The 144179-nt window shown below is 46.2% G+C and overlaps 2 long non-coding RNA genes across 3 annotated transcripts; one reads left to right on the forward strand and one right to left on the reverse strand.

Moving 5' to 3' along the window:
• Positions 1-8482: 8482 nt before the first annotated feature.
• Positions 8483-77697, reverse strand: LOC139051644 (uncharacterized). The gene is made up of 3 exons (XR_011509473.1): positions 76920-77697; positions 75923-76243; positions 8483-8616 (listed from the first exon to the last, which is right to left on the reverse strand). It is a non-coding gene; the product is annotated as an uncharacterized lncRNA (long non-coding RNA).
• Positions 77698-83855: 6158 nt separating this feature from the next.
• On the forward strand, positions 83856-91483 carry LOC139051650 (uncharacterized). Of its 2 annotated transcripts, XR_011509478.1 has the most exons (3): positions 83856-84033; positions 85377-85468; positions 91417-91483. It is a non-coding gene; the product is annotated as an uncharacterized lncRNA (long non-coding RNA). The 2 variants fall into 2 exon arrangements; XR_011509477.1 differs by lacking the exon at positions 91417-91483 and having other exon boundaries at positions 85377-85711.
• Positions 91484-144179: the final 52696 nt, after the last annotated feature.

Raw genomic sequence — 144179 nt, forward strand, 5'->3', positions numbered from 1 at the left:
TTTTGCAGTTTTCTACTCTTTGGGGATCTCTCCCCTAAGCCAATGGTTTTCATTAAATTGCCTTGTGATAGCTTCTATGACTTTATCGCTAAGGTTTCTAATCATAGCGTTGGTAACCTGATTGGCGCCAGGGGCTGTATTCTTGTTGGCCACCTGGGCTGCTGCAAAAACCTTTTCTGTGGATATTGGGGCATCTAGCTTCGCATTTTGGACGCCCGTATCCTTAATTTGGCCTACTGACTGTATCGCGCTCCCTCCAACATATCTTTCCTTGAGAGCCTCTATTAATTCTTCATTCGATCGTGCCTGGAAATTCCTCAGCAATCCTTTGCAATGTTCTGCTGGTCGCAGATTTGAACTTTTCCAGGTGTAGGAAATTTCTCAGGATGGCCCAGGTTTTTACGGTGCTCAGTGTGTTTTGTAGCGAATGGCAAAACTTTATCCAGCCCTCAGTTGCCAATCTACTGACACGTTGATCTGCATACTCTGCCAGAGATGCAATCCTGCACAGAAGGTTTCTGTTCAAACATTGTTTTTGCCACCTTTTTAGCAGCTTATGCCTGCTTTCCCACAAGCTTAGGAGGTGGCTGTCCACCGCTGGTGTTTCCACAGTCCGTGTAATCTTTTCCGATGTCTGCCTGTGCGCTGCCTTAATGAAATCGTACCATTCCTCCATGGAATCTGTTTCGACATTGGGTGGAGGATTGTGTAGTCGGAATTTTGTCCAGTTTGTCGGCGTCGTTTCCCCCACCACCCGTCGTAGTTTTGGAGTCGACAGGGCAATGCTGATGAGGAAGTGATCACTTTCTAGATTTTCATCTAGGTTGGTCCAGGCGGCGTGGCGTGCCTGATGTTGCATGTGAAAGTGACGTAACATGACCTTGGCTTCTAGCGCGAAGTGAACACGGACACAGAAAGGAGCAGACAGGACAAGCGCTAAATCTCAACTAAATTTTTATTAAAACGAAGAACATATATATAGGTGATTGCAAAAACACGTAGCATAAGAACATGACAAGGTAAAAAAAAAAAGAAACAGTTAAACATATCAGGGGGTATGGAAATCAAAAAACAAAAAGATTATTTCAGATTAGTACACGTATTGCGAAGGTACTGAAATTCGCAATCTAACAGAGACAACGAAGTATGGCTAACGCAAGTGTCTCCTAATCTTTTTATGTGAAATGCCTCGATAATTTCCCGCGTGGTTTGGCATCTGTGTCTGGAGAGAATTTTTGTGTCTTCAAAGAGGTTTGCAACCACAATCGAAACAATGTGCCGCTAAATGTGATGCATTAGGGTTGTTTAGTGAATGTTTGTGTTCTTTTAGTCTAATGTTAATGCACCTGCCGCTCTGTCCAATGTAAGCTTTCCTGTACTCGAGTGGAATCTGATAAACTATACCCTTGTTGCAAGTTGTTGCAAGACACTAAAGGGGACACATGTTTAACTCCGCAATCATCTTTCTTTTGCCTTCCTGTTCAAGTCTCCTATTTGTCATAGGGTATATGTTGGACAACTTGCGTGGGGCCGAAAAAACGGTACTGACGTCATACCTATTGGCCACATTCCTTAAACCATGGGATAATCCATGTGTGTAGGGTACTACAGTAAACTTTGTTTCCTTTTTTGTTTTTCTTGTTCACTTCGCGCTAGAAGCCATGATCATGTTACCGTACCAACTCGCTCAACTGTCTATCCTTTTGCATTACATTACTTGAAAGTGAGGCCCGGGAACGTGTCTGTACTCGCGCTGTTGTCCATCCTGGTGGGCATGGTGGGGAGCGTGATTAGACTCAGCCCCAGCCTGGATGCAGCGTGTTCTGGACGCGTTCCCTTGGGTGTGTCTTTTGGGTAGCCCCATCCGCTGTTGGGAGCGTTGAAATCTCCCAGCACCATGAGTCGGTCCTTGGTACCCGAGACTAAGAGCCTCCGCAAGGAGTTTGCTAAAATCTTCATTCCTGTTTTTTGGGGACTGCACAAATCTACTATCACACTTTTTGCCTTGCCTCTTTTTATAGGGAATAAGCTTATTATTTGATGATCTGAAGATTTTTAATCTGCTCTGCTTTGGCCGCAATAGTCCTGCCCACCAGGGTGGCAACGCTCCCCGGGGATAATTAGAATTTTGCAGGGTGTAGTATCCTTGCAGCTTGACCACTTTGGGGCCGATTTCCTGCAGGCATATTACATCTGGTCGGATTGGTGCACCATTTATATAATTTTGGAGTGTGGCTGCGTGCTTGTGAAAAGTACGGCAATTCCATTGCCAAATCTGTAATTGTTCCGCACTTTTCAATTTAGTTTGTGCCATGATGTACGAGAGCCTCCGCGTCCTCCCGACCTGCCTTTGATGGTTTATAAGTGATTGAGGTAGCAAGATGACACTTATTAATTGCTCTCTGCAAGCCTCTCACACTCTCGTTTACATATTGTTTCTGCATTCTTAATTCCTCACCGATGAGTGCTTTTATGTCTCACATGAAATTCGTTAAAAGATAATGGGAATTCGCAATGCTACTCCTATATTATTCTTGGACTTGGTTCTGGATCTGTTTTATAAAGTTGTGCGTGTGCATGGGGATGTCGGGAAGTTTATCACCTCTTCCCTCGCCTACTTTCATTCCCCTTTTTTGGGTGGGATGTATTTGCGTCTCGTGCCCGTTAGGATTGACTGCCGAGCTAGAGGCCTGCAGCGTTCTGTGTTTTCGAACTTCGTTTGCAATGAAGAGATTGCCAATTGGAATTCTTGGCACTCTATCTCCGTTTGGATCTTAAGCTGTTTAATTTCTTGCGTTAGTTTTTTTTCATCTACGATTTTTCTGTATTGCTGATTGTCTGTTATTGGAGAACTGGGAGACACGACCCCCGCCAAGCTCACCTGATAGTTTGGTCGATTGGCAGCTGCTCCTTCTGTTCCGATTCCGGTCTGGCGGGGTTTCTTCCTGTTATTTTTGTTGGCCGAGGTGTTCTTGAGGTTTGGTTTCCAAGGGTTGTCCTTGGGTTTGTTGGCTTTGTTTTGGCGTGCCCTTGATCTTAGTCTTTCGATTCCTCCCGTTCCAAGCTGAACGATCAGGGCGAGGGGGGGGGGGGTCTCTGTTGCTCGATTTCGGGGAAGTCTTTTTTTTTTTCGAATTAATCCACTCCAGTTTTTGTCGAGGCTGCTCCATTCGAGAAGTTGGGGGGGGGGGGCGATGTTTAGCTTCTTTCTGCATGAACTGTCGCCCGTCGCGTGTTCGTCGCCACAGATGGCACACTTTGGCGAGCACTCGTATCCCTGATTGGGTTCAGTTGCCCCACATTTGGAACACACGCTGATATCTGGTGTTGGGCACACATCAGTACGATGACTCGTTGAATGGCATATTTTGCAAACGTGGATTGTGTGGGTTTGTATGGGTAGCAGATCGCTTTCGCTCCCATAAAGTACACACACCTTGGGAGCACCTTTCCGGTGAAAGTCACTATCGCCGATTTGGATGAGCCCAGCATGCGGGCTCTTTCAATCTTCACACCTTGAGTGTGGATCCGCAGGTTCTCCATTAGTTCTGCCTGAGGTGTTCTGGGTGGTAAACTGTGAACAATGCCTCGCAGAACATTAGGTCTGCCACATATGAATTAAAGGGGCGAAGCTGCCCCTGATCTTTAGTTGTCCAATTTCTCGCAGCCGTCCCGCCACTTGTTCGTGTGGTGTGGGTAATATGACAATATTGGATCCAGGATGAGTCCGCAGCAAAAAACTGCTGCCTCTATAAAAGTATTCTGGCAGACCTCTATCACTGCCATAGCGAGCTCCGATCCAAGCAGATCTTTAACCACGAGTCTCTTGTATGGCCTCAAAATGACCTTGATGTCATCCTTCGGTAGAGGCGGCGGTCCACGGCGTTTCCTACGTCGCAGGTAGCTGTTAGTCTGGCTCTCTATTTTTCGTTGAGTCGCCCTCAAATTTCTTGATATTTCTGTAGGTTCCCTCTTCGGTTTCCTTTTCGTTTTTCTGACTGTTCTTTTTCTTGCGACGGGATAGAAAGGTGTGCGACCCGTCCTCTGTGCATGTTTGAGACGCCGAGATATCCGCGTCGTTCTCGAGAGACGCGTCGTTATTTCTCCGCGCCTCGTTATTTGATGTTGCATGTTGCAGAATGTCCCCCGCTTCATTTTGTTGAATGTCTGACGCCTGAGAGGGGCCCGGAATCGGCTCATCCACGTCCAAATGGCCTTGAGTAATTGTTAAGCTCCGTCCGGCATGCTCGGTGACTAGGAAAAGGACCGCCGCCGTCCGAAGCGCTAGCTTTTCCCGTCAAAACGTGTCTTTTCCCACTCAAAAGTCTGGAAAGAGGCGGGAACGCTCACCTTCGGCCTTCTTGGCGATAAGAAAAGTCCGTAGAGTCCGTAAAATGTTGGAGTCCTGCTAGCACACGCAAGCACCGCATTCGGCACGTGCTAGAGTCTTCCCGCGCCGCGTCGCCGGCCGAAGTCGACGTTAAGGCTCAACCAGACGTACGCGTTCCCATGCGTCCGCACACGCCGCGCTGACTCGACGTCGCGTCGCGCCCGATGGAGGAAGAGGGCGCGCACCCAAACGATGCACGAGTTGCCGCGCGTAGCCGCGCGTCTCGTCACGGCGGCGCAGTGTTGCTAGCTTGCCATGTTCAAGGCAGCCTAGCCTTCGCTTAACGGCCATATGCTAAGCAATGTGTTACATATTGCAAAAAAATTACCGACGATTACGTTACTTCCTAATGCGAAATTTGAGCGCAGCAAATAAGCTGTTTCACCTTTTCGATAGATTGAGGCAAAGAAATCGAGCAACACATGTATGCGCTATCACAGAATTTTTTTTTTATTTTTCACACGTATTCCTTTAACAAAGACTCCATTAACAGTTCTTGACAGTCATGAAGGAAGCTTTGTGGTCGGAGAAATAGACTGATATATGTTCGACTTGGTACACCAATGCTTGATTCTCAAAGACGAGATCTATACAAGTGCCTCGCGAGGTTGTCACAGCCGTGGGACGCGTTACGAGCGAGAGGAACGGGATGTTCTCCCGCATAAGTGTTAGGAAATTGCTGTTTGTCTTTATGTCAACATTAAAGTCCCCCACTACTAACATCGGTGTGGATCGATGGACGGTTAATGCGAGTTGCAGGAAGTGCACGACGTCTTTCGTGAGTGCGGTAGCGGACTCACGAAAGCGGTATCAGTCGGTCGCTGCTAGCGCTGGGGGGATGAAAGGGGGGCGGAGCTGGTTATGAGGCCGACGACAACGCGAAACCCAGGAACGGACGCCAAAGAGCCATTTGTGTAGCCAGCCCTCCTCCACAGTCTCTCCTCCTCCCTTCCATCATCCTCCCTCGCCCGGAGAGCCGACAGCGCGCATGCGCGGCGGCGGAGCAGCGGCGCATGCGCGGCGGCGGAGCGCGGCGGCGGAGGCGAGCTGGTTACGAGGCCGACGCCGTCGACGACGACGCCGACGACGACGCGAAACCCAGGAACGGACGCCAAAGAGCTGCGCTCTAAAAACAATAATTTTAGCTTAAAATTTGTTTTTATATTTCAGAAACATATTTTACGACTCCTTGTGGGTCATTCAGCTCAACTGCGACCTAATATGAGTATTGTGAGCACACCATACCTGAACGTCGCGCGAAGAGTCGTTCCGGAAGTGACGTTGGCTTGCCGTGGTCATGTGAGGTGCGTCATGCTACTGACGTGAGCGGCAGCTTCCGGCGCGGGCGCAAAAATCCTAGCGGTTGTAGGTCTCCACGCCGCCGCGCGCCGACACGCGAAACAGCCTCCGCGCCTGACGCCGTACGCGCCCAGGCGTGGTGCGGCGCGTGCGGGCGCATTGGAACGCGTACGTCTGGTTGAGCCTTTAGCGTTAGCACTTCAACATGTGCGTCGAATCTTCTGGTGACGATAGTCCTTCGTGAAGTCATCGTACGTCCAAGAATTCGGTATCCTCAGAAACCTTGTGACTTTATGAACACGATAATATAATATTTTGGTAGTGTTCGGCAAAATTTCCGTACGATAACACTTTAAAAACGGAGCGTGATGTGATCTGGACCTCACTGCTCTCAGACGCTGGGAGCGTACAGCGCTAGTGACGACAGCTTTGGGATTACTGTGATATGTACTGAGTAATACTTGTTGGGGGGCTAATTGGTGCATGTTTCCAGAAGAGGGCGCCGAAAAAACAACACAGCAAGCGAGACGGGACAGGCGCAAAAGATGGGTAGCAAGAACCACACATGCGCACGAGGTTTTTACAAAAAGCGGATAAAGATATGTGAGGTACACACGTATCTCACGCCCGTGTATCTAAAAAAGCAGTTTCATTCTTATAAATGGAGATAGATGGGGCGCTAACACAATCGCTACAGTTTCTTTCAATGTAGTAGGCCTCCAACAGTTCACGGGCTGTCTGGTCCTTCTGTTTAAAACCTTTGCTTCTTTCAGCCTTGCCACGCACTTAATCTTCCTTTTTTCTCCGCAGACTTTACAATGATGCGGCTTATGAGAACCAGTGCCATTTTTAAAATCCCGATTACGTTCCGCTAATCGGTCGTTAATACAACGGCTGGTTTGTCCGATGTACTTCTTTCCACATGTGAGAGGTATCTGATATACGACTCCCACGGCACATTTAACAAGCGGAGCTGCATGTCTCTTTTTGCAGTCAGTTTTGTTTACCTTGTTGGGATCAGTTCTAACGCACAAGCCAACCAGTTTCTTTGGGGCGGAAAAAACCACAGCAACCTTACATTTTGTCGCTACATGCTTTAAATTGTGCGCTGCCTTATGGGTGTACGGGATGACAACCGGTCTACTTTTGCTTTTGGGGACGTCATCTTGGTCGCCCTTCTTTGTACTCATCTTTTGCGCCTGTCCCGTCTCGCTTGCTTTGTTTTTTCGGCGCTATAACCCTCTTCTGGTGATATGTACTGATTGGTTCAGTTACAACCTTAGGCAGATTCTTGGCCAAAGCTATAATATACACACGACCGTTCTTGAGTAGCTGAGATACTTGGATTGGTGCGGCCATTCAAAGTAAGCTCTTGTAGCAAAAACTGAGTGAATTATTTCGTGTCTGGTTTTGAAATATCCGCATTCTGAAGACTCCGACGATGATCACAGTGGTAGGGTCATTACGGCTAACCCATGCAAAGTGCATGGCCATGAGCTTCTCAATCATCATCATCAGCCTAGTTACGCGCACTGCAGGGCAAAGGCCTCTCCCATACTTCTTCAACAACCCCGGTCATGCACTAATTGTGGCCATGCCGTCCCTGCAAGCTTCTTAATCTCATCCGCCCACCTAACTTTCTGCCGCCCCCTGCTACGCTTCCCTTCCCTTGGGATCCAGTCCGTAACCCTCAATGACCATCGGTTATCCTCCCTCCTCATTACATGTCCTGCCCATGCCCATTTCTTTTTCTTGATTTCAACTAAGATGACATTAACTCGCGTTGGTCCCCTGACCCAATCTGCTCTTTTCTTATCCCTTAACGTTACACCTATCATTCTTCTTTCCATAGCTCGTTGCGTCGTCCTCAATTTGAGTAGAACCCTTTCGTAAGCCTCTAGGTTTCTGCCCCGTAGGTGAGTACTGGTAAGACACAGCTATTATAAACTTTCCTCTTGAGGGATAATGGCAACCTGCTGTTCATGATCTGAGAATGCCTGCCAAACGCACCCCAGCCCATTCTTATTCTTCTGATTATTTCCGTCTCATGATCCGGATCTGCCGTCACTACCTGCCCTAAGTAGATGTATTCCCTTACTACTTCCAGTGCCTCGCTGCCTATTGTAAATTGCTGTTCTCTTCCGAGACTGTTAAACATTACTTTAGTTTTCTGCAGATTAATCTTTAGACCCACTCTTCTGCTTTGCCTCTCCAGGTTAGTGAGCATGCATTGCAATTAGTCACCTGAGTTACTAAGCAAGGCAATATCATCAGCGAATCGCAAGTTACTGAGGTATTCTCCATTAACTTTTATCCCCAATTCTTCCCAATCCAGGTCTCTGAATACCTCCTGTAAACACGCTGTGAATAGCATTGGAGAGACCGTATCGCCCTGTCTGACGCCTTTCTTTATTGGGATTTTGTTGCTTTCTTTATGGAGGACTACGGTGGCTGTGGAGCCGCTATAGCCGCTTCTCAATATCACTTTTAATTTGGTGTGCCTGGAGAAATATACACAGTGGATATCATAATCCTGTCTTCATTTATATGGCACAGACATCCCCACAGTCGGCGGCATTGTCCTCTTGTGAGTCAATGGTGTATGGTTGTACCTATATTTTGTCCTTTGCATAAATGTCAACGTCTCGTGCTCGTGAGTCCAGGTGCTGTTCACAAACAATTCCAGTATATAGCCATCGACGTGAAAGAAATGCATCTTTATTTCATTTATTATTACTTATTATTAGGGGCGAAGTGCTTGAATTCACCTCGACCACGGGTCGGTCTGGTATTTAACTTTCTGCGGGATGGGTTCATGCTCACCTTTTACAGCATGAGCTGTTAGGGCATATTCCAACAGCCGTTTCAGTTGGCGATGGTTTCAGCCACCTCTGCCACTAGTGTCTGGTGTCCGTAGCAGCTATCTCCTGAAATGAGAGAAAAAAAAATGGCTGTGGCTTAGCTAAGGTTAAGCCCAGGATGTGAAGCATACTAGCCTTTATCTTAGTTGTTGAACCACTGTTTAGCCTGGTGAACTGCTGTTGCTTGGCTATATTTGGTTCGGCTAGACGAAGAAACAACTCATGCAGGCGAGCGGTTATTCCGCAAGGGGGCCAACTCAGAGGACTTGTTCCACATGAGCTCCCGATTCAACGCGTACTTCCTGCGGACTGCAACCCGGAAGCGCCAGAGCGTCTGCATTATTCGACGCAGCTCGAAAAGCGGCATTCAGAGAGACCATCCGCAGCGCTGTGAGTTTCTTTTTCACATATTTACACGCTTTGACAGCAGCAAGGCGGCGGCCGCCACGCTAAGCCTACGGGCGATTGCCAAGCTTTGCTCCCCGAGGCCACGCGCCTCGCGCCTCGGCCACGAGCCTCCTGCCCGTGCCCGAGCTTTGAGACCGAGCTTTTCGCTTCGTGAACCATCTGCCCGCCGCGTACTGGCCCTTTGAAGGCGGGGTACGCTTCATACTCAAGATGGAGTATCAAGTGCCGGGGGAGGATATCTCCCCGGACGAGGTTACCCAAGATCAAGGCTGGCAGTCTGCGGGGGCCAGAAGAGTTGGCGCCAAAACACGCACGGCTGACACTAATGCGCTATCGCCCCAGCCGGGAGCGCGACGTGGCAAATCAGGCGGTGCTGCGCTAAAATCCAGAGTGATACGAGCGGGACGAATGCCCTCACTTCCTCGAGATGATATCAAGATTGTGATCAGGCCGCGAGGTGGACTCAATATCTCCAAGATTGGCGTTGTCACGGTGGCTGACGCAATACTCGCCGCCGCTGGCATCAGTCAGGAAGATCTATGCCAAGATACTCTATGCCCGAACCTACAGCAAAATATTATGGTTGCTAGTATTCCCAAGCGCGAGAATGCGAACCGCTACGTCCGGATGAAGCAGATGCTCATCTCGGGCAAGGTATATGAGCTCAGTGCCTACGAGACCGCCCCGCACTCCACGTGCAAGGGAGTGATCCGCAACATCCCTCTTCAAGACGGCCCTGACATCATCGATGCCAAGATTGTCAACACCAATAATCCACTCGCCTTAGCAGCGAAGAGAATAGCTCAAACCGGCACGGTCATCGTCGCGTTCGACGGGCATCGTGTACCGAACTTTGTCAGGTATGGACCGTTACTCATGCAGTGCTCACTCTACCGCAAGCAACTCGACGTGTGCTATACGTGCGGCCGCCTCGGTCATCGCGCCGACGTGTGTCCCAATCCAGCTGACGCTATTTGCCGTGGCTGTGGTGCCCCTAGTCCCGATGAGCAGCATCAGTGCACCCCCAAGTGTAAGCTCTGTGGTGGCCAGCATCTCACGGCTAATAAGGACTGTGCTCAAAGATTCAAGATCCCATACATCGTGCGTCGTCGTCGCAGTGAGCGCGCCAAGATGGCCGGTGCCGTGTCACCGTCCCCTCATCAGCGCTCGGACACTGCGGAACTCGTCCAGGCTTCGTCCACTCCGGGTGCTCAGCGCAGAGGACGCTCCCGTTCCAGGGGCCGCTCGACAGTCCGTTCCGTATCCAGGGGCCACTCCGCCTCCAGGGCACGTTCCGGCTCCCGCCGTGGGTCCAGAGGACGGGCCTGTTCCCAGGGACGCTCCGGTTCTCGGCCTCGCTCCAGCTCCAGGCCGGGGCGCGACACGTCGAGGCGGACCAGGTCCCGCTCCCGCACGCCCATCGCCCTTAGAAGCAAGTTCACGCTCTCCTGGGCCGACAAGGTTCGAGGGGGACGTGAGGGTCCAAGAGGTGACGACCCGCCTCGCGATTCGCACCACGCACACGAGCTGGAGGAGTTGCGCCGAGTTAACGAGCAGTTGAGGAAAGAAAACGCGCAGGTTAGACAAGAAATGTGCAGGCTAGCTGCGGAGATGGCGGAGATTAGGAAACTCGTGCTTTCACCCTCCTCGCCGCGACCCCCTTTGGCCCCGGTCGCCATGGATACATCCGAGACATCCCACGTGGCGCGCGCGCCCAAGCGTCGAGCGGTAGAGAACAGAGAGGAAGACGAGACCATAAAATTGCTCTCAGAACTCAAGAATGCTTTTGCCAGCATGCAGGCTAGCTTAGCAAAGGTCCAGGAAGCTATATCGCACCCAAAAATGGGGTTAGGTGCACTCAGTGAACGGATAGGCAAATTAGAGGAGGTCGATGCCAGGAGAGAACCCAGCCCCGCTCCTTCGCAAGTCGCAGCACGACGTCATGTACTAGCACCACCGACGGAGGGCGCGATTCTCAGGGCCGTTCAAGCCTCCTCTCAGCCTAGCCATGGATAGTGCGGACGAGAACTTTAGTATTTGGCAATGGAACTGCGGAGGGTTTCCCAACAAGAAGCCGCTTCTGCAGCAATATTTAAGAACTCTCACGGTTAAGCCCCAAATCATCGCTATTCAGGAAGTTGCAACTAGTACTCCTATCAAACTCGCAGGTTATCTGGTAGTATCCTCACATTCAGGAGGCAGGGGAGTTGCTACCCTTGTCAGCAAAACGTACAATTGCCTCTCTCGCGACCTCGGCCCAGTGTGTGATGGCGTCGAGTACGTCATGACTGAAATCCTCATGAACCCACCCAGAAAGGGCCTCAGAAGAAACAGCCTTTATATCCTCAACGTATACTGCAGCCCCAGCTACCGCAGGGCGAGGGCGAACTCTCTCCTCAAGAGGGCCGTCAGCCTTGCCGGTGGGCACCCCCTTGTCATCGTCGGGGATTTCAACGCTCCACATAGAGTGTGGGGGTACACCCATGACACGCCCAAGGGACGCGAACTGTGGCAGACTGCGATGGAACTGGACTTGACCCTTATCACCGATAAGGACTTCCCCACTAGGAGAGGCAACTCCGCATGCCGGGACACTACCCCAGACCTCTCTTTTGTCAAGAACGTAGGGGAGGTCAAGTGGGTCAACACGGCTCTAGACCTCGGAAGTGACCACTACGTCATCGAAGTCTCCCTCCCGAAAGCCCGCTATAAGACGAGGAAATTCAAGCTGATCGACTGGGACGTTTTCCGCAAGATCAGAGCCGAGCGCGCACCGATGGCGGAGACAGATTTTGAAGGTTGGTGCAAAGGGATAAGGGATGACGCCGCGGCAGCAACCAAGGAGGTCGTCACTGAGCTCGACATTGACAAGATGGATAGCAGATTGGCGCACCTGCTGGAAGCCAAGCAAGCCCTCCTCACGAGATGGAAGGGGCAGAAGCATAACAGGCGGCTCCGCAAGAAGGTTTCGGAAGTTAACAGGGAGATCGAACATCACTGCAAGAACCTGTGTAAGCAACAATGGGATGAGCTCTACGAATCCGTCGAGGGTCAGCTCAGATCAGGCAAGAGCTGGGGTCTGCTCAAACACCTTCTCGATGAGGGCAGCACCAGATCCAGCCAGAGACGATCCCTCGCGCGAGCCATCCACCTCGCTACGGACTCTACCCCGGACGTGTCTATTGTCGACAGGCTCATAGAGAAGTACCTGCCGGTCGCAGATAGCTCTGCCCCTACCCAGTTCCCGGACTACGCAGGGTGTGCGGTGCCGGAGTTGGACCAGGACTTTACCGCGGCCGAGATCCGAGATGTCCTCTTCTCACTCAACGTCAAATCTGCCCCTGGTCCAGATGGCGTCACTAACAGGATGCTGAGGAATCTCGATGATGAGTCGATAGACTTCCTCACTGAAAGGATTAATGAAGTCTGGCGCAGTGGACAGGTCCCCACACAGTGGAAGGCGGCCTGCACGGTACTCATCCCCAAACCCGGTAAAGCACCAGGAATAGAGAATCTACGACCAATTTCCCTGACGTCCTGCGTTGGTAAGGTTGCAGAGCATGCCCTGCTCAACCGGCTCAAGGTGCACATCGAGGCCAATGACATGTACACCCACAATATGATTGGTTTCAGAGCCGGCCTCTCGACACAGGACGCCATGAAGCTGATAAAGCATCAGATCATCGACCGGAGCACGGGAGATACCAGAGCCATCCTTGGACTAGACCTGCAGAAGGCATTCGACAATATTTCACACGAGTTCATTCTCCAGTCTATTGCCGGCCTCGGGCTCGGGAAGAGGGTCTACGACTTCGTCCGATCCTTCCTTAGCCAGAGAACTGCCAAGCTCAAGATCGAAGGATACCTTTCGCAAGAGATCACCCTCGGTTCACGCGGCACGCCTCAGGGCTCAGTCATCTCGCCAACATTATTTAACATCGCAATGATCGGGCTTTCTAAGGAGCTCGCGAAGATTCAAGGAATCAACCACACTATCTACGCAGATGACATCACCATCTGGTGCGTCGGCGGGAGCGACGGCCAAGTTGAAGCCGCCATGCAGAGTGCCATCGATGCGACCGAGCGCTTCCTCCGCCCCACTGGGCTCAGATGTTCTCCATCAAAATCTGAGCTACTTCTCTACAAGAAAAGACCCAGAGGTGGCGGCCATCGTGATTGGAAACCGGCGTCCGAAAGCGAAATACGGCTTTTCACTGGTGACGGGTCTCCGGTGCCTAGAGTGGACTCACTCCGAATATTGGGGATGTATATCGATTCTAACGGTTCCAATGGAACCGCACTCAGAAAGATCACCGCCAAGACGGAGAGTGCTCTCGGCCTCATTCGGAGGATCGCCAACAGGCACCGGGGAATCAAGGAAGAAAATCTCATCCGCATTATACATGCTTTTGTTCTCTGCCACCTTTCATACTCGGCGGCCATGCATAATTGGCATGTGGCTGAGAGGAACAAGCTCAATTCACTCATCAGAAAGGTTTTTAAGCTTGCCCTCGGCTTGCCTGCAAGCACCCAAACCGAAAACCTGTTGAAGCTCGGAGTCCACAACACGCTCGAAGAGATTATCGAGGCACAAGAGCACTCACAGCTGCTCAGGCTATCCGGCACCCCGACGGGCCGCAAGATACTCGACGAGATGGGCCTCAATCCTGTCGACCAGTGCCCTGACGCCATGCGGATTCCCAGCGACATCAGGTCTCAACTGCACATCGCGCCCCTGCCTCGCAATATGCACCCCGCAAACAACGTCGGCAGACGTCGGGCCAGGGGTAGAGCTCTACTCGAGCATGTCCGCAATAACCACATTGAGGCAAGCTTCGTGGATGCCGCGGCATATGTCCAACAAGAGGCATTCGCCGTCTCCATCGTAGACTCCAATTCAAGGCTCACTTGCTGCGCTACGGTACGCACTTCAAGGCCCGTGGTAGCCGAACAGGTTGCAATCGCGCTGGCTGTGCTTGATGGTCGCAGAGAGGCAATATATATTGATTCCAAGGCAGCCATTAAGGCCTACCAAACCGGTATGGTCTCCCCCCAGGCCCTCCGCATTCTCCAAAGCGCGAAAAGTATCTCTCCGCATTCTCTATTTTGGTTTCCCGCTCACTTGGGGTTGATTGAGGGTTCTCCCTCTAACCCTAACGAGGGCGCACACGAGGCCGCGCGAGGACTCACTGACCGCGCCGCCTCAGCAGTCCCTCAGCCCCGCGGTGAACCCTTGCTTACGTTTAACGAGATCACCACGCACTACTATCTGTCAAGACGGGTCTTCCCCCTCCCGCACCCCGCCTTATGTAGGGCGCGGGCGGTTACCCTTCGACTTTTACAAGCCCTTGCGTACCCTAACCTCGCGGTTTTTCATGCCATATACCCCGAAAGATACCCCAGTGCGGACTGCCCTGCCTGTGGACTAAGGGCAACATTGGACCATGTGTTGTGGGGGTGTGAAGCCATCGGCTCCTCCTTCAGCGAGGATAGGTGGGCTGAGCTCTTGGGCAGCCCCGAACTCAGCGACCAAACCCTGGCCGTCCAGAGTGCCCGCGACCGGGCCGTCAAGCTCGGCTTGGCGGTCCCTACGTGGGACTAGCCGGGTGGCGCGGGGTCTCCCCTGCGTCTTCTCTGGACCAAAATAAAGTTACTTCACTCACTCATGCAGGCGAGCGCACGAGCTGAGACCCGGCTATGTAGCTACGCGGCCGCAAGCGAGCGCACGAGTTGAGCCTCCGCTTTTGCAGCTGTTATGACGTCATATGGTAGCTACGCGGCCGCGCGCGGCGCAGCAAGGAAGAGCGTGGTTGCGCGGCTAGTATGCTTCGCATAAAAAAAAAAAAACGTAGGTCCCGCCCGGATTGAGCGCAGGCCCGCTGCTTGGGAATTAGCTGCTCTACCACTCGGCCACACCAGTGCTTGCTAGTATCCTGCGGAGAAATGCACTATAAACGTGTCCTAGTGCACGAGGAGACACGTGATGTTATCGATGTCATGTATCTCATAGGGTTACTGTTGTAGCGGGTGGCAGAGTAACGGAGACGATCCAAGAGCACCTACCGCACTGTTTTATTTCAGTGACAGCGAACTATATATATAGGCTGCTTGCCTATGACGTAACATAAAAAGAACGAATCATGTTTGACACGTGTGGCCAGCATTTCAGTTACTATACTGACTCTAGAGGACAAGCTACCCATAGGGCCCATGCATTGAAATCGGGAACCGCAAGAGCGCCGCCATGTTGCTACGCACTGAGGTTGCCAGCTCCTGAGACGCTTGCTAGACTTGGTGACAACAGTCAGTTTTAATCAGGCAACCGTAGCAGCGTAGCAGCATGGCTTGCTGCTACGGTTGAGCCGACAGATTGAGTTCCTACAAGTTTATACAGGTAATGAGGTAGAGATAACATGGGAGGGGGAAACTACAAAGCCAGCTCAAATAAGAAGAGGTCTCAGGCAGGGCTGTCCATTGTCGTCTCTGCTTTTTATGATTTACATGAGCCAAATGGAAAAGAGACTAGAACAGAGCACAATAGGAACCGACATAAGCTATATGCTGGAAGGGCAGAAGGTAGCTCAAGTACTAGCCGTATTGATGTATGCAGATGATATTGTACTACTTGCTGACACCCGAGTAGGGCTACAGGAACTAATGAGCATATGTGGAGAGGAGGGAGAAAAATTGGGACTGCAATCAAGTAGAGAGAAGTCTGGAATAATAGTATGCAATGAAGAAAGGGGGGAACCATTGGAAATACAAAGCACTCGATCATGTTGAAAAATACAAGTATTTGGGCATATGGCTAAACGAGGGCAAAAAGTACTTGGAAAAACATGAAAAAATTATGATTGAAAAAGTGAAAAGGAACTCAGCTGTAATGAAACACAAGGCACTATGGAACTATAATAGGTACGAGGTGGTTAGGGGCGTATGGAAGGGGGTTATGGTACCTGGCCTCACATTCGGAAATTCAGTACTGTGCATGAAATCGGAAGTTCAGGCATGCATGGAAACGAGACAGAGAAGTGTATACGCAGGTTGGCCTTAGGAGCACACGGGAACACCCCTAATGAGGGAGTGCAGGGGGACATGGGATGGACGTCATTCGAAGGTAGAGAGGCAATAAGCAAGCTAAAATATGAACAGAGACTCCCAGCACTGGAGGAAAAAAGGCGGGCAGGAAAAGTGTACAAATATCTATACATGAAAAGTTTGAACACGAAGTGGACACTCAGAACGAGGAAGCTGAGGAATAGATACCTACAGCCGAGGGAGGGGGTCCAACGTGGTTCTAGTGTGGGAGAGGAGGTGAAGGAGACGGAAAGAAAAATGTGGGCAGAAAGAATGCTCGAAAAGCCAGCGCTATCTATGTATAGGTCACAAAAACAGGAGATTAAGAGAGAGCTCTTATTTGATAACTCGCGGGGCAGCTCACTATTATTCGAAGCTAGGACGGGGGTTTTGAGAACGAAAACATACAGGGCTAAATTTGAAGACGTGGACCTTTGGTGCACAGCTTGCGGAGCCGAAATGGAGACCACTGAGCATATAGTGCTGCGATGCTCAGACCTTCACCCGACCCTGGCAGAGGGAACAGTGGCAGATATGGAAGGGGCATTAGGTTTTCCCGGGAAACGAGGGCAAATAGATGAGAAAAGAGTGGCAGTAACAAAGGGGAGGCCAGAGGATTGGTGGAGGAAGTTAAGGGAGAGATATTACCATAAATCGGGGAGATAATGTTTTATATACTTCTTTAAATAGTTATTTTGGGGGGAGGAGGGGAGTGAAAACTAGTTTAATGAGAAGGGGATATAAAGAAAGGGAAAAAAATAATGAAATAGGAGGGGGAGCAAAAGGCTAGGTGGCGCCAGCCGCCGCCCGTTACAAATGGTAAAGCCGCCATCCATCCATCCATCCATCCATCCGTCCGTCCGTCCGTCCGTCCGTCCGTCCGTCCGTCCGTCCGTCCGTCCGTCCGTCCGTCCGTCCATCCGTCCATCCGTCCATCCATCCATCCATCCATCCATCCATCCATCCATCCATCCATCCATGCATCCATCCATCCATCCATCCATCCATCCATCCATCCATCCATCCATCCATCCATCCATCCATCCATCCATCCATCCATCCATCCATCCATCCAGCGTCTCGCTTGTAGTAGGGTGCGACTGTTTTCACAACAAATCCGTGCAGGGGCGGAGCCTCGCCTCGATGACGTATCACTATTTTCTTTTTTTCCCCTCTGTTTGGCGGCGCGGTCGGTGTGCGGCGCTTCGGTTCGAATCAGCTTAGAGTTACTGTATGGGCCGGCGCTGGGTGCACGCACGTGGCAGCAGACGACCCCAAGTGGAGTCCGTTGCTGCCACGCATGATGACGTCACAAAAAGAAAACTTAGAAAAAAATACATGAAATGCTAACGTTATCGTTTTGTTGTTAAACACACTACGCCTAAATAAATAAAGCATTTATTTTGTGCAGCGTTTTAAAATCGAAAATGACTGTCGGCCCCTACACGCGTGCACGCAGTGGGAGGACCGTTGCGATTCCTTGTGGCTGTGTGGTGTGTACAAATCACTGTGTAATATCGGCGAGTACGAATAACGTTGCCGTTACGAAGCTACAGAAGCTTCGAACGAACTGTGCTGCATCCACGAAACAGCACGACATGTCGCCTCATTTGGACTGTCGGTTTCGAAGAGTCGTGGTAGCACAGCGCCGACTGCATATGGTACCGACACGGATCATGCATATTGCAGGGTGTGTCGTATGTAGCGATTCTTTAAGTTGTGTGTACGCCTTCTGGCAAAGTCGGATGCCTATTTGGCCTTGGGCACCACGTCGACACACTGCTCTCGAGCTCGAAAACGCAGAAGTGGTGCGCGTCGGCATTGACGTCGATGTAGGGTGCATACACATTTCCAAATCGCTGTGCAAAGTAAGGGCGCCTTTTGTCGATGAGTAAAGTGCATTCAAACATTTCGCGTCGCCTTAAGCACGCAGAAGCCTAGTAACGAAAGCCTGGACGTGAAACGTGAATCTAACAGAAAGGCCTGTTCCCGCCTGAAGGCAATGTCAGCAAGTGTCTGTAACGAGTGTCAAGTGACTCACACGAGGCTGGGCGTTGAAAAGTGTCTCTCGAGTGCCGCTGCTTCAGTCTGGCCAGGGCCCAACCTGCTTTCATGAACCATTTGAAATGCCCAGTGTATTAGTTGCTATAGATTGTGGTGCAGCGAGACAGCCATTCCATAGCAGCCATGAAAATTACCTGTGGAAGTAATAGTAATGCGATAGGCTTTCGTGGTGATTGTCATTATGTATCACATGCATCGGAGTGCGATCATTTACACCCTGTGCTTGTGTTTAGATGAATGCTTTATCTTCTGAAGATACGGCACAGCACCTGGATCTTGAGTGGATCTTTCACTGTGTAGGCTATACCAAAACCTCTCTACCTTTGTGTGCTTCATTTTTGCCAACTGTCTTTGCTCCACAAAGAAGGCCAAGTTTATTTCACTGAGTTTCACTCACTAAGGGAACAGGCTTGTGCGACTTGCAATCAACAGGGGTCAAACACATGTGGTAGAGCTTTAGTTGTACAATATTCAATTGGGTGCCATTGTACATGCTCCCCTAGGAAATCATTTGCTATGGCAAATACTAACGTAGTGGCATTTCTTTTTAAAATTTGTATGCCTTAATAATATTGTTAAAATATAGAAGTATGTCTGGAAATTTAATAAATTTGGAGATCCTGACGTAATTCCTAATGCATGTTGGTACATTATATTATTCCCAATGGACTCCTCAGTATCGCTGTTATTTCTCAGCATTCTCCCACAACAGGTATTCTTTCATCTCTGAAACAAACGAAAGTCCTCCCGCTTTTCAAATCTGGTGACTAAGGCATTTGTAGCTATATATAGATTGATCTTCTTAGCACCTTATTCAAGTAAAATGTTAGAATACATAGGTTATAAGCATACTGTTGAATTCATTGAATCGCATAATGCCCATGTAAGTTCTAACATGGTTTTTTGCATGGATTTAGTATGATGTCGCAGTTAACTCACGATGTCACTCATGCTTGTGTTTTCTAGCAATGTCAATCATGATTAATAGTTTGCACTTCATTTGCTTGCTTTTTTTCACATTGCATGGTGTGTGCATATTATTCTTGTATGTATACCTGAATAAAAAATTCAGTTGCAAGTCAGTGCTCCTGTTGCGTTTTCACTGTCCTTCATACTTTGTGCACTGTTTCTACTCTTTCAAAAACGCACTAACTCGTCCAGCTCTCAGTATGGAAGCTTAAAGTCAGCTGTTAAAATGAGAATCCAATAAACATGGAAACTGCCTGTAGGACAATAGCAATGATTTTGCTGTTTGCAACATGCAGTTTGTACATGTTGGTACAAGAAGATTTCAGAGAGATATACAGAGTGTTACAGTGCGTAAGGTTGAATGGTCCCGTCCCTGCCATGAATACTGCAATATCATCATAAGTGTGCACAGGTCTTGCACAGCAAGCCAGAGACTTGCTCCAGGGCTTTCTTATTTTATTAAGTGTCAGCTGCTTGCATTGATAATGTGGTTGGTAAATTGCTTACCTATTTCCCACCTAAGTTCTCTGCATTTCATTCTGCTGTATTTATCGAATTGTTTTCAGCACTGTTCTTTCAATGACATCAAGGGTTACATTCATTTTGTGTCAAGGTGTTTTCTAATGCACCAAGATTAAAGATTCTGACAAGTTTTCAAAGCTGACACAATGGCAAAAATATTCTCAGCCATAAAGTGTGCTCATTGAGACACCAGGCACCCTGTCCCACAAAACATCAATCAATTCTATTTTTAGATAAAAGCACATCAGTTTCTTGTCAAGCTACATCTCTAGGCACCACATGGTCTTTCCAAAAAGAAGGTTGCACAAGTATTTAAATGCACTGTTTAAAAGTTTACTGTTAAGACTTGTGTTTCCTTCATTTCAGTTGCAGTATGTGAAGTAGGTAGCAAGAGTGTTCAGCTTTAGTGCATCTGCTGTTGACAGAGCTAAGCTTACATGAAGGTGAAAGGGCATCCCTGCATATATCAACCCAATGTAAAGGTATGGCTTGATAAAGACATGTTGTGCTGGAAAGGTTAATTAAAGGTCAGCAGGATTCTCTGGTAATGTGGCATGCACAATACAGCTGGGATACAATATGCAGATCACTTTGCAATTACTCATTCGCTTCTTGCTTTCTTTCTGCAGCATAAGTCTGCATGCTATGGTGTTATTTATCTTCATAACATCATAAAAAAATTGCAATTCATTGCTCCACCAAAGGCACCATCAGCCAGCTAAGCCATTCTTGACATAAAGCTTCTCAGCCTGGTCTCTACATATGTTAGCTTTGAGAATGTCTTTTCACACAAACTTATCACAGGAACTCTGGAAAGGAGGTCAAGAACGTAACATAAATCTTTGGAAACTGATTTGTCCAGCCCAGTATCATTTTACAGTCCTGGCTTTCTTGATGCCAGTTTGGAACTTAAGAAGCTGCAGCTTAGCATGCAAGGTGTCGAATTATATATATTTCAGAGGAGCTAGATTTGAAAAGCCATTTTATTATCCCCCACATAAAGGTCCAAAAGGCTCTACATGAAAACTATGAGATAAACTTGCGTAAATCCCACGCAATGTGAAAATTGATGTTATGTGAAGTATTTTACAGGTAGTTGGCTATGCCAAGGTGAGGTATTGCTATCGGTGATTCGAAATGAACACTCGTGTGAAACTTCCTTTTGAATTTCAAATGGAGGTGACCAACAACGGGTGGGTGTGCTGCTGCTGAGACACCTGAATCTTTTCATGTGAGCCATCTGGTTCCAACGCAGGTAGCGTGAGAGTCGCATGACAAAGCTGGAATGACGACAACGCAGCGAACACGATGGCATCACAAACATAACACATCCACACATCTAGTGGCACAAGCTAATATACAACTTGGGCTACTGGGTTGGCATAAAAACATGTGAGAGTAACAACCCCATTATTGAAATTTTTCAATACAAACTATAACAAAAAATTTTGTGCTTTGTTGCACCTATAAAACTACATCAAAAAAAACGTATACTAACATAAGCAAATACACAATAAAAAGTCCATTACAGCAAAAGCAATATTGTATTACTTATGCATATTACTTTATTGATGAGGCCATGAAAGTAGAAATGCCAGGTGATAACACTTGCCAAAGCTCAAGCAAATGTCTCGTTTAGTCCACTTCCTGTTTGGTGGACTTTAATTTGCTGGTCATTGATGCTTGTACACGTTGACATAGCTCCTGCCAGTCATGGCAAAAGCTGATATTATTGTGATTATGGCATGCAGTTTTTAAACTCCAAGCCCAGCTGCTGCTCTTTTTTTTAAGCATAGCTTCCTTCAGCTGCAGCAATAATATAAAATTAATATGTGCTGGGCTAATGTACAGATATTTCTGTACTCTTGCATGTCATCCTATCTTTTTACTTCTCCCATTTCTGCCCAGAATGATGCAGTTGATTCGATTTCCAAGGTTGCTTTTGCATTGCTTGTAATTAAGCTTGGAAGGCAGCATTCTCCACTCTTTTTCTGTCCTTGCTGGATTAAGCAACAAGCGAGAATACTGCTTCATGTGGCCCAGTGGTTGCTTTATTTTGTCCTCCAGTGTAATAGCAGTTGCTACGAACTTAGCAAGAACCTGGTCCAGATGCCAGCAATCCTTTCTGCACCTTCGTCACAGATGTCTGACAATGCAAATTATTGGCAGAAAATTTGCAGATCATGCACTTCAACTTGCTCACCAGCTTCAATGCATGTTGCTATGCAACGCTTGCAGCAGTTTGTCCAGTTAACATATTCCACTGCCAAAAAAACTTGTGTGTCTGTATCAGCATCACTCTTTTCTCTGGTGTTTGGTCGGATGAAGTTCTGCAAGAGAAGAATCTGCCAGTCATCGCACGAATTCTTGGGTATACATTAACCAAAATATTAATTGAATTGGTTTAAGCAATTAGTTGGGCGAGTTGGTTCAGCATTGCAGGCTTGTAAATGTATATAAGATACAAGGACAATTAAAAGAAAGCACAAGAATCAGTAGTGCATGTGCTACATGTGTGTTGTCCTTTCTTTTGTACTTGTATTTTAGGTGCATTTACATGTCTGAAATTGTTTAAGCATCTCGCATCTTAGTTTCAACAGGTATGGCTGACTTGATATTGTGTGGTTTTTGGTTTTTCTGCATGGGGTTTACATCTGAGAGAGAAAGAAAGGAACAAGGAAGGCCGGGTAAGTGAACCAGACGTACATCCAGTTGGCTATCCCTGTATGGGGGTGAGGGTATGAGGGTTTAAAAGAAAAAAAGGAGGCAAGTCGAGACAGTTCACTCGCACAAAAGACAGATGGTGTCTATAAGTATCTTTTCAGATTCGTTTATTTTAGAAAGTCATAAGAGCATGTATGCATAGCTTTCTTCATTATAATATGGCCAAGCACCCAGGATCCTAGCCTCTGTGAAAGGTCGACTATCCAGTTGTGTGGGTAAACTCTAAAAGGGCTGACATTGGATATCAAAGACTGACAGGGGAGGTGTTCAATGGTCTTTTTGCAGTTACAGTGGTCACATTTAATAACGAAGGACAGTGAATTTGTAAAGGCACTTGATCAAGTATGCCTCTAATTACCAGGGGTTACAAAGAAGGCCCAGATGTCATAAACAGTTCTAATAGAGCTTTCTCTCACCCCGAAGGGGAAATGGTGATGTTGCAGCACGTGCAAACATCTTTGAAAGTGGAGGCTAGTGAGTAACAATGGTTCTTGAAAATGTAGCCTGAGAGCTCACCACTTTCAAGCAAACGAGATGGTACTCAAGCAAGATGGTGGAATGTTGAATATGTGCTCTGAGCCCTTTAGTATGTATAGCTATGTAGGCCGAGATTAGGTCTCTCTGCTGATTGCAATTGTAACAATTCAACTGTCAACAATCGTGAGTGTGTTTTACACACAGTAGATTCAAGAAAATGCTACCTCGAGACGTACCATGGCTGTATCACCAATTTAACCACTTCAGAGCTAAACTTGCATTTCAAAATGCTAAAGGTCTCGTTAACGGCCATGTGCTCAAGAGGGATTTATTTAGAATTATTTGTCTAGCATATGCCATACATGTACCCGCCTGTTGTGTTAACTAGGACAGGGACCATTGATTTATATTTGCAGAGGCTTTGTAACAGTGAGGGCTGTCTTTAGGAATTCAGTAGCCACACAATACACGATTTGTGGTGCAACCAAAAATATATGTGAGCTGTGCTCCACAAGGGCAATGAGAAAATCACTTTTGCGATAGTGCATTTCGCACGGATGTAAGTGTAAGTCAGTGTGCTTTTTTTCTTTTTTTGCTCACTTCCTTTCTTTAGTCCCTTGCCGTCTAACATGGAGAATAGTTTTCCAAGCCTGGGGCTGGGGCTTCTCTAGATGCAATTAAATTTTATCTCGAAAGAGAGAGAAGAGCTAGACGTTGAAGATTTCACAGCCACTGACAGTCCACAGTACACTCTCAAAAAAGTTTACATCCTTTAGGGCTTGTCTTGTCCTACAGCGATAATCGTCATATCTGCCTTACTTGCATATTTCCTTTCTTGAAAACTCGGTGCTCGATACTTTACTGTTGAGACTGCTGTGTCAAGCTGATTACGCACAAGCCATTCGTGACTAGAAAGTACCGGCCTCGCAGCATTAAAGAAAGGAAATGTGGGCAAGATAAATGACGAGTATTGTTTGGGGACAAAATACAACCCACAGGGGGCAAACTTGACCGCAACATAGACATCTTGTGGGCTAAATTGTACAAAATGCAGTGCAGAGGAGCATATGTGCTAATATATATATATATATATATATATATATATATATATATATATATATATATATATATATATATATATATATATATACACACACACACCTACACGTGGGCAAAGGTCTTGTATGTGTTTCTTAATGGTTGTTTTTTTGCTTTTTCTTTATCTTTGCTTTATGTGGTGAGTTATACAAACTAACTGCATTGCTGTGAATCATACTGAGATTGAAAGGGGGCTCAGTTCAACTCTCACGGGGACTATAATAAGAGTCCCTAATTACACACGTGCGTACACGTCGTCTCCGGTCACAGTATGAGCACAGAACCATCTTATATGTGTACCGACATGCATTCAGAGGTGTTTCTGGTGTGGTGTTTTAAACCGTTTTTTTGCCCTCAGGATTCCTCTCTGTTTGCGCCCTCTTTACACAACCGCTCGCGAACAACAATAAAGCCAACTAATAAACCCAGCTATTCGCTGCAATGCATAATTGTTGTCTGCAAATGGGCTTTGCAGCAGCATTAAGTATTATGCAGTGAAGCGCTATCGTAAAAATTTTAAACTCCGGTAAACACATTGCACTTCATCATGTTTTCGCAATGTTCAGTGTCTTGCAGGTAGCCAGTATATATATATATATATATATATATATATATATATATATATATAGTTCATCGCAGCCACTGCAACTGCTGAGAACATATCGTAAAAACTTGATTTGCACACACACACACACACACACACACACACACACACACACACACATATATATATATATATATATATATATACACATATATATATATATATATATGTGTGTGTGTGTGTGTGTGTGTGTGTGTGTGTGTGTGTGTGTGTGTGCGTGCGTGTGTGTGTGTGTGTGCAAATCAAGTTTTTACGATATGTTCTCAACAGTTGCAGCGGCTGCGACGAACTAGCTTTTACACCAAAATCTATCGGCTTCATCGCATAAAATTTTTGCTGCAGTAAAAATGTATTCGACGTGTACCATACATATCCGACTGCACTGGTACAATAAACCATCCACAAAATTAAGCCAATAGCTGTTTAGCTTGAGTTTCGTTTAATGTCTTCGTGCGAGTGAGATGTTTCCAACTTTCTAGTTTTTTGTCAGTGAGGTTCATTATTACGTTGTACTGCAAAGAAGCTGCATGTCAGAAGTACATATTCTTTACTCGTTGCACAGTGACTAACAAATTAGTGGTTCTCGCCATGAACTGAATGGTCACAGTGATCTCACAGTTCCTGCAAATCAGTACTCATTCAGCTCATACTACGTGTCTTTTGGTGTGCGCTACCAATCAGTGATTCATTCTGTCTGCTGTTTGCAGTCGTCCATTAAAGCTGTATGTGTTAGTACTTAGAAACTGGGACAATATGCAATGACTTACTCATTTGTATGTGTTGTATTTACATTTTTTAATTTTTTCCTTTCTTATTTCCAATGCAATACAAGGCGTTGTGCAGGCTAACGATGCGGTACTTGTAAATTTATTAAGATAGCTCTGTTTTTTGAACACTCTAAACATGCATGGTTTTGAATTTGTCTTCGGTTATATGTGTAAACGGCAGGAACTCCTTTCTGGTATAACGTTCTTGGTTGCAGTGAAGGATGTATAAATATAGCTGATTTCGTAATAGCTTCACGATTTTTTTGCGCCGCAGTTCTTTGATAGCGCACTACCAATACATACAGAATACACTATAAAAATGTCTTTCCGCACTACACATTAGAATTTTTGGCGAGGTGTTTGCACCTGTAAAATTCAGGAGCCGTTGTGTTGTGGCTGCCCAATTTACGTGTCCGACATTTGTGGCACGTTCGCTAGTATAGGAAACAAAGGTGGCAGTCAGGAACTGCTCTGCTTCCCTTTTACCCAATCATGTTGGTGTTCTGATGGTCTATCTTTTAGGTAGTCAGAGTTGTCAGTTGATAGTTCTGTATCTACTGTCATCGAAAGCTTCATAGTTAGCCTTTGCAAAACATGAAATAGATTATCATACCTTGGAGGTGAAGCAGTGCACTGACAAGGACAAGGCGAAGACACCTAAGAATTTATGACACTAGCTGCAAGGTATGATGATTAATCAGCAACTAGCCCAGCTTTCCACATTAATGAAATATATCATTTACTTGTAGCGTGAAAGAATGACGCAATAGAAATGTCAGCTTTTCATATGAAAGTATGCATGCACGTGATTCATGCATGTGTGCTTTTTTGATCCAGCGATTCCGCAAAGGCAGACCTGTGAGAATAACTTATTCTTATGTGAGAATAAACAAAAGTTATTGTTGAAATGTTCTTTCCCATACTCACTTGAATGACTGAGATGCCCTTGTACTTAACTAGGGATAGTTAGTTGGTCAGCACACTTGGTCAGGCAATGGCCTGGCCAACTAAGGTACCACTTTGCCAGAAATTAATGGTGGTTTTAAATTACACCTTATTGTGCAAGGTTTTGTGTAGAGAAAGTAGATCACCACACAATAAGTTAAATGACTGACAGTCACTGAACAAAAGAATCTTCTGCCTGGAGTCAATGTTTGGACAAAGGGACTTGCCTTATTAAAAACTGATTTCCACATAGCTCATCGCTCGCAAGGGTCGAGGAGGATATCAGGTGCGTAAGAGTAAAATGAAGGCTGTGGAAAGGGGAAGTGGAAGGCTTTGAAGGCAAGGATTAGTTTGCAATAGTAAAAGGGGTGTGCTAAGGGTTCTTCCAAGTGGAGTGACGAAAACAACCCACAAAACTTCAAATGAACCATTACATACAAGTAGGCGTCAACCTACTGTGGCAGCCTTTTTGGGAAACCTAATTAAGGTAAGGCTTGCACTGTCAACTCTGTGGACAGCTGAAAGTCTCATAATCATTTCACGTTATGTCCTAGCCATGACCAAATATAATCTGGAGCTCCTACTGTTCCACTTGCCCTTTGTATTTACTATGTTATAGTGTTACCTGAAAACACATCTTTCTTGATGGACAGCTCTTAAACTTGCAAAGCCTTTGCTCACTTTCACATACTCGGGCTTCTTAAGCACAATGTCAATTTTATTAGCTTTTTGTCAATGGGTAACTGTTCTAAGACCTGTGGTGTACAAAAATTATTTATCTTCCGATGGTGCTTACTTGTTCAACATCTCCCAATATTGCCCACCATTTAATATTTAAGACAACAGCAGTTATAGTGGACTAAGGATGACTGTATTGACTGATGGAACTACCCACATAAAAATATTTCACTTTTAGTACTCTTAAGAGTTCAGCATTTTGAATTGTTGAAACATTCAAATGTGGTCAAGTACACTGGGTTACAATTATTGGATTGTGTCTACATTAGAAAGAAAAGAATGAAACTGCTGCCATGTCATGTATGGAACACCGGGCTTATAAATTAAGTCATGAATTCAAACCCTAGCAGGAACACGGATTTTGTTTTTTCTACAACAATGGTTTTTTTGTAGGATCATTTCTGATCACTAACTCAGCCACGCTAGCACCTATGAGTGGTATACATGACGGCTAAATTAATATTTGGTACATTATATTTTAAGCTTGTTTTTTTAACTAGTATATGCACTTGAACTGATTTGACTAATGGTTGTGCAGCTTTGCTAAGGTTCCCTTCTTTATATATTGGATATGCATTTAACGGGTTCACGGCAACTCCATTTTTATTAATCACTCTGTTGTGGCAATCTAAATGTACTGACAACCATCATCTTGCACTCATTTCTCTCCTTCCAAGTTGAAAAAGAAACACAAAAGAAAGAACCATGGTCACTAAGAAAAATGTTTTGCCTTTAGTGTACAAATCATTGTCCAAACAAAAAGAGCATGTAGGTGGCTGTGCTAAGACTTGTTCTTCATTATTGCCTTTCACTGAAAGCCATATGACCCCAAGCTCTTAACAGTATTCCTTTGTCTAAGCAATGCAAATTTGTGTCATCAAGCTTATTAAAAAGAACTGGTCTGCCAAAGGCATTTTCATAGTAGCCTAATAATTTACCCGCAGTTTCTTTGCAAAAGCTACCCAACATCTTTCACCGCATGCCTTGCATTCTTAGACTTTTGTCCTTGCTGTCTAGTTTTGGAATTGCTGACGTGCATCATTTCAGGCGTGCTTTCTAGCAAGACTGGTAGACTTAGCTTTCCGTCAATTGTACAAGCAATACTTGCCAGGTGTGCAGCTTGTGTTCCCCTACTTGATTCTGAAATGAAATACTTGTACGCATAGTGGTATGTTTAACATTTTCCGTGCCTTCGACGAGCTAGGTTCGTCCATGGCTTTTTGCTAAAAACGGCCAAAAACAAGCTCAGCTCATAAACAGTATTTCGCATTCTCTAGCATTGCCATGGACAAGCCAAGATGTGTCTCAATGCTTAGTCAGGCTTTTGATCGAAGGCAATGCATAATCCATGGGACAGCACAAGAAGGAGCAAATGTATTCTTTCTGAGCAGGTAAAACACGTTGTCAACTGAGGTTTTAAAAATACATTAGCCACTTCTCATCAGGATGAAATGAATTATGGGGTTTTACATGCCAAAACCATGATATGATTACGAGGCACAACGTAGTGGGGGATTCCGCATTATGACCATCTGGGTTTCCTTAATATGCGCCAAATGCACAATGCATGGGTGCCTTTTCATTTCGCCTCCATCGGGGTAACAGTGCGACATGGAAAGGGATAAAAAAGCGCTTGGTAGTACATACTGCACGAGTGTGCTTAACTGAGCTGGTTAGTGCACGTTTATAATTGAATTTACCAGTGCTGAAGAGTGGCGGAGAGAAGACGACAGACAGCGTTTGAGGGGTGAAGCCTCAAAACACCGTAAATAATTCAATATAGTAGCTTCTTTACAGCCACTTTTGTTTTCCAGGAGGATACTATGCCCTGATGTCACGACACAGTATATGGTCATGTGGGAGCAAGACATTACGATGTTATGACACTCGCTCTAGCTCATTCAGTCGTCCACTGTGCTGCTACATTGACCTTCAAAATTTGCAGTGCACAAGTCGACTGAGCTAGCCGGAGGCCTCAAGAGAGTGTCAAAACATTGCAATGTCCTTTTCTCACATGACCACATACTGTGTTGTGATGTCACTACATAGTATCCTCCCAGAAAACAAAACTGAAACCGGCTCCAGGAAAGCTATTATACTAAATCACGCCACTCCAAGGCTTGTTATTATATTTTTAGAGCTCTGAAGCCCTAATTTAATGAGAGAAAAAAATGAATAATTGAAGATATCATGTCAGTACCTCTTCAAATGGAACTTTGCAGACAATGTTCGGCCTAAAGTGTATTGGGTACTTTGAATAAGCATTTATGGTCTTAGAATGTGTTGTAAATGCCAAAGAAAAGTCGAAGGGGGACAGCCCCCGGGCATAGTTTTGTTGGTAAAGTACTTTATTTAAAAAACCTGAAGGAGCTAAGTAACATCTTTTTGGTGCAAATATTGGCTTGCATAGCTGTAACTGACACAAGAATTGTTGAAGCTTGAAGCAGCATCGACTGTTTCACGGGCACTCAAGCAGTGGGCATTCCTTCTCGGGACAAAGACCTAGAGTGAGGGGGCAGGGTAGAATTGAAAAATGTTGCCGTCCATTATGAATGCAAGGACATACTTTATGTTATGCACAACATACGGTATCTGTCAACAATAAACTTGCGCACAGTCATAAAATACAGATATGCCTTCTCGTGGATAGACATACATGGCTGCCTTATTCATGACATTTAGCATGACAGCTATTTGGCTTTGCCAAAGTATGCAGTAGTCTAACAGCCATGCAAGACTGTATGGCAAAATCTATGCAAATTAAAGGGCAGGCTATTGCTTCATGTCAAGATAACTTGATTCAGTACAATACCAGTGCAATTTATATCTCGGTATATCTGCCCAAAATAGACCCTATTTACACATTGCACTTCTGCCCACGTTAACTCTCACACTACTGCACACAAATGTTAATGTTCTTTTCTTTCCCATTGCCGAACTCCTATTTTGTTCACCACTATAGAAGTTTGACTAATTAATAACCTTTCTGCTAAGCAAAAACTGCACACATTCAGCTTATGCAAGCCACAATCCCGATTTGCTCACAAGGAACAAATTCTATTCCATCTATTTCAGGCTGAGTTTGCACAGTTATGCAATTTTGAAGCTGTGTATAATGTTTGATGTATCGTACAGTGGGGCAGTGTTATATTAATATTGTGTTCAAAAGGAAATCCTTTTTCTTTAACATAACGTATTATTTTCACTCTTTTCTTGCATTCGGGTGCTTCAGTCGTTTCCCGCAATTTTTCTGCATTCAATTGCGTGACTGTCTTTCCAAGCTGCCAAGTGCCTTTGCTTCATCCTTGTGCTCCTCTTGATGCCTTCAGTATGATGCCTGTCCGTTTGATCACACACGAAAGTGCAAAAACTCTCCTTTGACTTATCGTTCTGGTTCTGATCATGACTGCCACACCTTATCTCAAAGAATCCTTGTCTCGTTTTTCTGCAAGCTTCATCCCCCCTCCCTCTTGCTTTGTTTTGCGTTTTTGTCTTTAGGATAAATGTTTAACATTACTTTAGCAGTGGTGCTAGATGGGCTATCAGTCCCAGTTAAAGGTAAGCTGTCGCCGTCTTCAGGGCAGACACAGCACCCATTGACCGACACAGCATAGCAGACCTGCTGACAGAGAACAGAATGGCTTTTGCGGCACAAATTCAGATTCGCCTCCGAGTTTCTGTGCTTCTGGAGCTATGACTGTTGCTTCTGCAACGCATCTGTTTGCTGTGAGAATATCGCTACTAAAGTAGTGTTAAATTCTTGCAGCATTCTTTAGACCGAGTTACTTAGCTTTATCAATGGGCATCCTCTAGTCATGTGAACAAACCCAGCTCTATGGCCTGCTTATTAAAATCCCTGTTGGCTTGGCGGATGTGTAACGCGCTTTTTTGTCTAATTTGGTCAATCGGACCTCGAGCTTCACTTTACTGCAGCAGATGTCCAATTCAAAGTATTCACAAGCCTCTACGTCACTCTCGTTGAAAGCAAACTAAGTTGAACTTAACAACTATTTGTGACATAGATGTAAGTATTCTATTACTTTTCTTTGATGTCAGTGTGCAAGAATATTCCCATAATTCTCAGCCACTCAATGTCCCATATTTCAGTCTTTTAGGGCCCCAGGGCACTTGTGAGTGCACAGACAAGGATGCTACATAATTGTTAGTAAACACTAGTGATCCTTGCAGTTCCTCCCATCTTTAATACTGCCATGGTGGTAGTGGATGCTTGAAGGGCAAAGCTTCCAAATTTCAGATGGGATGACCTCAGCGTTCCAGCCTTGCAGACCTTGGAGAGCCCATCACGATGAAGGCACAGATTATTGGCAGACACACAGCTGGTGGTTTCAAGGGCTAGGCCTGCACGATCAGCCTTCCGATGAGACTTGCTATCCCAGCCTTGTGAGCTATGGAGCAGTCATCGTTGTGGTGGCAAGATAAGTCTGCACTCTATGCGCCATTCACTTCAAGGACTAGGCCTTCAAGATGGATGTCACTGAAGAAATTTATCGTCCCAGCCTTGCAAGCTTTGCAGTTGTCATTGCAGTTGTCCTTCGCATCGATAGGCAGGTCATTGGCTGCTCCAAGGGCTGGGCTGACAGGTTGTGTCATTCACCTCCGGGGGCATCCTGGCTTTGTGAACTTTAGACTGTTGTGCTGAAGGGCAAGGTCAGACAGGAGCTGAAGCAAGCAGAAGGTGCTCCCACCTCCCAAACTTACAGATGACGCCTGCAGCCACAGTACGAGTCCTGGGTATTATGGCACAAAATGTAAAGAATCGAGACATGCCATGGATACCCTGATCTTGCTCCTTTAATGGAACTCTAATGTGAACGATCATGATAGAAGAGTGGTGCTATCTTCCTTTTCTGTTTGCAATGGGTATGAGGGCATTCAAGGCAAGAAAACAGGAAAATTAAAGGACCTATTTGTACATATTAAGTAAGGGACTAATCACTGCGGACCGCGAAGCCCCGGGTGACAAAAATGAAGGGAATAGCTGGAACATGGATGAAAGCCACATAGGAAGGTTGCCCCATGGATTGTGCTGAAGACATGCAGTCAAGACTTCACTGGACCAGGGCAACCAGTCAAAACCTGGCCAACATATCGCTACAAGAGTACGGTTTGCAACTTCACCAGGCTACAGAATTCTAACACAAGGCCTGTGAGCTCCCGCTTCTGTGGCCAGAGCACAAGCTTCTCGATATGGTTCCCGCTTCTTTGGCCAAGTGTGGACATTATGTTCGAGATGTCTTGGACCCTTCGGTCAAGCCTGTAGTTGCTGGGGTGAGTGCAGGGCTGCTTCCCTCTTCTCACCTTGCAGCAACAGTGAAATGTTTTTATTGGCTGAACAATACTTTTTTCATTCGCTTTGTTTTGTGCCACTGCTTTATTTGTTGTAGTCTGCTGTTCACGTCGAAATACCATCTTACTCTCAGCTTCTAACTTAAATCTTTACGATTTACTTCCCCTTCCATGGGTGCATTAAACTTTTATTGCAGGTATGCGATGGATTTTTTTTGGGGGGGGGGTAGTATAAGGTTTTTGTAAAGTCACCAATTCCAAATATAAATAACCGACATGATATCTACTGATTATTGGTAGCCATGTGGAAAACAGGCAAACGCAATGAATATGTAATGGCTAAAAAATCACTCCACATAGTTAGATGGTCTGTTGAGATTTTTAGGCCTGCCAAAGTTATAAGAACACGACAGTGCAAGCCATAAAGTACTTAAATTTAGAATATACAAAATAGTATTCGGTTATTCACTATGTTGACTGTTTATTAAATAAAGACTGGCAGATTTTATTCCGTAATGATGCTGCGAACAGCCATGCAGCTCAGTATAGTTGCAGCCGCAATGGGTCTGTGGTGCGCAGAAATGTAAATGAAGTTTATTAATTAAATATTCACATAACATCTGACGAGAACTTAGTTGCCATATACATGCAGCCGTGCAGGTAGGTCTCCATGATCAATGAGCGCAAAAACAATTAGGCCATAAAAATAGCTGGGTGGCTTGTTTTATTCGAAATTGATTTTGCCCAAACTACACACAAATGAAAAAGCATCACATAATATCCATCTCAATAAGACAAACATAAATGAGGGGGGAATGGTACGACGAGGAGGACAACAAAGCCAGAAAGATTGGGCTTGGTTCGAAACCTGACAGCAGCTTCAAAGCATGGCCAGAAGGTTGGCCCAGGATGCTAGAAAATATATGTATGTTGGGAAGAGTTCGAGGGCATTGTGGTCAGCTTCATGCTTGATCCATAGTAGTATCTGCAATGCGTGTCAATAATTGGCCTCCTGAAAGTTGTTTCCTATGTAAGCATGGCTGTATATGTTTCAACTCAAGAACAGGACCTGCTTCTGTGCCTGAATTGACAGGTGAGCACGCTTAATAAACCAGAGCGTGTCAATAGTGTACTGAGCAGGCGTATGTTAGCAGGCTAGGATTTTATTTGTCTTTAGTTATATTTCTCATCATTTTACCTGTTGCACAATGCAGACCAATGAAGGCCCAAGCACAAGAGGGAAGATGAAAAAGTGAATGCATACATGACTTTCTTTAATGACAAAATGAATGTTTTCTGCATCAATGTCATAATACATACCTGCCAACTTTTTCAATTTCATCACAACAAGTCAGATTTTTAGAGGTTGCTTATAATTCTTCTATTGACACAAATAATTATAATGTGGGCATTTCGTAGGCACTTCATCATCTGCACATGACCATCATCACATCGTGTTCTTCATCTCTTGTGGGGACCCAGCTTAAGATTGAACTGCGCCTTCAGTGTGATCGGTCCACCATGTCTTCGGGACGTATTAAAGGTCATGCTAAATGCTATATCACAGTAACATTTTTTCATTTGCATCTTAGTAAAGGCAAAAACTGATCTTAACGGAATGCAAATATTATCAATGGGCAATTTTCAGAGCCAGACTACTCAGACCCACTCAGGTATTCAGGCTTACTGGCAGCAGTGCCACAATAAAACGGCAGGTAATATTTTGGCTGACGTTACATGAATATTTTGCGAATAAACATCACAAACATTTCTTTTTCTATGACGCAGATTATGTTTGCTGCGAATATAGAGCAGCGTGCCTTTTCCTAGAGCCTCTACAGAATGAAGCCATGTAAGGTTCCCAGAAATGTTGCATAATTCAGTTTCCTAAAATCAGCTTCGCCACAATACGGTCTTGTTATGCAGTGAAGCAAATGCAATGTACGACGGCGAAGCATATTATAAAAGTGGAAAGGGGCCACTGTCAGGGACATATAATGTGTTCCTTAAAGTGACAATAAAGAGAAAAATTATTTCTTCTGCATTAGTAAATTACCTTTCTACAACACCAAAAACACCACTCTTACCAGTATAAGATGCTTGGTAGACCAGAAAAAGTGCAAAAACAAAAGACGGGTGGCGACGCCTCCTTGAAGTTCCCAGACCTGGTTGCTGTGACGTCATGGATTTGGATGGTATCTTCTAGGGCCTACTTAAGTACATAGCGGTACAGACTGTCTACATTGTGTTCTAAAGGAACCAAATATGAAGTTTCTGGAATTTTTACTCAGCCTACGCTACCCAAATGCAAAAATATACTTTGAAATCCCTGACGTCACACTGACGCAGCTGTGTCGAGGTTTTGGCGTGAATTTCAAATACTGATACTTCGAACTTCATTTTCACATCTAATAGCCAAACTATTGTTTTAAAATGACTGCCTGCAGGGTTCTAAAACAATGCTTTATTAGTCTGAACTGATTGATTGTTTTGCTTTAGTGTCCCCTTAATGATACGTCTGTGCACCCTCCGTCTCCTGTCAGTAAAAGCACCAGTACACCTATTTATTGTACTAGCAGGCCATCAGAGCTACTTTGGACATGGCTGGGGCAATGTGAGCTGTTATTTCAACTACCTTGCAAGGATGTAGCTATTATTCTAGAAATATTAAACACTTAAAAAACATGAACACTATAAATTTTGGCTTGATAAACAAAACGTTACTTTCTTACAGCTAGGGCCGCACTTTTCACCCCAGAACATGGGCCTTAAATCTCCACACAAACAGCTTTGAATGGCTGCCAGTAGTTATTACATGTGTCGGTATTTGTAGTATGACAGGATACAGCAGGTGCGTGCATGTGTAATTAAGGAACACGCATGTCCTGTGACAACAGCCTCTTTTCATTTTTGACATGCTTCACCGCGTAACACAGCTGTATTACAGAAAATCTGACTTTAGGAAACCGACTTACACAACATTTTTGGACCCTTGCCCAAAGTCAACCGAATTTCTTGTGCAGAAAACAATTCCCAGAATTTTTTACCATATTTTAGTATTTTATGTCTGCAATGATAGTACTTTTTGGATTTAAAGTTGAAGAGTCTGTAATACAAATGGTTTGTTTGTGTGTAAAATGTCTATCGGGGTATCTTAAGCACATGTGTAAGCACATGTGGTGCGCACGTCTGTAATTAAGGAACACACATGTCCTGTGACTACAGCTGTATTACGGAAAAACTGACTTTAGGAAACCAAATTATGCAACATTTTTAGACCCTTGCCCAAAGCCAACCAAATTTCTTGCGCAGAAAACAATTCTCAGAATTACTATATTTCAGTGTTTTCTGTCTGCAATGGCAATACTTTTTGCATATAAAGTTGAAGAGTCTGTAATACAAATGGTTTGTTTGTGCGTAAATTGTCTATTAAGCGCCAAGTAGAACACAAAAGCAAGATGACATACAACACAGAAAAGCTTAAATTTGGCCTGACAGCACAAGATAGCACGAATTTTAGTTCTTGTGTAAATGTCTTTTGACCATAAGTTGAAAAACTCTGTTCAATTAATGTTGAAGATAAAAGCTATAAGGAAAAGTACACAAATTCTTAAGGAATGAAAATGCACAAGGTAGGCTCATCAGAAAGTATAAGCTTTGCCTTTTAGTGAGAGTTTCTTGCAAATTTAAATGTGGTTTGTAATGAGAGCTAATTTTGAATGCTGATAATTGTAAAAATTCTATCACATTGAAGTCGTTTAATAAGGATCTAGCTTCGCTTTTTCCTCCAAGTTTGGCGTCGGCATCTAACCAAGTAGACGTAGCAGGATACAGCTGTACAATGGACAGGGAAAACGTGAATATTTACAGGACAAAAGACTCCTGCCAGATAGACTTAGCGGAAGGGCTCTGCACTTGTGTAATGGGTGTATTTAATAGCTCATGCAATTCAGAGATGCTCAAACAGTAAACATGTTTAGTACCTCGTAGCGGCATGACTGTCACCTCTAACGCAGGCAAAAAAGATGAGCTCACATGCAGGTAGTGCGAGAATAGATCACGCTAGCGCACTTGACCAAAGCGGCCGCGGTGTCAGCCTGCCCCGAGATCCCGTGGCACCATGGCTGGCTTAAACAAACAGTGGCTACGGCAGCTACTTCTTCGCTCTGCCTCCCTCAAAGTGATGACACAGCTGACCGAGCCCAGCCTTCCCACAACTTGGTGACCAGGACGACTGAGCCCTGCCATGCCAGCATCAGCGCACCGACTTTACCAAGGCGAGTAGTGACGTGGCCTCGCACGGTTTGGCAGAAGTCTTGCGATTGTAGGGGGCATGGGAATTCTACATTGACATGCTGGACATCTGGTTCACCCCGCTAAACAACCATTTCCTTCTTAACAAGGTTCCAGGCTCCGGCTCTCAGCCCCTGCTCTGACTTGTACAAGGACTCGTGGGCAGCCGTGCTTGCTCACTATGTCACCTCGAGCACTCACTCTCCTCCAGCTGGTGCTCCATCACAACAGCTCTCGCCATCTATCGTGTCATTCTGAATATGGTCGTCCCACATCACCTGCTTCCACCCGTGCCGGTCGTCGGCATGCGCCGACCCCAGCATCAAACCTCTACGTGGTCCATGAGCTTCCTCCCCCAGCTCAAAGGCAGCTGCTCGACGATTCTTTCCAAGAAATACACTGGGCTAAACGCAAGCGCCTTCGGCTACTTTACAGCTCGTCGCTGTTCTTCCTTAGACGTCCCCACAAGCTGCCCGCTTTCCACTCGGGGCAACTCACTCATCGCCAATTCAGAGGCTCAGCCACCGACTCAACAAGGCGCAAATTTCACTCTCGCTGGCGCGGCGTTGCCACAAGCACAACCTTCGTGATGCATTGAGTGACCACTGCAACCCTGATGCTATCGGCATTCGAGATTCCACTGAAAGCAGCAGCAGGCAAGCTTTCCGATGTTGTGCTCACGTCTTCCGCAGATGCATGGCCTACCGAAATTTTGCAGGAGCAACTTTGCCATCTGGTTTCTTCAGCTCGAGAATCACTTCTAAGTCAACAACATGAGTGACCAACACTTGCGCTATCTCCACGCAAGTCCCAAGCTGCCAGATGGTCTACTTTTGGAGCTCCGACTTCTACAGGCCCGTGCATCTACGAGTGCCTGTGGCAGGTTGCGATTTCTCACTTTGGTATCATATGTGGCTGCGCTTCACTCACAACCTATGCTGCCGGTGCTGCCTGGTGTATATCTCTCAGATTGCGAGAACCCGACACTACCAATGACGACACCGTCTGCACACTTTACCTGGGGGCTTTACCATTGGACTTTATTTCAATTGCACTTCGCACTAGGAGATGGGCTCTGTAGCCGCGCGGCTATCACTTCCAACATAGGCAAAGAAGATGGGCTCACGCACAGGCAGAGCAAGAATAGAACATGCTAGTGCACGCGACCTGAACGGCTGCTCCCAAGATCCCGTGACACCATGGCTGGCTGGCTTGAATAAGCCTAGTTGCCTCTTCATGCTGCCTCCCATAAATTGGTGACCAGGACGACCAAACCTAGCCTTCGCACAACTTCTTTGTACATACACCTCTGCTCACAGTGCTTCCGTCGCAAGTCTGAAAACATTGCCTTAGCCTGCAAGTCATTATTGCATTCATGTAATTAACAATGAGGACTTGTTAATTTGAATTCCAGCAAAAGGGTTAAACAACTACACAAGTCGGAAATCAAAATGGAGCGACTCCCATGCATTATGGGAACCAATGTTATGGTAACATTTTGCTGGTAACCCAACATTGTTATGATTAACGTGAAGTGTTGCTAGGCGGACCAACATGTTTGTGTAAAATGAACTATGTGTGTAACAAAAGCAAAAAGACGTCAGTGACTATGATTGTGTGACACTGACAGCATGATTTCTACTCCGGCCATTTGAAGTCAGCTTACAACATGAAGACTGTTGCTTTCTACATGTGTACTGGACGAGCATATGAAAGAGAAGCATGGATTGTCAAGTTATCAGTGATTATGTGTTATACAATCGTACGTACCTATGGCTATGTCATGTGATGTATGTTAAAACAATGATGGCTTCATAGGTTTCTCAGCCCAAAGCAGTTTTTTAAAAACCCATAAGAAATTTCTTCGAAAAAAAAAGCTTCATAGCTGAAAAAAAATTTTCTCCAGGTCCTGGGATGGAACCCAGGACATTGTGCTAAAGTCAGGTTGATGAGAATTTTCCTTTTCGTGAACCCTCCTTGATTTTGCGGGCTTCCACAGAATTGATTTGCCATTAATCGGTCTTAGGAGCAGGCAAATGGTCGACGGCCCTAACTTTGACCGCCTAAATGCCTTGGGGTAGCATACAACAGTTTATTGGCTACTAGCCTGCTTCTGAGGTCACATGCAATTAAAATGAATTATATTAACTAACACATGCAGGATTGTTTTAATAACATATGCCTCCATGAACTCATGCACTGCCCAAGATCATAACACGCAAAAAGCACAGTTCACATTAGTAGGCCTTGCAAAGCGTGCCAAGATGCACACCATGAAATTTATTTGAATTGTTTGAGTGCTTCCTATTATGGCCATTTAATGGGACACTAAAGGCAAATACTAAGTAGATGTTGCCTATTAAAGTAGCATTCCATAAACCTCACAGTGCTTCTTCCATGCCAAGAAGAGATAGTTTACGAGAAAATTGCATCTGAAGGGTTCGCATACCTAGAGAGCAATTCAATTCGCCTGCTCCTGAGGACAGAGTGGCGACGTTGTGCCATCACTGCCCTTCACTTCCATTGGTGAGTAAAACAGTACCCTACAGACGGTGCTACAGTTTTCTGTGCAAAATGCGTAAGCCCGGCCATGTAGCAACCGAGCCAAGACAGAACGTTGGACTCGCCGCTGCAACTGCTCTTGATCAAGTAGCACGGACTGTTCGGGAATCCCGCAACATCACATAAACATCGAATTCTCTGTAACTTGCAGTTTGTGCGAGTTTCGCGAGCCAGAAAATCCAGCTCAGCACTATGTGATAACGAAACTACTAAAACATGTAAGCGTGGGCGATGGTTTCAAGGGTAACCTCAATGGGTTCTTTTTTCTAAATATCAAATAGAACTAGACGAATAGCATTTTCTTTCATCTTATAATGCAATGCAGCAATCTTTTTATTACTAGTAGATAAGTCCTAGCGACAGAACTTTAATGAGGAGTGCCTTCATCATCGGGCTGGTACTTTAATGTGCTGGGGCAGCCTCTAATTGTGTATTGCAGTTACTTCCGTTCATCAATTACTGAAGCTCTGTTCGCAATAACAGTGATGCCTTCGACGTTCTCGAGCACTAATCTATTACTTTAGCTTGACTTAATAATTGCCTTTAGTGTCCCTTTAGACACTAGTCCCTCTGACCTGCATAGGACTTGCCATAGCAGAGAGGTATTGCGCTGATAACCCCCACAGCACAACACACAAAGTGCTTGGCATGGTTCTTTGTACATCCTTGTCTCTCAGTACTCGTGTTACAAAGACACAATTGGGCTAATCACTTCGGTGCGGGAGTAACCATTGGGGCACCATATCTACTAGTCAAGTTTTTCAATTTGTGGCTAATTCTGAGCACATATGGCACGAAGTCATATCTAGTGATATCTGTTCTTCTTATGTCCGATGGTGTGTCCTAGTGAGGAATGCTTCACCTTTCAAAGAACAGATTTGGTAACGGCATGTACAACCAATTGAGTAAGTGGGATTTCAAATGCCTGTTCATTTGATCAAATAACATCAACAGGCCACTTGCCCCAATTGGGCAAATGGCCAATAAACCATCATACCCTGTCTTAGGGCATCAAGGGGCAGCCGAAGTCAGAGCCCTTGAACAGTTGCCTGCTGATGTATTTTATGATGCCTGCAGTTAAGACGTCTGCTGCTGTGGCTGTGAGTGGTAGTGGCTTATGCCAAGGGGATGGGAGGGTGAGTGCCACAGTAGCTGAATTGGTAAGGCGCTACATGCCTAATGAAGGTGGTGTGGATTCAGCTCCTACCTACAGCAAACTATCTTTTCGTCCACTTTCATTTCCCTTATCCATACTATTTATAAATTCCAAAAATGCATATTTAATTTACCCTATGCTTGCTCCGAGTTCATTACCTATTTTCATCATCTGGTCAAACAATTATGGCTCAGCTCGATAAAGGCTAATTCAGCTTGGAAGATAAGAACATCCGAGGAGGCCAAAGGAATGACTTGGTTGGCAATTGTGGATACTGTTCAGAATCAGCTTTAAAAACATAGAAGGTTTTCAGCTAAGCGCATAGCAAAGACAGTCAACTTGTCATAAAGGTGCTTAGAGTAACTACTCACTAGTGCACTAAACATGAAAGTTTTAGCTAAGTGTGCCCAAATTGCTGACAAGAAATGCGGAAATAAGGTTACTTGTCAATCTAGTATATGCTCCTGACAGAGCACCTTGGTGGCGAGCGTCGCAACACCCGTCACAGCAGAAGCGCAACTAGCGAACAGGTGGGGGAATTAGGTCATGCGTGCCATGGCCGAGTCCATTTCCCGAAAGCTGAAGAGCAGCTCGACAAGGACTTGCTAATCAAATGTAAGCGGAACAGACGCCACTAGGCCTGAGGTGTACAAATTGTACACCTCATGTACAAATATGCGCACAAATTTACCCACAGCTTTAAGAACATGCCTGCTAGATACAATGTCCCATTTGTTCCTTTATACACCTGTCAAATTAGCCCAATTGTGTTCTCGTACCTAAAGACAAGGGTGTATGAAAAATCACGCCAACCATATTGAGCATTGTGCTGTGGGTTGGTCATAAGATATCTCTTAGCTGTGGCAAGTTCTACGTGGACCCAGTGGCGTAGCCAGAAATTTTGTTCGGGGGGGGCTACGCCACTGGCCCTATATATATATATATATATATATATACATATAAATATATATATATATATATATATATATATATATATATATATATAATATAGCTGCACGTTGCAGCTCAGCCTCCTCCTTAAGAGGTAGCTTTAGCTCGGGTGCTCCTATTTAAGTACATGTAGAAGGGGAATTCGTTTTCCCCTGCAACCACTTCACCAAATTTGAGGAGGTTTGTTGCATTTAAAAGAAAACGTTTAATTCTAGTGACTACTGGCTTCGAATTTTTGATTTAGGTGATCAATTATTTATTAAAAATTGGCCAAAATTGAGAATTTTCAGAAAACGAAACTATCAAGTTTAAAACTCCGTGACTCAACAATGAAAAATGATATCACAATTCTGTGAATTGCATCTAATAGTACATCTACAGCGGACAAAATAGATATGTTACACATGAATCTCAAAACAAAATTAGTATTGTCGAAATACGGCTTTTGCAGAACCCTTGTACACAACGTAACCAATTCACGTAAGATACAAATTGACCCAGCAAACTTGTCCGCTTTGACTGTTATAATAAATGCCGTTTACAGAACCACAATATCTGTTCTTCATGCATAGCTATTAGTTTGTAAACGTCGTGCTTCTATTTTTTCAAACTTCTGAATTTTCCAAAATATTTTAAACAAAATTCAGGCCCTAAATCGAAGTTCTGTTTCCAACAGACACTAGGATTTAACTTTCTCTCTCAAATGCAACCAATTTCAATAAAAGCGATTAGCAGGATTATCTCAGAAAAGCGTTTCTGCGTTTTACAAGTATTTGAATAGGCCGCGTCGGATAGGGCCCGAGCTAAAGCTTCCTCTTAAACAATTTATCGAGGGATCAAATACATGAATAATAACTGCATTGTCATTGCCAAAGATGCTGCAAACGAATTCTTGAAAGCTACGCACTGTAAATACAAGTAAAATATGTATTTTTTCATAAAATGTTATACTCGTATGTGCCAAAATTTGTGCCCAACATAACTGACGTCAATGCTTCCATGTTTTTTGTCTATTTATTAAGTAAAGAAAATATCACACGAACTTTAGAACTTTATCAATTCGAAACCAGGAAAGCAGTGCATGCCACTGATATGAAAAATTAAAAAGCAATGAACTGAACAAGTTGAGGACAAATATGTTAATGAAACTTTGTCATTCAAGAACCGTGCTTACATTCTTGTATATATGCAATGGCCAGTGAAAAATCTCAATGACGCTGTCGTTTGTTCCAATGTATTACGCAGGAGTAGCTGTCCCTTGTCGTGTATCGTGAGTAATTGCACCGAAGTTATAGTCGCGACAGAGAGCACGTATAAAAAGCAGGAGTTCTGCAAGATATATGAGGGCAAGTCAAATGAATGAGCCAACAACGGGGTACTTTATTTAAAAGTAGTCTTCATGAGAATTTAGACATTTGTCCTATTGACTAACGAGTTGCGTGATTCCCGTCTTATAAAACTCCTTGGGTTGCTGCATCAAAAAGTCTGTATCTGGTTCCCTTGAGCTGTTTTTTCGGTTGCCCCAAAATGTAGAAGTCGCAGGGTGACAGGTCTGAGCTGTATGGCGGATGTTGCAGCGTTTCCCACTTGAACTTTGCCAGTTTTGTATTAACCACATAAGCGACGTGGGGACAGGCATTGTCGTGGAACAAGATGACCCCATCCGTCAATTTTCCACGAAGTGCGTTCTTGATTGCGACACGCTGCCGTTCTGGCGTTTCACAATATCGAAAACAATTGATGGCCTCTCAAGATTTAGCAAATTATATCAGTAATGGACCCTGTCGATCGAAAAAAAAAAGTCAACAACACCTCTCCAGCGGAAATGATGGCCTTTACGTTCTTTGGGCGTGGTAAATTCGAATGTTCCCACTGTAAGCTTTGCCGTCGTGTTTCAGGCTCCTAGTAGTGGCACCAAGGTTCGTCCCCGATCACAGTTGCAAACAAGAAGTCGTCATGCTCATTGTGATACCCGATCAGATGAGCCAAGGCAGCGCGAGACTTCTCCGTCTTCTCGCGATGGATAAAATCTTGAGGATCCATTGCGCACCAAAGAGCCGATAACCGAGAAACTCATGAATTATGGCGTGAACCGAACTGTGACTGATGTGCAGACGTTCTGCCAGTTCATCGATGCTTATCCTCCGTTCTTGTTTCAGCAGCTCATGAACCTTTGAAATTGTGTGGGGGTGATTGCACGATGGTTTTGGCCCGGTCTTGGAATGTCTTTGCAACGTCCTTTGAACCGTTTGCTCCAACGCTTCACAGTGGTCAATGAAATGCAGTGTTCAACGTACACGGCAGTCATATGGTGATTAATTTTTGTTTTGGAAACACCTTCAGCCGTCAAAAACTTGGCGACACCGAGTTGTTCAACTTTTGAAGTGTCCATTAAGTGACGCAACCATATTCAACCCAGTGTATGAGAGCATTAAAGAACATTTATCTTCACACCTGCGTGTCACTTTTGTAAATGAGACATGCCGTTCTCCTGCGCGCATGCCTCGCAGATAATGAACCGAACCATTATTGCGCGGTTAGGGTACGCTCACTTTCATTTGACTCGTCCTCGTACATTAGAAATGCAAAGATACAATGGGATATGCAAATGCGAAAATACGGCTTGATAAAGGACAAAAACGTGTCACTGGAAACAAAGTTCACTGCATGTATACACAAGACCTCGCAACAAGATCTTTAAGTATATAGTATACGTATAAGTCTCCAATGAGTCTATGTATGTAAGAAGACGTAACTGTATATAATGCGTCAAACAAGGCAAATAAACATGTTGCACAGTCATAGATTCACAGAATCCTTGATTCCGCCCCCATTCCATCCACTCCCCCAGATGTATTGCGCGCGACGGAAGGCGGCGCGCTTGCTCCCCGCTTTTCTCCTTTGCGCACACAAGACTGCGCCAAAATCGTCGGCTCACCCATTCCACCTCCCCTCCTACGCTTTCACTCGCACATACAGCATGCAGCGCGTGGTCACGATGTTATCACCCTTGGACTTTATACGAAACATGAGGGCGATGGCAGGAATGCGCCTGGAGTGTCCATATAATTGCTTTCGCAATAATATAATAAACGTATCCGGCAACTGAAGCGTCCCGTCGCCCATTACTTTCCGCAAAAGAAGTATCAAAATCGAACTTTCACCATGGGACAATTTGCTGCGCCGCAACAATGTATTTTTTTTTTCTCTGAGGCGGAGGCACCGAAATGAAAAAAAAAACGCATAGGAAAGTATGTTGGCCAGTATCTAATGCCTACTTCGGGCACCTAATGGGGCTACGGAAGGAATACCGAAGAAAACATGACACGCTTGGTCCACTGAGAACCATACGCATACTGCTCAGTATCCTACAGCGGCTGAGACTTTCCGGAAAGGTTCCGCTCAAGGAATGCGGTGCAATCCTTCGAGTCCCCACAGTGATGGCGGCGAGCGACCATTGTTTTTTTTTTCTCGTCTGCTAGCCAGAAAGCGTCCAAAACCCTGTCCGGTGAAAATCCACTCGGCCAGAGCAAACCGAACGCGCACCGAAGTGCACCGCACGGTGGTCGGGGCCATACGAGAAAAACGTATGCGCTCTGGCTGGCTCTGGCAGCCCGCGGGTAGGGTAGCGAGAACAAAAAAAAATTGAAGAGGCTCAATTTGTCCTCGCGAATAAAAGTCAAAGTAGAAAAAATAAATAAGAACGTAGTTACTTTGGCTGGCTTTAGTGTCTTGACATGGATGTTCTGGCGTAGGCTAAAAAAAAAAATGTTGACATTTTTTATGTGACATGACGGCACAAATGAACCACCCCAACGCTTCGTCTCATTGGACCTCGCTGCCTGCTTTGTCAACTCGTCTGCTAGTGTGTTGATTTGGCTTGTCTCGTTGTATGTTCCGATGTAAGACTTTAGAAAAGTCAATAGACCTTTGGCGTCAAATGTTTATAACAACATTAAAGCCACAAAGTTCCGCAATTGAAAATCTAAAGCACAACTTTGGAAATGTCAATGCACCTTTCACATCAAGAGCTTATGAGATTTATACCCATAAAGTTTCGCAATTGATATCCATGCGCTCCATAGATTCCGTGGCCTCAGTGAGATGCCGCGGCGAGCCCACTCACCATCAAAGCGCCCTTGAAACTTTGTGCTCGGATGGGACTGCTTGGCGTTATGTGACTCCCGGTGTATGGGCGTTGCCACCAAATCCAGCCCGAGTTTGCAATCTTCCCGGTTAAATGTCTTTTCGAGCGTCAAAAAGACATTCTATACAAAATCCAGAGTGATTTCCGGCGCCGGGGGTCGCTTTGATCGGCGGTGCATGGACAGCACGAAAAAATTTCGGGGGGGGCTGAAGCCCCATAAGACCCCCCCTGGCTACGCCCCTGCGTGGACCAAACGGCCCAATGCCTGAATGACTATTTGAGGGAGCATTCAAACAATTTAAATAAACCGGATGGTGCAGCACACATTGCAAGGCCTGCTCATATGAGCCGTGCTTTCGCACATTATGATCCTGTGCAGGAGTAGCAACAAAACATCGCATGAGCTCACGAAGGTATATTTTATCAGAGTGCACATGTTAGTAGCACTTCAATTGCCTTAATTCCCCAGGGGTGCACTTGTTTAATGGCTATTTGTAGCATTAAAAGACAAACTAGCACTGTCACAACATTCACCTCTTGCCTGTGCACAAAATTTGTACACTATGTTTCATCCTTTGAATCATTAAATCAGTTAGTAGTTCGCACTTTCATGTGTCCTTCCTCTGTAAATAGATTTTCGCACACAAAAACAATGTGCAGCAGACTTCACCAATTTGCCCAAGACGAAGTCCTAGTCAGACTCAAAAATCTCCTTCAGAGATTTTCTTACTGTGATGAGAATTTCTGTCACTGCATGGCACTCTGTTCGAACAAGGCCTTCACTGATAAGATGGGAGAAAAAAAAGGTTACAGAGGCAAAAATTGTCACATTGTCACTCAGATATATTCCCTATCACTCAGATATATTCCCTAATGCAATGCCTAAAAGATTTTTTTTTTGTTGGACAAGAGGATCAGGGTAAGGCTCACGACTAATGAGCATTCTATTGCACAGATGAAGGGATTAAGCAAACAAGCCCTGCGAAGTCAAGGAAGATTCATACAATGGAAACATGGCATTTGCTTGAGAGTGGCATGCATGGACCTGCAAACCCACACCGGTCATGTTAGCGTGCATCTCACATCTATAACCTAATGCAGGTTCCTGCAATGAACCTACATCATGTTTGTAAACAAGTTGCGAGGAACATTTGCGCAAACCTGGTACCTCGCATAGCGCCATCACAAGAAGCAATACTAAATAGCAGCTTAGCAAACTAGCTGGAAGAAATTTAAGAAAATTTCTTGGTCTTCAAGACAGCCAAGCTTTAGAACAAAATTGAGCCAAAGTAGAACTATGAGCGGCTGGGCCACGTTCTGCAATATTTGTCTTCATAGTTTACATTGGGGTTGCTCAACATGTTCCTTTAGAACTGTGGCGAGCAGGTGCTCAAGCAAGTCGCGATTCGCTAGCCGCCAAAATCCGATAAACAAGGGAACAGTATGAACATGCAAGACAAGAAACAGTACAGGTAAATGCGACATCGAGCGCCATATAAAAATTGTAACAGCTCACTTACTTAGGCAATATCTGCAACAGCAATCCTACGAAGGATGAAACTTTTTTTTTTTTCGCGATCGATGCACAACACTAAGCGGCAACTGCAGCAACAAGCATTTGGAACGAGTTTAAACGTTTTTTACCATAAGAGCAAAAAGTTCTGCCAAACTGAGAGCCCACATATGCTCCATTCACATCAGTAAATTCAACAAACAAGAGCAACAGCACTGAAAAACGTAACAGGAGCTGCACAAGACCACACTACCAACCATAAACGCGCTCCAAGGCATAAAGAAACGAGCTGTTCCAGCGTTGCGCCCAAGTGTGGCTCGAGATCGCAAGCTCGAACACCATCCGGTTCTTCCAGCGCAACTAACTAGAACAACATTCTATCACACAACACAGTAAGAAACCGTAAAATTCTGTTTTAGCTAAGCTGAAAAGCTGAAGCAGCTCCAGCAGCGCGCGCAAAACTATAAACCGGAACACGCCATACTTGTTTAAACAACGTCATCATAACTGTGACGTCACTTCCGTGCGTGGCAGCAGCGTTTTAGTATGGCATTTCGCTCCTACCACGTGCGTGTCAGCAGTTTACGCCAAAACCTTACTGTATGTGCTACCGCAGGTAGCATATTAGCCCCGAGAACGAACGCGAGCGGCGCTGCGAGCGCCGCTCGCGTGACGTCAGTGCACGGACTCGCGCCTGTCGTCTGCTACAGTTCGGGCGTTGTCCGGGCGCTTTCTGCGGTGTTTTCGTTTGTTCGCCCTCGTTCTCTCTGCTTGTATACTTATGGTGGTCGTCTCAAATATATTTTTACGACGGCTTCCTTTGCGAACATTTATTCAAAGAGCTAATTTCTTAGACAACAATGCAGCTCTCGAAGGCAACGCTACAGTGCCAGCCGAAGCGACGCAGACCAGCCCATTGCGGGTTTTTCATGCGCGGATAGACAATCGCAAAAGCATAGCCTATAGGAATCCAGTTATGATACCATACCTGCCGCGGTGCAACAAGTATGTCACAAAGCTGGCTATATATGACTTCTACAGCAGTTACGTTGATTTTATTCCGCTAAAATAGGTTTGCTCACGACGAGTATATAGTTCATGGTATAATATCGAATTTTTGCATTTCCTCACAGAAACGCTCGGAAGTAGCACGGGGACTTAACTAATACTTGAGCTTAGATTCTACACGCCTCACTTGCTTCTTTAACTGCCTGTCAACATTAGGCGGTTCTTCACGTGTTTATTTTTTTTAAGCGGCGGAAACTTGAAGTAAAGTTAATGAAGGCTTACAGCTATTTACAGAGTACAAATAGGAATGTACCAATATATATTTCCTTTTCCGTGTTACACGTTCAACCCACCTCTTTAGGGCGCGTTTGTTAATGATTGATAATGTAAGTTATGTTCCTCTTTTTTTGTCTATATTACCAAGTGTATATCATTTATTTATTTCAATGCCGCAGTGTGTTTTGCATTGTTATTGTGGAAATATTTCACTGTTCTTTCATATATTGTATAACTGCAATGTTTTATGGCCACTATATAAATGTAATTTATATGGCGCTTGATGTGTTACCCCATGCAGCCATTTGTACCTAAGGGGGTGAGGTTACCTCAATCCGCGTCTGTGCGACTTTTTTCCCTCATCCACCTCCACTTACCACTCCTCTGTACATGTGTGTGTGTAAATGGAAATTAATAAATCAAATCAAACTCACTTGAGAAATTTACTGGTGCTTGCTGCTTGAGGAATATACATGACGAATTTGTTTGGCGAACTGACACAGGCTGCTCGGCCCAATTTTTTTAGTGAAGTATGCCTGCTGGACCGCATAGCTGCAGCCAGAAAGAAGTCGAAGCATCAATGGTTAGTAGTATGGGACATATTGAAGATATCGAAATTCCCCCGGTGGAGGGTCAGAAATCAAGTGAAAGTATATGCAAGGCTTGTGGTGCTTTCTTTATGAATGTTTGCGATTGGATTGGAGCAAACTTAATTTGCCTGCAAGGTTCTCTTTTATGTACCGACGAAGCGAATAGTTATCCGTTTGTATAATTGAATAACGCTGGATCGAGACATGGTGAGACAGAAGGTGCTTGAATTTTCCTTTTGTATACAGGAAATCTAAGCTGCGGTGTAGTAGCTCGAGAATACTTTATTTTAGCCATTCCAGTTGGCGCTGTAAAAAACATGCTTTATGGTTTTAATTCGAAGTTGTAGTGAACTGATGGGTTTCGCGAACATAGCGTGCCTCGCCATACGGACAGTCGATTGCTACCGTTACGTGATCAGGGGTGTGCCATATTGTCGATAAAGTCTACTGAGGGCCACTATGAAACATTTCATCACTTTCAATTGAGTGGCTCTCGATCTTAACAACGAAACTTTTCTCTCAGGTGATTGCTACTATAGTGTTTGTGAATTAACTATGTATATACTCTACATGACGCGCTGTCGTGTTAGCAGCCATGAGCAATTCGTTTTTTGGAGGCCTGTTTCAGAGGCGAATGAAAGTAGCAGCAAACTTTTTCATAAGAAATGCGCACCTAACTATTTTTTTTTATTTCAACCGCAGGTGCAACCGCAGCAGCAAGCAAGTCGCCTCGATGGTGACGGGTTAAATTAAACGCAGGCATCACCATGGCTACACACGCAACGAAGCACACTAACACTGGGAAACAACAATACACAATCTGGCAGTGGAACTGCCGGGGCTACAGGAGGAAGCGGGGTAATCTCCAGCAATTCATACGCAGCCGTGAGACGAAACCGGACGTGATCCTTTTACAGGAGACAAACCATCCGGTTAAACTTGCCGGCTACAAAGCCATAGACGCGACCGCGACGGAGAACAGGCAAAGAAGGAAACGAGCTACACCCCGCGTGGCGGGTGGCGCTAGGCCGGGGGCGATGGTGCCGCGCCGGCCGTCTCCCCCGCCACGCCCGTTGCCGGTCGCCGCCGTGCTCGTTCGACGTAATATCACTGTGGCGCAGCGAGAGCTTGCCTGCGTAAATATTCCTCACGTGTTCGTAGAAATCCCTAAGAGCGGCCGAGGACTCTTCGTCCTTAACGTGTATAGTAAACCCACGCTGCAGCACAGATTCGGGGAACAACTGCGGGGCGCACGCGCGGCTTCCGGCGGCGAGCCTCTACTTGTTGCGGGCGACTTTAACGCACCCCACGGAGCCTGGGGCTACACCCGAGAAACACCCAAGGGCAAACACCTTTGGGAAGACTCGCAAGACCAAAGGCTTGCACTGATCGCGAATCCCGCCGATCCTACACGCAGAGGGAACAGCGTGAGTGCCGATACGATACCAGACCTTGCGTTCGTTTCAAATGTTACAACAGCGCACTGGCAAAATACGCAGGAAGATTTGGGGAGCGACCACGTTGATCGAGATCACGATAGGCACGGGCCCGAGCGGTCGTGGTACTAACCCTGAGGGCAAAGGTCGTAAGCTCAAACTCGTGAAGTGGGACATGTTCCGCAAGAAGCGAGAAGAAGCGGGGCGAGGCGACGAGCCGATTACGGACATAGATGAGTGGACTGAGACGCTCAGAAGGGACGTAGGCGCAGCAACTAGCGATGTTCCGCCCGAAGCGAACCTCGAAATAATTGACAGTAGGCTCCTACACATGTGGGAAGCAAAGCGAGCCCTCCTAAAGAGATGGAAATGCCAAAGACATAATAAGGCGTTGCGCAAACGCATAGCACAATTAGACAGAGGCATCGAAGAACACGCACTTCAGGTATGCAGGGCACAATGGGAAGACACGTGCAACGGCCTCGAGAGGCAGATGACCGGGGCGAGCGCTTGGCGCCTTTTTAGACACCTATTAGATCCGGAGGAGACTCGGTCCGCTCAAGGCCACAAGACTCGTAGACTAGTCAGATATTATAAAGGTGATAACTTCCTCGACGCAATACGTGACCGTTATTGTAAGAAGGCTGAAAGCATCCAGCACGCCGAGTAAGACGGCGTCACAAACAAGAAACTGGACGCGGAATTTAGCGAATCGGAAATTCGGATAGTCCTGTTCGAACTCAACACTCGATCGGCGCTCGGCCCAGACCGGGTTACCAACAAGACTCTCCGCAACCTAGACGACGAGTCAATCTCCCGACTCGCGGCCTACGTCAATGAGTGCTGGCGAGAGGGTTCGATTCCCGAAGCGTGGAAACGGGCCCGCGTTATCATGATTCCTAAACCTGGCAAGCAAGTTACGCTCGATAATCTAAGACCGATTTCGCTTACGTCTTGCGTCGGCAAAGTCATGGGACACGCAGTTCTCACCCGCGTGACAGACTTTCTCGAAGATCATGACGCGTTCCCGCACACCATGCTAGGATTCCGCCGCAACCTCTCCGCACAGGACGTATTGCTTCAGCTTAAACACCAGATCGTAGACGACACTACCAGCTCCACTAAGGCAATTCTAGGCTTAGATATTAAAAAGGCCTTTGACACCGTTAAGCACGAATCGATCTTAAAAACAATTAGAACATTAGGACTAGGCCAAAGAATGTATAATTACGTTAGAGATTTCCTCGCGGGCAGGCGCGCATGCGTCGTCGTCGGCGACGAGGAATCGCCGGAATTTGAGACGGGTCCGTGCGGCACGCCGCAAGGATCCGTCATATCACCATTGCTCTTTAATTTAGTTCTACTTGGTCTACCCGAGAAATTAACAGAAATAGAAGGATTATATCACAGTCTCTACGCGGATGACATCACCCTATGGGTTCCCGGGGGAGGATGTGACGGTCACGTCGAGCGAACGCTACAGGCAGTAGAAGATGCGGTTCAGAATTACTTGCGTGGAACGGGCCTCGAGTGCTCGGCTACCAAGTCCGAACTCTTACTCTACAAACCCACAAGGAGAGGTCGTAAAACCTTGCTCGAAGAGGAACGGGAATATTCCAAAATACGCATCACATTGGCAGATGGTACTCCCGTACCGCACGTAGAGAAAATTAGAATCCTAGGGTTACACCTGCAGGCCAACGGCCATAACGGAGAGACGGTGCGAATACTTCGTCGTTCGGTAGATGACACGATCCGACTCTTGCATCGCATCACGAATAGACGCAATGGTATGCGTGAAGAGTGCGCGATCCGTCTCGTGCAGGCGTACGCGATAAGCCGCATAACGTATGTTGCCCCCTACCTGAGGTGGATCGGGTCCGAAAAAAACAAACTCGAATGCATGATCCGAAAGGCTTTCAAGAGGGCGGTCGGCGTTCCACTCAACGCGAGCACCGACAAGTTTCTAGAGCTCGGAGTTCACAACTCCCTTAACGAGTTAATCGAGGCGCACGACATTGCACAATACGAACGATTATCGAGGTCAAAGGCAGGTCGACGCATCCTCGAGTCGCTCAGCATCGCGTACCACACCCAGCATGGAGAAAAGACGGCGGTTCCCGCCTCTGTTCGCGACCGCCTGAACATCCCGCCGCTTCCCAAGAACATGCACCCTACGCACCACACCGGGAGACGCAACAAACGAGCAAGCGACCTACAGAAGAAGTTTGGTAACAGCAACGAGGCGGTATACGTAGACGCGGCTCCATATGGAGGAGGGAGAAGCGCACACGCGATAGCGGTTGTAGACCGCTCGGGTAGGTGCCTCGCGAGCGCCACGGTGACCACGGGACACACGGAGGCGGCCGAAGAAGCCGCGATAGCCCTTGCACTCGTCGCGGTGCCGAACGCTGCGATCGTGATCAGCGACTCGCAGGCGGCAATCCGCGGCTTCGCGCGCGGTCGTGTCTCGCGGGAAGCGGCCCGCATACTCCAAATTTCTGACGACGGCGACTCGTCATCGCCCTCGCAACGCCAAAATTCTACGGTCTTCCTCCTCTGGACCCCGGCACATACCGATGTTCCGCTCGCGGGCAACGAGGCGGCCCACGCCACGGCTCGAGGTCTCACACGCCGAGCCGCCGCTGATTATGTGGCCGCCTCCGACCCTGAGAGCGGGGCATCGGATCTGCCGGATCGGGACACTACAACAGAAACACAACAAGAAGCGCACTGGGCGTGGGGCGATCGCCTAACCACGTTCAGAGACCTCACCCAACACTAAAGACTCGAAAGACGTACATTTCCGCCACCGCACGACAAATTGAACAGGAACGAGGCCGTAACGTTACGCTTGCTCCAAGCACACACCTACCCTAGCCCCGCTATCTTACACCACTGCTATCCGCGTTTATATTCAACAGACGCGTGTAAAACATGCGGACAGAGAGCAACGCTGCGACACATGCTCTGGAAGTGTACCGGCAACAACGGTAATCAGACCAGCTCCGTTAGCGACGCGTCCATAATCGCGGCCGTTGCCAGGGTGGGAGAAGGCTCGAGCTCGCTTCTTCCCGACGCCGCCCCGGATGCGGGAGCCGCCGGGGACCTTCTCCGTAGGCGTCGCCGCCGCTGGGAGGCGGCTATCAGAAGTTCAGAGCTGGCAGACCAGCTCTGGGCCGTCCGGCAAGCCGAAGATGCCGCTCGAGTCCATGGACTTCGAGCCGTCACCTGAGGCCACCACAGCAAGCACTGCCGGACTATTCTTTGTTAAAGTTTCTTCTTCTTCTTCTTCTTAATGAATGGCCATATTTGAATAGAACAACACACCAGAGTAATAGGAATCATGATGAGAGCTTCGCTGGGCGGTGTCTTTCTAAAATCAGATAACATGTTGACGCCAATTACCAAATTTTTCTTCCACGAAAAATGCAATGCCTCTCATAGCTAAATACTAAAGGAATGTTAAATGTTTAGCGAAGCATCATACACAACTTCGCGCGTTGAATTTGCAGATATTCTTTTTTTAGTCAAAATTTACCGATAGACACGGCGCATATATGCATTGCAAAACCTAGTAAACCCCTTTAACGCTACTTAGCTTGCGATATCCAAGCCGCAATGTTTCTCGACTCACACGCTTTTGAAGAAGAAACTGTGGTTAAGGTATGGCAGCTGAAAGAAGCCGACGTATTCTTCAATACGTACGGCTCGAGCCACCCATACCCCAAGCATACACGAAGGGAACGAGCGCGCGGCAGCCGAGCGAGCCGGAGCGAGCGGCGTCCTGGCCGTGACGTCACTCGCGAGAGGGCGCCACTCCTAATTCTCGCCGCTAATAGGTGGTGCACGAGGCGTATGGGTGGCGCGCAAGGCGACTCAATACTCAATATGATCAGCTCATATCTGGCTTAGCGCCTTGAAGATGGCTTTACCTTTTTCACAATCACTGTCGCTAAGTGACATCATGCGCCGCATAGACGCTTCAGAAACGGGGATACGGTGCATGCTTCATTGAAGGGGAAGAAGTCATGAACGCCAAGGGGAAGAATCATGAACGCCAAGAACGCCAAGAACGCCATATTATTTGCCGCGGCGTGAAGGCCCGCAGCGCATCGTCTGTCACTGTGGAAGAGCTTTGCCAGCAGACGTCACATGTCCGGCAGAAACCGCACGAGCTAGAACTTATTTATGACCACGAAGGTTCTATCAAGGTACGTTAGCTTGTCTTTTATCTTCGTGCTAATCGCGACAGCCCGCAATGCCTGCCTTTCGCGCACTGCCGTTTAACGACAGAGTAATTTTACTGCTCTGTGTTGTTCTCGAGCTCCTTTCACGTATTGAGTTGTTATGAGGAGATGTTTATATTCGATAATTAAAGGAAAGATATCACTAAGATTATCACAACTGCGATTTTTCAGACGTCTTTTTTGTATGTGCCTATGCTAGCGCATGCAGATGCAAAGAAAGCCACGCCGGTTGTTTTATTTTTCGCTGGTGCTGGTTGTGTTATCGTTCGAGTGACGAGAAGACACGACAGAAGCTTGTTGCGCTCACGTCGAGAATTCGGTGTCTGTTTTATGCTATATAAATCTTGTTTTCAGGGCCACTGTAGCTGCAAAGCTTCGCCGCGCGTTGGCGCATGGGGTGCAACCCAGAACGTAAACACCTGCGTTTCTGGCGGGACGAGACAACGGCGACCACACTGCCGGCTGCTGCCGGTGAAACACGGTCAAATACTTACTACGCCCACCCACGTAGATCTACTGCAGCATTTCTCTAGAGCTGCGACAAAATGCTACGAACATGACAGTTTTTACCTTAATTAAATGCTCGTGTGTTCTCGTTCCGCTGGCCACAAGTGCGCAGCGCGAGGTTGGCCGCATGGCGGAGCACGGGGTGCAGCGAGAACGAAAACATGCGTTTCTAGCGAAACGAGACACCGCGGCAACCACAGAGTACGAGTTGATGCAGGCAAAACCCGAGCAAATACTTCCGACGCCCGCCCACGTACTATATACACTCAGGATCAAAGCCATACCGTTGTTCGCGCTGCTACACTGTCGCAACCTCTATTTTTCTCTATTCTTAGTAGAAAAAGAAATAAAAGAATGCCCATAAGCAAAGAGCTTTCGTTTTTTTAACAATGCGGCTCCAGGAAAAGTCACTGCCGACGAAATGCGCACTGCACACTTTCATCGGTGGTGTAACCGGCTTGGCAATCTGCAACAGCATTCCTTCTTTGCCGCATCTTTGGGGAACTAATGGAGGCTCACTTCACTTGCCACAGCTCTGTTGGTGCATTTCGGCATGCAGCACATATGATTGCTTTTGAATTTCATCTCGCACAATTGCGCGTAAAAACAGATAATCAAGCCTACTGGCCGCCACGAAGAGAGTAACCAGTAACAGCAGGCGGCGCTACCGCCGCGCCGCCTGCTGTTACTCCGATACTCATTGAAAAATATTAGCCGATGGCCGCGCGCTGGCGTGATAGCCTACGGAACTTGCGACATAATTCAAGTGCGCGAGCACATTGTCCACCTTAAATGACTTCACCATCCCAAAAAAGAATCGTCCACGTAGTTTTTGGCGTTGGGTTGAAAGTGCAAAAGCGCCCGCTTTTCGATGTCCTCCATGGGGAGTGCAGCGACTGTGATCGAGATTGCGGCACCCATAGCAGTTCATTAGTCTGTTTGTGGAACTGAGTGTTGAAAGAGAATTAAGTGCTTGAAAGTCAGAATTGCAATAACCTACAGATGTGATTGATAAAATGGGGAGTGCGGTCTTTCAGTTCATGTTCGAGTGCAGAACGCGTCAAGCGCGAGGGGCACAGACGCACCATATTGAGCAGGGAACCCGCACATTCCATTGAAAACGCGCTAGCTTCGTGCCGGGCCCGCTTGGGGTTCTAGTTGGTACGTGTCCCGAAAAGCTGGATATGCCCGTCGCGGATGAGGGCCCTATATATATATGTTCTGAAGGCCGTGGAGTAGTTATAGTTTTGTAGTCTCGAAGTTGTCTGCTATAATTTGGAGCTTCCTGTTTTCAGCACGTGTACTCGTTGGGTCTGGCATGCTCCGTAGTGTTTGCCACGTACCGACCCTTCCCAGAGTCCCTGATAGGGTTCGGCAGAACGTCGCCCGCTCGTTTTCAGCTAGCTCGTTGGTGTGGCTTTGGGCTTGCTCAATCGAGAGAGCAATGCGTGGCTCATGTGTTTGGCTCGACGTTGTCTTTTGTACCTCTTGGTCAGTTTCCGCAGCTTTTTCCGTAAGTTGACCAGATGAGAGTCTATCATCGGTGCCTCCACTGTGCGCTCAATGGCTTAGGTGGTGCTCCCGTGCACTTGTGTAAGTAAGTGAGTATATTCCTGCATGTTCGGCGGGCGGTATCCGACACATCCAGCACCCTTTGGAACTCTCTATAACGAGGCCAGTCGGATAACTTTGTGGTTCCTATATTACGCCGTATGTCTGGCGCGGAGAGTGCTATTCTTATGATGTGATCGCTTCACAGGTTTACGTCGACCAAAACCGTTGAGAGCCTCTCACGTCAATCGTAAATGTTGGGTCAGGCGCCGTGTCTCTGCTGACGCTGTTATACATGCGCAACGTATTGCCGATTTCATTGATTGCCCATTAGCCAAAGCTCGTGGAAGTTGCACTCGAATAGGAACCCTTTGGGCGACGTCTTAGCGCATCATGCCTGTAGTATGTGGGGCGCGTTAAACTCACCCACTATCACCGCCGTATTCCTGGTGCCCCGTTAATTATTTTGTTGCCGAGAGAATTTGGGGTCGGTCGTCCCGTTTGCTTTTAGGGGGACTGTAGGCGTTTGTGATTATTGTGTGTGCCTTACTCCGTTTCGTTGGAGTCACACTGATAACTATAGAATTAGTATCTCTATCAATTTGTGGAAGTGTTGATAATTGAGCGTTTATCCAGTTCCTCACTGGCATGGCGAATTTTGAATTTTGGGGATCGCTAAGAGTGTAGTATCTCTGCATTTTGGTCGGCTTCGCTCCGACCTCTTGCAGGCATATCACCTCCGGAGCGATTTCAGAGTTTTTGATGAACTTTCGGAGAGCTGCCACTTTTCTGGAGAAGGAGCGGCATTTCGATTTCCAGAACTCCAATTGTTCTGGATTTGGTATTCATTGTGGTTCTTTTTGTGATTAGCCATGTTGCACACTCCTAATTTATGCCCGTGTCGTTCCCGTGTCCAAGCCGTCGGATTTTGTTACGCAGTTGCTTAATTTAGGTTTTTCCGAATCCGCTCGAAATGGCGCGTTTCTTGGTCGGAACAGCATTCGTGACTGCCTTAAGTTGTTCCGCCACCAATGCCTTATGTTTTCTAAACTCGTTCGGGCACAGTTGTTGAAATTGCATTAGCTTTTGATTAACTTGCATGAATATTTTCATCTTTTCCGTTATCATCGTTTGGATTCGCAATGCCGTTGTCTGCTCGTTATTTGAGATTGTTGTTGTCGGAGGCGGCGCGGAGTCTGAGGTTATATCTGCCGCCACCTTCGTTTTGACTATTCTTTATATTGACGCGACGTTTGCAGCTGTTGTATTTTGTTATTTAGTCGCGCCTAGCTGTAACTGTGATATTTGTTTCTCGGGGGATATTAGTTTGCGTTCGTCTTCTAAGAGTTGTTCTCTTCCTGCATGTTTTATCATTTTCGTCGGTATTCCGTTTTAGAGCAGTGGGAGAAACAAGCCTCGCCCAGCTCAATCACTGTTTTTTAGGCAGCGGCGACTTCGACTCCTGCGATGGGTCCGTCGATGGGGCATTGCTATTCGCTCTGCTTCCGTGCAGTGATCTAGATCTGGATCAGCTTCGGTAGAGGTCTTGCTCCTCCGTCGACTCGAACCAGCACCTCGGTGTCTTTTCTGTGTTCTTTCCTAACCATTCCCGCGGTCGAGACTGGCGAGACGTCTTCCCGAGCTTGATGGCAAGAAGTTTGTTCAGGCACCAACGTGTCTCGTGCCCCTCGTCGCACACCACACGGCACACTTCACGTTCGTGTCCTTGTGAGGGCGGATTTTCAAGTGCGCCGCGGCATATGTTCTTGTCGTTTCTACACACCTCCGAGGCGGTGTCCCTCTTGCCTGCCATCCAGGCAGATTTGGATTGACCGTTCTTGACTCCATACACCGCATCTCTACTCACATATAGTACACGCATTTGAGGTACGTGCCTCCCGAGAAAATGAAGAGAGCGGTGTTTGAGCTTCCTATAATTCGGGCCCTTTCGACGGACACACCTTGGATCCCGTCTCGCAGGAGTTGTTGTAAATGAACTGATTTGGCGTGTGCTAGGAATCCGCGCACCCCCCCCCCCCCCCAACACTCATGGTGCATGGAGAGAGGTGCACTTTGTGATTTTCGGCTACAATGTCGATAGTCGACGAAGCCCATACTACGCCCGGGTTCTCCCAGGAACTGCTACTTCTTCTTTATTTGTTTATTTATTTACTTATTTTCAAATACTGCAGCCCTATGCAGGAATATTGCAAGAGTACGTGTAGTACAACAAATAAAAGAAACGGACAAAAAGGTAATTGAACATAACAAATAAAAATCAAAAGGACAGCAATGCTATCACGCTAGTGCTTCCACAATATACGGCAGTACCATTTGACGAATAGAACCGGGAAACTCGTTCCAGTAATCGACAACTCTCGGGAAATAGCCGTGTTTGAAAAAGTTAGCGCGAGCAAAGAAAGCCTTTGGTTCAGGCTATGGCGACACCTAGCCCTTTCGCTGTCGGATCTTTCTGGCCGTGACGCCCCCCCCCCCCCCCCTGTCGGCTTGGTTTCAGAGAACGAGCATAACAGGGAATGAACATAGCAATTTATTTTTGATTATGATTGGCATACAAACAAAATAGTCAATGCAATATGCACATTTCAGTGTTCTGCAGCTGTTGTTAGCAAACGTCATCATCATCATCAGCCTGACTATAACATCCGTTCAACATCCGAATCTGACGATGCGGAACTCACCTCTTCCTCGCATGAGGCTATCCAAGTGCGAATCCGAGCTCGGCTCGTATTCTGAATCGGAATTGAGCCATCACTCCAATGAGCAGACGAAGGTCCGCGCGCTCAGCCATTCGAAAGTAACCGCCCGCAGCGAGGATGCGCTTTCAGTCGCCCGCACAACGGAGAGAAATGGGACGTCGCGTGATCAAGAAGACAGAGGAAGATGGAAAAAGGCTAAAACAAAGTTCGAAGAGCTTTACGTTTATTGCTGCAAGTCGGAAGCGAGGGTGCGGCGAGAGAGAGAAAGCAGCAATCGAGTCACTCTTTTCGGAGAGGCAACGGCGCGTGCCTCTGAACTTGACGCGCAGCAGCAGACACACCAACAGAAGAAAAAATAAAAACCTTCAAACCAGCGGAGATGGCAGATGATAATGATGATGATGATGATGATGATGATAACTTTATTGCGCACAGGGGACTTGCGGACACGCAGGTTCTTGGGCCCCCGCACGGCCCCACTGCACTCAAATGTTCATGTCCCGGAGGCTCATGACGCTGGCAGCCCGGCCTGTGGCGATGGCTTGCTTGGCGGGGTCCTCGGAGCGCAGTAGGGTTTCCCAAGCCTCCAAAGTAGTAGTAGTAACTCTCCAGACCCCGCGGGGGAGGATCTGCCGGGCAGAGGAAAAGGATGTGATCGAGAGTGGCTTTGGGGTGGTGGCAGAGGGTACAGGAAGGGTCGGTGTGGACGTGGTGATAGCGCAAGCGTATATAAGGGGAGGGTAAGGTGCGTGTTTGGAGCCGCCTCCAAAGTGTCTGGTGATAATTGACGAGGGAGGGATGGGGTGGGGGGTAGAGCCGACGCTCGGCTTTGCAGGCTTGCGTCAGTTCACTGAATGAATGCATGCGCTCCCGTGAGAACCCTGGATCGGAGGCCGCCGGTGCCCGGTTGAGAGAACCTCGGGCTAAAGCGTTGGCAGCCTCGTTTCCAGGATTCCCAGAGTGGGCAAGCACCCATATGAGCTCCATGTGGCGGGGCGGGTGTGCAGCGATGGAGTTCAGTATGCGAAATGCAGGGACGTGAACTCTCCCGCGAGCAAAATTTAGTATCACAGTTTCAGAGTCCGATAATATTTACCGGGCCTCCGTGAGTTGCTAGGGCAATGGCGGCCTCTTCAGTCTCCTCCGAAGTGGCAGTTGGGGATATGTGAAGGGTGGTAATTGGTTATAGGGAGGGGTTCGTGATGACAACAACCGCGTCCTCACGTGTGCATGCGGCATCCACCCACACAGCATCCCGTTCCGTGCCATAGTGTTTATGGAGCGCCCATGCGCGAGCTCTGCGGCGGGGTTCGTGGTAAGTGGGGTCCATGTTTTTAGGGATGTTCGCGGTGAATGTGGTGGGGGACCTGGAGCTGTGTGGGATCCGTGGCTGGTATCCTGATACCGAGGGTGCGTAGGATGTATGTATTGTATTGTATTGTGCGCGAGATGTATGTATTGTGTCTGTCGGTGGGCCTCAGTAAGCTCACCTATCGTGTTATGCAGGCCTAGCTGGAGGAGTTTTTCGGTGGAGGTATTTAGGGGTAGGTGTATGCTGTCTTAAATGCTGTTCGGATCATGGCATCCAGGGTGGAGATTTCTCTGCCCTGGAGTTTAAGGTAGGAGAGCGTGAAGAGAAAGCGGCTGAGGACGAAGGCATGAATGAGACGACATAGGTCATGCTCCTTCATACCCCGATGGTGTGCGGAAACTCGGCGGATTAGGTGGGATATCGACACCGCCATCCGCTTGAGTTTGTGGAAGGTGAGAGTGTTTTCCCCGTTATTGTGGATGTGGAGGCCCAGTACCCGGGGAATATGTACCTCAGGGATGTACCGGTTTTCCAGTGTCACGGTTATAGGGGTGGTGGGGTAGTTTCGGGTTGTGAGACGAGTATGAGGAGCTCCGACTTCTCCAGAGCGCATGAGTGTCCGATACTCCGCGCATGTGTTTGGGTGAGGGTAGCTGCCGACTGCAGAGTATTCTCTATGTCTCCATCACTGCAATGGGTGGTCCATAGAGTGATATCATCAGCATAGAGTGTGTGCCGAAGGTGAGGGATGGTTTGTAGTTTGCGGGCAAGGGGAATGAGAGTGACATTGAAGAGAAAAGGGGAGAGGACAGATGGCAGAACAGCCCTTGAACCCACGGAGGAAGGAAACTAAGGAGAGGCGCTGACGTCACTCTTTGTGAAGCAAAAGTGAAGCCGGAAGTTGGCGTTGCTCATGACGATGCTCCGCCTTTTGTGCCACCCTCCTCTCTTGTTTACATCTTTCGCGAAACCACGCCGCGCTGCGCGTGGTTTCGCGCGCGGAGCGCGCGCGCTCGCGCAACATCCTGCAGAGCACAGTGCAGGTAACACAGCGCAACAAGACACGGTGACTAACGCAAACCCGCCCACACAGCGCCTCTGCCACGGCACGAAACCTACCAGAGCAACACGTGTGAGCGCTCAAAACCATAACAACGCCGCCATTGTGGCCCAAAAGGCGTGGCCATACAGCAAACAAAATAAAAAAGCAGCAAAAAAATGAGAACCTACTACGTCATTTCCGCCACACTTTTCTCCTAGCGCGCGGAGGGGGTAGGGCCTCTCCTTAGTTTCCTTCCTCCGTGCTTGAACCCATATCCACACGCGCGCGACGCATGATACAGCGAACGCGGAGCCACCGCGCCACTCAGCAAAGAGAGAGGGGCGAGTGGTAGTCGCACCGTACTCTTCAATACATGTTCATGCACAGGTCGAAGCGAAAATACGAACGTGTAGAAAGAGTCAACCGATGGCGCGACCAGTCCAGGAGCGCCTGCTTTGCGCTCAGGCGCGAAATTTTTAACGCACGATAGAGAACGTACCGGTACGTCAGTGACACTGTGGGGGGAAGCGCAAGGGCTAGTCGGGGAAAGCAATGGCATATGCATTGTAATTATGGTGTCTAGAAGGGGGTAGTGTGACGGGCAGGAGCCGTTTGGCTGCACAGAGCAGCGATGAAAGTTGCAGATGGCGCTAGTTGCAGCTGGCGTACCGCTTTCGCAGCTTTTGAAGGGGGCGGCGCACGGCAGCTAGCACGTGCGTCGTGTTCACATTGGGTGGCGTTTGAATTTTTAATGCAAAGCGCGGTGAAAACATCACGAAGTGTCTGCAGCTCATAGATGCACTATTAAGAAGAGTCGCACTTCTTCGGAGAGCAGACAATGGAAAGATGCGGTGTTTGCAACACTGGAACGCACAGTAGATGTTTGGCCATGCGATTTAAAAAAGGAGCACGACCACATTTCAGGGCCACTCTGGATGAGTTGGTCTTTACCAAAAGGCTTGCATGGTGTTATCGCAAGCGAACGGGCACCGCGTGAACGCAAACAACCCGAAACGCAGGCTTTCAACTTTTGTCATCCAGTTATCGGCCGTAAATGTAGCCAATGCGCGCAGAGAAAATCGTACACGCAAACAGACAAAGCCAGCGCCGGGGCTGCGTGCAATAAATCGGGGAATAACATCATCGTGTCGTTCAGTTCACTATTCGCGTCCGCATGCGCCAGCAACATACGCTTTAAGAAAGCTTTAGCTCTGTGAAAACATTAGGTAGCTATGTGGGCGCTTTAGCGAACCTCAACATGCACTAAATATTTCCCATCCCTGCTTTTGTGGGCACCGGTCCACAAAACGAGAGGAAACACTTTATTACGTAGTACAGTAATTCGCACGCACACACCAGACCGAGCTTAGCAGTAGGCTCTACTTCACTCTCCTTGACTACAAATGTTTCTTGCGCCCCCTTTGTCCTTGTCCTTGTTCAATGAGAAAAAGTGCAGCCTATTTAGCACCACAATCTGGATCGTTTTTGCAGTGAGCTCTTTGCGATGCAGGTCGCATCTCACTTGGCGGATTGTTGAACTGCTCCAGACCTGCATAAAATCATGCACACTGAATGCATGGGGCTTCTTTGTTGAAAGAAATAATGCGAACGCATGCTCTAGCACGAGCGTGGCCAACTCATCACCAGGGTACACTAGGCCTTCCCGGTAAAATGTTGCGTGAACACGCGGCCTGGATTGCATTCAGCTGCGTCTCCGCTGACTACTTCGCAATTTGTCACATGCCGAAAGGTCCTTTCGACGTACTTCTATTCCAAGTGTCGTTCGCAGAGGACACACTCCGTTGTCAACTCGTTGCCTGCCCGTTTGACGTTTTGCGAGTCGCGGCCGCAATTCACAAGCGCTGCGTCTTTAGGCGGTCTAAAAAGGAAGGCCTTGGCTGTGCACGTTCTGTATCCGCTTCTGCAACCGTGTACAAAACATGTTCGCGCTTTCGAAGCCACGAGGGCACGACGCGTTGTCTAACACATAACACACGAACAGCACAATATCACGTACTACGCACCTCAAGTTATTCACAGTGCCACGTGTGCGATGCTTCCCAGTGATCACAATCGACGTGCAAACAAGCGCGGTCTACATGGTCTACACACCTACGCTTGTCCGGCAGACCTCGCTGGCGCTACATTGGCAAGGGCCGCGCCGTGGCTTCTGCTTTCACGTATGGATGGATGGATGGATGGATGTTTTGAGCGTCCCCTTTGGAACGGGGCGGTGAGTTGCGCCACCAAGCTTTTGCTCTTATAGTGTCTAATATCCTACCTAGGTTTTAAAAAAAAATACCAATGTGAACTCCATCCAAGAGAGAGAGAGAGAGAGAGAGAGAGAGAGAGAGAGAGAGATAGAATGAAGAGGGAAGGCAGGGAGGTTAACCAGATATCAGTCTCCGGTTTGCTACCCTACACTGGAGATGGGGGATAGGGGTTAGAAAGATGACATAGAGGAAAACGCTAAAAAAGGGGAAAAAAAAGGAACGCGCCCACATGGAGACACACACAAAAGGCGTTCCAGTTAAAGTCGTTCACACAGGCCGGTAGATCGCAAGAAGCGCAAAAGCGCTTGCACGGCCTTCTTCTGTGACGGTAGGCTCTTTTGATGGTGAATTCTTTTTTCGGATAGCGGTTGGTCGTCCAGTTGGTCAAGTTCGTGGCGAAGGCATGCCCTCTGTGAAGTGTACTGCGGGCAGGCGCACAAAATATGGCCAATTAATTCTTCATGACCGCAGTGGTGACGTCACAGGTTGGGGTGTCGGTCATCCGTATGCGGAAGGCATAGGCTTTAGTAAAGGCAACGCCCAACCAAAGTCGATATAAAAGCGTGGCGTCTCTACGGCGAAGCTGTGATGGCGCTCGAAGACTTAATGTGGGATCAAGTGAGTACAGTCGCGTATTTCTTAAATGTGGCTCATTCCATTGCGACGCGATGCACTGCCGAGCAAGTAGGCGGAGCTTCCGTGCCGCGTCGGTTCTAGAAAGAGGAACTGGGACGTGGCGTTCCTCAGTATGGGCTGAGCGGGCAGCGTGATCCGCCCGTTCATTGCAGATAATCCCGCAGTGACTTGGAAGCCACTGGAAGGTTATTTCATGGCTTGCATCACTTATGTGGTGCAACGTCTCTGTAATATGGAATAGTAGTTGTTCGTGCGGTCCGCGTCGTAAATGTGACAGTAGAGACTGCAGTGCCGCCTTCGAATCGCAGAATATTGTCCACTTGTGTGGTGGTTCATCACCAATGTGATGAAGGGCAGTAAAGAGCGCTGCGAGCTCTGCTGCCGTCGATGTTGTCGTGTGGGTCGTCTTAAATTTGTTGTAGCTTTCGCTGGTATGACGATTGCCGCCGCGGAGCTGTTTGGAAGGACAGATCCATCAGTGTAAATATGCGTAGAGTCACGGTAGTTCTCGTACAAACATAGTAGCGTGAGCTGTCTAAGGGCTGGTGATGACAGATCAGCTTTTTTCGAGATGCCAGGTATTGCGAGGTTGATTTTTGGCTGAGCGAGGCACCATGGAGGGATCGAAGGTCTCGCAGCCGGAGTGAAACAAGCTGGCAATGATTCATCATATGCAGTTATCGTTTGGCTGAAAGATGTGTGTGGCCTGTCCACTGGTAGAGAGGCTAAATAGTGACGAGGAGTCCTGGCTAGATGCCTTATATGGGTCCTGAGTAGTTCCATTTCAATGTGGGTCTTGACAAGGTGGTCTCCAGCGATTGCTATCGTAGCCACTGTTGAAGCACTCTGAGGCAGGCCTAGACAGATCCGGAGCACTTGACCCTGAAGACTTTGTATTGTGCGTCGATTCGTTTTGCCTGTGTTGTTTATTGCTGGCAAGCTGTATCGCAGAAATCCTAGAAAAAAGCACCCTGTACAGTTGCAACATGGCACTTGGCGACATTCCCCAGGTCTTGCCAGCGAAAAACTTGAATAGGTGGCAGATGCCTGTCAACCGTTTTTTCACGTATGATATGTGTGGGCTCCATGACAAGTCCCTGTCGATTATGACACTTAGAAACTTCTACGATCGGACCCGTCGTATTATTTGGCCATTTATCATTACACTGTAGTTTGCCATGGGTTTGCGCGTAAATGGAACTAGTGCGCATTTCTCGGAGGAAATTTCCAGGCCTCGATTACGGAGGTAGATAGCAGTTTGTGTGGTGGCTCTCTGAATTCTCGCTCGCAACTGTAGGCGTGTGACTGCAGACGTCCATATGCAGATGTTATACGCGTACATTGATAGCCTGACTGTGGTTGGCACGTGTTCAAGGAGAGCAATTAGTGTTAGATTAAATAACACAGGGCTAAGTACACCGCCCTGGGGGACGCCACGGTAGCTATAATGTATAGAAGTATGGCCTTCCTCGGTACTTACAAAGAAGGATCGCATGGATAGATAGCTCCGTATCCATTGAAACATCCGACAACCCACTCCTACCTCTGCGAGAGTAGAGAGGATGGCTTCATGCGTAACGTTGTCATACACCCCTTTAACGACGAGGAATAAAGATGCGCAGAGACGCTTACGGCATTTCTCATGTTGAATGTAGGTCACCAGGTCGACGACGTTATCGATCGATGATCGACTGCGTCGGAAGCCCGCCATGGCATCTGGGTAGGTGTTGTGGTACTCCAAGTACCACTCCAGGCGTCCTAGGACCATCCTCTCCATTACTTTACCCACTGTTTGAACCGCACCGATGGCACCGGCTGTTGGAACCTCAGCGCTGCCACCAGCTGTTGGAACCTCAGTGCTGACACCCGTTGTTGCAACCGGACCGTTGGCGCCCGTTGTTGCAAATGGGTCGCAAGCCCCAAGGGTAGCGTTGGCCTGGCGGCCTGGGGCACACTGGAAGCATCCGAAGGTCCCAGCAAAGCATGAGGCGACTGCTAACAGAACAACTTGTTTATTCTAGCATCGCAAAGAGCGGGCGGTCAGGTCGACCGAAGTAGAGAGACGGGAGAGCACGTTACTCAACAGAAGAAATCGGAGCCTCTCTCCTGGCGTCCGGGGGCAGCTGCTCTTATACTCTCGGAGTTGAGAGCAAGAGGGAAGGTCACGAGATGACACCACGTGACAGCGGCGACGGACGGACTGAGAGACACGTTGGGACAAGGAGGTGACGCATCAGCCGGGCCGGCGCCGGTCAGACCTCCTCGCTTCACACTGGGGGAGCTCCTCTCCCCGGCTGCCGCGCTTTGACAAGCGTGGGCACACACACACGCACACACAAAGACACGTGGCACTGAGCATGCGGGGACGCGCTCGGCGGGGATGCGTCGCGGCCGCTCCGAACGGGCCAAAATGTCCGCCGCTTTGAACGAAGCCCCGGCGTCCGTTGAATCCGCGCTGGCTACAGCGCGCGTCATAGGCGAAACGTAACAGACCGCCCCGCCGGGGGAAGGAGATCCCGATGGTCAGGGGACTGCATCCGCTGTCCGGAGGGATGTCGCTCGATGATGCTCATAACCGAAGTCGGTCGTCCCTCGGCGTTTCTTGAGCGCAGCGCACCGAGAAGGCCTCGTTCTCACGTTCAGGTTCACACAGGACACTGCAAAGTGACTTCGGGAGAGTTCTCATTTTTCTCTCGTTCTCAGCAAGCGTTAGAACTACGCCGAAACTCAGCCGCTCAGTCAGCAAGCACGGCACAAACCTCACTAAGCCATGCCAGGCTCTTTCCCCTTTTATACTACTGCCTAGTTCCTTACAGTAGTCTAGCAGCACTCAGAACGCGTCCACAAATCGGAAAATTGCACTAGAAAGCACATCATCACTTTGAAACACTACACAAAAGCAATATGTTAAAAATCCTGCCTCAGGAAGAAAAACATCAATAACAAACAATTTTGAGGCTGATTCCCACGTTAGGGGCTTCGACTTAAGCCATCGGCGTTACCGTTGAGACTCCCCTTTTTGTAACGCACCTCAAAGGAATACTGTTGCATAGCGAGGCTCCAGCGCAGGAGGCGGCCATTCGTGAAAGAGATGGTCTGCAGCCATTGGAGAGGGCAGTGATCCGTCTCGAAGCATGCGAAGCGGAGATCGCAGCGAGCGACCGTACACTAGCTCAGCTGGCGAAAACCCTGTAGCCGCATGCGGCGCGGTCCTCAATGCAAACATCACCCCAGGCAGAAACAGCTCCCAGTCAGTTTGTTGTTCAAACCACAAGGCTCTCAACACGCGCTTCATGACGGAGAGGAGCTTCTCAAGGGAATTCGACTGTGGGTGGTACACGGAGCGGTGTAACAGCTTTACCCCACACCTTTCGAGAAAGGCTGTCGTCAAAGCGCTAGTAAACACTGTGCCCTGATCTGATTGGATTTCCGCAGGAAAACCAACTCGCGCAAATATGGACAGTAGTGCATTGACTATCTCAACTGAGCTGAGTTCTTTAAGCGGCACTGCTTCAGGGAACTTTGTCGCTGGGCAGATCACAGTCAAAATGTGTCTGTACCCCGTGGCTGTTACCGGCAGAGGTCCCACTGTATCAATAACGAGCCGTCTAAAAGGCTCCGTAATGATAGGTACCAACTTCAACGGCGCCCTCGATTTGTCCCCTGGTTTGCCCACCCGCTGACAGGTGTCGCATGTCTTCACAAAGTGGTCTGCGTCCCGAAAACACCCTGGCCAATAGTACTCTTGCAAGAGACGGTCCTTAGTTTTCTTAACTCCTAGGTGTCCGGACCACGAACCCCCATGCGACAAGCGCAACAGATCCTGACGATAGCACTGAGGCACGATCAGCTGATCGAACTCCACTCCCCTGCGGTCTAGATACTTCCGGTACAGGACCCCACCTCTTTCCACAAAGCGAGCATTTTTCTTGGCGATACCTTCCTTGACAATGCAGCGTATGTTTTCTAGGCTGCCATCCTTCTTTTGCTCGGCTATCAAAGCCGACCGGCTGACTTTTAGCAACCTATTAAGTCCGTCTGACGTAGGCGCGATGAGCAAATCTGCAGATAGCTCTTCTAACTTTCCCGCATCGGGCATTTCCTCTCCAGTATCTGGTGCCTTTAACGCTACAGACTCAGTTTTATTCAGCTCGGCCGTGCTCTGAATATCAGCTTGCTGCGCCTCTGACCCTTTCTCATCGTTCGACAACGTCGGCCCCGCAACTACCGCCTTTGCAGCGAGCTCCCGAACCTTCGATCTGGTTAAGGCCTGAACGCTAGCCTCACCAAACAAAAGCCCCTTCTCGCGCAGGAGGTGATCGGACCTGTTTGAAAATAGGTACGGGTACTGGGGGGGCAGCATAGATGACACTGCCGCCTCCGTCTCAAGTGCTCCGAAAGGACCTTCAATAAGCACTTTTGCTACGGGCAGACACACGCTATGAGCTTCCACGGCTTGTTTGATCCATGCGCACTCGCCCGTGAACATATCGGGTTCTACGTAAGAGGGGTGAACTACATCCATCGTAGCTGCGGAATCGCGAAGCACTCGGCACTCCTTCCCGTTCACGAGGAGGTCTCGCATGTAAGGCTCGAGAAGCTTCATGTTCTCGTCAGTGCTGCATAATGACAAAAACACTACTTTTGTTTTTGTTTCCGGACACTGCGCCGAAAAGTGACCCGGCTTCTGGCACGTATAACACACGCGCGCTTGCCTCGTCTCGAACCGCTTTCTGCGTTCGGCTTCGGCTGCCGCCGTCTCCTTACGTTCGGTCGGACTGCTTTCACTCGCATCCGCACCACGTGTGTCCCCCTTTGCTCTCTTGGGCGTGAACTTCGGCCTCTCAAACTTGGAGCCAAATTCACCCTTTTGACCGTCCTTAGCTCCGCGAGCCCGACGCGTCACAAACTCTTCGGCTAGCTCAGCGGCTCTAGCCACCGTACTAACGTCTGGCCTATCCAAGACCCAGTACCGCACGTTCTCAGGTAACCGACTATAAAACTGTTCTAGCCCGAAACACTGCAGAACTTTCTCGTGGTCACCAAACGCTTTCTCTTCTTTGAGCCACTCCTGCATGTTTGACATTAGCCTGTAGGCAAACTCTGTATATGACTCACTTTTGCCCTTCTCATTTTCTCGAAACTTCCGACGGAACGCCTCCGCTGACAGCCTGTACTTTTTTAGCAGACTCGATTTCACTTTGTCGAAATGCTCTGCCTCCTCTCTCTCCAAGCGAGCGACTACGTCGGCCGCCTCGCCGGGTAACAAAGTGAGCAAGCGCTGTGGCCACGTTTCCCGAGAGAACCCCTGCTTCTCGCACGTTCGCTCAAAGTTAACCAGGAACAAACCAATGTCCTCTCCAAGCTTAAACGGCCGCATTAGGTCAGTCATTTTGAACAATACCCGTTCTCCTGCACCGTGTGCCTGACTTCCATTACGAGCGCGTTCCATCTCCACCTCGAGACGCTTCATTTCCAAAGCGTGTTGACGGTCACGCTCTTTTTCTTTCTCTTGTTGCTCTCGCTCTTTCTCTTGTTGCTCTCGCTCTTTCTGTTCTTTAAGTTCGCGCTCCTGTCTTTTTGCCCTCTCCTCAATGGTCTCAAGGCATTCCGACAGCTCGTCATCCTCAGCTTCTAACTCAAGAATAGCCCTTAGCAGTTCTGGTTTTCTGAGTTTGTCTGAGACATCCAGACCCAACTCTCTTGCAAGCTCCAACAATTTCGGTTTGCGCAACGACTTCAAATACATGGCTGCTCTGAATGCTGCTTTCTCTACTGCCTACTATTGTCTTGCCGCAAACTAACCCGACAGCAACGACAACCACAATTACCAGCTCTGTTTCTAACACTAACAAAAGCCTGGCAAAACTCAGAAGAAGAAAGTCCCGCACTCACCAAACCTCGCAGCCAAGAATTCAGCGCAGTCGTTCCGCTGCAGGCAACCAGTCATCACACAGGGCTCGTTGCACTGCTCCCGGATGGTCGTTGTGCTGCTCAGCATACAGTCAACCGCATATCTTCGCTGCTGGCCTCCGTTGTCGCGATCTCACCGCTGGCAACCAGATGTTTGAACCGCACCGATGGCACCGGCTGTTGGAACCTCAGCGCTGCCACCAGCTGTTGGAACCTCAGTGCTGACACCCGTTGTTGCAACCGGACCGTTGGCGCCCGTTGTTGCAAATGGGTCGCAAGCCCCAAGGGTAGCGTTGGCCTGGCGGCCTGGGGCACACTGGAAGCATCCGAAGGTCCCAGCAAAGCATGAGGCGACTGCTAACAGAACAACTTGTTTATTCTAGCATCGCAAAGAGCGGGCGGTCAGGTCGACCGAAGTAGAGAGACGGGAGAGCACGTTACTCAACAGAAGAAATCGGAGCCTCTCTCCTGGCGTCCGGGGGCAGCTGCTCTTATACTCTCGGAGTTGAGAGCAAGAGGGAAGGTCACGAGATGACACCACGTGACAGCGGCGACGGACGGACTGAGAGACACGTTGGGACAAGGAGGTGACGCATCAGCCGGGCCGGCGCCGGTCAGACCTCCTCGCTTCACACTGGGGGAGCTCCTCTCCCCGGCTGCCGCGCTTTGACAAGCGTGGGCACACACACACGCACACACAAAGACACGTGGCACTGAGCATGCGGGGACGCGCTCGGCGGGGATGCGTCGCGGCCGCTCCGAACGGGCCAAAATGTCTGCCGCTTTGAACGAAGCCCCGGCGTCCGTTGAATCCGCGCTGGCTACAGCGCGCGTCATAGGCGAAACGTAACACCACACAGCTCGCCAAAGCGATCGGGCGATATGATGAGAGCTCCAACGGCGACTTGCCAGGCTTCAGCAGTGGAACAAGGCGACTTGTCTTCCAGGTTGTTGGTAGCGTGCCATTTCTCCAAGATTCATTGTACACCTCAAGAAAAACTCCACTTGCTCGCTCCCCCAGGTGACACAGAGCTCGGTAGGAAGTTCCGTCAGGTCCTGGCGCTGATGTGCGGTTACACAAAGCTAATGCTGCCTTAAGTTCGTGGATCGAGAATGATAGATCCAACCGGTGATCACGTGGTGGCAGACAGCTGCTCGAAGGCGATGGAATGTTGGTAGCTGTGAGTTGGCCGGATAATCTGGCGCAGAAATCCTCTGCCACGTCAATCTCCGATCTATTTTGAAAGAGGGCAAGCGCCTTGAATGGGAATCGCTGTACGGGAAGTGTCCGCAGTCCTCGCACCATTCTCCACAGTAGCGATAAAGGCTTGCGTGGATGTAGCGACTCACAGAAGGCAGCCCAACGTTGCGATTCGAGCTTGTCTAACCGGCGCTGTATCTACTTTTGCGTGCGCCTGGCGGTCCGTAGATCGTCCATTGTTTTCGTACGTCGGTATCTTCGTTCAGCACGTCGTCGGATTGCTCGAAGTCGTTCTAGTTCCACATCAAATTCATTCAGTATTTCCTCGCTTCCTCGAACCGATGTCCGCCGGTGAACGGGAACCGGGAGGATCCTCGGGGTGTTGTACATCCATCACCGCGATGGAGGGGGCGGTAAGAAGGTGCCGTAAGAAGTCCAGAAAAGCACAGAGACGGGCGAGATGTGTTCCGCAAGAGAAGCACTTCGTCTTCTTCCTCGCCCCACAACGAAGTTTTCTATCCCACTATTGGAAACTTTGCTTTTGTACGTCTCTGTTTTTTTTTTGTTTTCCTACTATTCTTCCACCAATCTTCCAAATTAACGATTGCGTGCTGGTGTGCTTCAGCACACCCGCGCGTTTCAGCGCCCCTAGCAGCGCCTGGAAATTTCATCGGTCATCGCGCTTCTCACTCGCACGGCGCTGATACGCCGCCCGTCACACTGCCCCTTTCTAGCCACTACAATGTATTCATGAGCGGGTAGTCGACAAGACGAGTGAATGATTGAATTTAATGGCTTTGTGGAATCGACATGCTGCCTTCTGCGTGGAAGAGGAAAATTCAAAGAATTCATTGTGGACGAGGGCTATAAACCACAATCGTAGCGATCACAAATGAATCGAACAGCCGTTGTTTGTACCGATTTAACCTTGTTAATGTCGCACACTTTATATGGGTTCCAGACGCATGAAGCGTAATCTAATACAGGGCCATTGAGTGTTTTATTTATTATTAATTTAGTGTATTTTGGCGATTTAGATAATGTTCGTCTTAAGTCCCCTAATTATCTTAGTGTTATAGATGCAATGTGATCAACATGCTGTGACCACTGGATGTTGTGTGTGGAGATAATCCCAAGGTATGTGTACACACGTGCCCAGACAACTATTGCGTTGTTAAAAGTGTACGCATGCTGTGAAGGAAAGTGGCTGTTCGAAAATGACACCACTACGGTATCTTGAAAGTTAATGCACATCTGCCAATGCGTACACCAGTTGCAAGATCTATTGAAGGAATCCTGAAGTAAGGTGTGATCATTAGGAGAGGAAATTACCTGGTATATACTAGAACGCAGTCTTCGGCATAAAGACGGACTTTTGACTTAATATTTCTGGGAGGGTCATTTAGGTCAATAAAAAATAAGAAGGGGCCCAGAACAGAGCCTTCGCAACACCTGATTTTACATATACAGTTGAAGATGAATTGGAAATAAATGAAACGAATTGAGAGCGACCGTTAAAAAAGCTAGTTATCCAGTCGACCAGTCGAGGATTATTTAATCTTACGTTAAAAGTACTTAGTATCTTTGTTGTGTATAACTATGTCGAAAGCTTTGAAAAAGTTTACAAGTAACGCATCAATTTGATTTCCAATATCAAGATTGCTAGTAATGTCATGCGAAAATTGCAAGAGTTGTGTTGTTTTGCTAAAACGACGACAAAATCCATGTTGTATGTTAAGGAGAAGGTTATTCGATTCAAGGTATTCTGTTGTGTGCTTGTGTATGACATGCTCCAGTAGCTTTTCGAAAATCGAGGTAAGCGATATAGATCTATAAATAGAAAAACTTTTCACCATATATTTGCAGAGGCGGGACATTGGCTTGCTTCCATGAGTGGGGTATGACGCCTGAAGTAAGGGATTTGTGAAAGATGACCGCCATGTAACGTGAACACCAGAGAGAGTATCGTACCAGAAAGCTGTTCGGACTATTGTCAGGGCCAGTGGACTTAACTGTGTCAAATTGAGAATGAAGTTTACGATGCCGTTTTCACTGATAACAACATAGCCGATAGACAGCACAGGATAAGTACGTGTGAACAGTAGGAGAGAGTTGTCCTCATGCGTGAACACTCATTTGACGTATATATTAAAAGCATTACCTATTTCAGAGGGGTCTGATATAGCCGTGCCATCTAACATAAAGGAAACTGCAGCCGTTTTAGGTGGTGGAATAGAAGTCCAGAATTTCCGTGGGTTAGAGTGTAATAATTCTGGTAATTCATTTTGAAAATAGAGTTTTAAGCAATTTCAATTTTGATGCGCACTTCTTCCTTAGCAGTGTTAAGGCGACTGATACTGTCAGGATTACGTGCCTTTTTCAGTCGGCGCAGACGACTAACACGACGAGGCGTTTGCAGTATGCTGCGATTCATCCATTGAATTTTAGGATTTCTCTATTTAGTCTTAAGGGGAACAAAATTCTCAACGCATTGTTTTACGATGCGCTTGAATGAATCGAACAATGTGTCAATGTTATCTTGTAGACCAAGTGCTTGGAAGGAATCAAAGGTAAAAGCTAAAGAGCACGTTTATCTAAACGTGCTCTTTAGCTTTTAGCTTAGCTTTAGCTTAGCTTAGCTTTTAGCTTTTTCGACTTCTCACACGAAAGAAGTCGAAAAAGCGTGTAATACTAGACTGCGGTTTTCTCAATTAATAGTTAAGGGAAACATGCACAGCTTTGTGGTCAGAAATGCCATTAATTAGATGGCAGTGATAACCAGTTTGGACGAACTGAGAACTGAGAAATCAGGTGCAGAAGGGAGTTATGGCGGGTTCGAGCTTCTACGATTTGAGTAAGACCAAGGGATAATGAAAGAAAAAGAAGTTTCCTGCAAAGGGAAGGGTCTCGACCAGTTCAACTCAGGGTTCGCCAGTCAATATCCGATCCTATAAATCCCCCATGAAAACAACGACCTGGGTTCCGAAGTTGTGTTCCTGCATGAACATGCTAAGCCTCTGTAAATCTTCTGGAGAGGAACCTGGCGTACGATAGCGTACACCAACTATTATAGACAATTTTTTTTAATAGAGCTTGCACCACGCAACATCAACGTTACGTGGGTCAGGGAGCATAAAACATTTCAGGTATGAGCGAATAAGCAACGCACGACCACCACATTCCGTATTGCTTACATGGCCGGGTGGGCTAACTTCAGAGTCAAACACGCCATTATGCAGCCAGTTTTCTTTTATGGCCACTACATGGGTAGAGTATGACGTAGCCATAGCATAAAGCCACGAACGTGTTAACAGTACTTCTTGCATTGAAATACAAAATACACAGAATACTAGTGCTTGGCGGTAGTCAAAGAGAAGTTGCTCCGCATTAGGAACAAAGGTTGTTTTGGTAACACGACCAGAAGCGCGCTTTAAACTGTTTGTAATAGTGTCCTATGTGTGGCGCGCGTCATTGATGTAGGCACGATCGTACCGTAGTTTAACTCTGGATCCATTATCACGAAAGCTTGAAGTTGCATCCCACAATTTCTTAAGTACGGCTCGCACGTCCGGTGCTACTCCTTGGTGATGTGGAAACCAGACACTTTCACTTTGGTAACATTTTTTTTAGCTGGAACTATTTTTCCTTAAAGTCAAACATTTTCATTAGGACGGGACCTGATCACCCTTTGTTTGACCCGCCTGCACGATGACAGTACTCAATATCCGGACACCTTGTCTTATAATGCTTTCTTAACACCTGTGTAGCTTTTCACAGTATGCAGTAAAGAAACAGTATTTTCATCTCTTGTTTCGGGCAAACCATGCAAATGAATATTGTTCCGCCGTGAACAATTTTCTAAATATACGGATTTCGAGGTGAGTTTAGTGACCGATTTCCTAACTGAGACAATTTTGGAGTCAAGCTTGTCATACATTACACCACGAATCAACAGCTGCTGTAGATGATTCGAGCGAAGCTACAAGTGTTTCAAGGGCTTCGAAGCACGAATTAAATACTCCTTGATGTCGGTAATGTCAATCATAATTCGTGACCAGCCAACAATTGCGCGAGAAGATTACCCGTCTCTAAAGAGAAATTAGTTGAGAAGTCACTGCTACTTGTAGCAGTTTGATTAGCCTCACTTGCTTTTGATGTAGTTGCGGAAGGGAACCCTCTAAGTCCAGGGTTAAGTTCAAGGTCCTCACTTAAGAGAAGGTTGACGTGACAGTGCAAAATACAAAAGCAGCAAGCAGCGACACTGCTCAGGCCGAACAGCGATAACAAAACGCAGCAATCGGAATGGAAGCTATAGTCATTTTGAATATAACATACCTGCGTGAAAAACAGGCAGCCATTTAGTAACATTCCGGTTTCACTGCTGTTGTGCCACTGCGAAGGCCTTTATAGCATCCGGTGTAGACGTGAGTCACCACAGGTTATCGGCGATTGGTAGAACGACGATGACGTCAGTCAGAATCAAAGCACGCGGGAGGCCGTCGGGAAAGACACGACGCACACGAGACGGCTACCACCAACTGGAGCGACCGGGCTGTCCATAGGCACACCATGGACCGCATCCACGTGTCGTTGAAAAGGAAGCACGGAAGATAAGGCACCGTCGCCGGACAAACATCCACGGAAGCATCCAAATAGCTGGGTGGAGAACAGGCAGTGATTTAGCAACATTCCAGCGTCGCTGCCGTTCTGCCCGTGGGAATGAGGTATTGAGACTGCAACGTATGTACACTGTCTCTGGACAGAGATTCATTAGTTCCAGCATTTGATAGTCCAGTGATTTCGTGCCTTACGACATGAAATCATTGGGCGCGACTGATTACAATACTTTACACGGACTTGGCCCTCGCGCTACGGTTAAATGTAGTAAACTGATTTTGTTTACTTAATTTTTATTAGAACAAATTCATCAAGCACTGTTTTCCAATTGGGTGCTTCAGGCAGCACCATTTATAAGTGTCCCTACTGGGACACATTTTCTATGAACCTTTCACGTACTCAGCATACAATGACATCAGTTTGTATAACCAGCATGCGTGTTTTCCAGAACTGCAGTTTTGTCTTGTCAATAACGGCAAAAAAAAAATTTATCGTTGCCGGGTTGTTAGAGCATCAAGCTGCAGTGCTCGACCTCATGAGCTTCGGTTCCCACATCGGTCACGCATTAATTTATTTTCTCAAAGGCAGGCGAGACAGGAATCCACCCACCGCAAACTGCCGGGAATGAGGCAAAGAATGTTTCACATTAACAATCGAAAAGACTCAACTATCATTATGTTCTTAAAATGCAATTGTTTCTGTTTCCTTCTCTTACCGTGAAGCGTCAGCCACAGTCTTGCAAGAACAGAAGAGACGACACAGAAGACGAAGAGGACGCGCCAACGTTCTGTCGCGTGCCCGCCAGTGATCCCGTCCCGAAACACGTCAGCGCAGGACGGCGAGAGCAGTTCGAGAACGGAGGAGCGTGATGCGCGACGCGACCGGTGGGGCCACCTGCCTTCGTGTCGTGTCTGGGCACGGCAACGTTTCATGGCGGCGAGATCACCCCGAGGCACCCGTGGCCGCTCCAAATTCCCGACCACTGGTACAAGCCGCCGCCCGCCCTCTCCATCTTGGCGGTCCAGGCTCTGCAGCAACCCATCTGCGACATCTGGCAAGCCGGCGGCTGCTGCAGGCGCTGCACCGAGGTCAACGCCATGGACGGTCCACGGAGAAGTGCGGCCACTTCGCGCCTCGTGCCGTCCCCGTGCGCATCCTCGACAAGCGCGTCAACACCAGCGCTGTCTCGAAGGCCGTTCTCCCTGCGCCCACTGCGACAGCAGTACTGCGAGCTGTCGCTGCCATCGGCTACGCCGGCAGCATTGGCTCGTAACCGGCGTCGCTGGTCCCGCGGTGGCGCTTTCCTGCCGTTGTGCGGTACACGGCGCAATGGGAGTCGACGGCATGAGGCGGTGGCGCCTGCGTGGTCCGAGCACAGACAGCTCAGTTTTTTATACGTACATTTGCCCCACGCTTTTCTTGATTTTTTCTTCCTTTTGCATTTATTACGAGTGCACTTTTGTTTATTTGAAGTAATAAAAACGCCATTTTGAATTCGAGAAGGTCGTCCTCGTTGTGACCACCGGCCTCTTCCTTTCGGAGAGACGGTAGATACACTCTAAGAAAAAAGAGAGTAAAAAGTGAGTCACGGCAACTTGACTCTCTTTTTTCTTCCGAAGACCCACTTTTGCGCGAGTAGAGTCAGAAAGAAGAGTCAACATTCCCGCATGGGTCGTTTGACTCTCAATAGCACGCTAAGAGTCATGGAAGATCGCCATTCCTCTGATATTCGAGATGAGTCTGGCGAGAGAAAGATTTTAATGCAGGAGAAGAAATACCAGATAAACTCTTCTGTTTTAGGCAGGCCGTCGGGTTCCTGTCCTGGTTGTAATGCCGTGTATCATTCTTTCATCCTTGTCATGTTCTGCAATTACTTCGAACTCTATATATTGATTTTCCTTGACCATGTTTGTTGATACCTCCCACGCTTAAGTGATAGCTGGATTCCCATGATAAGGAAAACTTGGATTTGTCACACTGGATTCTGACCATAAGTAAATCTAAAAAAAAGTATTGGCTACTAAAGAGAGCACAGCAAAGAGATAAGTTCAGTAGGTGCAGTCAACAGTGCCGATTGTAATATAATTCCGCGACTTAAACTAAATTTTGAAGATTGTGGTGTTCACCCGCGACGCTCACGGCGCGCCGGACGACCACCACCGCGGGTTCGAGCACTCCGAGCCGCCGCGCGCGCAGGGCACCGCGCGTCCGCGCCTGCTCCGGCCCGCTCCGTGTGCCGACGCGCAGCTGCGCGCGTACGCGCCCCGCCGGCCGCACAGCTTAAGCCGAGACCACACGTACGCTTGCGGACGCGCGCTAGCTCGCGTTCGCGCGCCTAGCGCCTGCCGCGCCTCGCGAGTAATGGTGGTTTGCATCCACACAGACGCGCGACAGCGCGCGCTCACTGGGCTCACTCACGGACGCCTCGGAAGGCGCCGCTTCGTACTTTGTTATCGATAGAGTTTCAAAATGCTTCGATATCTATAAACTTAGTTGTTATATTTTTATAGCTGCTAGATCAGCGCATAAAGGAAAGAAGAACCACTTTCTTGCATGATATAAATCTGCTTCACGGAGAGTTGAACGTTCCGCGCCGTAGGTGCGTAGCCAGGCGCGCAGACGCGAGGCAACCCAAGCGCGCGATAACAGGGAGGAGCTGTTCCCCGCGCTCACGCCGTGTTTCGACGCGTACGAGCCATGTCGCACCATCTGCGCATGCGTGGGCGCGTGAACGCGAGCTTGCGCGCGTCCGCAAGCGTACGTGTGGTCCGGGCTTTAGGGGAAGGCGAGACCGCGCGCGCGCAGCAAGGGAGACCCTAGGCAAAGCTCTCGAGAAGACAGAAAGTACATTTATTACACTGGGAGTCAATACAAAGACACGTTTAACATAACACAAAACATAGCCGAATGGTCGCCGGTGGCCGCTAACGGCGCACAGCGACAGGGAGAGAAACAAAGAACAAAGAAGTCCCAGCAGTAAGAATTTGCCTATCCTTCGGTCAGCGCCTGCCATCGTGCGCCCCACAGCAGAGAAAAGGGAAATAGAGAGAAACGACAGACGAACAGACGGGGGCACGATCGGCAGACGCTGCCTCAGGACATCGAGACGACGGAAGAGTGCGCGCACGCCCGCCGAGGCCGGGACCCCGACGAGCCGGAGTAACCATCGGCCGGCGGCGGACAAAGGGGGCCGCCGCCGGCAGAGAAGGAACACGTACGCACCTTCCGACGCCCCGATGTGGTCTCCCCGGGCGCCTGTCTTGCGCGCGCTTACCCGGAGTGCACGCAAGCAGGGCCCGAATCCCGCCAAAATATCGGCCAATAGGCAAAGCCTGTTGACCTTCGCGTGGGCGGGGTGACAGCAGAGCGACAGTGTTTTATGACCCGCTGCCACCCCGTCGAGGCAAGGAGGAGAGGGACACGGAGCCCCCCGGCAACACAACGCAATGGCTCCACAGAACCACCGCGAGAGCCAGGAACCCCACAAGATTTAAGTTCCAAAATCAATATCTTGTTATGAGGCGCACGGTAATGGTAAGCTGCAGATTTATTTTCAGCAGCTCGGGTTATTTAACGTGTACGGAATGCACGGTTACGCGCGTTTTCGCATTCTGCCCCCGTTGGAATGTGACTGCCGTGGTTGTGGTGGGACCCGTCGCGTCGAGCTCAGCAGCGCAACACTAAAGCCACTGGGCTACCGCAGTGCGTTGCGTTCCGCGGCCAGAAACAAATATTAGCGTACGCAACACTGCTTTGGAACCCCCTAGAAATATAAAAACAAAAATACAGCAGTTTCGCCCCAATGCTGCATGAACCACTGCACGAACTATTGCTCGAAACAAGGTTCGTTGTTTCATCGGCTGAATAAACTGCAGTAAACATTCGCTTACTCCTTAAATTAGGAAGCACTGGCTCACGCGCGTACGTGCAAACAACAGATCTCACTCAATGACGGCGAACACTCGCTGTCACAGCGTTGGCGTGACGAAGGGCGCGAACAGAGCGGACCGAACGCTTCTGCTGCCTCTTCCGTCAAAGCGTCTCCGCAAAATTGCGTTATCTGAGCGCCCCCCCCCTCCCCCCAGTTTTGCGTCCATCGGAAATTATCACCAAAACAGAGCGAGGGTGGCGCAAGACCGGGCTAGAGCAACGGCTAGAGGAGGAGGAGCGCGCTAAACTAGCGCATCCCTCTCCCGGCTTGCGCGCGTTTTATCACGTGACCTCCTATAGATACTTGGGGCGCCCATCGAGCCCGGCTCAGCCTCATACACTTCCTTTAACGCGCACAGCCAACGGCGCGGGATAGGATCTTATCGCACTTGACTTTATACGAAAGCTCACGGTAACACCGACAGATATATTTCGACGGTTGTGTCCATATAATTGCTGTCGCAAAATTCGCAATAAATAGAAATTTTCACTAAGGACCAACCACGCTGCTTCTCCATGTCGTGAGAGAGCGGTGAACGATAGTTCTAGAAAATGTGTTGCCAAATCTCCGCCAAATGACTACGCTCGCATTTGGTGACAACGGCACACAGTCGCAAGAACTTGTGGAGGAAATACCGGAGTTCTGGCAGCTTCAGGTGCACTAGATCATTCAGTAACATGGGCGGCTTTGTAGTTCTACCTCACATCAGAGCAAACTGCACTCGACAGAAATAAAGGGCAGCCGCACCGTTATAGCTAAGCAAATTAAGGACAATTACGCCGCGTCTTCACACTTCGAGCATGCTCCGACAGCCCCCCGATAGATATTTCAAACGTAACCACGCTCGGACGGGCAAATTTTGCTTCTGCCAAGTGAACGTAGTGGGCATTTCAACACGCGTGTTGAATTCATGGCTGTTTCATTCGTGAACATTACTTAAGTGACGTAAAATTATCAGTGAGTAAAACAGTTTTTATTTCAACGCGAGGAAACAAAACCGAAACTAGCGCAACTGTTTCGCTCAGTTGTGCAGATACAAAATGATCCAAAGCCGAAGCCGTCAATAGCATGACGCCATTTTAAAGTTGCGCTGTATCACGCGCAAGTGCGTTGTCGTTGAGTGGTTCTGAAATCGCTGCGTTAGGGGCGACTGCAACCAAGCGTTGCGGCAAGTTACGGTGGGAGCTTCTGTCCGTGCTGTGTGATTGCGACGAGGGGACCGCCGCCAGCAGCAGCGTATCGCCGATTTCGTCTTTCGGTTTGCACTGCATCTTTCATTGTGATATGGGAGATCGCAACGGACAGAGACGACCAGATGCATACGAACCACTACCAGCGGGGACCTGTGACCTGTGCCATATTTCTCTTAACGTCTCAGGTAAGCATATCAGCTTTTGTTCCGAGTTTACAAACGGCGCGGACTCGGCCCTTCCGGTATGGCTACATTTTGCGCCACGTTTCTCTTGGCAGTTCACAGACGTTTCTTGGGCATGCGTGCGCGTATGTATGCGAAAATACTACTGGCAGACGGAAGCCTCAGGAGAGCATCTGAAATTATTGCAAAGCTGTACTGCCAGGAGAAACACCGTTCTTAACGACTCCGGTGACGAGTGGCCTGTCGCATCGAAAAATCCGTATAATATCAAGTACTGCGTAACTTGAAGTGTAGATACAATACTAGCACCAGTGTGACTTTCGCTGGCGAAGACAGGTAGTCGAAAAGACAGCTTGTGTATTCTGAAGATTTACTAGCGCTTTAGGTATATTACCGCGAATAATAAAAGCGCTACAACGCTGTATGGCAGTGTCAGGCGATGTGGCAGCACAGATATCTTAAGAGCGGTAAAGCGGCTGCATGCACAAGCGAACAGACACAGCGCTTTAAAAGCGCTGAAACAGAAAAAAAATTATGTGCATTTGGCTGTAAGTAGAAAACACAAAACACGTTAGCTGACAATTTAAGCCAATGTATAATGTTATTATTTTTTATGTAATCTTTATTTTCATGGTGGTAAATATTTAAAAGCATGAATTTGCTGCAACCTTTATATAGTAAATCCTACTAGGCGTACAAAACCTGGCTGTGTTATGCACAGAAGTTGTGGTATTCCTACTGGATTTTCTATTTTGAGTCCGGTGTTTTATGAAAAAGAGGGTCTTTTTATTTGTAGTCTTATGTTAGTGCAGATATTTGGCAAGCAGAAATGAATTGATTGCAAAGTGGTACCTCCTGGTGATCTGCATATAAACCCAAGTTTATCCTGTCTTGGCTATTGTAATGTGCATATAACAATTTTAAGTATATACTGTTGTAGTTGGCTTAGTCACTGTCGCGTATTTTGTAAAAGTAGAAGGCTATGATTATTTTACTGTTTTCATGCAGAAATACCTTTCTTTCTTGTACCAAGAAACGCTCACAGCATTGAATGAAATGAAGTGTGGTGTATTATTCTACTAATTTAATAAAGGAAATTTCGTCTGCACTGCATCAGAGATTAGTTTACTTTCTTTTACTAAACAATGCGTTATCTCCTCTGCTACTGCTGTTCTGTGTATTTTTGTAATTTTGAAATGTACTTTATTTTAGGTATTCAAGAAATGCCAACATCCAGAAGACGCCATCTTATCCAGCACGTTATGGGTGAGACAGATCGTAGCAGGCACTTTCGCATATCTCATTAGCATATGATGCAATTTGTTGTAATTTTTGTGTCCACTTTCCTGGCCTTTATTCATTTCAGCATTATTGTGCAAAGGGTAATACTTTTACATCGAGATAGAGTAATTGTCCAAAGGAGAAACATGGCTGGAGGAGATGGCACACATAAGCCTCCTTTGTCCGTATCTCCATGTTGCGCAGTTACTCTGTCATTGTCTACCAACAAGCCCAAGTTCTTCATCAGCTACATTTACTAATTCTCCGTTATTACAATTTCATTGATACAACATTGAAAGTACAGAGGTGCACAGGAAGACAGAGACTTGAAATGATGAAGAGGCGTAGAACAAGGAGCATCGCTGGAGCCAATGTTTCGACAAAGGGAAGGAGATAAGTTTTCTTGTCAAAACATTAGCTCCAGTAAAATTTCTTGTTCTATCACTATTTATGATTAAAAGACAGCATTATTGCTCTTTTATGCATTAAGTATTATGCATTATGGAATAAAAATTAGCAGGGTTAAATGTCAGGAATGTGAAATTTCTTGTGTATTTCAATGCTACACCGAAAGCCAGAAAAACAAGATGTAGAGAACCACATTGTTATTTGTCACTACCCAGTTTGGCCAGCTTCATCAGAGCATGCACTTTGTTGCATTATCGACCACTGGAATTGATTAATTGAATTGCTTCGTGATTACTTATATTTAAAGATGCTGAACTTGTTTTAATGCAGCTTAACATAGTGCGTGTAAAAAATATACAATGACATTTTAAGAGGCTTGCAGTTGACTAGCAGATCATTTGATGGTATGAGCTCGGGTTTCCATTGAGCTTCCATGCATAAATCGGATGCACATTCTTTTTTTTCATTGCTTGGATTTTCATAAGCATAAGTACCATTTCTTCTTTGTCGATGTTCTAGTTGTGTTGTAGGACCTAACTGTTTACATTTATTTGTATTGGTATCCATGTTACACAGACAGCTGAATTTTTCTTGTAAATTGTGACATGTTAGGACTAAGAGCATTTGTGCAAATTTGCTGCAGGTAGACTCTGGTGGCTCCCGCCCCTGCATCCTACCACCACTGTGTCCTGACTACGTCCACTAGAGAGTTCGAAGCCTTTGGCGGCTCCTGCCACTGCGTCCTGCCACCACCGTGTCCTGACTACGTCCACTAGGGAGTTGACAGCCTTCGTGATGATGCCAAGCAGGCTGGAAGCCGACAGAAAGATTAAGGTAAATAAATGTGATTAAGTGGCAACTTTTTGAGTGAAGTGGCTTGTAGCCACTCAGCAATGAAAGAGTTAACTTCGAAGCAGTTTAGACTCCCTGCTATCTGTGCAGGGATGCTCAAGTCCACGCAGTTTGCCTTAGCCGCCAAAAGGCTATGTGGATTACACGAAATGCGCTGCAAATTTTGAAACCAGTAGGAGATCACTTGTACAATTTTTTTTCTTGCTTAACAAAAAACTGCTCTGATAAAGCTTTAGCAATCTAAAAACAATACAGTGTACACTCATACGTGGTAGTGGGCATAAATTTACTAGGACTGCCTCAATAGTAAGTATGCCGATAAACACACCAAAACTGACTCTTTTTGCTAGTTCATCCTCATCTCTGTGCACTGCTGCATAATTTATGTTCCTGAAACCAGTTTTTGCATGCAGCACAACTCCTAAATATGTGGATTACATAAATTTGCAGCTTTTGCTGTAAGCCAGATTCATGAAAATAAAGTTAATAGGCCATTTTGTCCATTTTTAATGACCCATAATAAACTGAGCAGTGGCTAATAAGCAGTTCAATTTTTGGTGTAAGGCCTCTCTTTATTGTCCTGAAAAATTTGGCCCCCTTAATGAAGGAACCAATTTTTCTGCTATGCCTTTTATGATGCATAGATTGGTGCATTACACAAAATCTCACTTAGTGCTTGCGCCAGTAAAAAAAACTTTGTAAGTTAAGTATTTCTTGAAATTAACATTTGCGCTATATTGAAGGGCCTCCAGTTTTTCAAAAAAAAAAAATTTCAAGTGGTCGTGTGCCAGGTTGGTACAGCTCGCATGGAATAGCCTACTTACACAAATAGGGAGGGCCATGCCCTCCGTGGTTGCTCAGTGGCTGTGTTGGGCTGCTGAGCACGAGGTCGCGTGATCGAACCCCGGCCACGGCGGCCGCATTTCGATAGGGTTGAAATGCGAAAACACCCGTGTACTTAGATTTAGGTGCACATTAAAGAACCCCAGGCGGTCGAACTTTCCGGAGTCCTCCACTACGGCGTGCCTCATGATCAGAAAGTGGTTTTAGCAAGTAAAACCCCATAATTTTAAGTTTTTTTAGGGAGGACAAAGTAAACTTGACTTTATGTTAAGATACTATTATTGATCTACAAAAGACAAAATGAAACATTCCATCCTATAAGCAGCTCTTCACACTCATTTACACTTTTGCACATTTTTATACCTGAAGTCTGGTGGCTTGTGTCTGTTTTCATTATCTGCTATGTGCCGATGGTAAACTTCAGGTTTGCCCTATGGTGAAGAATAATGTGTTGCTTATAGATATCGATCTATGTTTTTCAGGTTGCCTCGAAATTTTACCAAAGCCGTACCACACACTCGGGCAAGGCCTTTTTGCAAACGGCGTATAACCAGGCTCAACGCATGAGTGTCGAGTGAGTCTGGAGATCAAGGCAACCTGCTGTGCAGCCAGCATGCAACCTTTGGTGGCCCCTCTACATGTTCCACCTATTTCACAGCTGCACCTCAGCCGCAACTTATCCAAACAGCATCACCAACTGTGGTCACTCATCGAACCATGGATGAATGTTGGGGTGGAGTGATTTGAAGAGACATTCTATTTGTCTCTTCAAATTCTTAGCAAATACTTGTGTTATTATAATTAATATGTGTCTTTAGTGCCGAGTTTTTAATGGTTCCTTTCTATTAGAATTCTCATCATCGATTCCTGGTATTATAATGTATGTCTTTATGCCCAGTTTTTCGTAGTTGTTTCGTACTTGTTTATGTAATTGATAGGTTCATACTTGTTATACAGAAGGCTAAAATGCAAACTTACAGCATTTTTTTTCTTTCTTTTGATAATCTACAGCACTGCAAAGGGTTCAAGAAATGTAACCTAACGTGGGCTCTTGTGCAGGAAACATTTAACAGCAATATAGAGTACTTATTTCAAACACCCATTATTCTTGGAAAAGTAAGGAATATAGGAGCACAAAAAAGAAAATATTAAACTAGAGAAACATGAGTTCCCCTCATAAGTCTGATAATAATGCGACTTCCTTTCACTGCAAAGATACCAGTAATGTACTCGCATACAACGTTTCAAACAAGAAAGCTATGATGCCCTTGGCATTTCTCAGTGCCTATTTGCCACACTGACGAATGTCAAAGGCATCGTAGGTTTCATGCACACATTGGTTGTGTTACACTTTTGAGTATTGCATTTCTCAAAACACAAAGGTTTACAGCAGTGCTTTAAATAGCAAGTGCATTTCCTAATTTATTAGTACAAGAGTAACAGTACAGATCATGTAAAAATTATTTTACAGACTATATGTCCATGGATGCACGCTTCTGATGACATAGCAGTGACGTGTTCATGGGATGAATGTCTTTATTTCAGATTTAAATATTGGCTTCCAGGTCTGGGTTAGTCTCCTACACTGAGTAGTCTAGGTCAGAGCCCATTTACTAGAGAAAGTGAATTAAACTAGGAATTATAAACATCAAAAGATCTTGTTTAGGACACCAATAAGACAATCAGCAAGGTTCTTTGGTTATTCATTTCCAAATTTGTGAGGATATATTTTATGACTGGTTTCAATATTGTGAAAACAAATATTTGTTTATTGTCACACTAGAGTTGGCTGCCCCCATTTGTATACAACCCCTTTACAGGCTAAAAATTCAGTGTGTTACCCTATTTACTCGCATAATGATCGCACTTTTTTGTAAAAAAAATTGACTCAAATTCAGGGGTGCGATCATTACGCTGGTTAAATTTCCCGCAAAAAGAAAAAAATATATTATCTGGCATTTACTACGGGATCACAACAGGTCAACAAATAGGCGGCTGCTGCTGTATGTAGTGCAGGACACGAAAAAAAAATGGTGGCCGGCAGAGCAAGCCGAACGCGCTGAATGCGTTTTTCTTCTCGTGAGTACATTACAGTGCATTCAAACAGTTTATTCCATATTAGTAATGAATAACATCGGCAAGTTTGCGGCAATAACATAGCCATGCCCACTTTGAGGGGACAGAGATGGGCGCGCTTAGCTCTGCCAGTGACACAGGAACACATGGTGGGCATGCTGCGGAAACTGCGGTATTTGTCTTCACCACTATCCTAATGTGGCACGTTTCCACTAAGGGTGGGCGAATATCTTAGCTGCGTTACAAACGTCGGCGAATGAATAGGGTACACTTCTAACGTATCAGTGTAAACGTGGCTGCTATCATTGCCGCTCGCGATTTGTTGCGTGCCCACAAGTGCAGATGAGAAGAATCGAAAGACGCGTATTTTTGTTGTTTTTGTTGACCACAACCATTATAAAGCCTACACATAATAAAGGAAAGTTTGGTTGTAGCTTTTTTTTGTCGTAGAAGTGCAGAAAGTGATGAAAGGAATGAAATGGGGCATCTGCTTAAGAAAGTTTTTTGCATGCAGTCTGCTTGGTTTGTCTTGAAGAGTCGTTCGCATAGCAGTCGACAGATGGTAAGCGCGATCATTATTAGCTAGATTTGGCACATGACACATCGCTGCGGCAAGTTCGGGGTGAAATCGTTACATGGGAAATTAAAAAATCGAATTTTGACGCCAAAATTTAGGAGTGCGATCATTACGCGTGTGCAATCATTATGCGAGTGAATACGGTAATAGGCTGTTTTTGGTTTCGTGCACTCTATGTTAAGGGATGCAAATGGTGACATACAACAGAATGCAAAAATGACTAATGAATTCAAGCAGGGCATGGGGCTTTTTAGGCAGATGCGTGCGTGTGCTATTTATAAAGCTCCCCATGGTATGCCTGAAGGCATTTTCTAACACTTTGGTAGAATACACTGACACCCCCTTATTAACTTTTCGAAACAACTCTTTTATATATTTGTACTAGAGATTTGAATATACTGTCATTCATAAAGTGTTTTATTAGATTTGAATTGTCATTTATTTTTGTGTAGCTGCTGTTTTTCAGTTAGGTCCTACACAGTGGCAAAATATTTTTGTGGGCACTTTCCTGTGTATAAAATTTTCAGAAATAGCTTCATGCTGTATCTTATTTAGCTACTCGTATACTGCAAAGTGGTGATACCTATCCAAACGGCTTGTACAATTACTGGAACTATGCAAAAATATATTAGGCCACATTAAATAATTTTACAGATTGCAATTTCAATTAGATATCAGCATTCTGCATATCTTGAAGAGTACGTATGCCAAATTTCGAAGTATAGGACAACTATAAGTGCATAAGGTTATTCTCATGCTATTGTGAGAAAATGTTTTTGAAGTATATTCAATAGTTTTTTTCCCAATAGCATGAGAAGTATGCAAGATTAGTAGGCAGGCCTCTCTGCCTGCCTACTAATTTTGCATACTTCTAGTAACTTTACATGCTCTTTGAATAGATATCGACACTTTGCAGTCTACAAAGAGCTGAGGTAGCTACAGCACACTGCTTTTTGTGAAAATTTACACAAGAAAGTGCCCGCAAAGATCAGTGTATTTTCCCATTGTGTAGGACATGACTCAAGAAGCAGCTAAAGAAATACTAATGACATATATGACATCTGCATGAAGAACTCTGCAATTTGCTCTCTTTTCAAGCCTCTAGCACGAATAATAAGACTGTTTCGAGTAATATTCAATCAGCAAAACATGCCCCTTGCTATAGTGACCTACAACATAGAAACGCAAATTGAACGCAAGTCTTTTTGTTGAAGCGACTCTGGGCTGTCTTCCCAAGGGCTTCTGTTAAACACTGAAATTTCCTGCATTTACCAGAAGTGCAATACTCAAATGTTTGTGTATGTGCAATTGGTATTGGCAAACTAACAGAAAAAAAGACTTCTGTGAAATGAAGAATTGACTATAACTTTGTTCGACATTTACATTTTGACTCCATATCTTTGTTTTGTGCTTTGTACTGAGTGTTTCAGCAGTGACTGCCGCTAAAAATTGAACATAACTGCTTCATGACAATGCGACAATTTTCGCTAACAGAAATTTATAGCAGTGGCAGGCATTATAATTACCGTACTCAATAACGTCTACTTTGTAAGAACTCAGACTAGCACCAGTTCCGAGATACACAACCCAAAAAGACATGATCAGAAAGGTTTATCTTCCACACAGAATTGTCCCATAAAGCTTACAAAATGTTTTGTGGCTAAGTAATATCTGCAACAGCAAAGCATGTTCCACCAAGTATGGCGATAAATATTTCAGAGCTGTCAGTCTGAGGACTCCTACAAACTAACAATACCTTCAGCACTGACTAGCCTCAATAATAGGAGGTCAGCCATTTTGCTGAAATTAATTAAACTTCAATTATTGTGATCTTGTTTACGAAAACATTTGCAATTGTAATTCAGTTCTAGTATCTGTCACTTTTGTAAATATTTTCCAATTAGTTTTTCAGACTACAATTTTTGGTAATAGAGGTATTCATCGCAGAAAGATCTAGTACATGGCACTTAATAATAAAGGTACTGGTCATCGTAGACTTTCTGTTGCACAGCTGTTTCTTGAAATCTGAAAGGATGTACCCGCCTCCTTATGTTAGCTAGAAACAGAAATCTGTCAGTATGTTTTGTTTAAAATACAGCTGATCAACCCGATAGTTAGGCTGCTTGCCAAATATAAATTATAACGATAATAGTGAAGGACCATAATAACAGAGTGATGCCGACTCATAACTATGCCCAGCTACATCCACGCAGCTGTGCCATACAATGTGCATGTGTTCAGAAGAGCCAAATGCCCCAGAGAGAAAGCAACAGTAATTCATTGTTTGTCATCTTGTTCAAGCAGATTATGCGCTAGCTGTAATTTATGCTCAGTAAATACATAAATCAGTCATGTCAGGTGTCTTACTTTAGGTTGCAAGTTTGAAGTTCTTGTAATCTTGCTTGTTTTTATTTTGTTTTCTTTGTGAGAATGAGTCACTTGGTTGCCTTCGCACATATTCTCAAAACTGTTTCATCACTGGGAATCAGGAAATTTAATTTGCATATGAAATTCCCAGTTACTAATTTGGTAGGCTTTGAGCTTAATTCTCTTATGTTTTATATGTTTATCTACCAAGTAGTCTTATCATTCATTGAAACATATCCATGTAATGCAGAGAGGGCACCCAAATTATAAATATATCTTCTTGCTTTCTACCCTGCTCTGGTGTTTTCAAAACCTAGCATTGGTGCAATGACCTAGCTGCAGAAAAGTAGTAAAGTGGCTAAATTTAAAGGTCAACAACATAAGATACAAAGCAAAAATATAAGTTCGCAATTGTCCCCCATAACGAGAGTTCTGCTTAGAATTTAAAAAAAAATTGACATTCTGCTGTGCTGTGAGAATTGCTTTGGGTTCCAAAGGGACTACGTAGCACCTGTACTAGTGTATACAAAGCAAAAAAAAAGATCACTCCAGATTGGAGCGGCAGTGGGAAGTCAAGCACAGATGCTTTATTTCACGCACCATTAATGTGGTTTATCATCTGCTCCTGTTGTATGGGAATGCATACATTGGGAAGACAATCCTTTGCGCCATTGTTACCTTAGCGGGACACCAGAGAAAGGTAGAAATCGAGAACAGGCATTCACACTTGGTTGCCCACAGTGTGTTATTTGGATGTGTTTCACTCTACAAAAGACTACTGTGGTAGGTAATCATAATGACAAAGACAAAAGAATTAAAAGAGGTATGTGTCTGTCATCCGTCCGTGACCTCCAGTGTTTATAGAAACACTTCTTTGTGTATATGTGCCAAGCCGTAGGGAGGCTTTACGTAACTCAGTCATGCTTGCTAAGCTAAAGATTGGAATAAGGAAAATCACAAGAACATTGTATTAGTGATTTATAAATGTGGCACCTAAAGTAACTTATTCATGTATGTCCTGAGGATAGATTACAGCCAGTGCATAATGTGCTCTTACAGGATGACTTGTGATGAGTAAAAGAAGCCTTCCTCACATCTTCCTCTTTGTTTCTTTTGGATCTTTGTGCACTATGTGTATTGTTACAGCTGCATGCATGCAGCTGGGTATAGTTTGTTTATGTGTTCTGATTCCCCTCTTGTACTCATCATTCATGCGCTATCTTTGCCGTAACAAAATACAGCTGCCTGTGCTACTTATTTTGTCAACGTGTTTGGATTATGGAAAGTTTTGTATTAGCGGTTATTTCTACCTGTGAAATTGTCTGTGTCAGCTATTTTACTTAGTCTTGCAAAAGTATGCTTCTCAACATAAATAAATGATCAGTGTAAGTGTTGCTGTATTTATTTTTGTAATTTTGTCAGTTATGAGGTTTTTATACACTGTTGCATGTTGTATGACAGAATAAAATTGATGCACAACTTTTTAATGTGGTGTTTTTCAGATCAATTTTCATCACGCTAACATGCACAAATTGTGTGGGAAAAAGTGCCAACAAGAGTACCATAAGGTAAGACAGCTGTTTTTACTATTGGACTGGATTATCAATTGCCAACCAGTTGTTTTCAGCAAGCATAGCATAATGCATAGATAATGTAATCTAAGTTGGAATATTGTTTTTATTGCACTTCATTATATGGGTCTCCTTTGTACATAAGTGCAGCCTCTCTTATTTGTTATGTGTAGCTTACTTGCTTGGAATGTTAAGTCGTAAGTTAAGTCTTTTAGAACAGGGAAATAGGTTGAACTTATGAATATTTTGACATATTATAAGAGACTTGTACGGTGGTGAATTAACCTTCTACATGAGTTACATAATATTTTGGGGTCTCATTATGGTTCTGAGTGGCATTGCAGTGTCATGCATATGCAGCTGCAGGCTACATATTGGATATTTATTTAAGACTGTTTTGCTTAGTTGGCTATTGATTCCAGTTTAATGGTAAAGAGAACTGTCTTGCTTTCATAGTGATTCTGTGCTGACTTATACATTTGAATTTTCCAGAAGACAGTAAGAAAGATTGATGAAATATTAACTTTTTCTTGCTAACCTGCCATGTGCTTTTTGTCAAGTTTACTGTGGATTCTTTGCTATCCTATGTTGTCTTTTCATAGTAGTCTTCTTGAGAACTAGCCGTAGTCGTGTGTACTTACAGCAAGAGTTGCTGACACATTCTGAAAAGCGGCTCGACACTGCCATCCAAGAGTGAAACGACTTGCAAGAGGCCGCATTTGCCGCTAGCATTTGCAAGAGGCCGGCACCACGCACTAAGGGTAACTTGACACACACGGTGGAGTCATCAGGCTCATCTAGAATAGTTACCTGAATCATTCTTGCAGTGTTCACGTGACACTTTATCTTGAGTCGTTCGACTCATCTAGAATTGTTAACGGACTCCCTCAGCACTAGTCTTGTAACCCTTTTGAGAGGGTATAGGCGACTATTACAACAGAGTATGCATGACTATTGTGTGCAGAGTCACGCGAACACCTTGTATTGAGCACAGATAGTCTCGGGACTCTCTGCCAAAAGAGAGTTCGGGTGTCTCCCACAAAGTGAGTCGTATATGTGACGAGTCCAGACTCTTCGAAAAGAGTAAGGGATACTCTTTTTTTTCTTAGTGTGTACTGACCGCAAAAATTACGGTTATGGAATTCCTCCTTGAGATAGTGAGCGGTGACAAAATTGCCTTTTTCAATTTAAAGTTTTAGTGAGCCATGCACGTAATCTTATACTGTGTGCTTAACTATGTATATCCTTAGTTTTCTTTTTTTTTGGAAACAACTGCGGGTACAAATATTGCGGCATAATTTAAATAAGTTACTCACCACACCCAAGCCGCAGCACCGTAGTCGCGCTTAGATAATGAAACTCTTTCCGTGTTTTGAAATGAACAGCGCTGCTAATTGCTTACTATCGTTTTGCGTCCTGTCATTTTAAAGAACACTGCGGCCAGGCGTTGACGTAGATTGTGATGAAAACCTAATGCAATTAGTTCGATTTGTTCCGTTCAAAAAGCAAACTCCTTGAAATGAACACGATGTTGGGCTCGATAACAACAACGTCTCGATTGTCTTACTAGAGTCAAGCAGTGTCTTTTAGAATGTGCCGTCTTCGAAGTAGCCGCTGACGTCTTGAAGCTATACGGCTGTTGAAACGACGCCCGGTATTTAGAGAACTGTGGCTCAAAATGCACTTTCACGGTTGAATTTCCTCAGCCACAAGGTTTCCACGACAATTTCGCAACGGGCCTATCCGATAACTAGCAAATGAAATCTTGTACCATGGCTAGAAAAGTGGATTAGGGTCGTGCTTGTCCCAACCCCAGCAAGCCGGAGGCAGAAATGGAAATTCGATACGTCATTCAAGTTAACTTACGAATCGATTTCGACTGGGTGGGCTGTAGGTCGAGCGCCGTTAGGTAAGAACCTCGCCTGCCTTGCGCCGTCACAAGTAAGAAGTGAAATGAGGAGGCTGTGGTTGATTTCACGCAAGAAAGTTTAGTTCAAAGCTCGTCACGGGCCACGCATGCTGTTCGCAACATGCTTCCGTCCTAGAGACTCGCGTCTCAGTCCGCACTAAGTGTTGCCAGTTCTTCCGTTTAGGTCTTGCTCGACATTCACAGATGGCTGCAAAATGGCGGGTGCTCATTTAGGTTTGCTCCTTCCTTGCATGCGGCTGCGCCGTTACGCGCACGAGTAATCACGCTCACACTGCAGCCGGTGACTGCTGCGACGCCGCAGTCAGAGGGACGGGAACCGCGCTGCTGCTTCGTATTCGTGCCTTGGTGATCAGGTTTCCTGTAGAGGTACGCCCTGGAGCCCGCCCTCGCTCCCAGTCGCCTAAGCACGAAGTCATCATCATTATCATCATCATCATCATCATCAGTAGCAGCAGCAGCAGCAGCAGCAGCAGCAGCCTATTTTATGTCCAGCCTTGCGATTTAAAACAGGAGGACGACGACATTCCAGGGCCACTCTCGACGAGTCGGTCTTTACTAAAACGCTTGCATGGTGTATTGGGATTGGAGCGGTCGTAGTTCTAAGGACGACCTTGGGGCGACAGGACTAGGCGAGCAGGATTTAATTTATTTACATTATTTACACCTTAGACAAGACATACATCGACAGTCTAGCGTGACTCCCAAATGGAGCCCGGAAGACTAACATACAGCAAACAGCTTACGAGCACACAGCTCACGAGTACATTTCAAGCACGACAACGAGCACTTAGCTCACGAGTACATTTCTAGCACGACAACGAGCACGCTCTAGCAGCCGACAATCGCTGGTTATAAGCACTCTGCTTGACGTCACAGTTCGACGTCATTGAAGATGACCCACCATTTTGGAGGAGGATTAGGGCTCTCGACTTGGAGGTGGATGAGGGCTCACATACACGTGCCGCACACACACACAGGTGTAATGATCCGGAGCAGACGTCAGAGGGGCTTGGTAGAACTCTTAGCCGTCCCGGGTGGCGCGGCCGGGTAGCGCATTGTCTGGTGTCTCGAAAAGCTCATGGGGAGGTTCCGCCAATTACCTCCCTTCGAGAACTCCCCTGAGCTGACCCCGCGCCACGTGGCTGCCGGTTATCCGCAGTTCTCTGAAGTGCGCTCCGTCCCGGTTAGATTGGAACACGTGCAGCGGGCCCATCCTAACAGGTGTTAGCGCAAGCGAACGTGGACCGTGAACGCAAACAACCCGAAACACAGGCTTTCAACTTGTGTCATCCGGCGATCGGCCGTAAATGTAGCCAATATGGGCGCAGAGAAAATCGCACACGCAGACATAGTCAACGCCGGGATTGCGTACAATAAACCAGTGATTAGCATCACTGCGTCCTTCAGTTCACCATTCGCGTCCGCATGCGCCAGCAACATACCGTTTAAAAAAGCTTGAACTTTGCAAAAAATTTCGGTACATATTTCGCCACTTTGGCGAACCTCAATATTCACTAAATATTTTCCATCACTACTTTTGCGGGCCCCAGTCCACAAGACGAGAGGAAACACTTTACTACGTAGTACAGTAATCCGCACGCACACTTCAGACCGAGCTTAGCAGTAGGCTCTACTTCACTCTCCTTGACTTCAAATGTTCCTTGCGCCCTCTTTGAAGAGCCTTGTCCTTGTTCAATGTGAATAAGTGCAGCGCAGTTAGCACCATAAACTGGATCGTTTTTGTAGTGAGCTGAATCATGCACGCTGAATGCATAAAGCCTTTCTATTGAAAAAAAGTAATGCGAATGCATGCTCCAGAACGAGCGTGGCTAACTCATCTCGAGGACATAATAGGCCTCCCCTGTCAAATTGTTGCGTGAACACGCGGTCTGGATTGCATTCAGCTGCGTCTCTGCTGACTACTTCCCCACTCGCCACATGCCGAAAGGTTCTTTCGGCGTACTTCTATTCCAAGTGTCGTTCGCAGAGGACACACTCCGTTGTCAACTCGTTGCCAGCCCGTTTGACGTGTTGCGAGTTGCGGCCACAATTCACAAGCGCTGCGTCCTTAGGCGGTCTAAAAAGGGAGGCCTTGGCTGTGCACGTTCTGTATCCGCTTCTGCAACCGTGTACAAAACATGTTCGCGCTTTCGACGCCACGAGAGCACGACGCCTTGTCTAACACATAACACACGAACAGCTCAATATCAGGCACTACGCACCTCAAGTTATTCACAGTGCCACGTGTGCGATGCTTTCCAGTGATCACGACCGACGTGCAAACAAGCGCGGTCTACATGGTCTACACGCCTACGCTTGTCCAGCAGACCTCGCTCGCTTTATTGACTTCATTTCCGAAAACAGATTTTTCTTACTACGTGGTGTGATAGACGCTCAAAAAATCAGCTAAAGTGAAAGGTGCATGACATATACAAGAGTACTAAAGACAAAAGTTCACAGATGGTGAAATAACAAAAGAAAGCGCAAGAAAACGCGAAGGCCGTTTCATGTACACACATAAAACGACAAGATATTCACATAAAGTCCTCAAGACCTAAATGTAGACGAGCTCCTGATATGTGCACTAAGATATTGCACAAAATTGGACGACGTGTATGACATAGTCATGACAACTATAAAAAGGGAAAAGTCACTGGTAATGGCAAAAACAGTGACACTCAAAATACCTGAAAGATAGAATAAAATGCTAACATTGTTTGATTGAGAGCCATACCAAAAGAAAGTTTACTTATAAATCTGCACGAAAGTATATGAAATGCGTGACATGTTCATTACTGCTGAACAAATTGAAAAAAAAACATGGCAGAAGAAAATAACATTGTACTAGAAACTAAAACACACGTTATCCCATTATTTTACACTTGGCCACAGCTTGAGTAACGGTGGCAAGGGGAACAGAAGGTAGTCGGCTTTTGCCGCAGCACATAGAAAACATTCGCAGAAAGGCTTATTCCTCAATCAAAGACCAGGTAAAACAAGCCAACACGACTTTTCTTTCTACCCGAATGCAATGCTTAGCAATAAAATTACGTCACTTAAGGCACTAAGTCGTACCTACTGGGCTCTCCTTTGTATAATAAACACGAACTGCAAAAATCTGCATGTAGGACACTTGCAGTGCTCATGCTTTCCAGAAGAAAAAAAAGCGTATCATGCCTACCCATGAAGGTTGTTCGCGCGGTTTTCCCATCGGGGGTTACTGAGATAGTACACAAACACTAACAGTAATATTTCAGCTGTTAGTAGGTTCGTAGAACGTGATACACAGAAAAAGCACTGAGGGCGGTATGGAAAGCTGGACAAGTTACTGAAGCTGCAGAATGAGACTTGGCACAGAAAAACACAAGTCACAGACCAGGTGACAGTGAGGAGGAACATCTATTTGTCAGCTTTCTCTACCGGGAAGAGGCAAATGTAGCACAATCAAGGCGCAACGACGTCCGGAGCCTCATGGAGCACACAAATGGACAGGGCTGTGTTCTTGTACATGCGCCTTCTGATGTCCTTGGGTCTGAGCGCTCACCTATTGTCTTTAGACACCCGGAACAACCTTGCAGGACTTGTTTTTGGGGTACTTGTGCACCACTGCACGATGCACGAGCGGTACGAGTCGTGAAACGGGTGAAACATCGCGGAGCACAAGCACACAGCTACCGAGGACCACAGAACTGACGAAACTAGCCACGTCGGTCAACGCACAGCAGCGCACGCATCTCGATGACAGTAGATAAAAATAAAGCGTTAAGCCTGTTTCACATGATGCGACTGCAACGACGAAAATCGGTGCTGTCGCACGCGTCGCAATGCGATTTTTAGAGGGCTCATTTCACATGATTGCGATTTTAACAATGCGACTGGTGCGACGCCCAGGGTTGCTTAGTGCCAGGTTTCGTGGCACACGCTGCATAATTCATTTATTGTAGTGAATAAAACGTTTACACTATAATATTATTGACTTCTTTTGATTATAAGCAAATAATATGTACGTTTACTCATTTAAAAACGTTAGTTAAGATTTGTCTTGGGGTGCGCGACGGCGGTTTCTGTAGTTCAGTGCGACATCGCGCACGTAAACAGCTGTTCGTAGGTGGTTCAGCGGTGTGTGTTGCCTTATCTACATTCTATGACCGTTTTGTTCTGCCTGTGCTACAACAATCTGCAAGATGACGTATCGACAAGTTCATATAGCTACCCTCACCGTATATGCAGTATTCGGAATTCGGCTGCCACGAAGTTGTCGTGTCAGCCCAACAAGATCCTCGCGCTACCCGTGCTCGGCGTCAGCGTCTAGAGAAATGATGCGTGTATATTGCCTGTCATTGCGCATATGTGGTGCCTGCTCCTAGCCATATTCTTACGCCAAACGCAACAAGAAGCACCAACCCGAACGCCCGCGTGTGCCCCTGAACGAAGCCTCAAACGATCTGTGTGATTACGACGTGGAATGAAAATTGTGTTGTGAAATCCAACCTTAGCGCTAGCCTGGTTCGTCCATCGCCGTGCTTGCGCTGCGAATATATATATATGGGAGCCCCCTCTCAATATTTCTAAAGGCGCAAAAGCCGACGCATCAAATGTTTCGAGCAGTTACCGTCACTTTTGTAGAAACCTGTACGTTGTAACATAGCATTCTAAAAGACACGCTTCTCGTCCACTTTGTTGTCCCGTGTCTCGCGCTGGTAGTATACTCGGAACTTCTAACAAGAAGACCATATCAATACGCGCTATTCATAATGCAGGATCGTAGGCCCACGGCAGGCGCACTTGCCGTAGAATTTTTCAGCTTTCTGCTCAGCCTCGCACGCCTCTCACGGTTAGCCTGTTTTGTGGAAATAAATATTATTATATTATTAATGTTATTAGATATTATAGTTTCTTCACTGTAATTTATAGCAATCGTCCAGATTTCTTAAGCTGGTCATGCATTTAACCTATATTAGATCAACATTGTTACGACATGCTTATGGGAGTCATTTCAAACTAGATTGCTCAGCCAGAGAAAGTACAAATGCAAGCCTCAATGTTTATTCCAATTTGGTATTCCTATACATTATATTGTCAGAATTTTATGCCTGCTTGCATTTCCTGCAATTCAATGTTCAGAGCTGGAAAAACTGATTCCTTTTCTTGCTGTCGAATGGCTGCTTCAATGTCGATAGCAAGCTATAATTATTCATTTCGAAAGTGTTAAGCAATGACTATATGTCTAAGCTTATCAGTGCGTTTTTGTTCCACGAACACTTTTAAGTTTTCTCTCTCCCTCTCATTGACAGCCATGGAATGAAACCGTTCACTTTCATATGTATCAGAATGCAAACATTCTGAAATTTGTCCTGAACATTTGTCTGCGTCCTATAGTGTGCATGTTTGTATTAAGTTTTGGGGTTACAATCGCAGTGATCTACACATATTGTTATATTGCAAGAAACAAATTTATTTCACTTTGTTTTCAAATCTACAATGTGGCCATGCAGTAACGACTGCATTAATAAGCAAAAAAGAAAACTACAGATTCAGTGTACGTGTTGGAATCTATGCGAAGTGAAGTTTTTGTCAAGTGGTCAATTAAATGCTGTTAAAGTAACTGCGATATATAGCATTTGTCTTATTTTCAACAATCCAACTTGTCATCTTTTGCAAGGTTTGCTTATGCACCGCATAGGTCACAACCTTAATGTCATGTAATCTTTATGCATTACACAGTTCACAAACCATACCGAAACGCAAACGGCAGTTAATGTAGATGCACGCTGCGAGACATCAACACAGTGACGTTTGTTGAGCAAGGAATGGTGCGAGGTGTATGCAGATGAATGAATGACGTGCTTATGTACTTATTTATTTATATACCTCGCAGGCTGCAAGGTTGTAGTATTATGCAAGGGGGAATAAAAAAGTTGTTACAAAAGGAAGAAGGGCACAACATTAAGAAAAAAAACAGCAAAAAAAGCAGTACCACTACATTGCACCAACTAGCCCAACGTGTTTTACTGGCACATTATACAATACTTAACAAACAATAACAGAAAAAGTTACTGCCCATTCACCCTGTACAGACGGTAAACCAGCGAAGCTGAAATGTGCAGCCCCGGTTTTTATCACTGGGTTAATTCCAATGGCTTATTAAAGTCTTTCTATATTATTGGTTATGTCTGTGTTTCTTAATGAGGTTATGCACATGTTTGGCTTGGGTTTATCACATTGTTTATTTGGAATGCCGCACATTGCACTTTGCAAGATCACCATCTTCGAAAGTGCAATGAGCAGCGGTTCCTTGTGTTAATCCAGGTGGTCCGTCGAAGTCTTTCTGAATTATGTTACGCATTTGTGTTTTGTAATGCGTTAATCATAATGTTTATGACTCAGTTATGCACTGTAGTTACCAAGTGACACACCGGGGCTGCACATTTCATTTAATTAAATACAGGGACACATTTTTGAACCTATAGGGAAGTCTGAGAGAGACCTCTGCACGCGCGCTCTGCTGCTAGAGAGAAATGACGTCACTATCGGTGTAGCCATTGGCCCGCCACACCTTTGCTGCACGATAATTATGACATCATGATCTTGTCTTAACCCCGTCCCACTCTGTGTCCCTTCCTTGGAATAATGCGTAGATAAATGTTTATGTGTTAAATGCATAAGCAATTTCTATGTCTACCCAACAAGAAATGTCTCCGTCCCTCATGTAAGACGAACAATGGCTCACAACCCCCGAAACAATGGCTCATACCCCTACGCTAGGGTTCTTGTGATCGGACCATGAGTGTTTCGCTTAGGCATATACAGCTTCACTCTAAAAAGAATGAACACCTTTCTGCTAGATACCAAGATAATCTCATGAGGTGTTCTAACAAATGAAAGTTTATTGACCATGCCGAGTAACTGCTTGTCGACAAGCAATAAATCGAATTTACACAAAAAGCAGAAGCAAGATCTGATGCGTGTCCATACAGATCCCAACAGGAAACGCATCCATCTCTGAAAGTGTAACAGCGGCCATGCTGACACAAGATTCTCCCAGTGTATTTGCATCTACAGCATCCATAATTTCTCTAGGCAGCCGATCTCCACAGAATGCTAGCTTCTTCCTCTACAATGCACTCTCCACATCTGAGCGTGCATCGTAGAGGAAGAAGCTAGCATTCTGTGCAGATCGGCTGCCTAGAGAAATTACGGAAGCTGTAGATCTAAAAATGCTGGGTTAATCTTGACATCACGGCCCCCGCTAAAAATGGATGCATTTCCCGTCAGGAAATGCACATGAATTTTTGCTTCTCCTTTTTGTGTATGTTCAGTCTATTGCTTGTCAGCGAGCATTTACTCGGTGTGTACATTAAACTTTTGATTGTTAGATCATCACGGTTTTCTTGTTTGTCCTATGTGTTCTTTGGTGCCATTTGCAGCCAGGCTATTCGTTTTTTTTTTAGACTGCAGCAAGTCACTTTAATAGCCCTCATGATACCTTATAAAATCATTTATTTGGCCAATGTAGCAAGAATTTACAGTGTGAAGCAGTAAGAACAGGGTATGCTAACTTCTAATTAAAAGGTTTATTGTGGAAGTGCAGTGATCTATAAAGGTTACCACAAAGTAGTGCAGCAATAAAACCTGATAAAGACTAGTGCTTGATGAAACCAAACATAAAAGCAGGAAAGGGGGAAAATACGTATAGATATACAAGTCCAGGAAAAAAAAACAGTGATGACCAAGTGTGCAAGTGGCTACCTTCCAGGAAACTCATTTTTTCCCCAATGGCATGGAACTGGAAGAATGTGCTTGCATTGCATAAGCAAACTGTCAGTCTGTCTATTGGAATAACAACAGTGTTTCTTGAAAGGTGCTGGCATGCAGGATTGGCAATTGTAATTATTTTTTCCTGCACTTGGAATTTTTCTCTATTTTATTTCTGTAGCATATTTATTTATGTTTGGCTGCATCAAGCACCAATTTTTATCTATCCTTCAATGATGTCTTTCTTTTTCTGGGGAAAATTCGGGGAAGGCAGGAGATGGAAATTCAAGACGATGAGCAACATGATAACAAGGTGAAAGTAGGAGCCAACGTTTCCACACGTGGACTTTGAAGAAGACAAGTCCACTTGTCGAAACGTTGGCTCCTGCTTTCACCTTGTTCTCGTTTTGCTCATCGCCCTTTTACAACTCGCCACATTTTTACAAATGAACCTCAGTTGAAAGTTAGTCCTCATCCATATCTAGTGTCATCCTGTTGATACTGCTCCATGCTATGCATTCTTGCAACATTTGTGTGTGTATGTGTGCACACGTGTGGATTTGGATGCGAGATCGGGCCCTTGGGCAGAGGTATCATTCTTCTCCTGTGCAGCCTTATGAATTCATTAACTATACTGCAACAGAAATGCAATGGACAGGAACGAAGTGAACACACAGAGCGCTTCGTTCTTGTGTGTTGTCTATCTGTTGCACTTTAGGTAATAATGAATACACACAAACTCATCTAGTTTTCAATTATTATGTCAGGCTTATAAGCCCGCTTGTGTCCTGGAATAACTGCATGGCTATGTATCCTGTAATTTAATTTCTGGCCATGTGCTGGCAAGTCGCGTGTTAATCTCTTGATTTTCCTGACAATCTTGTGTGATGTGCTGGCCCAGACAGTTTCTGGTGAATCCATGCAGGGTGTTGTGCAGGGTGTAATCTGCATTACAAGTGCTGCTTTGATTGCTTTCCGTTCAGCTTTTCTAGGTGTAGGATGACCTAAAATGGTACTCACTTATATGGGGTTTAGTTTTATGTAGTGTCATACTACTGTTACACTGCTATTGCCAGATCAGTGTACTATATGTGCCTTATGTTTGCTTGCATCTTCGTGATTAGCAACCTCCTGTGTTTGTTTGGCAGCTGCATATAATCTCCTGGCCTAATTGTTTGTCCCCATATTTCACGGTATGGGCCTGTTGTGTTTCAACTTCACGTACTCCCGAGGTTGCCTTTCTGAAGGGAGGGGTGTTTGCATCTCATATGCTAACTGGCATAGTATCTTGGGACGAGGTTCTGAGCTCTTGAGACAAAGAATTTGTGCTGCAGGCTGCAACTCTACTCTGTCTAGGTGCTTGTTCGTTAGCTCTTTCTCATAGAGGTCTTCAAGCATGGTACAGTTGGAAAGACCTGTTATTACTACCCGATGCCTGTATTCGATGAGTTGTCTTTTTTGTGTGCTGTTGGTAATTCATACCGTACCATACCTTGGACACAAGCACAGCATCTGCGATTTTCTATAGTATCCGCTCGCCCACCCCCGTTATTTCGAGATTATTCTTTTCACCAGGTGTGGAAGTTGCGTCCAGGCATTGCATAATTGTTTCACCCACATGCTGGCTCTGCCGTCATGGGCTTACACTAGCTGAGGATTTGTGGATGTTGACTTGCGGGCATATTTGTACAGCTATGTGGATCACTATGTGCAATCTGGGGTAGTTCTTGATTCTAGTCTTTCTTTTTTTCTGACGTCGATATGAGCTGACTTATCAGAAAGCGAAAGGCCAGACTAGCCAAGAAAGTCTGCAGTGTTGTCGAGGGCTTGTTGCATCATTTTTGATTTCTGTATAAGATAGCTTTCCCACAGACTGTAATACACCATAGGCTATAGTGTTTCTTGTAGTATGCCCGTGTTGTTGGTGTGTGTGGGCTAAACGTACCTCCAACTCTCACCTGGAATTTTCTGTCTTTCAGAAAGTTAGTTTAAGTGTTCTACCAGAAATGTTTTTGCACATCGTTCCTCTTATTAGAGCAGCATGAGGTACTGCTGTTAACCCTTTAATGACGAGACATATAAATACCGAGAAAACATGTTTATTGTTCTATCTAAATATGCAAAACACGTCAAGAGTAAGCATAATCAACAAAAAGAAAAAATATTTTGCAGAAATTTTTCAGCAATAGAGGGAAAACCCCAGGCAGGAAACTGGAAGTGGGCTTCACCCCATTGAAGCCACCTAGCTTTATTTTCCATTTGTATAGACAGCTCTTATCATATGTGAACCAGAGGTGCCCATTTCATTTGCTTTACATCAGATGTGCGACACCAATGCAGCTGCATACGTTGCATTGGCCTGTCTCCTCTGAACTTGCTTGCACAAGACAGTGAGTCACGTGCCAAACTTCTTCTTCCTCGTCCAGTGTTCCTGCTCTAAACCAACAAATTGACAACCAACAACGCTTGCTGCTTGTCATTCAGTGTTGGCCGAAGACATTTAGCTAGAAACTTCGTACTCGATACTTAAACTCGACAAGAAAAAAATTCTTTTTTGGTGTGTTGCCTGTAGGCAACACTTGTCAATAAAGGGTTAAAAGCCTCTTCACTCTGTTCATTTTTTCATAAGCGGTATTACACAATGTCCTGCAATAAAGTTTCTGCTGCTTATGGCCCACTCATATCTGCCAGAAGGGACAACTCTTGAAAAAGGTTTTCTTTGTGCTATGTGTGCGACGTAGTATGAGCATTCATGCCTTGACATTTATACATCTGTATAACCAGCTTCTTGACAGAGTACTTGCTATACCTGATCATGCTTATTTGTGCAGTGCTGTTGAACAATACATATTGATGCAATGAATATTTACACACTTGAATTATCACGAAAGATGGTTGTTTTACAATTTTGCGCTTTGCTTTCTATTGGTGTTAGATTTTGCATAAGCATGCCCCCCGTGCAATAGCATTTTGAAGTGTAAGGGTTCAATAAAAGGTGATGAACTAAATCTAAGTGCAAGAGCTTTTTTTCGCACCTATGACTCCCATCGAAATGCGACTTCCATGGCTGGCAAATCAATCCCTCGCCTTGTGTTAGCAGCAGAATGCTATAGCCACAGTGGCAGGTGAACAAATTGAAGAACAATATTTCTGTCTATAATTTTTTTTCTTGCCTGTATGTAAGTAAAGTTTGGAATAAGTTTGTCATTGCAAAAAAGCCCAGTTTGTGTTCTTTTATTGAATAAACCACATATTGTGTATAGTTGAAATGCAGAAATTTGTTCTAAAATCCTCAGGTGATATATGTTCTTGCAAGTAGCATGGTATTTCATTACTTACAAAGATAGTAATCGCAGCGGATATCGTTATATGGGTTTACACACTAATATATGTGATCACAAACTTATTAGAAACTTACTAGAAACATGTAAGGCATGAATGTTTCTGCACACTTGATCAGCTGTGAACGTGCAAGAACTGCTTGTACTGGCTGACTTCACTGCACAGTTTAGATTTACTTTTCTTCAGCGTTTCGTTTTATACTGTTTTATCCACACAAGAACAGGGCGTTTGCCTGCTTTTCGCATTGTTGCACGAGTTCTACATAATTGTGCAGGAGGGTACGTTGTCACTGTATTTACTTAATCTACTAGCTGTGCAGTTAGTTACCTTGCAGAGCAAGTGTTCATACAGATGCAGTAAGGATACAAAGTCCGCAACATAGTCAATGTTTATTGGTTTCTGTGCAAGAAAAAAAAAAATTCTCCAGCGAAGAGGTGCAACCAAACGTGCATGTAATATTTTATTCAAGCCACGGATTTAATGCTATCGTAGCAAATTCATTACCATAGCCTACACTTTTGCTCTGTCAGATTTAATAAGAGGCAAGATAAGCTTTCAAGATGCATCGGGAAATTCGTGCTTGAAAACCGACAAGAAAATGCAACTGAACGGTACCGCGTTCAGCGCAACGTTGAAACTTCGGGTACTTTGCTGTCTTGTCATTTGCCCTTGACGAGGTTGAAATAATTCAAGCTGCTCCGTAAGCGCGATTTTTGCATGCTACTCAAAACATTGTAGCGACCTCGTCGTCTGCTGGGGATCGAACACCTCCTAGCACTGACAACTCGCAAAGGCGTACGAAGCAAACGTGAAAATGCACTTCATTTGCTGTGCAGAGTGTCAACAAACGCATAGAAATCGGAGAATGCAATCTGCGGTACAAGTTTTTTATTCTCCCTTCGCGTACGTACCGAATTCGACGATCCACGTCTCCGCGTATTGCACTTGTCGATCGAGACGCCATTTTCCAAAACAAACCAGCGAAATAGCTCCTTTGGCAGCTCTCCGCGCAATTTCGACGGAAAATCGCAGCGATCGGTGCGACGGTGCGACTGTGCGACCAACCGGTTGGTCGCAGCCGAAAATCGGGGGGTCGGCACTGCGACTGCGATTTTCATCGCAAACGACGGAAATCGCACTTCCGGTGCGACGAAAATCGCATCATGTGAAACAGGCATTACGTAAGCAGCCGCCGAGCCGGCGGGGACGGCACGGCGGCGCAGGCCCGTAGTCAGTCGGTGAGGGAGTTGCGAGGGGGTTACGAGAGAGGGCGTGGGAAGAGGAGTTGGGCAGGGGGAAGGGCATGGCCACCTGGATCGGCGCGGGTGCGCGCGACTCTCTACGAGGCCATGCAAGGGAAACGGATTTTTGTGTTCGCCCATTAGAGAGGCCGGACAGGCCGCCATTGGAATATGAACCTGGCAACGTCTAACGCAAGAACGTTATCTAGTGAGGCGAGTCTAGCAGTGCTATTGGAGGAATTAGAGGGCAGTAAATGGGATATAATAGGGCTGAGTGAAGTTAGAAGGCCAAAAGAAGCATATACAGTGCTAAAAAGCGGGCACGTCCTGTGCTACCGGGGCTTAGCGGAGAGAAGAGAACTAGGAGTCGGATTCCTGATTAATGAGGATATAGCTGGTATTATACAGGAATTCTATAGCATTAACGAGAGGGTGGCAGGTCTTGTTGTGAAACTTAATAAGAGGTACAAAATGAAGATTGTACAGGTCTACGCCCCTACATCCAGTCATGATGACCAGGCAGTCGAAAGCTTCTATGGAGACGTGGCATCGGCGATGGGTAGAGTGAAAACTAAATACACCATACTAATGGGCGACTTTAATGCCAAGGTAGGTAAGAAGCAGGCTGGAGACAAGGCAATGGGGGAATATGGCATAGGCACTAGGAATAGCAGGGGAGAGTCATTAGTAGAGTTTGCGGAACAGAATAATATGAGGATAATGAATACCTTCTTCCGCAAGCGGGATAGCCGAAAGTGGACGTGGAGGAGCCCGAACGGCGAGACTAGAAATCAAATAGATTTCATACTCTGCGCTAACCCCGGCATCATACAAGATGTAGACGTGCTCGGCAAGGTGCGCTGCAGTGACCACAGGATGGTAAGAACTCGAATTAGCCTAGACCTGAGGAGGGAACGGAAGAAACTTGTACAAAGGAAGCCGATTAATGAGTTAGCGGTCAGAGGGAAAAAAATTGGAGGACGCTTCAGCTTCGCCTTCAAGAGTGGGACGCGATAGCGTTCCCGTCGACCCGCCAATGGGTGTAAGACAATGGGCTACAGGGCAGCCATCACTTACGAGGCGCCCCGCATCAGACGCGGTGAGCGTCGAGCCATATGATCGAGCAACGCGGCGCTCGGCGCAGCAACGAAACGTGCGCCTGAGCAAGCGGAGCGAACCAAAGAACTCGGTATCCCGGAGGGGGAAATGATGCACGCCAGCCAAACGCCGTGATCGGCATGGGCAGAGAGATAGAGAGATAGGGATCTAAAGAAAGGAAGGACGCTTGATTCTACAGAGGGAGCAAGGCGAAGCGTTGTCAGGGGAGAGAGTCCGAGCCGCGACAGCTCCAATGCGCGCGTGGCGCGCCATCTGTCGGGGCAGCGCCGTACATGGAGAGGAGGGGGTCTTCTGTGTTTGCCGCAAGATGGCTCTCCGTGTGCGGAAAGCGCAGAAGAAATGCAGCGAAACGCACTTCGCTACTCGTGTAATTGCGACTTCTGTAAGTTACATGTTCATAATTACCGATATACACCACAGTATAACTTTCCACGGCTCGTTTCGAAGGCAACACCGCATTCACTAGAGGCGCATTTGTACCTTTTGGAAGCATCGAAATCGTGGCTGAGTGGTAGCGTCTCCGTCTCACACTCCGGAGACCCCGGTTCGATTCCCACCCAGCCCATCTTGGAAGTTGCTTTTTATTTATGGCGTGCCTGCCGTGATTTATCGCTCACGATCAACGCCGCAAAACGCCGACACCGACGCCGACACCCGACGCCGACACCGACGACACCGGCTTTTCTGCGACACGAGCTCCTTAACGCTATCGCGTTAATAGAGGAATTCCAGATCAAGCTACAGAACAGGTATTCGGCTTTAACTCAGGAAGAGGACCTTAGTGTTGAAGAAATGAACGGCAACCTTGTGGGCATCATTAAGGAGTGTGCAATGGAAGTCGGTGGTAACTCCGTTAGGCAGGATACCAGCAAACTATCGCAGGAGACGAAAGATCTGATCAAGAAACGCCAATGTATGAAAGCCTCTAACCCTACAGCTAGAATAGAACTGGAAGAACTTTCGAAGTTAATCAACAAGCGTAAGACAGCTGACATAAGGAAGTATAATATGGATAGAATTGAACATGCTCTCAGGAACGGAGGAAGCCTAAAAACAGTGAAGAAGAAACTAGGAATTGGCAAGAATCAGATGTATGCGTTAAGAGACAAAGCCGGCAACATCATTACTAATATGGATGAGATAGTTCAAGTGGCTGAGGAGTTCTATAGAGATTTATACAGTACCAGTGGCACCCACGACGATAATGGAAGAGAAAATAGTCTAGAGGAATTCGAAATCCTAAAGGTAACGCCGGAAGAAGTAAAGAAAGCCTTGGGAGATATGCAAAGGGGGAAGGCAGCTGGGGAGGATCAGGTAACAGCTGATTTGTTGAAGGATGGTGGACAGATTGTTCTAGAGAAACTGGCCACCCTGTATACGCAATGCCCCATGACCTCGAGCGTACCGGAATCTTGGAAGAACGCTAACATAATTCTAATCCATAAGAAAGGGGACGCCAAAGACTTGAAAAATTATAGACCGATCAGCTTACTGTCCGTTGCCTACAAACTATTTACTAAGGTAGTCGTAAATAGAATCAGGAACACCATAGACTTCTGTCAAGCAAAGGACCAGGCAGGATTCCGTAAAGGCTACTCAACAATAGATCATATTCACACTATCAATCAGGTGATAGAAAAATGTGCGGAATATAACCAACCCTTATATATAGCTTTCATTGATTACGAGAAAGCGTTTGATTCTGTCGAAACCTCAGCAGTCATGGAGGCATTACGGAATGAGGGTGTAGATGAGCCGTATGTAAAAATACTGAAAGATATCTATAGCGCCTCCACAGCCACCGTGGTCCTCCATAAAGCAAGCAACAAAATCCCAATAAAGAAAGGCGTCAGGCAGGGAGATACGATCTCTCCAATGCTATTCACAGCGTGTTTACAGGAGGTATTCAGAGACCTGGATTGGGAAGAACTGGGGATAAAAGTTAATGGAGAATACCTTAGTAACTTGCGATCCGCTGATGATATCGCCTTGCTTAGTAACTCAGGGGACCAATTGCAATGCATGCTCACTGACCTGGAGAGGCAAAGCAGAAGAGTGGGTCTAAAAATTAATCTGCAGAAAACTAAAGTAATGTTTAACAGTCTCGGAAGAGAGCAGCAATTTACAATAGGCAGCGAGGCACTGGAAGTCGTAAGGGAGTACATCTACTTAGGGCAGGTAGTGACGGCGGTTTCGGATCATGAGACAGAAATAATCAGGAGAATAAGAATGGGTTGGGGTGCGTTTGGCAGGCATTCTCAGATCATGAACAGCAGGTTGCCATTATCCCTCAAGAGAAAAGTATATAATAGCTGTGTCTTACCAGTACTCACCTACGGGGCAGAAACCTGGAGGCTTACGAAAAGGGTTCTACTCAAATTGAGGACGACGCAACGAGCTATGGAAAGAAGAATGATAGCTGTAACGTTAAGGGATAAGAAAAGAGCAGATTGGGTGAGGGAACAAACCCGAGTTAATGACATCTTAGTTGAAATCAAGAAAAAGAAATGGGCATGGGCAGGACATGTAATGAGGAGGGAAGATAACCGATGGTCATTAAGGGTTACGGACTGGATCCCAAGGGAAGGGAAGCGTAGCAGGGGGCGGCAAAAAGTTAGGTGGGCGGATGAGATTAAGAAGTTTGCAGGGTCGGCATGGCCACAATTAGTACATGACCAGGGTTGTTGGAGAATTATGGGAGAGGCCTTTGCCCTGCAGTGGGCGTAACCAGGCTGCTGCTGCTGCTGCTGCATTAGAGAGATGGCGCCAATTTCCTGTGCCACCGAAACCGGGAGTGTCCCCCCCCCCCCTGGTTATGGTGGCTGGCTTCTGCTTTCACGCATGGATGGATGGATGGATGTTATGAGCGTTCCCTTTGGAACGGGGCGGTGGGTTGCGCCACCAAGCTTTTGCTCTTATACTGTCTGAATGTCCTACCTAGGTTTAAAAAAAAAACCACTGTGAACTCCCACAACCAAACTTTCTAACCCACTATTGGAAACTTTGCTTTTGTACGTATCCGTTTTTTTCGTTTTCCTACTATTCTTCCACCAATCTTCCAAATGAAAGATTGCGCGCTGGTGTGCTTTAGCACACCCGCGCGTTTCAGCGCCCCTAGCAGCGCCTGGAAATTTCATCGGTCATCGCGCTTCTCACTCGCACGGCGCTGATACGCCGCCCGTCACACTGCCCCTTTCTAGCCACTACAATGTATTCATGAGCGGGTAGTCGACAAGACGAGTGAATGATTGAATTTAATGGCTTTGTGGAATCGACATGCTGCCTTCTGCGTGGAAGAGGAAAATTCAAAGAATTCATTGTGGACGAGGGCTATAAACCACAATCCTAGCGATCACAAATGAATCGAACAGCCTTTGTTTGTACCGATTCAACTTTGTTAATGTCGCACTCTTTATATGCGTTCCAGACGCATGAAGCGTACTCTAATACAGGGCCACTGAGTGTTTTATTTATTATTAATTTAGTGTATTTTGGCGATTTAGATAATGTTCGTCTTAAGTAACCTAATTATCTTACTGCTACAGATGTAACGTGTGATCAACGCGCTGTGATCACTGCATGTTGTGTGTGGAGATAATTCCGAGGTATGTGTACAAACGTACCCAGACAACTATTGTGTTGTTAAAAGCGTACGCATGCTGTGAAGGAAAGTGGCTGTTCGAAAATGACACCACTACGGTATCTTGAAAGTTAATGCACATCTGCCAATGGGTACACCAGTTGGAAGATCTATTGAAGGAATCCTGAAGTAAGGTGTGATCATCAGGAGAGGAAATTACCTGGTATATACTAGGACACAGTCGTCAGCATAAAGACGGATTTTTGACTTAATATTTCTGGGAGGGTCATTTAGGTCAATAAAAAATAAGAAGGGGCCCAGAACAGAGCCTTCGCAACACCTGATTTTACATATACAGTTGAAGATGAATTGGAAATAAATGAAACGAATTGAGAGCGACCGTTAAAAAAGCTAGTTATCCAGTCGACCAGTCGAGGATTATTTAATCTTACGTTAAAAGTACTTAGTATCTTTGTTGTGTATAACTATGTCGAAAGCTTTGAAAAAGTTTACAAGTAACGCATCAATTTGATTTCCAATATCAAGATTGCTAGTAATGTCATGCGAAAATTGCACGAGTTGTGTTGTTTTGCTAAAACGACGACAAAATCCATGTTGTATGTTAAGGAGAAGGTTATTCGATTCAAGGTATTCTGTTGTGTGCTTGTGTATGAGATGCTCCAGTAGCTTTTCGAAAATCGAGGCAAGCGATATAGATCTATAAATAGAAAAACTTTTCACCATATATTTGCAGAGGCGGGACATTGGCTTGCTTCCATGAGTGGGGGATGACGCCTGAAGTAAGGGATTTGTGAAAGATGACCGCCATGTAACGTGAACACCAGAGAGAGTATCGTACCAGAAAGCTGTTCGGACTATTGTCAGGACCAGTGGACTTAACTGTGTCAAATTGAGAATGAAGTTTACGATGCCGTTTTCACTGATAACAACATAGCCGATAGACAGCACAGGATAAGTACTTGTGAACAGTGGGAGAGAGTTGTCCTCATGCGTGAACACTCATTTGACGTATATATTAAAAGCATTACCTATTTCAGAGGGGTCTGATATAGCCATGCCATCTAACATAAAGGAAACTGCAGCCGTTTTAGCTGGTGGAATAGAAGTCCAGAATTTCTGTGGGTTAGAGTGTAATAATTCTGGTAATTCAACTTGAAAATAGAGTTTTAAGCAATTTCAATTTTGATGCGCACTTCATCCTTAGCAGTGTTAAGGCGACTGATACTGTCAGGATTACGTGCCTTTTTCAGTCGGCGCAGACGACTAACACGACGAGGCGTTTGCAGTATGCTGCGATTCATCCATTGAATTTTAGGATTTCTCTATTTAGTCTTAAGGGGAACAAAATTCTCAACGCATTGTTTTACGATGCGCTTGAATGAATCGAACAATGTGTCAATGTTATATTGTAGACCCAAGTGCTTGGAAGGAATCAAAGGTAGAAGCTAAAGCGCACGTTTAGATGTGTCGTCACACGAAAGAAGTCGAAAAAGCGTGTAATACTAGACTGCGGTTTTCTCAATTAATAGTTAAGGGAAACATGCACAGCTTTGTGGTCAGAAATGCCATTAATTAGATGGCAGTGATAACCAGTTTGGACGAACTGAGAACTGAGAAATCAGGTGCAGAAGGGAGTTATGGCGGGTTCGAGCTTCTACGATTTGAGTAAGACCAAGGGATAATGAAAGAAAAAGAAGTTTCCTGCAAAGGGAAGGGTCTCGACCAGTTCAACTCAGGGTTCGCCAGTCAATATCCGATCCTATAAATCCCCCATGAAAACAACGACCTGGGTTCCGAAGTTGTGTTCCTGCATGAACATGCTAAGCCTCTGTAAATCTTCTGGAGAGGAACCTGGCGTACGATAGCGTACACCAACTATTATAGACAATTTTTTTTAATAGAGCTTGCACCACGCAACATCAACGTTACGTGGGTCAGGGAGCATAAAACATTTCAGGTATGAGCGAATAAGCAACGCACGACCACCACATTCCGTATTGCTTACATGGCCGGGTGGGCTAACTTCAGAGTCAAACACGCCATTATGCAGCCAGTTTTCTTTTATGGCCACTACATGGGTAGAGTATGACGTAGCCATAGCATAAAGCCACGAACGTGTTAACAGTACTTCTTGCATTGAAATACAAAATACACAGAATACTAGTGCTTGGCGGTACTCAAAGAGAAGTTGCTCCGCATTAGGAACAAAGGTTGTTTTGGTAACACGACCAGAAGCGCGCTTTAAACTGTTTGTAATAGTGTCCTATGTGTGGCGCGCGTCATTGATGTAGGCACGATCGTACCGTAGTTTAACTCTGGATCCATTATCACGAAAGCTTGAAGTTGCATCCCACAATTTCTTAAGTACGGCTCGCACGTCCGGTGCTACTCCTTGGTGATGTGGAAACCAGACACTTTCACTTTGGTAACATTTTTTTTAGCTGGAATTATTTTTCCTTAAAGTCAAACATTTTCATTAGGACGGGACCTGATCACCCTTTGTTTGACCCGCCTGCACGATGACAGCACTCAATATCCGGACACCTTGTCTTATAATGCTTTCTTAACACCTGTGTTACAGTATGCAGTAAAGAAACAGTATTTTCATCTCTTGTTTCGGGCAAACCATGCAAATGAATATTGTTCCGTCGTGAACAATTTTCTAAATATACGGATTTCGAGGTGAGTTTAGTGACCGATTTTCTAACTGAGACAATTTTGGAGTCAAGCTTGTCATACATTACACCACGAATCAACAGCTGCTGTAGATGATTCGAGCGAAGCTACAAGTGTTTCAAGGGCTTCGAAGCACGAATTAAATACTCCTTGATGTCGGTAATGTCAATCATAATTCGTGACCAGCCAACAATTGCGCGAGAAGATTACCCGTCTCTAAAGAGAAATTAGTTGAGAAGTCACTGCTACTTGTAGCAGTTTGATTAGCCTCACTTGCTTTTGATGTAGTTGCGGAAGGGAACCCTCTAAGTCCAGGGTTAAGTTCAAGGTCCTCACTTAAGAGAAGGTTGACGTGACAGTGCAAAATACAAAAGCAGCAAGCAGCGACACTGCTCAGGCCGAACAGCGATAACAAAACGCAGCAATCGGAATGGAAGCTATAGTCATTTTGAATATAACATACCTGCGTGAAAAACAGGCAGCCATTTAGTAACATTCCGGTTTCACTGCTGTTGTGCCACTGCGAAGGCCTTTATAGCATCCGGTGTAGACGTGAGTCACCACAGGTTATCGGCGATTGGTAGAACGACGATGACGTCAGTCAGAATCGAAGCACGCGGGAGGCCGTCGGGAAAGACACGACGCACACGAGACGGCTACCACCAACTGGAGCGACCGGGCTGTCCATAGGCGCACCATGGACCGCATCCACGTGTCGTTGAAAAGGAAGCACGGAAGATAAGGCACCGTCGCCGGACAAACATCCACGGAAGCATCCAAATAGCTGGGTGGAGAACAGGCAGTGATTTAGCAACATTCCAGCGTCGCTGCCGTTCTGCCCGTGGGAATGAGGTATTGAGACTGCAACGTATGTACACTGTCTCTGGACAGAGATTCATTAGTTCCAGCATTTGATAGTCCAGTGATTTCGTGCCTTACGACATGAAATCATTGGGCGCGACCGATTACAATACTTTACACGGACTTGGCCCTCGCGCTACGGTTAAATGTAGTAAACTGATTTTGTTTACTTAATTTTTATTAGAACAAATTCATCAAGCACTGTTTTCCAATTGGGTGCTTCAGGCAGCACCATTTATAAGTGTCCCTACTGGGACACATTTTCTATGAACCTTTCACGTACTCAGCATACAATGACATCAGTTTGTATAACCAGCATGCGTGTTTTCCAGAACTGCAGTTTTGTCTTGTCAATAACGGCAAAAAAATTTATCGTTGCCGGGTTGTTAGAGCATCAAGCTGCAGTGCTCGACCTCATGAGCTTCGGTTCCCACATCGGTCACGCATTAATTTATTTTCTCAAAGGCAGGCGAGACAGGAATCCACCCACCGCAAACTGCCGGGAATGAGGCAAAGAATGTTTCACATTAACAATCGAAAAGACTCAACTATCATTATGTTCTTAAAATGCAATTGTTTCTGTTTCCTTCTCTTACCGTGAAGCGTCAGCCACAGTCTTGCAAGAACAGAAGAGACGACACAGAAGACGAAGAGGACGCGCCAACGTTCTGTCGCGTGCCCGCCAGTGATCCCGTCCCGAAACACGTCAGCGCAGGACGGCGAGCGCAGTTCGAGAACGGAGGAGCGTGATGCGCGACGCGACCGGTGGGGCCACCTGCCTTCGTGTCGTGTCTGGGCACGGCAACGTTTCATGGCGGCGAGATCACCCCGAGGCACCCGTGGCCGCTCCAAATTCCCGACCACTGGTACAAGCCGCCGCCCGCCCTCTCCATCTTGGCGGTCCAGGCTCTGCAGGAACCCATCTGCGACATCTGGCAAGCCGGCGGCTGCTGCAGGCGCTGCACCGAGGTCAACGCCATGGACGGTCCACGGAGAAGTGCGGCCACTTCGCGCCTCGTGCTGTCCCCGTGCGCATCCTCGACAAGCGCGTCAACACCAGCGCTGTCTCGAAGGCCGTTCTCCCTGCGCCCACTGCGACAGCAGTACTGCGAGCTGTCGCTGCCATCGGCTACGCCGGCAGCATTGGCTCGTAACCGGCGTCGCTGGTCCCGCGGTGGCGCTTTCCTGCCGTTGTGCGGTACACGGCGCAATGGGAGTCGACGGCATGAGGCGGTGGCGCCTGCGTGGTCCGAGCACAGACAGCTCAGTTTTTTATACGTACATTTGCCCCACGCTTTTCTTGATTTTTTCTTCCTTTTGCATTTATTACGAGTGCACTTTTGTTTATTTGAAGTAATAAAAACGCCATTTTGAATGCGAGAAGGTCGTCCTCGTTGTGAACACCGGCCTCTTCCTTTCGGAGGGACGGTAGATACTGGCCACAAAAATTACGGTTATGGAATTCCTCCTTGAGATAGTGAGCGGTGACAAAATTGCCTTTTTCAATTTAAAGTTTTAGTGAGCCATGCACGTAATCTTATACTGTGTGCTTAACTATGTATATCCTTAGTTTTCTTTTTTTTTTGGAAACAAATATTGGTACAAATATTGCGGCATAATTTAAATAAGTTACTCACCACACCCAAGCCGCAGCACCGTAGTCGCGCTTAGATAATGAAACTCTTTCCGTGTTTTGAAATGAACAGCGCTGCTAATTGCTTACTATCGTTTTGCGTCCTGTCATTTTAAAGAACACTGCGGCCAGGCGTTGACGTAGATTGTGATGAAAACCTAATGCAATTAGTTCGATTTGTTCCGTTCAAAAAGCAAACTCCTTGAAATGAACACGATGTTGGGCTCGATAACAACAACGTCTCGACTGTCTTACTAGAGTCAAGCAGTGTCTTTTAGAATGTGCCGTCTTCGAAGTAGCCGCTGACGTCTTGAAGCTATACGGCTGTTGAAACGACGCCCGGTATTTAGAGAACTGTGGCTCAAAATGCACTTTCACGGTTGAATTTCCTCAGCCACAAGGTTTCCACGACAATTTCGCAACGGGCCTATCCGATAACTAGCAAATGAAATCTTGTACCATGGCTAGAAAAGTGGATTAGGGTCGTGCTTGTCCCAACCCCAGCAAGCCGGAGGCAGAAATGGAAATTCGATACGTCATTCAAGTTAACTTACGAATCGATTTCGACTGGGTGGGCTGTAGGTCGAGCGCCGTTAGGTAAGAACCTCGCCTGCCTTGCGCCGTCACAAGTAAGAAGTGAAATGAGGTGGCTGTGGTTGATTTCACGCAAGAAAGTTTAGTTCAAAGCTCGTCACGGGCCACGCATGCTGTTCGCAACATGCTTCCGTCCTAGAGACTCGCGTCTCAGTCCGCACTAAGTGTTGCCAGTTCTTCCGTTTAGGTCTTGCTCGACATTCACAGATGGCTGCAAAATGGCGGGTGCTCATTTAGGTTTGCTCCTTCCTTGCATGCGGCTGCGCCGTTACGCGCACGAGTAATCACGCTCACACTGCAGCCGGTGACTGCTGCGACGCCGCAGTCAGAGGGACGGGAACCGCGCTGCTGCTTCGTATTCGTGCCTTGGTGATCAGGTTTCCTGTAGAGGTACGCCCTGGAGCCCGCCCTCGCTCCCAGTCGCCTAAGCACGAAGTCATCATCATCATCATCATCATCAGTAGCAGCAGCAGCAGCAGCAGCCTATTTTATGTCCAGCCTTGCGATTTAAAACAGGAGGACGACGACATTTCAGGGCCACTCTGGACGAGTTGGTCTTTACCAAAACGCTTGCATGGTGTTAGAGCAAGCCAACGTGGACCGTGAACGCAAACAACCCGAAACGCAGGCTTTCAACTTTTGTCATCCGGCGATCGGCCGTAAATGTAGCCAATGCGCGCAGAGAAAACCGTACACGCAAAGAGACAAAGTCAACGCCGGGGCTGCGTGCAATAAACCGGGGAACATCATCGCGTCGTTCAGTTCACTATTCGCATCCGCACGCGCCAGCAACATACGCTTTAAGAAAGTTTTAGCTCTGTGAATCTGAAGGGGGCCCCAAGGAGGACTCTGCGGCTCGGCCAGCTAGACCTCGAGCTGCGCAGTTCGCCTCCTCGTTGCCCCCCAGGCCCGTGTGCACTGGGCACCAGGCGACAGCATGGTCCTCAGTCAGTCCGGGGCCCAGGATATCAGTTACGCACCTGGGAAGTGTGCTTCTGAGGTATAAGCGAGAGGCGACTTGTGAATCCATCAGGATATATATGCGGCGCAACTCCTTCGTTCTGCTTCTCTTATTGCGAGGGCTATGGCTGCTGCCTCCGCGGTGGCGCTTGATCTGGTCCGTATAGACGCGCAGGACACATCCTTGTTGTGATTGGTTACTGCTATTGCGTATGCCTGTTTTCTAGGGCCTTTTAGTGGCGTGGAGTAAAGGCTAGCGTCGGTGTAGTAGGTATCAGAGTGGCTAGTTGTCTGGAGGAGTTTTCGTGCTCGCGCTTGCCGCCGCTTTTGGTTGTAGAGCGGATGCATGTTGTTGGGGACTGGTTCCACGATGATACGTGCTCGTACGTGCATCAGTACGACGACCGTTTCGTCTTCGCCGTATTGGAGGGTGAGTGGGTACCCCAGTCTACGCAGTACTTTTCTGCCCTGGTAGGTGTTTTTGAGTCGTTCTCTTTCTGCGATTAGCGTGGCGGCGGCCAGTTCTTCATATGTGTTATTTATGCCGATCGACATGAATCTGTCTGTGTTGGCGCAGTTCGGAAGTTGCAGTGCATTTTGTAGGGGTTGAAGGGACGGACTCCGGGATGAAAACCAAACTTGGGCGGGTTTATTTTACATTATATACAGAGAGATGAGACTCAAGAAACCGTCGTACAGTCATTACGGGTCGGCAGCAACTCGGACGCTGCGGCCCGCGGCAAGAAGTTCGAGAGAGGTGAATCAGGGAATCAGGGAATGCTCTGGTCTCTCTGGAATGCTTCTTTTAAACCCTTCGAGGACTGGAAGTCGCGTCATGTTCGACCAATGGGAGAGTCCGCTCAGATGACGCCATTTTCAGCCAATGGTTGGCGCCCGTATCGCGTTGTCACACCCGGCGGCTCTCTGCGGTCTTGCCTCGCAGACTTGTAATGCGCTTCTTCCAAGGCGGAGAATGGGGGGGTGCTCATGCTCCATTGTCCGAGGGCCCACCTGCTCCCGGTGCTACGGCCGCGCAGCGGTAGCAAATGTCTTCTTCAAAGGCGATGAAGAGGTACGCTTGGGCCTTCCCGGCACGTCCGGCTGTCACGGCGCATTACCGCCGTCTTGGTTTGGCACCCACTTTACTTCCAACAATGCCGTGCTATCCCTTCGCTTTCTGGAAAACTCAAGCATTGAATAGCTCCTCGGCGGCACACGACCTGGGGGCCGCAAACTTGTTTGCACGTGTCTTGTGGCCTTCAACTTGTTTGCTCGGGCGCTCCTCTGGAATGTGCTTTCCTGCTTCTGCATTCCTCAATTAGCTGTGCTGCGATTCGATGTGGTCTGGGGAACTCGAAGTAGCCTCAGGAAACGGCGCCATATCTAACAATCTTTGTATGGCATTCATATAAGCTTGTCGGTGTGTTCTATTTCGGTCTTGCGTGTAGATTGAAAGGGTAAGGCGAAGGTGATTCGGCTGAGGATGAAGGCCTGTACGAGGCGTAGTGTCTCGACTTCTGTTATTCCATGTTTGCTTCTTGCTATTCTATCTATGAGGGTTGTAATGCTCTTGACAGTATGTTTATGTTCGTCTGTTGCCGTCTCTACGCTGTTATTTTCTTGTACGTGCATGCCCGGGATTCACGCTACCAGTGTCCTGTTGATGCCCTGTCCTGAAATCATCAGGTCAAGGGGGGGCGGGGGTGTCTACGGTTGGACTGGGTGCGCGAGGGTCTTATTTGCAGGTATTCTGATTTGTTGGGGGCGCAGGTCATGCCTACTGCCTGAAGGTCGCTAAGTAATTCGTAAAATGTCGAAAAGTAATTCGCACCAATCTTTTAAAAGCAATCAATGCCACAGAGACTTAAGGAATGGCATGTTATCGCTCGTGTTCAACCATGCGGCCGCGCTGTCATTTTCCTACCAAAACACACACAGTAAAACCACTATTAGCTGTTAGTGTTTCCGCTTTCAAGCTACTATTTAAAGGCTATAAAGACTTAACGTCCCACCCGGTTGCACGTGTTGAAGCACGTGGCGCAAGAAAACGTTCTGACTATTCTGCAAACCAAATGTACACGAAACACACCCGCGCACACGAAAACGGAAAGAGACAAAAAGAAAACGACGCAATTGTTATTTAAAGGCTAAAAAAAGAAGCCGACCAATAAAAAACAGAAGCAAGCTCAAAGCAACTCTTGCTTTCGTCGCCGCCACGGAGCCCAGAAACGCACGTCCATTCGCCATAAAACACCAGCGCCTTCAGCCCTCCTAGCAGCGCCTGGAAATTTCATCGGTCATCGCGCTTCTCACTCGCACGGCGCAGATACACCTGCCGTCACACTGCCCCTTTCGAGCCACCATAATGTATTCATGAGCGGGTAGTCGACAAGACGAATGAATAATTGAATGTAATAGCTTGATAAATCTTGATAAATCTTGAAGCTTGATAATAGTTGATAAATCACAATCGCAGCGATGACACATGAAACGAACTGCCTTCGTATGTACCGATTCAACTTTTAATGTCGCACACTTTATGTGGGTTCCAGACGCATGAAGCGTAATCTAATAAAGGGCGAATGGCCGTTTTATTTATTTGTGATTCAGTGCATTTTGGCGATCTAGATAAAGTTCGTCTTAAGTAAACTAATTATCTGTCAAGTTGTTTCCCAATTTTTCTAAAGCAGAAGACGGGTCTATTCTTGATGCTCTCAGGTTTAATTATGACTCTTTCAGAAACAACCCTTGTTCGGTGAATGACTTGTAGCTTTTTTTCAAGGGGGTAATTCCCGAATGCATTCAGCGTTTCGTGCCAAGGATAGCTAAAAAACATAACTTTCGAAATCCGTGGATAAGTCGAGTAACGCTGCAGTTGCAGCGAAATTTGAAACACCTAAAGAAGAGAGCGAGAACGACAAACAGGTCTGACTTGAAACTAATGGTCGAGCAGATGTCAGAAGAGGTGAAGAAGAAGATTGCGCATGATAAGAAAAACTATTTCGATATAGCACTGCCATCAATTATCAAAAAGGCACCCGAAAAATTTTGGAGATTGGCGAGCCCGAAGTCTCGCTCTAACGACGGATGTGTAGTTTATGGTGGTTGCGTGCAGGATGATGCAGGGTTTTCGACGGCATTCAATAAAAATTTCAAAGGCGTATTTACGCAAGGTGACGGCCGTCTTCCGCCTTTTGAAGTGTCCGCACCTCCTGTTCCTGATGTGGTAATAAGTGAACATGGCATTTCCGTAATTTCGGTTTGCTCCTCGGGTAACAATCCTCGAAACACGTCCCAGTCAGTAAATCTATGTTTCCGAAGGCTTCTGCCAACTTCGTCGGTACCACCGAGCGGGACAGCGACCTCCACAATGTAATGGTCACTTCCCAATTCGTGGCCCGTGTTGCGCCATTCGAAGTCCGCCATACCACCGCCATTACTCCTGACGAAAGTGAGATCGGGCGTTGTGTCTCAGGTGATCGAGTTGCCGATTCTTGTAGGGTATCCTGGGTCGGTAATTAGAATCAGTCCCAAGTCGGTAGCATCTATCATTAGGTCCCTGCCCTTTGCCAATGTTTTGGGGTAACCCCAGGCTTGATTCGGCGCGTTGACGTCCCCGCAGATTACCAGCCTGTTGTCGGGCCCCGCGACGTTGCACGCTTTGTGTAACAGTGCTTTGAATTTCTGCTTTCCGTGTGAAGGGCTACTGTACACGTTTACCAGAAAAGAGCTTTCCTTCTGCTTTTTCCCGGTAACCACCTCTACCATGGTGTGCTCGATTGGGCTTTTGCTCAATAACTCGTGCTCGACGTACGTGATGCCTTTTCTCACCAAGGTGCAAACTCCCCTGCCACTACTGCTGGCCGCGGTCCGGAAGCTTGGTGGGCTGGCGTGGGACCGGTAACCTGAGAGCGTTACTTCCTCAATGAGGGTCTCTTGCAACATGATATCTGGCTTTCTTGATACTTGTTGTAAGTGTTGCTGAAGTGCAGCCTTTTCCCCAGCAAAACCGTTGCAGTTCCAATGCCAGACAAGGAGGCCTTTCACTGCTGTTGTGGTTGCGATGGTTGATGTCCTATCTGTGTTTGCTGAAAGTTAGCCATTTGCGTTGCCAAATTCTGTACTGTCGTCGTTAATTGCTGGCACGTCTGTTCAATTGCTATGAAACGGTCGGTAATTGTCTTGGTGAATGTCGTGCGAATATACTCTTCAAAGTGGGTGAGCCTATCTTCAAGGTTGTCTACCCTATCGCTGAGTCTCCGCTCTTTAAGATTTTCAATTGCTCTTCTCTTGGGTGCCGGACCCACCGAGGCCGCGTTCTCTGTCCTCGGGTTCACCGCTACTTCGGGTTCATCCTCGGTCATTGCCATCTACTGTGGTTGTGGCGATAAAGGCTGTGCGTGCTGCTGTTGTAGCTGGACCGTCATCATTCTCTTGATCTCTGCCATTTCCTTGCTGAGGTTATTGACTGTCGCCTCTAGTTCAGTGTTCTTCTTCCGCAACACCTCGTTTGCTTCTCTTAGCGCCTTCATTGCCTCACTTTCGTCTTTAAATTTCCCTCCACCACCTCGAAATGGCGGTGACTGCTGCTGCTGTCGCTGCTGCTGCTGCTGTTGCTGCTGCTCTTTCTTGGCTACCCCCGACTTTACTACGTCTGCCCAGGCTACTCTGTCTTTGGATTGCGATCGGCGGTGGCGGCTCATGCTTCTGTTGTGACTTTCGCTGTTGTTCCCGCGCGAGCGTGACTCGTGGCGACCAGCTGTGCCGCTAACTCCTGCTGACGTCATCAACGGTGGAAACTCTCCGGATGCTAGTTGTTGCTGTACGCGCTGTTCCGCCACCTTGCGCTCCCACTGCCTTTTCGTTACTACGTAGGGAGTTTTGTATTTGTTCTTGCATTCTCTATCGGCCGTTGGGTGTTGTCCCCCACATAGTTTGCATTTAGGCGTACACTCGTGGCCATCGACAGGGTTATTGGCCCCACAATCGAAGCACACTTTCATATTGGGGTTAGGACAAACGTCTCTTCTGTGGCCTATTTTGCCGCATTGTTTGCAGACATCGAAATGCTTGCGGTACAGACTGCACCTCGTTAAGACAGGGCCATAACATACATAATTTGGAACCTTTTGGCCTTCAAAAGCTACAATTACGGTAGTCGTATTGCCAATTCTTTGCGCCCCTCTTGCTAATGGATTTCTTGAGTTAACAACGTTCCGGTCAATCTCCGCCGGAGTATCTTCAATGGGAATGCCTCGAATGATCCCCTTGACCGTGCCATATGGTGTGGTTTGGTACGCGCCTACCTCGTGTATCTTGTCCCCGACGCGGATGGCCTGAATCTTGGCATAGGTCAAAGCACGCCCCTTATCGGGGGTACTCACCACCATGATATTCTGGTGTAGTTTGGGGCAGAAGGTATCCGCCGCACCGTCTTCTCTCGAAGCCCTCGCCGCAGCCATGATGGCCGAGGCAACGATCCCATGCAGTCTGCGTTCTTGCGATGATTAGGCCTCCCCGCGGCCTCACGATCACTTTGGTGTCCTTTCTCGGCAGCACGTCTGGCATTCTCGCTGCCCTTGTGTTCGTTGCGATCACTTTTCTGTTGACGTGGTCTCTTGTTTTAGGCCTCGACTGGCGAGCGGCGGAGCCCTCGCTCGCCGGGGCTGTTATGCGCTGGCCCACTTGCCACCAGCCGATCCCAGTGTGGAACTCCTCAGGAGAAATCTCTTGCCCTTGCACCTCGACACATATCTGGCCGGAGCCAGGGCTCGATGTCGTCGGAGACGTGGCCGTCTCCATCTCGGACGCCATGTCGTATGGGTCCACGCCGGGGTCAGGCCCAATCCCGGCGGCCACGAAGCAAGCCTAGGCTTAGCACACCACCGCACCGACGACGGCGAACAAGTTCCAGAAAACGCCGAAAAACTTGCCTTACGTTGAAAGTTGGGTATCGGGCGATTCCTAGCGCCTTCACAAATACACTGGTAACAACGAAACTGCGATTTGAGCCAAAAGACACTGTGAAATCGGTCGTCGAAGACGGAGCCAGTGCCAGCGTTCAATTAGAGAATCACTTCGTCGTCTTCCAGCCTCCACCTTGAGGTAAAAAAAATTCCTAGACCAGACAATATCCCAAATGCTTTATTGAAACGTTATGCTGAGTAGTGTGCAAAATACTTACATGTTCTGTACACTAGGTGTTTAAAGGAAGCTGCAGTACCTGATGGTTGGCGGGATGCCAGAATCGTGCCTTTGCACAAATCCGGTGACGAAACACTCATTCAGAATTAGCGTCCAATTTCGCTAACCTCCACAGCTTGTAAAATGTTAGAGCGTATTATTGACAAACATATAACTGCTGTTATTTAGGAACATAAACTACTTACCTGTATGCAGCACGGCTTTAGGCGAGGATTTTAGACTAATACCCAACTTGTAGAAATCATTCATGACTTTGCAGCAGCCGTAAACGAGGGTAAACAAACAGACGTAATTTTCATGGATTTCCGATAAAGTCTCGCATAACAAATTGCTGCGTAAACTAAGCTACATTCTCCAAATAACAAACTACTCGCCTGATAAAGAGTTATTTGACTAACCGACGTCAGTTTGTAACACTAAATTCAGCCAGTTCAGATAAGGTGCCCGTTGATTCTGGCGTCCCCCGAGGATCAGTTCTTGGTCCACTTCTGTTTTTACTTTACATAAATGACATTGTGGATGAGATTTCTGTGGGTATCAAGCTGTAGGCTGATGACTGTCCTGTACGAAAAAAATTCCTCTGTCGACGATCAAATTAGACTGAATTATGCCTTTAAGAGCATAGTAACATGGTGCAATGAATGGCAAACGGAAATTAACTTCAATAAAACTGTCGTGATGAGAATATCGTTAAAAAATAAGCCTTTATTGTACAACTACAATGCGGAAAACATCATGCTTTCTGAGATAACCGCACAAAAATACCTTGGCGTCTGGATTACTAACACTCTGTCGTGGAACAAACATGTTGATATTGTCACAGCAAACTGCCTTCGAAAACTATTTTTCCTAAAGCCTGTTTCACATGATGCGATTTTCGTCGCACCGGAAGTGCGATTTCCATCGTTTGCGATGAAAATCGCAGTAGCAGTGCCGACCCCCCGATTTTCGGCTGCGACCAACCGGTTGGTCGCACAGTCGCACCGTCGCACCGATCGCTGCGATTTTCCGTCGAAATTGCGCGGAGAGCTGTCAACGTAGCTATTTCAACGGTTTGTTTTGGAAAATGGCGTCTCGCACGACAAGTGCAATGCGCGGAGACGTGGACCGTCGAATTCGGTACGTACGCGAAGGGAGAATAAAAAACTTGTACCACAGATTGCATTCTCCGATTGCTATGCGTTTGTTGACACGCTACAGAGCAAATGAAGTGCATTTTCACGTTTGCTTCGTGCGCCTTTACGAGTTGTCAGTGCTAGGAAGTGTTCGATCCCCAGGAGACGACGAGGTCGTCACAATTTACTTTTGTTGAGTAGCATGCAAAAATCGCGCTTACGGAGCAGCTTGAATTATTTCAACCTCGGCAAGGGCAAATGACAAGACAGCAAAGTACCCGAAGTTTCAACGTTGCGCTGAACGCGGTACCGTTCAGTTGCATTTTCTTGTCGGTTTTCAAGCACGAATTTCCCGATGCATCTTGAAAGCTTATCTTGCCTCTTATTAAATTTGACAGAGCAAAAGTGTAGGCTGTCGTAATGAATTTGCTACGATAGCATTAAATCCGTGGCTTGAATAAAATGTTACATGCACATTAAGTTGCACCTCTTCTCTGGAGAATGCTTTTTCTTGCACAGAAACCAATAAACATTGACTATGTTGCGGACTTTGTATCCTTACTGCATCTGTATGAACACTTGCTCTGCAAGGTAATTAACTGTACAGCTAGTAGATTAAGTAAATTGCTTGCTATAGTGGCAGTGACAACATACCCTCCTGCACAATTATGTAGAAATCGTGCAACAATGAGAAAAGCAGGCAAACGGCCTGTTCTTGTGGAGATAAAACAGTATAAAACGACACGCTGAAGAAAAGTAAATCAAAACTGTGCAGTGAAGTCAGCGAGTACAAGCAGTTCTTGCACGTTCACAGCTGATCAAGTGTGAAGAAACATTCATGCCTTACATGTTTCTAGTAAGTTTCTAAGAAGTTTGTGATCACATATATTAGTGTGTAAACCCATATAACGATATCCGCTGCGATTACTATCTTTATAAGTAATGAAATACCATGCTACTTGCAAGAACATATATCACCTGAAGATTTTAGAACAAATTTCTGCATTTCAACTATACACAATATGTGGTTTATTCAATAAAAGACCACAAACTGGGCTTTTTTGCAATGACAAACTTATTCCAAACTTTACTTACATACAGGGAAGAAAAAATGGCTGTGGCTTAGCTAAGGTTAAGCCCAGGATGCGAAGCATACTAGCCTTTATTTTAACGCGACAGTGTTAAGGAGCTCGTGTCGCAGAAAAGCCGGTGTCGTCGGCGTCGGCTCAGGCGTGCGGCGCTTGCTCAGGCGCACATTTCGTTGTCGCGCCGAACGCTGCGTTGCTCGACGCTCACCGCGTCCGATGCGGGGCGCGTAGTCACTGCGCCGTAGCAAAGCCACCTAGAAACAGTCTCTGTAGCACGCCGCAACCTTCGCTTCTCATTCCAACGAGCAGCTCTGTCTCCAGGAGGCATCTCACCTCGTGAGTGTCTAGCAGAGGCAAGCGTAGCTGCTTATATACCGCCGCGACGCCGCGAGCGACGGCGCGAGTTGGAGCCCCGTTTCTCCTCTGTCGTGACGTCACGGTGTCACGTGGTATTGAAGGCGACACCGCCGCGCCCGAGGAGCTGGGTTGAGCTATAGTAATATGCTTCGCATAAAAAATTATAGACAGAAATATTGTTCTTCAATTTGTTCACCTGCCACTGTGGCTATAGCATTCTGCTGCTAACACAAGGCGAGGGATTGATTTGCCAGCCATGGAAGTCGCATTTCGATGGGAGTCATAGGTGAGAAAAAAAGCTCTTGCACTTAGATTTAGTTCATCACCTTTTATTGAGCCCTTACACTTCAAAATACTATTGCATAGGGGGGCATGCTTATGCAAAATCTAACACCAATAGAAAGCAAAGGGCAGAATTGTAAAACAACCATCTTTCGTGATAATTCGAGTGTGTAAATATTCGTTGCATCAATATGTATTGTTCAACAGCACTGCACGAATAAGCATGATCAGGTATAGCAAGTACTCTGTCAAGAAGCTGGTTCTACAGATGTATAAATGTCAAGGCATGAATGCTCATACTACGTCGCACACATAGCACAAAGAAAACCTTTTTTCAAGAGTTGTCCCTTCTGGCAGATATCAGTGGGCCATAAGCAGCAGAAACTTTATTGCAGGACATTATGTAATACCGCTCATGAAAGAATAAGAGAGTGAAGAGGCTTTTAACAGCAGTACCTCATGCTGCTCTAATAAGAGGAACGATGAGCAAAAACATTTCTGGTAGAGCACTTAAACAGTAACTTCCTGAAAGACAGGAAATTCCAGGTGAGAGTTGGAGGTACATTTAGCCCACACACACCAACAACACGGACATACTACAAGAAACACTACAGCCTATGGTGTATTACAGTCTATGGGAAAGCTATCTTATACAGAAATCAAGAATGATGCAACAAGCCCTCGACAACACTGCAGACTTTCTTGGCTAGTCTGGCCTCTCGCTTTCTGATAAGTCAGCTCATATCGATGTCAGAAAAAAAAGAAAGACTAGAATCAAGAACTACCCCAGATTGCACATTGTGATCCACATAGCTGGACAAATATGCCCGCAAGTCAACATCCACAAATCCTCAGCTAGTGTAAGTCCATGACGGCAGAACCAGCATGTGGGTGAAACAATTATGCAATGCCTGGACGCAACTTGCACACCTGGTGAAAAGAATAATCTCGAAATAACGGGGGCGGGCGAGCGGATACTATAGAAAATCACAGATGCTGTGCTTGTGTCCAAGGTATGGTACGGTATGAATTACCAGCAGCACACAAAAAAGACAACTCATCGAATACAGGCATCGGGTAGTAATAACAGGCCTTTCCAACTGTACCATGCTTGAAGACCTCTATGAGAAAGAGCTAACGAACAAGCACCTAGACAGAGTAGAGTTGCAGCCTGCAGCACAAATTCTTTGTCTCAAGAGCTCAGAACCTCGTCCCAGTATACTATGCCAGCTAGCATATGAGATGCCAAGACGACTACCCATCCCTTCAGAAACGCAACCTCGGGAGTACCTGAACTTGAAACACAACAGGCCTATACCATGGAATATGGGGGCAAACAATTAGGCCAGGAGACTATATGCAACTGCCAAACACACAGAGGAGGTCGCTAATCATGAAGATGCAAGCAAACATAAGGCACATATAGTACACTGATCTGGCAATAGCAATGTAACAGTAGTATGACACTACATAAAACTAAACCCCATATAAGTGAGTACCATTCCAGGTCATCCTAAACCTAGAAACGCTGAACTGAAAGCAATCAAAGCAGCACTTGTAATGCAGATAACACCCTGCACAAGACCCTGCATGAATTCACCAGAAACTATCTGGGCCTGCACATCACACAAGATTGTCAGGAAAATCAGGAGATTAACACGCGACTTGCCAGCACATGGCCAGAAATTAAATTACAGGATACATAGCCATGCAGATATTCCAGGACACAAGCGGGCTTATAAGCCTGACATAATAACTGAAAACTAGATGAGTTTGTGTGTATTCATTATTAACTAAAGTGCAACAGATAGACAACAGACAAGAACGAAGCGCTCTGTGCGTTCACTTCGTTCCTGTCCATCGTATTTCTGTTGCACTATAGTTAATGAATTCATAAGGCTGCACAGGAGAAGAATGATACCTCTGCCAAAGGGCCCGATCTCGCATCCAAATCCACGCGTGCGCACACACACACACACACACACACACACACACACACACACACACACACACACACACACACACACACACACACAAATGTTGCAAGAGTGCATAGCATGAAGCAGTATCAACAGGATGACACTAGATATGGATGAGGACTAACTTTCAACCGAGGTTCATTTGTAAAAATGTGGCGAGTTATGTAAATTACCAGAAAAAAAAGGGCGATGAGCAAAACGAGAACAAGGTGAAAGCAGGAGCCAACGTTTCGACAAGTGGACTTGTCTTCTTCAAGGTCCACGTGTGGAAACGTTGGCTCCTACTTTCACCTTGTTCTCATGTTGCTCATCGTCTTGAATTTCTATCTCCTGCCTTCCCCGAGTGTTCCCCAGAAAAAGAAAGACATCTTTGAACGATAAATAAAAATTGGTGCTTTATGCAGCCAAACATAAATAAAAATGCTACAGAAAGAGAATATAGAAAAATTCCAAGTGCAGGAAAAAAATCATTACAATTGCCAATCCTGCATGCCAGCACCTTTCAAGAAACACTGTTGTTATTCCAATAGACAGACTGACAGCTTGCTTATGCAAGCACATTCTTCCAGTTCCATGCCATTTGGAAAAAAATATGAGTTTCCTGGAAGGTAGCCACATGCAGACTTGGTGATCACAATGTTTTTTCCCTGGACTTGTATATCTATATGTATTTTCTCCCTTTCCTGCTTTTATGTTTGGTTTCATCAAGCACTAGTCTTTTTCAGGTTTTATTGCTGTACTACTTTGTGGTAACCTTTATAGATCACTGCATTTTCACAATAAACCTTTTAATTAGAAGTTAGCATACCCTGTTCTTACTGCTTCACACTGTACATTCTTGCTACATTGGCCAAATAAAAGATGTTATAAGGTATCATGAGGGCCATTAAAGTGACTTGTTGCAGTCTAAAAAAAAAAACAAGAACGAATAGCCTGGCTGCAAATGGCACCAAAGAACACATAGGACAAACAAAAAAACCGAGATGATCTAACAATCAAAAGTTTAATGTACACACCGAGTAAATGCTCGCTGACAAGCAATAGACTGAACATACAAAAAAAGGAGAAGCAAAAATTCATGTGCGTTTCCTGACGGGAAATGCATCCATTTCTAACGGAGGCCATGATGACAAGATTATCCCCACATTTTTAGATCTACAGCTTCCGTAATTTCTCTAGGCAGCTGATCTGCACAGAATGCTAGCTTCTTCCTCTACAATGCCCGCTCAGATGTGGAGAGTGCATTGTAGAGGAAGAAGCTAGCATTCTGTGGAGATCGGCTGCCTAGAGAAATTATGGATGCTGTAGATGCAAATACACTGGGAGAATCTTGTGTCAGCATGGCCGCTGTTAAACTTTCTGAGAAGGATGCGTTTCCTGTTGGGATCTGTATGGACGCACATCAGATTGTTGCTTCTGCTTTTTTGTGTAAATTCGATTTATTGCTTGTCGAACAGCATTTACTCGGCATGTTCAATAAACTTTCATTCGTTAATACACCTCATGATTGTCTTGGTCTTTAGCAGAAAGGTGTTCATTCTTTTTACAGTGAAGCTGTGTATGCTCAGGCAAAACACTCATGGTCTGATCCCAAAAACCCTAGTGTTGGGGTATGAGCCATTATTTAAGGGGGTTTGAGCCATTGCATTCGTCTTGCATGATGGACGGAGACATTTCTTGTTGGGTACACATAGAAATGCTTATGCATTTCAAACATACATTTATCTGCGTATTATTGCAGGGAAGGGACACAAAGGGGGATGGGGTTAAGACAAGATCATGATGTCATTATTATCTCACAGCAAAGGTGTGGTGGGCCATTGGCTGGACCGATAGTGACGTCGTTTCTCTCTAGCAGCCGAGCGCGCGTGCAGCAGTCTCTCTCCGACATTGCAATAGGTTTGAAAATGTGTCCCTGTATTTAATTAGATTAAATGTGCAGTCGCGGTGTGTCACTTCGTAACTACAGTGCATAACTGAGTCATAAACATTATGATTAACGCATTAGAAAACACGAGTGCGAAACATAATCCAGAAAGACTGTGATGGACCCGCTGGATTAACACAATGAACCACTCATTGCACTTTCCATGATGGTGATCTTGCAAAGTGCAATGTGCGGCATTCCAAATAAACAATGTGATAAACCCAAGCCAAACATGTTCATAACCTCATTAAGAAACACAGACATAACCAATAATATAGAAAGACTTGAATAAACCATTGGAATTAACCCAGTGATAAACACCGGGGCTGCACATTTCAGCTTCGCTGGTTTACCGTCTGTACAGGGTGCATGGGCAGTAACTTTTTCTGTTATTGTTTGTTAAGTATTGTATAATGTTGTGCCAGTAAAACACGTTGGGCTAGTTAGTGCAATGTATTGGTACTGCTTTTTTTGCTGGTTTTTTTCTTAATGTTGTGCCCTTTTTCCTTTTGTAACAACTTTTTTATTCCCCCTTGCATAATACTCCAACCTTGCAGCCTGCGAGGTATATAAATAAATAGGTACATAAGCACGTCATTCATTCATCTGCATACACCTCGCACCATTCCTTGCTCAACAAACGTCACTGTGTTGATGTCTCGCAGCGTGCATCTACATTAACTGCCGTTTGCATTTCGGTATGGTTTGTGAACAGTGTAATGCATAAAGATTACATGACATTAAGGTTGTGACCTATGCGGTGCATAAGCAAACCTTGCAAAATATGACAAGTAGGATTGTTGAAAATAAGACAAATTGTAATATCGCAGTTACTTTAACATCATTTAACTGGCCACTTGACAAAAACTTCACTTCGCATAGATTCCACCACGTACACTGAATCTGCAGTTTTCTTTTTTGCTTATTAATGCAGTCGTTACTGCCTGGCCACATTGTAGATTTGAAAACAAAGTGAAATAAATTTGTTTGTTGCAATATAACAATATGTGTAGATCACTGCGATTGTAACCCGACAACTTGATACAAACATGCAGACTATAGGACGCAGACAAATGCTCAGGACAAATTTCAGAATGTTTGCATCCTGATACTTATGAAAGTGAACGGTTTCATTCCATGGCTGTCAATGAGAGGGAGAGAGAAAACTTAATTCTGTTCGTGGAACAAAAACGCATTGATAAGCTTAGACATATTGTCATTGCTTAACACTTTCGAAATGAATAATTATAGATTGCTATCGACATTGAAGCAGCCATTCGACAGCAAGAAAAGGAATCAGTTTTTCCAGCTCTGAACATTAAATTGCAGGAAATGCAAGTAGGTATAAAATTCTGCCAATATAATGTTTAGGAATACCAAATTGGAATAAACATTAAGGCTTGCATTTGTACTTTCTCTGGCTGAGCAATCTAGTTTGAAATGACTGCCATAAGCATGTCGTAACAATGTTGATTTAATACAGGTTGAATGCATGACTAGCTTAAGAAATCTGGATGATTGCTATAAATTACAGTGAAGAAACTATAATATCTAATAACATTAATAATATAATAATAATATTTATTTCCACAAAACAGGCTAACCGTGAGAGGAGTGCGAGTTTGAGCAGTAAGTGCGCCTGCCGTGGGCCTACGATCCAGCATTATGAATAGCGCGTATTGATATGGTCTTCTTGTTAGAAGTTCCGAGTATACTACCAGCGCGAGACACAGGACAACAAAGTGGACGAGAAGCGTGTCTTTTAGAATGCATGTTATGTTACAACGTACAGGTTTCTACAAAAGTGACGGTAACTGCTCGAAACATTTGATGCGTCGGCTTTTGCGCCTTTAGAAATATTGAGAGGGGGCTCCCATATATATATTCGCAGCGCAAGCACGGCGATGGACGAACCAGGCTAGCGCTAAGGTTGAATTTCACAACACAATTTTCATTCCACGTCGTAATCACACAGATCGTTTGAGGCTTCGTTCAGGGGCACACGCGGGCGTTCGGGTTGGTGCTTCCTGTTGCGTTTGGCGTAAGAATATGGCTAGGAGCAGGCACCACATATGCGGAATGACAGGCAATATACACGCATCCTTTCTCCAGGAGCTGACGCCGAGCACGGGTAGCGCGAGGATCTTGGGCTGACACGACAACTTCGTGGCAGCCGAATTCCGAATACTGCATATACGGTGAGGGTAGCTATATGAACTTGTCGATAGGTTGTCTTGTAGATTGTTGTAGCACAGGCAGAACGAAACGGTCATAGAAGGTAGATAAGACAACACACAGCGCTGAACCATAGAATAAAGAACCGCTGAACTACCTGCGAACAGCTGTTTAGGTGCGCGATGTCGCAGTCAATTACAGAAACCGCCGTCGCGCACTCTAGGACAAATCTTAACTAACGTTTTTAAATTAGTAAACGTACATAGTATTTGCTTCTAATCAAGAGAAGTCAATAATATTATAGTGTAAACGTTTTATTCACTACAATAAAAGAATTATGCAGCATGTGCCACAAAACTTGGCAGTAAGCAACCCTGGGCGTCGCACCAGTCGTGTTGTTGAAATCGCAATCATGTGAAAAGCGTCCTCTAAAAATCGCATTGCGACGCGTGCGACAGCACCGATTTTCGTCGTTGCAGTCGCATCATGTGAAACAGGCTTAAGACGCTCTCTAAAATTTGCTACACCTCCTGTGCGTTTTCTTTCTTACAATGTCATCATTCGACCAATGTTGGAATACGCGATTGTCATATGGGATCCCTTTACTAAAAGAAATATTACTAAACTAGAAAAAGTTCAAAAATGGGCAGTACGATTCATATATGATTCGTATGGCCGCACTTCAGTTACCGAGCTCCTCAAGAGAAGTGGATTGCCATCTCATAAAAGGGCACTAAAACATTGATACATCACGCTTTATCACTTTCTCTGCTGGTTATACTTCACGTCATCGACACTCACAGATAATAACACCGTTAATAACTAAAAAAAATTGCTTCAAATTTTCCTTTTTTCCGAACTATTGTTGAATGGAATAACCTTACTGATGACGTTGTAACCTAATGCTCACTGCCATTATTAGAGTCGCACCTATGTTTATGTAGCGAATGATTTATTGTGTGTGGTTCAGTAACAGCTTGCATTTGCACATCGCAAGTGACCTATGTTATGTATCACTGTATTTGGTAATTAGATTTTTTTCAATTTCACTTTGTATGCACCCTGCTAAGGTCCTGGAAACAGGACCGCAGTGTAAATAAATAAATAAATAAAAATCTTAACACTATAGATATGTAATGTGATCAATATGCTGTGACCACTGCATGTTGCGTGCGAAGATAATTCCAAGGTATGTGTACACATGTGCCCGGAGAACTGTTGTGTTGTTAAAAGCGTGCACATGCTGTGAAGGAAAGTTAACGTTCGTAAAGGCCGATCCACACGACGGACCAAGTCCGCCGGCCGTTCGGTCACGTGACGCGACGTCACGGCCCGGCGCGGTCCGGTCCGGTCCGGCCCAGAGCACATCCACACGGCGGCCCGCCATAGCAGACGGCAGACCAACCAGCTACACTCTCGGCCAGACTGTTATCATTGTTATCATTCCGGCTCCAGTCCCACAAAGCCGGGAACTGCTCAAAGGTATACAAAATGCAAAAAAACCTCCTCGTCACTCCAAGAGGACATGGTGTTTAAAAAATATATCTGCTGCACCCACGTGTAGGCGGAACGGCGGAAATGAAATGACTGGCTTGACTGATTTTTGCTGAGCCGAAAACTAGATTGGCTTTGGCTGAAGACACTCTGTTGCCGGACAACATTCATTGGCTACGCCAAAATCGCTGCGGTTTGCATGCGGTTCGCCGCCAAAACGGAAGCGGGAAAAGCCTCGCCGATTTGTTGGACCGCGAGGGCCGCGGTCTTGTGCGGGCCAACGGCGGTACGCACGAATTGGTGACGTCCTATCTCGTGATGCGCGGACCGCGGTCCAAAAGAGCAATTTGGTCCGTCGTGTGGATCGGCCTTAAATGGCACCAGTACGGTTTTTTTGAAAGCCAATCCGTACACCAGGTGCAAGATATGTTGAAGGAATCATGAAGTAAGGCGTCATCACCAGGAGAGGAAATTACCTGGTATAGGACGCAGTCGTCGGCATAAAGAGGGACTTTTGAGTTAATATTGCTGGGAAGGTCATTTATACATATTAAAAATAACTAGGGGCCCAGAACAGAGCCCCGTGGAACACCTGAATTTATATTTACGGTTGAAGATGAAGTGGAATTAAACGAAACGAATTGAGACCGAGAGTTAAAAAAGCTAGCTATCCAGTCGAGTCCCAGTGGAGGATTGTTTAAAATTACGTTAAGTTTGCTTAGTATCTTGTTGGATCTATGGAAAAGTTTACAAGTAACGCATCAATTTGATTACCAATATGAAAATTGCTAGTAAAGGCATGTGGAAATTGCACGAGTTTCGTTGTTGTGCTGAAGCGATGACAAAATCCATGTTGTATGTTAGAGAGAAGGTTATTCGATTCAAGATATTCTGTTATGTGTTTGTGTATGATACGCTCCAGTAGCTTTCCTGAAATCGAGGTAAGCAATATAGGTCTATAACTAGAAAAACTTTGTTTTGCACCATATCTTTGAAGAGGGTGGACATTGGCTTGCTTCCAGAAGTGGGCGATTACTCCTGAAGTCAGGTATTTGCTAAATATGACCACCAAGTAACGTGAACGCCAGAGAGAGTATCGTACCAAAAAGCCGTTCGGACTGTTGTCAGGACCAGCGCACTTCTTTGTGTCTAAATTGAGAATCAAGTTTAGGATGCCGTTTTCACTGACTACAACGTCGCCGATAGAGAGCTCTAGATTAGTATCTGTGAGCAGTGCGAGAGGGTTCTTGTCATGCGTGAACACTGATTGGAAGAAGAAGACATAAGAAGTATTGCCTATTTCAGAGGGGTTTGACACAGCCGTGTCATCTAATGTAAAGGTAAATGCAGCACTTGTAAGCGGTGTAACAGAAGTCCAGAAATTGCGCGGGCAATTCCGGTAATTCAACTTTAATACAAAGTCGCGGACGCCGGCACCGCCCTCTTCATCCGGTTATCGATCCATTTTCAGTGCACTGGCTCGGCCCCATTGAATGCCTGTCCACTTGAGCGTGCTGCTCGCCTATTATCAGCCAATTAGATAAGACAAACCGCTCAGTGTAGGCAATGTTATTCTTTTTTTAAAGCCAACAAAAGTGACCTCCTATACACAAGGAGAGCGTTTGATTGGTCTGTTTAGACAACCCCGCGGGTCACCGCCCGATGCTTGCGTCGGCGGTTCCGCAAACATGACGTCAGGAGATTGGAAAAAAACATATTGGAATAGCTCTACGTTATAGGACCCCATGATGCAAGTAGCGCAACCAGAAATTTGTTAGAGTGCGAAGCGCCCAGGCTTTCTCCGCAACAAGAGCGTGTTGGGCGAATGCCACGCCTCGTCCTCTAACGTTTTTTTTGTGTCTCGAGGAGGCACAAAACACAATCCTCTGTGGCCAAGCCCGGGATACGTAGTAAAGAAAAGCACTCCATGCGTGGCCACTCTATTAAGAAAGAAAATGTAGCTTCAGCTGTAGTTAGACTTTCCCGCGTGCAATCGGAAGTGTCCGCTTTCAAATGAGGGGGGAGGGGGCAGCCCCCCCCTCCCTGTCTTATTTTGTTATAGCGCAAGCTTGACAAGGACAACCGAATATCTTATTTATTATATATATATATATATATATATATATATATATATATATATATATGGTAAACACAGGTAAACACGTCCTTTACAACGACATTGTAGACGATCCAATGACGGCAAAGACATGATTTCCTCACCAGTCGTTCAGCACGAGTCTATGACATGGCTACTGTTCGGTTTAGTGGATGAACGTAAAAGACAAAAACACGGATTGGGACGTCGTCAGCCACTATGTGTTATACGATAACAGGTACATATGGCTATTTCATGAGTCCTCCGCTAAAACGCCGATGGCATTCGTAGTTCGGCAACGAAGTGCGAGCACTTGTACAACTTGGGTAATGATGAAGTTTCTAGAAGGTCGCATAGTTTGTACATATGCGTAAGCAGCTACGAGGAGAGTACTGGGTAAAGTGAGCCAGCCCCGGAGACAGTCCAGTCTCAAAGCACGAGCCCTCACAAGGAAAGAAGACCACAAATTGGCAAGGAGTGCACGCGCCGTGTGTTTGAAAGGGCTGGCTGGCCTGGTAACGACGCATAGATTTTCTCACTATATTATCTAGAGGGATATCTAGCGTAACCTTCTGTGGAAGTTTTCGAACGAACGCTGTGCCGTCACGGGACTGACGGTATATGGGCTTGTGTTGGCTGGTGTTGTACGAGGATTTATCTGAAACATGAATATGGCTACACAAATAAAGCGTTCTTAAAATACAATCTACATAAAATGTTTCATTCCCCCATATTACATCTTTCAATGAAGGTTACTCACCTACAAGGCATAATCAAGCGGAGGAAAGGAAGATAGCGCGACAAACTTGTCTAAAGCCAGCGAGAATCTTCCGGTCTGTACCCCAAGTTTAGCGGATAGCTAATACTTTTTGCGCTTCATATAATTGTACAGCCCGTCAAAAGTGCTCAAATGAAAACAAATGTGTTTGTTTTTTATACAAACAATACATTGAAGACATATAATAAAGAGGAAACAGCTCTTTACGTCACCCATAACCACATCCCAATGCATACAACAGCCCATCCGACCAGAGTTTACTATGTGCTACATAGCGAGAAACTTTACGGTTCGAGAGAAGCATGCGTTCGATCGTGGGAAAATACGAGTCAGGCTATCTTTGCTTACCCAAATGGATTAAAATATTTTCAATACAACCAATTCATCAAGCACTGTTTTCCAATCGGGTGCTTCAGGGAGCACCCTACATACGTGTCCGCACTGGCAGGGGCGTAGCCAGGGGGGGGGGGGGGGGGCTTATGGGGCTTCAGCCCCCCCCCCCCGAAATTTTTTCTTGCTGTCATGCGCCGCCAACCAAAACAACACCCGGCGCCGGAAATCATGCTCCATTTCGTCTAGAATGTCCTTTATTCACGCTCAAAAAGACATTTTAGCGCAAACATTGCGAAATCAGGCTGGATTTCGCGGAAACGCCCATGCATCGGGAGTCGCATATCGTAACGCAAGGAGCCCCACCGAGCACAAAATTTCAAGGGCGTCTTGATGGCGAGCGGGCTCGTCTCGGCATCTCGCGGAGGCCGCGGAATCTACGGAGCGCTTGGATTTCAATTCTGAAACTTTGTGGGTATGAAGTTCTCATAACATTTTGATGCGAAACGTGCATTGACATTTCCAAAGTCGTGCTTTAGATTTTCAATTCCAGAACTTTGTGGGTTTAATGCTGTTGTAAACATTTGACGCCAAAGCTGCATCGACTTTTCTAAAGTCGTACATCGGGCCATACAACGAGACAAGCCAAATAAACACACTATCAGACAAGTTGACAAAGCACGCAGCGAGATCTGATGAGACAAAGCGTTGTGGTGGTTAACTTGTGCCGTCAGGTCAGAGAAAAAAATTATGAACATTTTTTTTCACCTGCGCCAAAGCATCCATGTCAAGACACTATAAAGCCACCATTTAACTAAGTTCTTACTTATTTTTCTACCTAGACTTTTATTCGCGAGGATACATTGAGCCTGTTTCTCATGTTTCGTTCTTTTTTTTGTTCTCGCAACCCGCGGGCTGCCGATCCAGCCAGAGCGCATGCGTTTTTCTCGTGCGGCATCGACAACCGCGCGGCGCACTCGAATGCGCGTTCCTTTTTCTCTGGCCGACTGCATTTTCGCCTGGCAGAGTTTTGGACGCTTTCTGGCTAGCAGACGAGAAAAAGAAACAATGCATAGTCGCTCTCCGCCAGCACTGCGGGGACTCGACGGATTGCAACGCATTCGCTTGAGCGCAACCTCTCCGGAAATTTTTGTCTCGCCGGTGTAGATACCGAGCAGCATGCGTATGGTTTTCTGTGGGCCAAGCGTTACACGTTTTCTTCGATATTCCTTCGGTAGCCACACTAGGTGCCCAAAGTAGGCATTCGATTGTAGCCAACATGCTTTCCTTTGCGTTAGCCGTTTGCGCCGAAGTTAGCCGTTTGCGCTGAAGCCGACGATGGTGGCTCAGTCTTGTGTGCGCAAGGGAGAAAAGCAGGGAGGAAGCGCGCCGCCTTCCGTCACACGCGATACATTTTGGGAGTGGAGGGAGGTGGGGGGGTGCTGTGATCTGTGAATCTGTGATTGCGCAACCTGTTTATTTGCCTTGTTTGATGCATTATATATCGTGACTTTTTCTTAGGTACGTAGATTTATTGGAGACTTATACGTATTTTTAAACATCTTAATTGTTGCGAGGTTTTGTGTATATGCGCAGTGAACTTTGTTTCCAGTGACAATTTTTTGCCCTGTATCAAGCTGTATCTTCACATTTGTATATTCCATGGTATCTTCGCATTTCTAATGTACGAAGGCGAGTCAAATGAAAGTGAGACAACCCGCACCGCGCAATAAGGGTTCCGTTCATTATTTTCGAGGCATGCGCGTAGCACATACGCATCTCATTTACAAGTGACATGCAGAGGTGAGGTAAAATGTTCTTTAATGCTCTCATAGACTGGGTTGAACATGGTTGCGTGACATAATGGACACTCCAAAAGTTGAACAGTTTGGTGTCGTGAGGTTTTTGACAAATGAAGATGTTTCCCAAAAAGAAATTATTCGCCGTATGGCTGCCGTATGCATTGAACATTGCGTTTCATTGGCCACTGTGAAGCGTTGTAGCAAACTGTTCAAAGAAGGACATGCAAGTTACAAAGACGATCCATGGCCGGGCCAAAGCCACCGTGGAATCATCCCTAACACAATTGAAAAGGCCGTGGTTGCTCAGAGGCTATGGTGCTGGGCTGCTGAGCAAGAGGTCGCGGGATCGAATCTCGGGCACGGCGGCTGCATTTCGATGAAGGCGAAATGCGAAAACACCCGTGTACTTAGATTTACGTGCACGTCAAAGAACCCCAGATGAGGGCGACGACCTTTTGTCTGCACTTGTGAACGGGGATGACTCGTGGTGCCGCTACTACTAGCCTGAAATACTACGGCAAAGCTTACAGTGGAAATATTTGAATTCACCACTCCCAAAGAAATCAAAGGCCTTCATTTCTGCCGGAAAATTGTTGACTTCTTTTTAGATCGTTAGGGGCCATTATTGACAGAATTTTCTAAACCTGGAGAGACTCTAAATCGTTTCAGATATTGTGAAAGGTCGGATCGGCTGCGTGTCGCAATCAAGAACAAACGACTTGGAAAATTTAGCATTGGGGACATCTTGCTTCACGACATTGCCCGTTCCCACGTCGCTGATGTGGTTAATACAAAACTGGCAAAGTTCAAGTGGGAAACGCTGCAAGATCCCTCATGCAGCCCAGACCTGTTGCCTTGCTTCTTCCACATTTGGTAAAATTTGAAAAAAACTGCTCAAGGGAACCAGATTCGTGTCGGAAGATGACGTGTATTCATTTACAGATTTTTGAGGCAGCAACCCAAGGAGTTTTATGAGACGGGAATTACGCGACTCGTTAGTAGGACAAGTGTCTAAATACTCATGGTGACTACTTTTAAATAAAGTACCCCGTTTGTCATATATTCGCATTGGCTCACTTTCATTTGACTCGCCCTCGTATATTTTGCAGAACTCCTGCTTTTTATATGTGCTTTCTGTTGCGACTATAATTTCGGAGCAATTACTCGCAATGCACAAGCGGTGACAGCTGCTCCTGCGGAATACATTCTAACAAAAGACAGTGTCATTGAGATTTTACCCTGGCCTTTGCATATGCACGAAAATGTAAGGAAGGTTGTTGAATGACATATATATATATATATATATATATATATATATATATATATATATATATATATATATATATATATATATATATATATTGATCCCGCGACTAATTCTCTAAGGAGGAGGCCCAGAAGTCAGCCCCCCCCGAACGAAATTTCTGGCTACGCCACTGCGCACTGGGCCACATTTTCTATGAACCTTTCGCGTACTCAGCGTACAATGATATTCAGCGTGTCTACCAGCATGCGTGTTTTCCACAACTGCACTCTGTTCTGTCTTGCCACTAACGGCACAAAGGAAGAAAAAAGAAACGGATCGTTGCCGGGTTGTTAGAGCATCAAGGTGCAGTGCTCGACCTCATGAGCTTCGGTTCCCACATCGGTCACGCATTAATATATTTTCTCAAAGGCAGGCGAGACAGGAATCCACCCACCGCAAGCTGCCGGGAATGAGGCAAAGAATGTTTCACATTAACAATCGAAAAGACTCAACTATCATTATGTTCTTAAAATGCAATTGTTTCTGTTTCCTTCTCTTACCGTGAAGCGTCAGCCACAGTCTTGCAAGAACAGAAGAGACGACACAGAAGACGAAGAGGACGCGCCAACGTTCTGTCGCGTGCCCGCCAGTGATCCCGTCCCGAAACACGTCAGCGCAGGACGGCGAGCGCAGTTCGAGAACGGAGGAGCGTGATGCGCGACGCGACCGGTGGGGCCACCTGCCTTCGTGTCGTGTCTGGGCACGGCAACGTTTCATGGCGGCGAGATCACCCCGAGGCACCCGTGGCCGCTCCAAATTCCCGACCACTGGTACAAGCCGCCGCCCGCCCTCTCCATCTTGGCGGTCCAGGCTCTGCAGCAACCCATCTGCGACATCTGGCAAGCCGGCGGCTGCTGCAGGCGCTGCACCGAGGTCAACGCCATGGACGGTCCACGGAGAAGTGCGGCCACTTCGCGTCTCGTGCCGTCCCCGTGCGCATCCTCGACAAGCGCGTCAACACCAGCGCTGTCTCGAAGGCCGTTCTCCCTGCGCCCACTGCGACAGCAGTACTGCGAGCTGTCGCTGCCATCGGCTACGCCGGCAGCATTGGCTCGTAACCGGCGTCGCTGGTCCCGCGGTGGCGCTTTCCTGCCGTTGTGCGGAACACGGCGCAATGGGAGTCGACGGCATGAGGCGGTGGCGCCTGCGTGGTCCGAGCACAGGCAGCTCAGTTTTTTTTACGTACATTTGCCCCACGCTTTTCTTGATTTCTTCTTCTTTTTGCATTTATTACGAGTGCACTTTTGTTTATTTGAAGTAATAAAAACGCCATTTTGAATGCGAGAAGGTCGTCCTCGTTGTGACCACCGGCCTCTTCCTTTCGGAGGGACGGTAGATACTGACCGCAAAAATTACGGTTATGGAATTCGGCCTTGAGATAGTGAGCGGTGCAAAAATTGCCTTCTTTTAATTTAGAGTTTTAGTGAGCCATACACGTAATGTTATACTGTGTGCTTTAAATCCTTAGTTTATTTTGTGGTAACAACTTCGGGTACAAATATTGCGGCATAATTTAATTCAGCTACTCACCACAGCCTAGCCGCAGACACCATAGAGACCTTTAGATAACGAAAATCTATCCGTGTTTTGAAACGAACTGCGCTGCTAATTGCTTACCATCGTCTTGCGTCCTGTCATTGGTTTCTGCCTCCTAGCTTAATTGAGCTCTTTGTCGTAGTCGTATTGTGTAACCTTGATAAAATTGACTGTTCATTCCACTGAAATGTTGGAATTTGTTCATATTAACTGTGAACACTCACAACTAAAGCCCTGCCCTATGTTAAAGAACACTGCGGCCAGGCGTTGACGTAGATATTGATTAAAACTTAATGCAATTTGTTCAATATGTTCTGTTCAAAAAGCAAATTCCTTAAAATGAACACGATAACAACCACTTCTCAATTGTCTTACTAGAGCCAAGCAGTGTCTCTCAGCTTGTGCCATCTTCGAGGTAGCCGGTGACGTCTTGAAGCTACACGGCTGTTGAAACGACGCCCGGTAATTAGAAAACTGTGGCTCAAAATGCAATTTCACGCCTGAATTTCTTCAGCCACAAAGTTTCCGCAACACTAGCGCAACGGGCCTATCCGATAACTAGCAAATGAAATCTTGTACCTTGGTTAGAAATGTCGATTAGGGTCGTGCTTGTCCCAACCCCAGCAAGCCGGAGGCAGAAATGAAAATTCGATACGATAATAAAGTTAACTTACGAATCGATTTCGACTGGATGGGCTGTAGGTCGAGCGGCGTTAAAAAAGAACGTCGCCTGCCTTGCGCCGTCACAAGTAAGAAGTGAAATGAGGAGGCTGTGGCTGATTTCACGCAAGAAAGTTTAGTTCGAAGCTCGTCACGGGCCACACATGCTGTTCGCAACATGCTTCCGTCCTATAGACCCGCGTCTCAGTCCGCACTAAGTGCTGCCAGTTGTTCAGGTCTAGCTCGACATCCACAGATGGCTGCGCAGTGGCGGGTGCTCATTTAGGTTTGTTGCTTGCATGCGGCTGCACCGTTACGCGTACGAGTAATCACGCTCACACTGCAGCCGGTGACTGCTGCGACGCCGCAGTCAGAGGGACGGGAACCGCGCGGCCCCTTCCTATTCGTGCCTTGGTGATCAGGTTTCGTCTAGAGGTACGCCCTGGAGCCCGCCCTCGCTCGCATTTACGTAACCAGCAAGTGCTAGCGGCCTAAGCCAAGTCGCAGGCCCTGTGGCCAATCCCACGAGTGGGATTGGCCACTGAGATGAGAAACAAAATGACCATTTTCCTATAACAATATTTTTTTTGCAAATGGAAGATAACAGACCTGTTAGGTGATAAAATATAGGGAACCTAATAGAATAATAATTGAAAGCAAATGCGGTAAAATATCAGCAGGGAGACAGAAACCCTGGTAACGTAACAGAATTGATGTTTTTAAAAACTTGTGCTATGCGTCGTAAGTTGCCCCGTGTCTACTGCCAAACTACGCATCTCAATGTGATAATAAATATAGAATAGCTATCCAGAAATCAAAATCAAGGAGAAGAGTTTCAAGGGGAATTTTGCGGAAACAGGTAAAATTGCGACGAGAAAGCAGAGAATGATCAGACGGTTCTGTTTTCATTGCAATCCATGCAAATTTTAGAAGCCGATAGTATAGACCGCTAACTATAAAAGTTTAAGGGTGGGACTCTGCATTGGAAGCTCGTCAAAGTGGCCTCGCATTGACGTGAGAGGCGCTGATCTAGATCTGCTGGCAACCTTTGTCAATAAAGTGTTGTTGTAAGGACATAAGATAAGGTGAGGACATGGCAGTATTAATCTTTTGTCGAAGCTTTTAACACTTGGAATGGGCTCAAAGGTATTTCTAAAGGCCTCCTTGGCGTGCGCAATCTTTTCTCGCAGTTTGAGTAAAATGGGTCTGCTAGTGGTTGTGCGTTGCATGCCATTTACGCCAAACACAACACTCGGTGTATTTTTCCCGTATGACCTGCGCGTCCTGTACCAGAAGACAGAAATGATACTGAGCATTCGCAAGGAATGGGATCCATTAAAATGATACTAGGCCTCTCGAAGGACCTTCTTGGCGTCTCTTACCCCTGTCCTAGACACCTGTCCTGCTTTTATCGTAGTGAATAATGACACGCATGGAGCAAAAACTTCGTGAATGTGTACTTATGGATGCGAAAGAACAAAATGAAAACTTTCGTTGATGAGAACACAACTGGAACTGCGCTGTACTCGCTCGATAGATTATAAACGAGCTCATTTTAGCCATTTCTTTTTGGGTGTCTCCGACACATGTGCACTCAGTCTTCATTCTCTCCCTATAAAGTTTATCACCCAATCAGGACGGTTTTCTAGTCGAGCAAATTTCTTATATAGGGGCACTTGTAGGCAAAATATCATCGCTCCTCCCAACCCTAACATAAATGTGTTTTTAATGATAAGTTGTCACCGTTAAGCGAACAACAAAGGGAACGTCGTCTACCTGGTTGCACACCTTTTTTTTATAATTAGCGCGTACTTCCCGCTGGAGTACAAGATACCCGTTATCTAGATACCTCTA

The sequence above is a fragment of the Dermacentor albipictus genome, unplaced genomic scaffold (genome assembly GCF_038994185.2).
Source record: "Dermacentor albipictus isolate Rhodes 1998 colony unplaced genomic scaffold, USDA_Dalb.pri_finalv2 scaffold_13, whole genome shotgun sequence".
Lineage (NCBI taxonomy): Eukaryota > Metazoa > Arthropoda > Arachnida > Ixodida > Ixodidae > Dermacentor > Dermacentor albipictus.